The 140879-nt window shown below is 44.9% G+C and overlaps 7 protein-coding genes and 2 non-coding genes across 15 annotated transcripts; 3 read left to right on the top strand and 6 right to left on the bottom strand.

The window, feature by feature from the left end:
• Positions 1 to 30583: 30583 nt before the first annotated feature.
• On the top strand, positions 30584 to 37397 carry CHCHD2 (coiled-coil-helix-coiled-coil-helix domain containing 2). The gene is made up of 4 exons (XM_053367125.1): positions 30584 to 30738; positions 33739 to 33979; positions 35496 to 35649; positions 37087 to 37397. Exons 1-4 carry the CDS (start codon positions 30689 to 30691, stop codon positions 37095 to 37097), a joined length of 456 nt encoding a protein of 151 aa, XP_053223100.1. The 5' UTR covers positions 30584 to 30688; the 3' UTR covers positions 37098 to 37397.
• A 2111-nt stretch (positions 37398 to 39508) lies between these two features.
• On the top strand, positions 39509 to 58862 carry PHKG1 (phosphorylase kinase catalytic subunit gamma 1). The gene is made up of 10 exons (XM_053366805.1): positions 39509 to 39548; positions 46815 to 46950; positions 47894 to 48069; positions 51131 to 51185; positions 52134 to 52199; positions 53507 to 53670; positions 54923 to 55013; positions 55399 to 55552; positions 57194 to 57319; positions 58536 to 58862. The coding sequence occupies exons 2-10, from the start codon at positions 46868 to 46870 to the stop codon at positions 58785 to 58787; spliced, it is 1167 nt and encodes a 388-aa protein (XP_053222780.1). The 5' UTR covers positions 39509 to 39548; positions 46815 to 46867; the 3' UTR covers positions 58788 to 58862.
• Positions 58863 to 60063: 1201 nt separating this feature from the next.
• Positions 60064 to 69836, bottom strand: SUMF2 (sulfatase modifying factor 2). Of its 3 annotated transcripts, none has more exons than XM_053366806.1 (9): positions 69632 to 69836; positions 68795 to 68936; positions 67520 to 67634; positions 67112 to 67156; positions 65723 to 65873; positions 64752 to 64807; positions 62619 to 62703; positions 61908 to 62076; positions 60064 to 60634 (listed from the first exon to the last, which is right to left on the bottom strand). In XM_053366806.1, exons 1-9 carry the CDS (start codon positions 69729 to 69731, stop codon positions 60502 to 60504), a joined length of 996 nt encoding a protein of 331 aa, XP_053222781.1. In that variant the 5' UTR covers positions 69732 to 69836; the 3' UTR covers positions 60064 to 60501. The 3 variants fall into 3 exon arrangements, with proteins under 3 accessions (XP_053222781.1, XP_053222783.1, XP_053222784.1); XM_053366808.1 differs by having other exon boundaries at positions 68795 to 68933; XM_053366809.1 differs by lacking the exon at positions 60064 to 60634 and adding an exon at positions 60733 to 61231 and having other exon boundaries at positions 69632 to 69834.
• A 2327-nt stretch (positions 69837 to 72163) lies between these two features.
• Positions 72164 to 83270, bottom strand: CCT6A (chaperonin containing TCP1 subunit 6A). The gene is made up of 14 exons (XM_053366477.1): positions 83093 to 83270; positions 80939 to 81002; positions 80104 to 80238; positions 78957 to 79130; positions 78503 to 78606; positions 77501 to 77611; positions 77191 to 77350; positions 76976 to 77058; positions 75645 to 75741; positions 74879 to 75026; positions 74391 to 74524; positions 73981 to 74083; positions 72902 to 72974; positions 72164 to 72499 (listed from the first exon to the last, which is right to left on the bottom strand). Exons 1-14 carry the CDS (start codon positions 83224 to 83226, stop codon positions 72427 to 72429), a joined length of 1593 nt encoding a protein of 530 aa, XP_053222452.1. The 5' UTR covers positions 83227 to 83270; the 3' UTR covers positions 72164 to 72426.
• Positions 78091 to 78228, bottom strand: LOC128403271 (small nucleolar RNA SNORA15). Its single transcript, XR_008327918.1, has one exon. It is a non-coding gene; the product is annotated as a small nucleolar RNA SNORA15 (small nucleolar RNA).
• Positions 79532 to 79663, bottom strand: LOC128403272 (small nucleolar RNA SNORA22). The gene has a single exon (XR_008327919.1). It is a non-coding gene; the product is annotated as a small nucleolar RNA SNORA22 (small nucleolar RNA).
• A 536-nt stretch (positions 83271 to 83806) lies between the features above and the next one.
• Positions 83807 to 105762, top strand: PSPH (phosphoserine phosphatase). Of its 4 annotated transcripts, none has more exons than XM_053366475.1 (7): positions 83807 to 84059; positions 85914 to 85967; positions 99276 to 99431; positions 100947 to 101081; positions 101863 to 102008; positions 103683 to 103831; positions 105565 to 105762. In XM_053366475.1, the coding sequence occupies exons 2-7, from the start codon at positions 85942 to 85944 to the stop codon at positions 105673 to 105675; spliced, it is 723 nt and encodes a 240-aa protein (XP_053222450.1). In that variant the 5' UTR covers positions 83807 to 84059; positions 85914 to 85941; the 3' UTR covers positions 105676 to 105762. The 4 variants fall into 4 exon arrangements, with proteins under 4 accessions (XP_053222450.1, XP_053222449.1, XP_053222451.1 ...); XM_053366474.1 differs by having other exon boundaries at positions 85909 to 85967; XM_053366476.1 differs by lacking the exons at positions 83807 to 84059; positions 85914 to 85967 and adding an exon at positions 93213 to 93458 and having other exon boundaries at positions 99280 to 99431.
• Positions 105763 to 111583: 5821 nt separating this feature from the next.
• Positions 111584 to 132159, bottom strand: NIPSNAP2 (nipsnap homolog 2). Of its 2 annotated transcripts, XM_053366659.1 has the most exons (10): positions 132030 to 132157; positions 128150 to 128289; positions 128017 to 128062; positions 118489 to 118583; positions 117036 to 117106; positions 116614 to 116754; positions 115946 to 115977; positions 114246 to 114340; positions 113616 to 113699; positions 111584 to 112741 (listed from the first exon to the last, which is right to left on the bottom strand). In XM_053366659.1, the coding sequence occupies exons 1-10, from the start codon at positions 132131 to 132133 to the stop codon at positions 112677 to 112679; spliced, it is 873 nt and encodes a 290-aa protein (XP_053222634.1). In that variant the 5' UTR covers positions 132134 to 132157; the 3' UTR covers positions 111584 to 112676. The 2 variants fall into 2 exon arrangements, with proteins under 2 accessions (XP_053222634.1, XP_053222636.1); XM_053366661.1 differs by lacking the exon at positions 116614 to 116754 and having other exon boundaries at positions 132030 to 132159.
• Positions 132160 to 134638: 2479 nt separating this feature from the next.
• MRPS17 (mitochondrial ribosomal protein S17) lies at positions 134639 to 136912 on the bottom strand. The gene is made up of 3 exons (XM_053367179.1): positions 136805 to 136912; positions 135252 to 135392; positions 134639 to 135080 (listed from the first exon to the last, which is right to left on the bottom strand). The coding sequence occupies exons 2-3, from the start codon at positions 135372 to 135374 to the stop codon at positions 134790 to 134792; spliced, it is 414 nt and encodes a 137-aa protein (XP_053223154.1). The 5' UTR covers positions 135375 to 135392; positions 136805 to 136912; the 3' UTR covers positions 134639 to 134789.
• Between the last annotated feature and the right edge of the window lie 3967 nt (positions 136913 to 140879).

The following is a 140879-nucleotide window of genomic DNA, read 5'->3' as shown; positions in this document are numbered from 1 at the left end:
AAACTTTAAAACTCACTAATTTTCATCTAAAATTTAGAAAACTTCCCGGGGCAGGACCCCGGTATGGGCCCCCCCAATATTTTTTATAAGTCGGCGCCCCTGTTCCTTCATCCTTTGTGATGGAGAATTGGAAAAGACTTTGAATGCGGAACTCTGGAAGGACTTTAACTATTCTATCTGTCTCTTAGTTGTGAGTATGTAAGCCAGTTAGATTTTACAATGTCTTTATTTTTCTTGCTTGTAACTTGCCAAAGAAGTGCCTGCTATTTTAGCATGTTTTCTGTTGTTCTTTTAAAATAAATTTTTAAAGAAGAATCTGTTTGGTTTATGTGCCTTTCCGAGGGAATAGCTAATTCCTAGCCTTACGCTTGGTTGCGCTCTACCGTAGAATTTCTGTCTGCAAGTCTGTGGATACAACTTGTGGAGTGGGGATAGCCAGTGGTAACGGGTCACAGCCTTGTCCCTGGGTTGTGGTTCTGGGTCCCCGGGAACAGAGGGAGTGGTGGCAGCCCTACCGGGTTTACTTGGTCTTGTTTCGGTAACACGTAAACACGCCTACCAGCCCTGCTCAAGAAGCCTGGACTGGCCGGAGAGCAAAGACAGGTGAGGGAGGGGCGAGTGGCTGGAGGCGAAGGTTTACCACACTATCCATAGGGAGAGGACAGAGCCTTGCAGCTGGGACAGGGAGACCAGGCTGAGAGTCTGGGGAAGAGATCCAGACAGGAGTGTGCTGGGAGGGCTGAGTCTGAACCAGGAGAGAGAGAGAGATCCTGTGGGAATTCTGGCTCCCTGGGTTTCAGTCTAGCCAGCAAGGGAGAATTCTTCTAGGTACTGAAGACTCCCAACCCAGTAACAAGGGGAAAGGGGATCCCCTGGGTCTGTAATACCATTTATAATACCTCAGTTATGGGATTGTTAAGAGAGGGAGTAACTGAAGAAAAATGCCCCTCACTCATGAACCAAAGCATTAAGCTGCAATAGACACTGATTTGAACATTTTACCATTTTTTCTGGAAACCTGAATATTTATCTACCTGTTGTGCAAACCGATGTTCAGTAACTGAAGTTTTAAGAAGAGTTGTACCTATAATTATTAGTGTTTAAGCCTGAGACATCTTATAAAGTAAGTTAAATTCTACCTGAAAGAACTCATTTCCTGACCCACTTTGTGTCATAAACTGCCTTTGTTTAATAAAAACTTTTCGTGTTTGTTTAATCAACTCCTGCCTGAGACTCTAAATCATCGAGTTTTCCCTCACAGAAGTCTCCCACAATCTGGCGTATATTGTAGAAATTCGTGTAATTGGTGTACTGTGAGGTGGTCACACTAAATTTAATTGAGGGCTGGCCCAATGGCACTAGGGTGAGAAAGTGCCATTGTGCCATCACATGACTGGAAAAAGGAACTTCTAGAAGCCTGTAACTTTAAGAAACCCTTAGACAGATTCAATCGCTACTAGGTCACCTCAATTTCGCTTGCCGGGTGGTGTCCCCCGGCCGCCCCTTTTGTGGGCGTTTGGCAAAGCTGTCCGCAGGTCTGCGGGCCCCTCAACACAGGGTGCACCTTTCTAAGGCGGTCAAGTCTGACCTGGAGGTTTGGTTAAGGTTCTTGGACAAATACAATGGCATTTCTTTATGGCAGGATAATCTGATGCTTGGTGCAGACTTTCAGATACAGTCTTACGCGGCTGGTTCCCTGGGGTTTGGTGTTTAAGGGCAGTGGTGTGCTCAGCGTTGGCCCTCTGCCTGGCAGGGAAAGCCTATCACACGTGACCTCAACTTCCTATAATTTTTTCCTATAGTAGTTGCAGTGCACTTGTGGGCCAAGGAGTTTAGGAATCACAGAGTATGTTTTTGGGCAGACAAGCAAGCGGTTGTCTCTTACTGTCAAAACAATCCTCGCGCTCCCCTAGGGTGGGAAACTTGCTTCAGTCCTTTGTCCTTTTATGCCTGGAACTAAACATCTATTTCTCCAAGTTTGTACCTGGAGTTACAATGACACTGTGGATGCTCTATCGTTTTCAGATGGACAGCTTCCAACAGTTTATACCAGAGGCATGACAATTGCCAAAGCCATTCCCAGAGAACCTTTGGAGCCTTGGGAACGAGACGTCATGAAGGGAGTATTGGCGTCGGTAGCCCTGTCCACCCTTAAATCATATAAAAAGGCCTGGTCGGATTGTTTGGAGTTTTGAAGTAAGTTAAAGAACGTTAGGCTTGACACACACCCCCTACAAAGGCCGAGGCGCTTCAATACCTGGTACATTTAAGGGAGTTGGGCCATGCAGCAAAGACACACAGTCTGCTGCAATCTCATTCTTCTGTAAGGCTGTTTACTCAACAGACCCTTGTGCGGACTTCCTCGTGCGAAAGGCACTGGAGGGTTGGCGCAGGCTACAGCCTCCCAGCAGTGATGGTAGAAGACCCGCAACTTTTGACATTTTATGCCAAATTCATAAAAAATTAATTAGTATTTGCTGGTCCAAATAGGAGGCACTTTTATTTTCTGCCGCTTACTACATCGCCTTCTTTGGCGCTTTGCGCATTGGCGAGGTGGTTTGCGAGGGCCAGCCGGATTCCGGGGAATCCTTTTAAAGGACCTGACCTTATCCTGCTCAGATTTAGTTCTGCATGTCCGTCACTCAAAAACCGATCAACAGGGGAAGGGGGCCCTTATACGGCTTCATGCAATGCATAATAAATAAGGGGCCATCCCCAGTAAAGGACACTAGGCATCATCTCCTTAGCCTGAGATGCTCTCTTGGCTTAGAGAGGACAAAGGAACTATCTCCTTATGGGATAGATTCCAGGTGTATATATTTTGCAACTTAAGTCTGCCTTCTGGGATCCTTCTGTGAACAGAATTTGAGTAAACTATTTTATATACTTTTATACAAGACTGTCGTGTCTATTCTTTTAAGAGGGAATAAAGGGGAATTTTCAGGAAACTTATTTTAGAGGCTTATGCAAGCCTGGCAAGGACATTATCTGCTGTGCAAATTTAAAAGGGGAATGCTACTCCGCTAAATCATAGAACTTGTTAACACAAGTTGGGAAAGGGGACTTCCGGGTTGGCGCCATTGTTTAATGGCGGATTCCCTCCGAGCTCCGGAGGGAATCGGCTCCGTAGCGTCTGGGTCTGGCCGCTGCGGCGAAGCGGAGACCCTTAAAATCACAGGCGCGAAAGCCTGTGAACACAGAGACTCGGCGGGCACCATTTGCGCCCCCCCAATCCGTGGCGGAGCCTTTTTAAAGGCTTCGGAACGGGGACGGGGTGAGGCGTGGTGCTGAGAGTACTCCCTCGTCTACGGAGTGAAGCCGCAAGCCATTGACAGAGAGCGCCAATTTCTTCTTTGGATCGATTGGACTTTAAAATATCAACCCGTGAGTAATACGGAGATTGGAACTTTAAAAAAAAATTTTGGATCTGGAACGAGCGGGGAGGGGTTAAAAAGGAAGTCCACCCCCCCTCTTTGTAAACAATCTAAAGCAAAGGACCGGGCAGCTAAGGTCGAGAGAATCTGTTTTTTGCTTTTTAATATAAGATCTTGACTTCATGGTTCTGACATTATAAGAAGATTTACTGGAGGACAAAAAGAATTTTGGGAGCTGAAATTTCACCCCCCCTAGACCCGGGAACGTCCCGTGAGAAAGCTTGCTGTATTGAAGAGTTTGACAGCTGTCAAGTTAGCTGTCAGTCAGCTAGTTGTCAGCTGGAAAAAGAGAACATTGTTTCTGTTGCTTCTGCTGGTTTATTTGTTATAACTTGCTGAAAATAAGGAGGGCTGATACAAAATAACTGGACTTTTGGTTTTGAGCTGAAAGGAATATTAAGGAACTAAAATCCCCCTAGAGGGGTCCTAGTGACATTACATTACAAAAATGGCTGGAGGATGGAAAATTCAAGTAGAATTGGACAGAGCATTTGTTCTCCTGGGAAAGTTACAAGATCAGTTCAATGTTTTGTCTACAGAGGTTTCAGTACTATGCTTGACAGTAAATAACAGTTTTGATCCTGATAAGGACTTGAAACAGGAAGCCCATTCAACTGAACAAATAAATGAAACTGAAAGTTTTGACATGATGGAGCAATATGTTGCTTTAGAAGAAAATGAAGGAGGAGCTGGAATTCTGCAGAAGTCAAAGGAGAGTTGCAATATGAGGCCTGACATGATGACAAAAAAGGATAATAAAAATTTGATGTGGAAAGCCTGGCCTGAATGGGAGTCTGAAAAATGGAGAGATCTCCTTTGGAGGAGATCTGAAGATCTGAGGATTACAAATTTACTGAAGGTGAAAGTTGGAGCTTTGGGGACATGTGGATTTGAAAGAAATATGAAACAAGAGTTGGAGTACCCCATAGGCTTTGCTTTTAACTACGGAGGTCTGGCTGGAAGCAATATGGATCCTGTTGGGCCGGAGCCTCTCCGAGACTTGGGGTTTAACATCAAGGACTATCAAAAAGACCGGCAGAAAGGAACTGAGAGAGATATAAGGGCCTCGGACGTGAGATCTCCAGGCTAAATAACATAAAGACTGATGGATATTGGTCGGGGACTGGAACCGGGAAAAGGGTGGGTGGAGGTTGGGAATCCAAAGGGTACATAAATATAATCTGCTTTGTTTTTTATATTTTGCTAGTTGTATGGAAATTGGGAAAATCGTTGAAGGGAAATTTTGGTCGACTTTAGGAAAAAGGTTTAAGAATAATTAATGAGGTATAAGTTTTGATGTGTAAATTTGGTAAAGGTAAAATCGGCTTTTTAAATTAAATAGAAATAAGGCTGGTAAAAATAAATTGAGGAAATGGAAAAAAGAAGTAAAGTAAAATAACAGTATGTTAGAACAAATGTTCAAGTTAAAGTGGAGAAATAAGTTAAGGATTTGCTGAATTGACAATTTAAATTGGAATACAAGAAGGGGAGGTGTGAGGAGGTCTGAGAAATAAGGTTAAGGAAAATAAGTATCTGAAACTTTATGTGTTTTTTTTTATTGTTGTTAAGTCTTGAATTTTATGTATTTTTGTGTTGTTTTTATTTTGTTTATTTTTTGTTTTTGATTGTTATATGTTTGTTGAAAATACCAATAAATATTTATTTTTAAAAAAAACACAAGTTGGGAAGGATATAATTAAACAATATATCCTCTCCTGCCCCCCTGAACATTCCAACAGAAGAAGCCCTTCTCATATTGCTGATAGTTGTCTGTACCTTAAGGGGTCAGGTGAGACGCAGGAAGCGGTTTTAGTCTTTTTTGACGATCTTTTATACCTTGCAAAGACAGGTAAACAGGTAGAGAAGTTTGCCAGGGAGCTTGGCAAAAGGTTCAAGCTGAAGCAGCTTGGAGCTGTTAGGACGTACCTGGGCGTGGATGTGTCACGAACAGAAGATGGAAGTTTTTTGCTCAGTCAGAGAGGTAAGATTGAGCAACTGCTTCAGAAGTTCAGGATGAGTGAGTGTGCAGGTGTCAGAACTCCTATGGAGACTGGCTACGTGAAAGACAGTCAGCAAGTAGAAGGCGCTGTGTTCGAAAATGCTGAACTCTTTCAGTCAGCTCTAGGTAGTTTGCTGTATCTGTCCCAGTGGAGCAGACCAGACATAGCGTTCGCTATCAATCTGCTCAGTAGGGAGGTTTCAAGTCCTAGTGTACAGGCCTGGAATGGCATCAAGAGGGTACTATGGTATTTGCAAGATACCAAAGATTGTTGCCTTAAGTTGTCAGCTCAGGGTGAGGTCAATCTGACCTCGTGGGTGGATTCGGACTGGACTAACCTTCAGGATCGCAAGTCTGTGTCCAGCCTAGTGGTGAAGTTTGGGAACACAGCAGTTGGGTGGAGGTCCAGGAAGCAAAGCCTCATAGCACTCTCATCCACTGAGGCTGAGTTCAGTGCGCTTTCTGAGGTGTGCAGAGTGTTGGAGTTCTATGCTTGTTTGGTGGATTGGATTGTTTGCCCATCACTGTTTTCGAGGACAACCAACCGTGCCTGAAATTGGCTGAATCGGGGCAATTTAAGGCCAGTACCAAACATCCAGACATTCGTTTCCAGAATGTGTGTCAGAGTGTTCAGGAGGGATTGGTTGCGCTGAAGTATTGTCCCTCAGCCAAGAACCTCGCCGATGGTTTTACGAAACCACTAACTTTCCAGAGGCATGGAGAGTTCTGCGAAGGTCTGGGTTTGGGTAAGCATTGGTGCTTGTTTCCCCCCCAGTGCGGAACAAGAGGGGGTGTAGAGTATGGTGGTTATAGGGTTAACCTTCTTGTGTTCTGCTCTGGGGGTAGGAGCGTCTATGCGATGCTGTACTTTTGTCATCTCTGTGTGCTTTACTTTCAGTTTTAGACTGAGAGCTGCTGCAGACAGACTGAGAGTGCTACGGCACAGAGTGTAAAATGTCTGAATGTTCTGATGGCATCTTGCTGATGTAAATAAACGCTTTTAGATAGAAGAACTATCTCTGGACTATATCACTCCCTCTTCTCCTACACGGAAAGCAATCCGCTGCGTCTCTACTAATTTTCCTGCCTAGGTCGTATTTCTCAGAGTGTACGCAGAGGAAACGGCTGGACGGATGAAGACATAAATCTTCAAACTAACTCATCCTGATTATCAGAAGATTGTAAATGATCTGCCATGCAAGCCTCTTGGTGGTGATGTCTTCCTGTACTCATTCAAAGGTTCTCCTCAGAAAAAAAACACCAATTGGCACGGTGATCAATATTCTTGGATCAACTGTGGTGCCCGACTATGGCAAAGAAAGGACCCAGAGTTGAGAAAACGTTACCATAAAATCAAAACTGGTTCAAGTACAGGCAACTTCATAAGGCACAGTTATTACACTGCTACAACCTTCTTGTGAAATGGTTGTTACACTATATTGGAAATGAGAAGGAATTCCATGCAGTTCCTCATGGTAACAGAAAGAGAAATTTGATAGGACCACATGTACGGACAATGCCTTCAGTAATAGGAAAGATTTCAGATACAAGTGCTAAGCCTTCAAAAATCTTTGGACAGAGTAGTAATATTTTTTTTAAAAAATGGAACGCTGGAAATCAGAGGCTTATAAAGGACGCATCAGATCGCGTTAAGTTTTCCTGTGCCTGATTTTTGCTGTTCATCTTAGGTTCCTGGGTTTAAACCTTTGGATCATTGGCCACAGAATCGTTCACTGGGCCGGTTTGAGGGCCATGGAAGACGTGGGATGCACTGGGACGCCTTCCTGCTATTGGTCAAGGCTAAGGCGGACAATGGTGGTGTGCTAAGTGTCGTCCGCGACACAGAGCCAGCAGAGAGGCTTGGAGGGCAGCGCTAGAGATCAGCACACCCCCTAACCCCCCCCACAGGAGAGTGGGGACCTGAGGGCTCCAGCAAAGCGGAAAATCTCGCCTGCCCCCCCCCCGAACGTCTCCTGGCGGCTGCTGTGCGCACGGGAGGGAAGGGGAAGAGGCTTGAGTTCGCTCTCGGACCAACGCAGCCTGCTGCCGAAGCTACGAACCATCACCAGAAGCAGTAGATCTTCCAATTAGAGGTAAAAGTCAAATAGAACATTTTGAACTTTGAATTAAGAGTCTAAAAATTTAATTCGGCGAAATGGAAGCAAAACAGGAAGTCAGCTTCCGATTTCTGTAGACGAGCTCTGCAAAGGGAACTTTTTTGTGAATGGGACTCAAACATTGCTTACAGCAAAGCAGAGTTGCAACATTTAACTCATGACTTGGTGGATGGTTGCATTCTAACGGATTTATACATTAACTATATTCAGTTACCTATTGGAATACAAAGTTAAAAAGCTACTGACAGCTGGAGGAATCTGAACAGTCTTTTAAAATTGGTGGAGGAAAAGGGAAAAGGAAGCTTGCAAGGGACTCTTCTGGGGAGTAACCCCAGAAAGTGGAAAGAGCCTGCAACAGTTTCTAAAGCATCTTTTGATACCCCAAAGACTGAAAGAGCTCACCAAGAAAGATTTGTTAACTGAAACCCCAGCACTTCTGTGAACTGAACTACAACACAAATGCCATGGGATTACAAATAAGAAATAAAATGGAAATATAACTTTTGGAACTACTGCAAGTTACCACTGTTTGAGACATTTATAAGGAGACAAGTACAATTCAATGAACAATTTCATTTTTCTTCCTTTAAGGACATAAACTTGAAAATGACTTGGCCTAACATTTTTATCTTTTCTCTTCCCTCTGCTTTTTGGATTTTTAAATTACTTCATTACTTTCATTATTTTTCATTCTTTAAATTGCACATTTCATACTTTCAGATTTATTGAATGGTTTTTTTTCCCCTGCTTTTCTTCTTTTGCTATATAATTGTATGATGTATTGTGGTGGGGAGGGAGAAGGCAGACAAAAAAGGAAAACTAGAAAAAAATATGGGAGCGGGGAGAGTCAAACAGACTCAGAACCTGCAGGTGTGACCTTGAACAACTCATAAAACACTGGGAACCAACTGCTAAGAGGTCAGGCAAGGAGGGAGCAACAACTAGGAAAGCGTCAGCTGCGGCAGCGGCCTATTTCTTTGTTAAATAATGATTACAAATTGTTTGCAAACATATTAGCTAACAGATTTTAAAATATACTAAACGAGTATGTACATCAAGATCAGGCAGGGTTCCTACCATGTAGACAAATGAAGGAGAATATAAGGAATATTCTAAATATAATAGAATACCTGGAGTCCAAAAACAAAAAAAAAGCGCCAATGATGTTTATAGATGCTGAAAAAGCCTTCGACAACGTGTCTTGGAAATTCATGACAAAGTTATTAGAACAAATTAAATGTGGTTCTAAATTTTTAAAAGGAATAGCAGCAATATTCAGAACAAAAAGCAAAATTAATTATAAATCAGGTGATAACGGACGATGGTAAGATTCAAAGAGGAACTAGACAAGGATGTCCACTATCACCATTATTGTTCATTCTGGTACTGGATGGTACTGGAAGTACTTGCCAGAAACGTACTTGCCAGAAGAGCAGATAAAGAGATCACAGGTGTTAAAACTGGGAAAAGTGAGTTTAAATTAAAAGCATATGCAGATGACTTAGTGATAACAGTGGAAGAGCCAAAACCTTCACTCCCTAAAGTAATAGAAAAGATTCAGAAATTCGGGGAAGTGGCAGTATTTAAAATTAAATAGGAACAAAAAGTATTACCGTATTTTTCGCCCTATAGGACGCACTTTTTCCCCTCCAAAAATGAAGGGGAAATGTGTGTGCGTCCTATGGGGCGAATGCAGGCAAAGGATAAAATATAAAATAGATGTAAAACATAGAGGCAGGTTTGCCCTACCAGACCTCAAATTGTATTATGAATCTGCTTGCCTGATATGGATCAGGGACTGGATGAGGTTGGAAAAACAAGAAGCATTAGAATTAGAAGGATATGATAACAGATTCAGCTGGCATGCATATTTATGGTATGGGAAAGGGAAGGTTCATATTAGTTTCTACAACCATATAATTAGGAAGTCATTAATGAGAGTATGGGAGAGATACAAAGACTTGTTAGAACAACAAACTCCTTGGTGGCTCTCACCACATGAAGTGTTACTGCTCAAACCACTTGGAAGGAAAGGAAAATGGATTACATATACTGCTCTGTTAAAGGATCATGATGGAAAATGGAAATTAAGAGACTATGACGAGATAAAAAATCACTTTCAGAATTGGTTGCACTATCGACAATTATATGAAACATATAAAGAAGACAGTACAGTATATTGGAATTTACAGAACTCCTTGAAGGCTTCATCCATATCTGTCCTACAGTGATTGTTGTTATGGGCCTACAGGATATTTCATCTGAAATTGGGAAAGTAGTATCACTGAAAACAGATTTACCTATGCTTTTTTCATGAGACACTGTGGCACATATATGTGCTCAGGGAAGCCATTTTGAGAGTTAAAATGCTAAGGAAGCCATTTTGTTGATCTACGCCAGGCCCCCATTTCCAGTACATACACTCACGACACTCACAGATAGGCTGATAAGGATTAACAAATAGGGACATGGAAGGGTAGTGTCCCAACTCCTCATGCCTTATCTCTAGGCAGAACCTAATGTATCTATCTGGAACACAATCTCCAGGCAAAGTAGTTATTGTCTCTAGGCAGAATCTATTGTATCTATCTGAGTATGTGCAATGCTGTAACTTTTGATTGGATAAAGACCTGATTAAAGAATGTATAAAGGGAAACCTTCCCTGTTGGGAAGGGCCGGACTTTGGAACTTATTCCTCTGTGCCATTGCTTGCTGCCGCAAACAATGAAAAATTTATTGCTTTATTTCTCTGATTGCTGCATGGTCATTTGACTGGCCTAACCAATTACTACAACACAACTTGGGAGACTTCTACCTATCTACTTCATTATTTCAAAATGTGCTTTTCACTGAATCACCACTGGTTCCTGTAATGTTCATGATACACGACAGCAGGCGAGAGAACAATCACAGGATATTTTTGGAAACCCTTTCAAAGCAGTGTCCTTTGCTCAAGTTGTCTCCATGTCTGACAGAGAAAAAGGAATCGAAAAGGCTCTGGATAATGTTTTGCTCAAGAGCCACAGAGTGGTATGCTGGAATCACATCCGCAGAGAGATCGTGTTTTGGTTGAAAAAACATGGGGCCAGTTCAGAAGATACCAAGGTATACCTTGCTGACTTTTATCTTCTGAGGTCAAATTCTGAGCAAAGACTACACATTCAAATTAAATAAACTCAGTAGAAGGTGGAGCAAAGTGTTCTTGGACTACTTTAATGAAGACCTGCACCAAGCAATAGTAACTCATGCTGGGGCCTGGATTTCAAAGAGACTGAACATATATACTGTAACGAAATCTGTCTGAGTTTTCATGCAGCTCTAAAAAATACTTTCACAATGGAAAGAAATGATTATTGAAGCAATGGTGTTATCCGTATATGCAATGCAAAAACTTTACTCGAGTAATTTTTCGTAGACTCTGTACACAGGAAAACTTCATTTGCAGCCTCAGTTTATCCGGCACTCAAGATCACCAGAACAGTCTTTCCTCATATAGCTTGTGATCCATCACAAATCATAGATCTTGTACAAAGGCGAGAACTTCTGCGGCCTAAGAAAGATGAAAGCTATGTTTTAAGCCATGGAAAAAAGATTTAACAAAATTTATTTGGCAATACAAAACACCATGAATTAAAGATAAATCATTAAGAGATAGTAAAAGTAGGCTGATTGTCGTTACCCAATTTAAATTTATATTTTGATGAAGCTTGCTTCATGTGGTTAACGCTAAACAATGGAGATTTATTGGACCTAGAAGGGTTCAATAATCGTTTTGGCTGGCACACACCCCTAGGGTATGAAAAAGTGAAGGTAAACAGGGGTTTTCTTAACCATATTATAAGAAAATCATTATATAAACTATGGGGAAAATATAAATAACTTTTAGAACTCAAAGTACCTTGGTGGCTGTCTCCCAAGAAGCAGTAACGATTAAAAACAAAAATATGGAAACAAACTGGGCTACATACAGTTTGCTAGAGGAAAGGGTTAATAAATTAAAATTAAAGGATTACAAAGAAATAAAGGATCACCTGGCAGGGTGGATTCAATACCACTAGTTATATGGTAAATTTAATGAAGACAAGAAAAACAAAGGATTTGCGACAGAACTCTATTAGATAAAAAGTAATAACAAGTAATGTTAAGGTAATTTCCAAAATGTACACGGATTATTAGAATGGGAATTAAGGACGAACAAATCAAGTAAGTAATGATTAAATGGGCTATGGATCTGGGTAAAAACATTCAAGTAACACAGTGGGAGAAGCTTTGGAGGGAAAATTAGAAATTCACAGCATGCAAAGCGATAAAGAAAATATGACATATAGTAGCCCCATATTCTCAACACAAAGTGAGAAGCGTTTGGGCAAATCACTGATTTGTACATCAGTTCCCCCATGGCACAACTATACCTTCACCACACTCATTTCTATAACCATCTCTGTGTATGATTATGACACAGACACACTGAGAGGATGAAACTGGATAAATGACCGCACAATAGATGCATTTCTTGCCTCCAGGGTGATTATGGCCAAAGAGTTAGGTCACAATGGAACCATTTTCCCACTTAGTTGCCACTTCATACAGACCATGATGTGTCAAAGATTGTCATTGCAAACCTTGAAGTACTGTTTGAGATTTGGAGTGCTAAAGAAAGATGTTTTGATTATTCCAGTAAATGATGAGAAAGTCCACTTGATACTGATAGTTATCATTTTTAAAAGGAAGATTGCACAAGCCAAGTGATGCAGGGAGTATTGAGAGCCCTTGCACCCTCCAGCCTGAGGGCTTATACAAAAAGTCTTATTTCAAAAGGGTCAGAGCCAGGTTTTGCTCCAGCTATGGGCATTATGCTAAGGAATCTGATGTCTTGAAATACAGTATTTGGTTTATCTGAAACAAAAAGGCCTGGCCCTTAAGACCATGAGCCTTCATAAGTCTGCACTCTTATTTCAGTAATTGTGGCAGCCCGACTCTTGTGACAATTTCCATGTTAGGAAGCTATTTGCTGGCTGGCGTTGCACATACCCCCAAATCCGACTAGAAATATGACGGCTGATACAGAGTATTTTGCCCAGCATTTGCTGGTCCAGCTTTGAGGTAGAACTTTTCCAAGCTGTTTTCACGTTGCGCTCCCATTACCTGATCCCAATCGGCGCAGGCAGGCAAGGGTGCTTCACTGGTGGGGCAGGCAGTGGGGCAGTTAGGTACCACTCTGGCAGGTATGGCCAAGAATCCACACACATTACCAAGTTTTTTTAATGAATTTGATACAATGATGTAGCGGTTTAGGCCAAGGGGTGAAGGCCTTGCAAGTCTCTGACCCTCAATCTACCCCCGACTGTATTCCCGACACTGGAGCCAGTTGTTCTAGTTATGTCCTTGGCCAGTGATAGCAGGGATGAGATGCCTTCTACCTCTCAGGCCCTATTCAGTGACTCACACCTATCCAACCCTGCACCCCGGCCCCGCAATAAAAAGCCCACTGTGACATCGTGCTTGCGCCACAGGGGTAGTAATGAGAATCCGCCACAAGTTGGGGTGACGCAAGCTCAGCGCACGAGCCAAAGGATTACTAGAGGCGCAGAAAGGCCAGTTTCTCCCCCTCCTATCACTGCTACTGCTGGGCGGCATCTGGCGGCATTGCTTCCATTTCCAGGTGCTGCAATAGCACCCAGGAAGCGCCATCATAAGAAAGACTCCAGCAAGAAGAGCAAAAAGTCCAGGAATTCAGATTCAGATCTGATTCTGATAGTGATGAGTCTATGGATTGTTACTGGGGCCAGGGGGAAGGGGTTCCTGGTCTTCCTTTATGGGCTTGGAATAGGAGGGCTAATTCCCATAGGCAGAGGTTGTGGGGGACCTAGGGTAACCACTTGTCTTCAAAAATTTCAAGCTGTTCCTGCTAGATTAGTCCCATGAAAAACCCGAAAGCAAGCATGGTTTTGGTAAACGCAAGTTTAAGTCCCCCAGGGTTGAGAAAACTTGAAAATTGGTTAAACGGCTTCCAAGTTTTTTCCTGTGTAGTTCCTGCTGCTTATCCGAAAAGAGCCATGCATTTAATGGTCTACCAATCCCTTCTGCAGAACACGCTGATCTCCCAACAGGCAAAGTGGCCACCCAGGACTTAACGCCTTACGTTCTCCATGGATCCCCTCGCCCATCACCTCCAGAATCTCTCCCAGACAAGAGATCCCGGAGCCCCATCTGGGAAGCTCGTGAAGAATGGACAACCAGCGGGCCTCCACCCCGGAATCTGAAGCCAGGAGAACAAGCCTCAAATCCTTGCCTTGCTCCTGGGCATCCCTGGACACTGTTCCAACTTCTCCAGCCAAAAATCCATCCAGAAAACAAAATGTCTTGCATCCCTTTTCTCTCCCTCTTTGCTGTGGTTATTATCAGACACAATGACCCCCCCCCCCGCCAACCATGCTGAAGTGACTTGCTGCACTGATTCTCTCCTGCAGGTTAGGGAAAGAGGTGAAACCTGTTTCCTCTCTTCAGCAGACCAGGATGGTGACGCTGCAAAGCAGAGGCTGCCCTTGCGACAGATAGTGGAAGATATTCAAGGACTCTTGCCAATTTTCTTCCTCAATTTCCAATAATGACTACCAGGGCTGAAGTGTTGCAGATGCCACACCACCCAGTCTACTGTGAAAAGCCTGCATCCGCTTGGAGCTCAAACACCTCTCAAAACCTCACTCAAAACAGTAGCAAAGAGAGCTAACTGTTGGTGGAAAAGGACCTGATCCATACAGAAGCCCTAAAGCTGCAAAACATGCTGATCTCCCAACAGACAAACAGGGCATCTGATCCAGTAGTGGCAGACTGGCCAGGGTGTCAGTTTCCTGATGGCAATTGCTATTTGGGGCTCACTTTTACAAGTGTGTCACAAACAACTTCCAGACACAGGTACAAGAGCATGTGCAGAGATTACATCATTTTGCAATTTAGCGGAATACAAAAAGAACAGTTTCGCCTCCTGCAGACACTACCCAAACAGATTCTAAATCTGTCTACTTCCTCATTTCTTCCCGAATATATTGAACTAGCCAAGATGCAATCAATCAGATTGCAATCAAAATTGCATCAATCAGATTGCAATTAAAATAAAAATTAAGGAATGGAAATTGTTTTGGAAAATATATTGTACAATATCATTCTATTAGAAATCTCTGGATAAGTATAGACTGAACCCATTAAGTTAAGAAGTTGTTTTCCTCTCTCCCCCCCGATTTTAATAGATGAAGGACTATCACAAGGATTAAAAATGAACACAATGTTAGAGGGTTTTTATTAAGTTGGGTATCACGCATGTGGATGAAGGAAGTCACACGGGCATTTGGGTATAAGGGGAGGTTGGTTGCAGGGTTCGATGTAGGGAATTTGCAGAATATATTCATGTTATGTACAATAATGAAGGTGTATGGCAATTAACATGTAATGTGAATTAGTTGAAAATAATAAAAATTAAAAAGTCAAGTCACATTTTACAAAGGGGTTGCAATTGAATCTAGTCGTTCAGAGAGCTGAACCAAATATAGGTCACACAAGCACTTAACAGAATATCTTGATTTTCCATACTGATCCAGACGGACCACACCACCTTTCGAACAATGGTAAAGAACCTAAAACAGGAGGCACTGATTTATCTGCAGATTTGGCATTGCCAGATACCAAATTCCTTATATTCTTTGTGCCTATGTGGGTCATTCCCCACTCAACCACGTATGAAGTTATTGAGAAGTTTCCAAAGGCGTAACCAGGATTTTTGCCAAGGGGGCAGGCAGGCTTGTTAGGGGAAACAGATTTAGGCAGGGCAGCTAACACCCTGATTGGCTATCACACATCAAAGCTTTTGCGATATCTGTAATTTATTTGGGGGGGGGGTTGCTACTGAAACGGTTTGGGTTTTTTTAGATTCAGCATTTTTGAAAAAAAATCACATCAAGGTATTTAAAACGTTTAGTTTTTCTCATTGTTACTTTTTAAGCTTTCTTTATTAAAGCTTAGTTTATATTTAGGCGAGCCTAGAAAGGAATTGCTAAGAAAAGGTGTGGAATATCCTAAACTGCATGAGTGAGGAGATTTTCCCAGTTTGCCAGGAGGACTGATTTTGTTTTGTTAATCATCCCTCCACCTCCACAACAGCATCTCGATTCCAACTTCTGGGTTATTGCAGAACAGCATCAAATGGCAAGCCCAATTCTGTGAACGGCTTGCTCATTGTGAGGAAATTGGGGGAAGCACAAGGGCGCCGTGAACCCCCAAGAAAGCCCAAAGGTCTTTTTGGGTTCTGAAGGGTCCAGAAGTGCAAATCTCCATCTTTTGTGCCCCCGTGTAGCTGAAAATAGCAGGGTGGGGCAAGTTCAAGCCGAAAGTGTCAGCATCCAACACAGCTCCACACCGAGAAGCCTCAAGCTCCATGCATCAAAGTGGTAACTTTTCCAAAATGTAAAAATCTCAATTTTTTTAAAGAATGATTAACTGTATTTTAAAGCGGGAATAAATTTGGTAAATGTTGGGGTAGTGGTAAAAAGGAGATCCACCCCAGACATTTTTGGAAAAAAAATTATCTGCATGGGAACTAGTAGATAATTAACTAACGGGGCTATCCCTTTGGGAGCAGGACTTCACTGGTGGAACAAGGTAAGATTAACATTTTTAATGGGGTTGGGGTTATTTTAAATTGTCAAGTTTTACTCGTTTCAAATCCTACAACTCTCAGAATGATTTAGCGGATCGTCATTTAACAACTCCAGGCATGTCTGGATGATGCGGACAATTTGAACCACTTGCAATCACGATTCAGGAGAAACCGCCTTGGCCACACTGATCATCTGTGGGCTACAGAAAGAGGTGAAAGCTGTTTCCTCTCTTCAGCAGACCAGGATGGTGACGCTACACATAAGAGGCTGCCCTTGCGACAGATAATCGAAGATATTCAAGGACTCTTGCCAATTTTCTTCCTCAATTTCCAATGACTACCAGGGCTGAAGTGTTGCAGATGCCACCCCAACCCAGTCTGCTGTGAAAAGCCTGCATCCACTTGGAGCTCAAAGACCTCTTAAAAGCTCACTTGCAAAGAGAGCTACTGTTGGTGGAAGAGGACCTGATCCATACAGAGGCCCTAAAACTGCAAAATACCATGATCTCCCAACAGGCAAAGTGGCCACCCAGGACTTAACGCCTTACGTTCTCCATGGATCCCCTTGCCCATCACCTCCAGAATCTCTCCCAGACAAGAGATCCCGGAGCCCCATCTGGGAAGCTCGTGAAGAATGGACAACCAGCGGACCTCCACCCCGGAATCGGAAGCCAGGAGAACAAGCCTCAAATCCTTGCCTTGCTCCTGGGCATCCCTGGACAGTGTGTTCAACTTCTCCAGCCCGGACCCTGCATGGGAAATCCATCCGGAAGACAAAATGTATCCAGTTAGTGGTCTGATACAGAGCCCTTTCTGCTACGTTTTTTGATGGAATGTATTCTGGCTTCTCATCACTAGCTTGCAATATCAATGTTTTGAGAACAGTCTTAAGGTGTTTTGGGAAGGTTGAGAGGTGAAGCCTCCCTCCCCCGCCTGCCTTACCAGTTTTGGAGGATAGTGCTTGGTACCGTCTCTCATGTTTGACATGTTTTGAGAAAGTGAGGCATTGGGAAGGGGTGGCTAATGAATGATTTGCGTGTAGCCAGTGCTGAAAGCTACACAGGCGGACATCATCTGACACTGAGCAGACTGTGCAAGCTGAGACTATCGCCCATGGAAGGGGGAGCAGGAAACTTTACACATGTAGAAGTGTTTCCAAAATAGAGACCAGAAGCAAATGTACTTCATCCAGCATTTTGTGCTGGTCCCGGGGGGAGGTTACCGTGGGGGGAGGTCCAGAACCTGGGTCGAGGGTCCGTAGTCTGTCCTCCACGGGCGAGGCAGGGTCCTAAGCGAGGAGCCAGGCAAGGACAGGAACTCTGGAGCAACAGGACTGGGTGCTGGCCAAAACAGCTCTTCAACGACGTTGCTCCCGCAGCCTGGGACCAGGCTGACTGGCCTTTATCTTCTCTGAGGCCAGGGGAGGTCCCGGCCCCCAGGAGACCCGCCTCTCCTGCCCTTAAGGAGAGCACTCCTCCTGGGAGAAACCAAGGGTTACTGGACCCAGAGGGAGACTTGCCTTCCCCCGACAGGGCTGGGAGAGGCACACCTGTAGGCAATCCTGTTTCTCACATACAAATTATTTTCTAGAACTCCTGAACTAATTAGAATAGGAAAGATCTCTATACTTTCTGTACTAAGAAATGAAAACTGACAGGCTACCTAGGGGAGTCTTGGGCTCATGTCCACATCTCTTGGGTGCTCTGTTCAATGACACAGATGGGGGAGACAGTACTAAAAGTGGGTGAAGCACTCATGCAACCCAATTTTCATACTGGGAAGCCGCAGACGGTTACCCTACTACATACAAAACCTCCAAAATAAAACCGTCCTGTAGTAACACTGAGGTTGGGATTTTGAGCCTCAAGACTTTCAGGAGGGCCATCTTGGAAGCAATTAAATTGGCAGCAGATGGGAATCCATGTTGGACCAAGATCCAGACCAGTGCCCAAGGATACAGATGAACACCCATTGGCTTTTTACATGCAGCTTGTATCTGCCTTCAAAACGTGGGGGGGGGGTCGATCCAGATAACCCTGACAATCGGGTCATTGTGATATCAACAGTAGTAGTCTAGTTTTCCACTGTCAGGAGGAAGGGATACACAAAGCCTTACACTGTCCAAAACTACAGAAAGGCAATCCCCAAAAATAAAGCTTCAACCAAAAGCGATAAATTTTAATAAGTGCAACCTGTCACAAGTCAGTCCACAGAACCTGAGCAAACTGAATAGTCAGCCTGAGAGACCAGCCGAAGTGGAACTATATGCAGACTTGTGGCATTGAATGAGGTGGTAGTTGATTTTGAATTAAGGGATATTGGATCAGAGGTCCCTCTAATCCAACCTCAGCTGCTAGAGACACCAGAATTTGCCAGGCCAGTCCTAGAAAATCAAGGGAATTTGTCAGAGTGGTGCATCCAAAATGCTCTGCAAAGAATTAATGTAGTATAGAATTCATGCTGCCACCACAGTAGGCAGTTTTCCGTTAGGCATGCCTCAAAACCAGTCTGCAAATATTTGTCTCCGACAAATTCATGAAAATATTCTTCAGTAACTTAAGTATTGCCTAGCTCCCTTGTACATTCAAATTGGACAAGAGCAAGTAAAATTCCTATGTTGTTTTTAAAACTTGAGTGTTGCGTGGGTTTTTTCTAGAGGGAAAATAACTCTTAAAAAGGGTCAAACAACTTGAGGCAAATAGCACACAACTCTATAAAGTGTAATTACCACAATTCCTGCCTTCTTTCTTGGTGTTGTCTTTTAGTCTCTGCCTACTAGGCCACAGGACCCATTTAGATTCTCTAAAGAATTGGGGCCAAGCAGATGGAACTCACACAGACCCATGATGCAGGAAAGTCTTCCCTGCCTTGGATCTGAATCAGTGTTCTTCAATACCCATTATTTCTGGGTGCTTCCAAAAGGCATCTGATCCAGTAGTGGCAGACTGGCCAGGGTGTCAGTTTCCTGATGGCAATTGCTATTTGGGGCTCACTTTTACAAGTGTGTCAAAAAACAACTTCCAGACACGGGTAACAAGAGCATGTGCAGAGATTACATCATTTTGCAAGTTAGTAGAATACAAAAAGAACAGTTTTCCCTCCTGCAGACACTACCCAAACAGATTCTAAATCTGTCTACTTCCTCATTTCTTCCCGAATATATTGAAGTAGCCAAGATGCAATCAATCAGATTGCAATTAAAATAAAAATTAAGGAATGGAAATCGTTTTGGAAAATATATTGTACAATATCATTCTATTAGAAATCTCTGGATAAGTATAGACTGAACCCATTAAGTTAAGAAGTTGTTTTCCTCTCTCCCCCCCCCCCCATTTTAATAGATGAACAACTATTGCAAGGATTAAAAATGAACACAATGTTAGAGGGTTTTTATTAAGTTGGGTATCACGCATGTGGGTGAAGGAAGTCACACGGGCATTTGGGTATAAGGGGAGGTTGGTTGCAGGGTTCGATGTAGGGAATTTGCAGAATATATTCATGTTATGTACAATAATGAAGGTGTATGGCAATTAACATGAATTAGTTGAAAATAATAAAAATTAAAAAGTCAAGTCACATTTTACAAAGGGGTTGCAATTGAATCTAGTTGTTCAGAGAGCTGAACCAAATATAGGTCACACAAGCACTTAACAGAACATCTTGATTTTCCATACTGATCCAGATGGACCACAACACCTTTCGAACAATGGTAAAGAACCTAAAACAGGAGGCACTGGTTTATCTGCAGATTTGGCATTGCCAGATACCAAATTCCTTATATTCTTTGTGCCTATGTGGGTCATTCCCCACTCAACCACGTATGAAGTTATTGAAAAGTTTCCACAGGCGTAACCAGGATTTTTGCTAAGGGGGCGGGCAGGCTTGTTAGGGGAAACTGATTTAGGCAGAGCAGCTAACCCCGATTGGCTATCACACATGAAAGCTTTTGCAGTATTTGTAATTTATTTGGGGGGGGGGGGTTGCTCCTGGAACAGTTTGGTTTAAGATTCAGCATTTTTGGAAAAAAAATCACATCAAGGTATTTAAAACGTTTAGTTTTTCTCATATTTACTTTTAGCTTTCTTTAGTAAAGCTGTTTATATTTAGGCGAGCCTAGAAAGAAATTGCTAAGAAAAAGTGTGAATACTAAACTGCATGAGTGAGGATATTCCCAGTTTGCCAGGAGGACTGATTTTATTTTGTTAATCACCCCTCCACCTCCACAACAGCATATCGATTCCGACTTCCGGGTTATTGCAGAACAGCATCGAATGGCAAGCCCAATTCTGTGAACGGCTTGCTCATTGTGAGGAAATTGGGGGAAGCACAAGGGCGCCGTGAACCCCCAAGAAAGCCCAAAGGTCTTTTTGGGTTCTGAAGGGTCCAGAAGTGCAAATCTCCATCTTTTGTGCCCCCGTGTAGCTCTGAAAATAACAGGGTGGGGCAAGTTCAGGCCGAAAGTGTCAGCATCCAACACAGCTCCACACCGAGAAGCCTCAAGCTCCATGCATCAAAGTGGTAACTTTTCCAAAATGTAAAAATCTCAATTTTTTTAAAAGAATGATTAACTGTATTTTAAAGCGGGAATAAATTTGGTAAATGTTGGGGTAGTGGTAAAGAGGAGATCCACCCCAGACATTTTTGGGGAAAAAATTATCTGCATGGGAACTAATAGATAATTAACTAACGGGGCTATCCCTTTGGGAGCAGGACTTCACTGGTGGAACAAGGTGGGGGCTGTCCCCCGGTAGGATTAACATTTTTAATGGGGTTGGGGTTATTTTAAATTGTCAAGTTTTACTCGTTTCAAATCCTACAACTCTCAAAATGATTTAGCAGATAGTCATTTAACAACTCCAGGCATGTCTGGATGATGCGGACAATTTGAACCACTTGCAATCACGATTCAGGAGAAACCGCCTTGGCCACACTGATCATCTGTGGGCTACAGAAAGAGGTGAAAGCTGTTTCCTCTCTTCAGCAGACCAGGATGGTGACACTACACAGAAGAGGCTGCCCTTGAGACAGATAGTGGAGGATATTCAAGGACTCTTGCCAATTTTCTTCCTCAATTTCCAATAATGACTACCAGGGCTGAAGTGTTGCAGATGCCACCCCAACCCAGTCTGCTGTGAAAAGCCTGCATCCACTTGGAGCCCAAAGACCTCTTAAAAGCTCACTTGAAAAGAGAGCTACTGTTGGTGGAAGAGGACCTGATCCATACAGAGGCCCTAAAACTGCAAAATACCATGATCTCCCAACAGGCAAAGTGACCACCCAGGACTTAACGCCTTACGTTCTCCATGGATCCCCTTGCCCATCACCTCCAGAACCTCTCCCAGACAAGAGATCCCGGAGCCCCATCTGGGAAGCTCGTGAAGAATGGACAACCAGCGGACCTCCACCCCGGAATCGGAAGCCAGGAGAACAAGCCTCAAATCCTTGCCTTGCTCCTGGGCATCCCTGGACAGTGTGTTCAACTTCTCCAACCCGGCCCTGCATGGGAAATCCATCCGGAAGACAAAATGTATCCAGTTAGTGGTCTGATACAGAGCCCTTTCTGCTACGTTTTTTGATGGCATGTATTCTGGCTTCTCATCACTAGCTTGCAATATCAATGTTTTGAGAACAGTCTTAAGGTGTTTTGGGAAGGTTGAGAGGTGAAGCCTCCCTCCCCCGCCTGCCTTACCAGTTTTGGAGGATAGTGCTTGGTACCGTCTCTCATGTTTGACATGTTTTGAGAAAGTGAGGCATTGGGAAGGGGTGGCTAATGAATGATTTGCGTGTAGCCAGTGCTGAAAGCTACACAGGCGGACATCATCTGACACTGAGCAGACTGTGCAAGCTGAGACTATCGCCCATGGAAGGGGGAGCAGGAAACTTTACACATGTAGAAGTGTTTCCAAAATAGAGACCAGAAGCAAATGTACTTCATCCAGCATTTTGTGCTGGTCCCGGGGGGAGGTTACCGTGGGGGGAGGTCCAGAACCTGGGTCGAGGGTCCGTAGTCTGTCCTCCACGGGCGAGGCAGGGTCCAAAGCGAGGAGCCAGGCAAGGACAGGAACTCTGGAGGAACAGGACTGGGTGCTGGCCAAAACAGCTCTTCAACGACGTTGCTCCCGCAGCCTGGGACCAGGCTGACTGGCCTTTATCTTCTCTGAGGCCAGGGGAGGTCCCGGCCCCCAGGAGACCCGCCTCTCCTGCCCTTAAGGAGAGCACTCCTCCTGGGAGAAACCAAGGGTTACTGGACCCAGGGGGAGACTTGCCTTCCCCCGACAGGGCTGGGAGAGGCGCACCTGTAGGCAATCCTGTTTCTCACATACAAATTATTTTCTAGAACACTCCTGAACTAATTAGAATAGGAAAGATCTCTATACTTTCTGTACTAAGAAATGAAAACGGACAGGCTACCTAGGGGAGTCTTGGGCTCATGTCCACATCTCTTGGGTGCTCTGTTCAATGACACAGATGGGGGAGACAGTACTAAAAGTGGATGAAGCACTCATGCAACCCAATTTTCATACTGGGAAGCCGCAGACGGTTACCCTACTACATACAAAACCTCCAAAATAAAACCGTCCTGTAGTAACACTGAGGTTGGGATTTTGAGCCTCAAGACTTTCAGGAGGGCCATCTTGGAAGCAATTAAATTGGCAGCAGATGGGAATCCATGTTGGACCAAGATCCAGACCAGTGCCCAAGATACAGATGAACACCCATTGGCTTTTTACATGCAGCTTGTATCTGCCTTCAAAACGTGGGGGGGATCGATCCAGATAACCCTGACAATCGGGTCATTGTGATATCAACAGTAGTAGTCTAGTTTTCCACTGTCAGGAGGAAGGGATACACAAAGCCTTACACTGTCCAAAACTACAGAAAGGCAAGCCCCAAAAATAAAGATTCAACCAAAAGCGATAAATTTTAATAAGTGCAACCTGTCACAAGTCAGTCCACAGAACCTGAGCAAACTGAATAGTCAGCCTGAGAGACCAGCCGAAGTGGAACTATATGCAGACTTGTGGCATTGAATGAGGTGGTAGTTGAATTAAGGGATATTGGATCAGAGGTCCCTCTAATCCAACCTCAGCTGCTAGAGACACCAGAATTTGCCAGGCCAGTCCTAGAAAATCAAGGGAATTTGTCAGAGTGGTGCATCCAAAATGCTATGCAAAGAATTAATGTAGTATAGAATTCATGCTGCCACCACAGTAGGCAGTTTTCAGTTAGGCATGCCTCAAAACCAGTCTGCAAATATTCGTCTCCGACATAAATTCATGAAAATATTCTTCAGTAACTTAAGTATTGCCTAGCTCCCTTGTACATTCAAATTGGACAAGAGCAAGTAAAATTCCTATGTTGTTTTTAAAACTTGAGTGTTGCGTGGGTTTTTTCTGGAGGGAAAATAACTCTTAAAAAGGGTCAAACAACTTGAGGCAAATAGCACACAACTCCTCTATAAAGTATAATTACCACAATTCCTGCCTTTTCTTGGTGTTGTCTTTTAGTCTCTGCCTACTAGGCCACAGGACCCATTTAGATTCTCTAAAGAATTGGGGCCAAGCAGATGGAACTCACACAGACCCATGATGGAGGAAAGTCTTCCCTGCCTTGGATCTGCATCAGTGTTCTTCAATACCCATTATTTGTGGGTACTTCCAAAAGGCATCTGATCCAGTAGTGGCAGACTGGCCAGGGTGTCAGTTTCCTGATGGCAATTGCTATTTGGGGCTCACTTTTACAAGTGTATCAAAAAACAACTTCCAGACACGGGTAACAAGAGCATGTGCAGAGTGAGATTACATCATTTTGCAAGTTAGTAGAATACAAAAATAACAGTTTTCCCTCCTGCAGACACTACCCAAACAGATTCTAAATCTGTCTACTTCCTCATTTCTTCCCAAATATATTGAACTAGCCAAGATGCAATCAATCAGATTGCAATTAAAATAAAAATTAAGGAATGGAAATCATGTTGGAAAATATATTGTACAAAATCATTCTATTAGAAATCTCTGGATAAGTATAGACTGAACTCATTAAGTTAAGAAGTTGTTTTCCTCTCTCCCCCCCCCCCCCGATTTTAATAGATGAACGACTATCGTAAGGATTAAAAATGAACACAATGTTAGAGGGTTTTTATTAAGTTGGGTATCACGCATGTGGGTGAAGGAAGTCACACGGGCATTTGGGTATAAGGGGAGGTTGCTTGCAGGGTTCGATGTAGGGAATTTGCAGAATATATTCATGTTATGTACAATAATGAAGGTGTATGGCAATGAACATGTAATGTGAATTAGTTGAAAATAATAAAAATTAAAAAGTCACATTTTACAAAGGGGTTGCAATTGAATCTAGTCGTTCAGAGAGCTGAACCAAATATAGGTCACACAAGCACTTAACAGAATATCTTGATTTTCCATACTGATCCAGATGGACCACACCACCTTTCGAACAATGGTAAAGAACCTAAAACAGGAGGCACTGATTTATCTGCAGATTTGGCATTGCCAGATACCAAATTCCTTATATTCTTTGTGCCTATGTGGGTCATTCCCCACTCAACCACGTATGAAGTTATTGAGAAGTTTCCACAGGCGTAACCAGGATTTTTGCCAAGGGGGCAGGCAGGCTTGTTAGGGGAAACAGATTTAGGCAGGGCAGCTAACCCCCTGATTGGCTAACACACATCAAAGCTTTTGCGATATCTGTAATTTATTTGGGGGGGGGGTTGCTACTGGAACAGTTTGGTTTAAGATTCAGCATTTTTGAAAAAAAATCACATCAAGGTATTCAAAAACGTTTAGTTTTTCTCATTGTTACTTTTAGCTTTCTTTATTAAAGCTTAGTTTATATTTAGGCAAGCCTAGAAAGAAATTGCTAAGAAAGTGTGGAATACTAAACTGCATGAGTGAGGATATTCCCCGTTTGCCAGGAGGACTGATTTTGTTTTGTTAATCATCCCTCCACCTCCACAACAGCATATCGATTCCGACTTCTGGGTTATTGCAGAACAGCATCGAATGGCAAGCCCAATTCTGTGAACGGCTCGCTCATTGTGAGGTAATTGGGGGAAGCACAAGGGCGCCGTGCACCCCCAAGAAAGCCCAAAGGTCTTTTTGGGCTCTGAAGGGTCCAGAAGTGCAAATCTCCATCTTTTGTGCCCCCGTGTAGCTGAAAATAGCAGGGTGGGGCAAGTTCAAGCCGAAAGTGTCAGCATCCAACACAGCTCCACACCGAGAAGCCTCAAGCTCCATGCATCAAAGTGGTAACTTTTCCAAAGTGTAAAAATCTAATTTTTTTAAAGAATGATTAACTATATTTTAAAACGGGAATAAATTTGGTAAATGTTGGGGTAGTGGTAAAGAGGAGACCCACCCCAGACATTTTTGGGGGGGAAATTATCTGCATGGGAACTAGTAGATAATTAACTAACGGGGCTATCCCTTTGGGAGCAGGACTTCACTGGTGGAACAAGGTGGGGGGGCTGTCCCCCGGTAGGATTAACATTTTTAATGGGGTTGGGGTTATTTTAAATTGTCAAGTTTTACTCGTTTCAAATCCTACAACTCTCAAAACGATTTAGCAGATAGTCATTTAACAACTCCAGGCATGTCTGGATGATGCGGACAATTTGAACCACTTGCGATTATGATTCAGGAGAAACCGCCTTGGCCACACTGATCATCTGTGGGCTACAGAAAGAGGTGAAAGCTGTTTCCTCTCTTCAGCAGACCAGGATGGTGACGCTACACAGAAGAAGCTGCCCTTGAGACAGATAATCGAGGATATTCAAGGACTCTTGCCAATTTTCTTCCTCAATTTCCAATGACTACCAGGGCTGAAGTGTTGCAGATGCCACCTCACCAAAAGACTATGGCTCCCCTCACTCAGAGACTTTTCGCATTCTAAGCACCACTTTGGTTTCTCCCCTGAACGACTGAGTTCTTTGACATTAAGCGAGGGCTGCTCTGACTGAAGTGGAGGCAGTGAGTGGAGCAGGAGAGCAAGTGGGGACAGTGAGCAAGTCAGGTCCGCTGTGCAGGTTTTTGAATGGGCCGAGGGGGTGGGGGTAGGTCAGACTCAGAAGGGGGTAAGGGGTTGCCTGGCCGTGGTTTAGTGCAGAAAAGCAAGAGTGACACTTCCAGGGGCAGCAGGCAGGTCTTTACACTCCCAACAACCTGCCCTGGTAGTTGTGATGCCCCCCCCTGCCCACACACCTCTTGCATCCCTTTTCTCTCTCCCTTTGCTGTGGTTATCATCAGACACAATGACCCCCCCCCCGCCAACCATGCTGAAGTGACTTGCTGCACTGATTATCTCCTGCAGGCTAGGGACAGAGGTGAAAGCTGTTTCCTCTTTTCCGCAGACTAGGATGGTGACGCTACACAGCAGAGGCTGTCCTTGCAGAAGATCATTGCAGATATCCAAGGCCCTCTTGCCAATTTTCCTCCTCAATTTCCAATAATGACTACCAGGGCTGAAGTGTTGCAGATGCCACCCCAACCCAGTCTACTGTGAAAAGCCTGCATCCACTTGGAGCTCAAAGACCCCTCAAAATCTCACTGGCAAAGAGCTACTTTTGGTGGAAGTGGAGAGGACCCAATCCATACAGAGGCCCTAAAACTGCAAAATACTCCGATCTTCCAACAGGCAAAGTGGCCACCCAGGACCTAATGCCTTACATTCTCCATGGCTCCCCTCTCCAATAACCTCCAGAACCTCTCCCAGACACAAGATCCCCGAGCCCCATCTGGGAAGCTCGTGAAGAATGGACAACCTCGTCACTTCACAAACTTTTAACGCTCCTGCTCCAGCTTGGCTGGCCCTTCAAGAATTTCAGACGAAACGCCCTTCATGGTTCCTTGTTCATGTAACCCATCACACCCTCAAACCATCTGCCTGTCCTGTAGTGTTATGGAGACTCCTCTGGCAGGCCCTTTACACTTCTAGGGGCTGTTGTCTTCACACACTCAACAGCCTGCCCTGTTACTCATGTTGCCCCCCATCTTAGCCCTCCCAAGTCTGCTTACTGGGACCCTAAGGCAACTGCCAACATCATGGAACTGGAGATCAAAGTAGGTTCAGAGCAGCCAGAGCCCTTTAAGGGTTGCATCATACTGGGGTGGCTGGCTACTTCACAATATTCTTTAGTCATAGCCATTGAAGAACCGAACGCTTCACCCAGTAAGAGCTGTTATCAATAGAAAATTACTAAATTGAAACTGACCCCTACTCTTATGTGCCTTTAAATTTTGAGATTTACAACTATATTTGCTAAGAACGTGAAGATTGGGGACAAAAGGAACCTTTGGCTTTAACCTGTTTAACGTTGTGTGGTTAAGCTACCATATTTTAAATACTACAGACCCGACTGTTTCTATAGAACACTTGAGTAGCTATAATTTGAGAACCTCAAGTAACCCCAGTCCAAGTTGCCAAAGGCCTTGACATCATTGACTTGCTTTCTTTGGTGAATAGTGCTCACAAAACTATCACCTTAATTGGAGGCTTTCACCACGATGCTTGCCAAGCTTTTACCTACTATTGCCAACCACTATCCATTTCCCAAACACTGTATTCAAACTTATATTAGAACCTATAGTACATTTTAAAGGTCTCTTGTAAATAAGAGACACCACTAATATGTTACTGTCCAGGTCCAATTGGCCTTGTGCTGACCTAATTAGTAAAGCCCAGGTGCTGTTGGTTAGGTTCTTTGTGATAGGGTCTAGACAACACAACCCTTTTAGTTCAACATGCTTGGGTGTTATACTCCTGAATTTTTTAATCCAGTTGTGATATTTCTTTATAATATAACACTCAACACCTTCCCTTCCCCAGTTCCTTTTGAGTTTCCCACCACTCCTGCATTCTTGCACATCCATTTAGTATATTATACTGTTGAATTTATTTTAATCCTGGTTAGCATTTTCACTTGTTTAAAATTATTTTCCAAATACTTGACAGACTTTTCCCACTCCTTATATACTTCATCATCATCTTGTTCTTATTTTACTTGTTAGACTTAAGAACTCTGCATATTCAATAGTTTTCAATTCCCAAACCTTATTGGGGACCTCACTCACACAGCATTTTAGCAGCATACCTAATTTTTTCAGACTCCTGGGTACTTCCACCATTTCACAAAAGGGATGCCTGTTTGGGGGGGGGTGCTTTTAAAAAACCTCATCCCAAATATTTTTTATCATTATTTCCTCAAGTTTCAAAAACTTCTGCTCTCCCTTGCAACCCTGCTTCTATATGTGTTAAAAGTTAATTAGAATGCCTTTGCTTCACATTCTCAATCAGAAGTTTGTGATTGAAAAGCTTGGTTTATTCAAATATATACTGCTCTGGGATGTCAATTCAAAGTTGCTCCATTCTCTTGTACCGTGTTTGTCTTCTACTGCAAGTTAATTTTCGTATTTCCTGGTCTTGAGAGGGCTTCTGTGTCCCTAATCCTTGACAACCACCTACTTTCTACTCTGGCAGTAGCCTTCCAGGATTTTAGGCGTGCTTTCTCCCACCCCCACTAAGGTGTGTCAGGGATTGGGCCTTGAACCTTCTGCATGCAAAGCAAATGCTCTACTATTGAGCTACAGCCCTTAACAGTTTGAGCTGGATTTTTGTTCACATACCCAATGAAGTTCATTTCCCCCTCTTCCTGACTGAAAACCCTTCCCTTTCCCAATCAATTCACTACTATGATATAAACCATTTTCCCCATCGCATTCCTTTTATTGGAATCAATATCCATTATGTTTATGAACTGTTAGGTACAATAAACTTAAAAATTCATGTAAATGAAACCCAGAGTCATATTAATGGGCATAAATAATTTCAGCTGGTCTGCTCTTGAGAACTTGGGTACAACCCTGTAGATTTTACACAACTGGGATTTTTTGGGGAGCCAATAGTAATCTCTATACACGCACTAGAACATGTCTTACTTTGAAAAGCTGTGGATTTAGAACCACCTTAATGTAACTAATTGTACTATCTGAAATTAAATGCTAAAATGGTAGCTGGAGCAGCTAGTAACAGTTCTTTAAACTGAGTGGTAGAGAACAATGCTGTTTTATTACACATTTCATTACATCCCCATGTTAATGTTGGCGGTCTCTTGCTTCTCTTTCCTGGAGAAGCCCAATGTGGCCAACAACAAAAAAAGCTCAGTCAAATCTAAAACTTAGTTAACCAAATATTAAACACTGATTTTGGCTTTTTTATATTTTACAAGAGAAAAAGGTAAATCAAAGCTTAAGTCTTTTGAATCAATTTCCTTCCTATTTATTGCCCAGGCTTTCCCATATGTTTTTCCTGCTTTAAAGTGCGCTTCCATGCCATTTTATTAGCTTTAGGTTGCGGCTTTTTAAAAAACTGTATGACTAGACTTATGAAACATGAAGCAGCTTTCTAAGCACTTTAAAATAATTCATGCTGATATATTAGGTCATATTTCTCTTGGACCAATTATTCCATTCCCTCATTTTCACCAAACTTGTCCTATTTCTACATTCACATTCTACTCATCTTAAAGCCTCATTTCTGCTTATCAAGTTACCCAACAAATCACTTAACTTTTTTTTTTAAGTACTAGGCACCTTTATCTCCCTATTTATCCACAGTATTAAGTCCCATTATAATCTTGTTTCACCCATTTTATAAATCCTACTGCATTTCTCCCGTTACTTTTTTAATCTTCTCAGTTTACAACCTGGCTGTTCATAACCCAAGTTTTCGTTTCTGGTTTGGACTCCCTGGTATTTTTTAACTAAAGACAAAACAAAAAGGTTTCCCGAGGAAAAATAATCACAAGGGGGGGAAGAAACAGCGCTACCTCCTCCCCTCTGTCGATAGCCGCCAGACAGAAGAAAACTAAATATAGATAAGCCTTTTTTTATCAGAGAGGTAGAGAGAGACAAGAAGCACTTCTAATTCCGCTTGCCAAGCTGCCTATTTTGAGCTCACTATAAAGAAAATGTACAAGCAGCCCTGACCCACCCAGCTCCCAAATGGCGACCACGCTTCCCCGGCGCCTATTTCTAGCTCTAGCGCAGCAAAGTCCACCCCACACCCATTACAAAGCCTTAGAATTAGCGTACCCTTACGCTGAGGTTCGCCTATTTATACAGCTCGCATATTTTTGGCTCCGCCCCCCCCGCTCGTTCATTGGTTTAGCTGCGACCACACCTATTAAGCACAAACAACCTTGCGCTTCCCTCTCCGAAGTAACGGTCTGGCTCCGCCCTATTTAGATAAGGGGGCGGGGGCAGCTGCAACAGCCTCGTTCCCGGCCATCGGTCAGTACGAATGATTTGCGCATGCGTAGTGCGGGAGACAGGCGACCTCTAGCGGTGACCTTGAAAGAGAACGCCAGAGAGAGCCGGAAGCGGAAGTAGAAAAAGGCCGGACTGCGGAGCCCTTGAGAGAGAGCAGCTGCAGCAACAGCAACTCGAGAGCCGCTCTTATTATTGTCGCCACCATGCCGAGGGGAAGCAGGAGCAGAACGTCCCGGATGGCGCCCCCTGCCAGGTAAGGGGGCGGGACCAGGAGAGGCGATTTGTGAGGGTGATCTGGGAAGGGTCGGGAGGGGGAGGTGTGTTTGGAGATAATCATGGCAGGAGGGCTGGGAGGGAGCCACGTGACGCCTCCATGGCCTCCTAATTTCGCCCCCAGCACTGCCAACTCAGTGGAGATGAGGAGGGGGAAAGAGATATTAGGGAAGTGCCATAAAACTTGGGATGATGAAGGAAGTGGGGGGGGGGAGAGAGACAAAAGTCCGGGATCAAAACAAAGGCGATGTTGGAGATTGCAGGGGGCAGCAGTATTAAGGGGGGGGCTTTATTATCTCCCTGCCACATGTAGTAATGAGGGGGGGAGTCTACCCTTTATTAATAAAGAGTGAGAGAGAGTTGTAATCTCATGTTAGGAGCAGATGCTGAGGGAAAGGGAAGGGATGGGGGAATCCAAAGTCTCCATGCGGATGTGGCAAGTTCGGGTGAGGATTACAGCAACACATGTGCAGGTAATGAAAGATGAAGAGAGGGATCAGTGGGTTGCCAAGTATAATACAGACCTTACATTTCACTTGTGGAATGGAAGTTGTGTTACGGATCTGTAAATCAGAGCTTATTTCTGGTGTTACACTTGCATCCTGCTTTGTAAATAGGCTGAATGTGACTTAAGGGTCTAAATGAGAGTCCAGTTTATCAAATGCTTAACTTCAGAAACCTCACAGCGTACAGTGCTCCCACCACAACTGAAGGATGCCAAATGATTTGGATGGACTATACTGTGACCTTCTAGAATATTCCACAGGAGGAATATTCTAGAAGACCATGTGCTGTAAAAGCCAGCGCTGCTTTGGTGCTTCTGGGATTGAGTTTCTATTCAGACAGCAAGTTGATGCTAAAGCTGGAAAAGTACTAATTGGCTTACCTTAGGCAAGGGCTGACCTCACTGGGCCTGGTTCTTGCCTAGGGGTAAGGCAGAGGTCTCTGAGGTGTGGCCAGAGAAAGTGAGAGCTGAGGGGGGCAGATCACAAGCAGAAATGGAAGAGGTGGGTAAGAGTGCAGGGGGAAAGGAGTAACAGTTGAAGTTCGTGGAGTGAAATTGGTGGGTCAAGGAGCAGGCAGTTGAGCGAGTAAAAACCTTGGCGTTCTATTGAACAAAAGTTCTGACTAAGAGAGGGATCCACATTGCATTGGTAAAGCACTGCAAATGCGGGACTTCCACAACAGACACGTAAAGCACTTTTAGACCGCTTTTAGCAGTCATTGAGAATTCTGAGAACTGAAGCTTGTTCAGGGTGCTACTAAGAGTACCAGAGTGCTTAAAATGCATAGGGTGGCTGTGACCAGACTTTGGAACTGCAAAAGCAGTGACAGTTGGTTTTGCCTTTCTTATTATTATGTACATCAAATCTGTAAATCTGAGTTTACAAGTTGGCCTTTACTTACCACCAAGACAGGCTGGAATGTGGTTGCTGCTTCCTTCCAAGCAGCTTGGACAAAATTGTAAAGGTGGAAGGCACCACGAGGGTCATCTAGTCCAACCCCAACGTGAATTTCAAACCCATGACCCTGAGATTAAGAGTCTTATGCCGTACTACCCCAGTCAATTATCCCAGCTTTACTGCTATGTTAGGTTTATTAAATGTATACATCGCTTACCACAGAAGTATAAAATACCACATTGTTCCATCAGACAGGTCACTAGACTGGCAGGCAGTCGCCAAAGAGACTACGTTTCAGTTGCAAAATCCAAATGTTGCAAAAACCAGCATCCCATCCCACCTTCAGATTTGGGACAGGTAGAGATGGATGCTGGATTCCCAACTCAGTCCTAGCCAGTGTGGTCAGGGATACAGGGAGATGTAGTCCAGCAACATCTGAAGGGCCGCAGGTCCCCCACTTCTGCTCCAGACTGGCTCTCTACCAGCTCTGACCAAAGATCAGTAGTATCATGTTTCACTCCCTCTGTGTACAAGGCAGGTTTGATAAGAGGCTGTGTCTTCTTCTGTGAATGTTTAGCCAGCTTAAGGACCAATTCAGTTTTGTAATGCTTTGTGTTGACGCCCCGCTTCCAATTTAGCTCTTAGTACGTAATATGTTTAATGCTGCATTCTTTGGTGGAAAGTGAGGGCTATATTCTTTGGGGATAGAGGTGGGCAAGAAGGTTGTGCATGCAAAGATTTAGAAACTTTGGATTCTTGCATCAGGGGCATTTTAGCAACTCTTCTCTGAACAGGAGCACTATCAAACAGGAACTAGCCTGCTTGCAGATACAAGTGTGTGGGCATGAAAGCTTATGTATCAGGTGTGTGTGAACACCACCTACATCAGCCTTGAACCTTTCTCCTCCTCCCCCAGATGTTGCTGAGCTACAACTTCTGTTATCGCCAGTCATTGTCCATGCTTGCTGGGACTGATGGGAGTTGTAGTTCAGCAACATCTGGGGGAGGAGGAGAAAGGTTCAAGGCTGATGTAGGTGGTGTTCACATAAACATAGGTGGTGGGGAAGCATAGCCCCAAGTGTTGGGGCTCACCTTTCTTCAAGGAAAGTATAGGAGGGTATTTTTCTTACCCTGGAAGCATTCACAGGATCAGCGTTCAGGAGAAAGGTACATATGTACTGCTTTCCAAGTCATTGTTCCTGAGCTTTTTTCACATAACAGCTCTGATTTCAGCAAAATGGCTGCATCAGGTGGCTTCAGACCATGCTGTAGGGAGATGTGTTAAAGTTAAACTGAGGCAGCAAATCCCTAGAATCAGCCTCCCCCACCTCCTCTGGAGGGGGGGACCAGGTTGGAGGAAAGACTGGACTTTGGTTTGGAATTGCTATACTTCTTTATTTTTATTTGTATGATTTTCTTTTCGTAATGTATCATGGGACCTTATGCTGAAGGGCTGTTAAGAAGTCAAATAAATAAACACAGGCAGAAAAAATAAGAAATATCCCACACTGGGCCGCTGTAACAAATGTTTGCATCCAGGATTGCTTTTCAATGTGTTTCTTCTCCTGCCTTTGCAGCCGTGCGCCTCCTATGAGGTCTGCTCCACCACCAGCTTCTCATGCCTCTGTTCCAGCCCCTGCCCCTGCCTCTGCAGTGGCTTCTCCTGCCCCCAGGCAGCCTGGCCTAATGGCCCAGATGGCCACCACTGCTGCTGGCGTGGCCGTGGGCTCTGCTGTGGGGCACACTCTTGGACACGCCATGACCGGAGGGTTTGGAGGTGGAAGCTCTGAAGCAGCAAGGCCCGACATCACTTACCAGGTGAGAGAGAAAATGATATATTTTTGTTTATCTGTGCTTTTTATGTGCTTGGAGCAAGACCTTGAGCCGTACAGAATTTTCCTCCTGGCTGATGAAAGCCGCATCAAGTTTTCTGGGCTGATAGGTGACAAGGGCAGAGCTGTGCCTCCTCCCCTCAAGTCAAAGAAGCGGGCTCAGACATGGCTTATGAGTGAGCCTTGCTGGAAGGATGCAACTTAACAAAAGCTTTTCAGGAACAAAATAATGCATGCAACGTGTTCCGTTTGAGCACCTGCCAATCCAGGAGTAGAGCATATTTTTGTATCTGGTATAGTTATGGATTTGCATCAGTTCTGAAAGTCAAGAGACTAGATAACGTGCAGTTGTGTAATGAGGAATCACACCCATTTGAATGATGTTAGTATTTGTGTACAAAGCCTTAAACCTCTTGGGACCCAAGTACTTGAAAGGGTGACTTCACCAGTAAGAACATTGTTACCCGGGAAGAAGACACTGCTTATGGTCTCCCACCAGCAGGAATTGCACAAAGAATCCAAAACAGGGCATTCTTGGTGGTGGCATCCCAACTATGGAACTGCCTCCCAGTGAAGATGAGGCAGTGCCCTGCATTCAGGAAGAAAAACGTAAAGGCTTTCTTATTTATCCAAGATTTGGGACAATAGTTTTTATGAACCTTTTCACACTACTGCTTTTAACTGCTTTCAGCAGTATTTTATAGTGCTAATTTTTTGTGGGTCGTGTTATTACTGTGAGACACCCTGGATTTCCTTTGGGGAGAAAGCATTGGTTATAAATTTGAAATAATGCATAAAATAACCTTGACACCTGACAGAACTGAATGCAGAAATCCAACTAACAAGCCAGCTGGGCATCATGAGAAGGTATCATTTTATAGCACTCCCCTCTCCCTTGGACCTCAGTTGCATTAGCAGCATATAAGTGCCAGTGTGGTGTTTCTGGACTACAACTCACACCATCCCTCATCACTGGCTATGCTATCCAGAAACATCTGAAGGGCCGCAGGTTGTGCACCCCTGGATCAGAGTGTTGGGCTGTCATCTGTGAGACCACAGTTCAAATCCCCACTTGGCCATGGAACCTCGATGATCTTGGGCCAGGCCTACTTCACAGGGTTGTTTGTAAGGGTAAAATGGGGCAGGGGGAGAGAACCATGTACAACAGCTTGAGATCGTTGGGCTTAAGGTGAAAATGTAATCAACAAACAGCTAATTCTGAATGCATAAGGTATAAAAAGTGTTGGCGGTCCTTAGTAACTGGAGGATTTAGCCAACTGACTAGGAAGGAAAATTGTTGGCACGCCTGAAATTTGGAAATTTTGTCCTTCAACAGTTTGGAATGAGGATGCTGCTGTGCCTGTTGATGCCTCCCCTTTCTGCTGGGGAGCCACCATACTCTGGCAACCTGAAAACATTGTTGAAGGCGGGTGGGGTTCTTAGCAAATATAATCTTTTAAAAAACATTTCCCCATCTTAATTGTGCTGCTATTCTTCCTCAGGAGCCTCAGACAGCCCAGCCTGCGATGCAGCAGTCGCAGTTCACGCCTTGCCAGTACGAGATGAAGCAGTTCCTGGAGTGCGCCCAGAACCAGGCCGACTTGAAGCTGTGCGAGGGGTTTAGCGAGGTGCTGAAGCAATGCCGGTTTGCAAATGGTGCGTAGCTCCTTTGGCCTCCCCGGAGGTCTGAGCAAATGTAGGATGCTGCAATTGTTCAGGGCTGAGGGGTCTCAAGCCAGTGTAACACTTTTGAGGAGGTGCTTCTGGTTCTTCCAGACCCTGCCAGGTAAACCTTAAGCCGGTTGAGGGAGAGAGAACAAGGAGCTGCACCAGTCAGTATAGAGCAAATGAGAGAGTAATACAAAACTGACTTGCATAATCGTGTGCTATTTTAGGCCTGGGGGCGGGGAGTCCTTTGTACATGTTTTAGTTAGCTGCTAATATACTTTGCAGTAAAAGTATATACTGCAATTCCTGGCAGAATATATGGCCTCTGAATAGGCGCTGTGATTTCTTTGAACCAAAGTGGGATCCCAGACAGGCTTCATTCTCTCTGTTAATCACACTGAGGCTGTTTTGACACGGGGTTGTATTCAGTGCCACCTCCTCTCCTGCCCTAAGAGTCTGCTAGGGAGGGTTTGGGGGAGACTCACACAGATTATGGGGGATGGTTGTTGCTCCACAGTCTTGGATTAGGTCCTCTTTATTGGGTGCATTGTACCCAGGTGAAATATTGGTGCATAGACTCAACTTTATTTATACCCTGTATCAGCCACAAAGGCAAACAAGACAGTTCCTGCACACTTGCTTAATGGTCTAAAAATCAGAGCACAAAAGGAAAACTGGATGAGGAGGAAAGAAGGAGGGGGTGCCCAGCTCAGCCACCAATTTTTGAAGTTAAAAGGCGGTGCTTATCATGAACCAGCTGTTGTCAAAGTGGTTCAGGGACAGGAAGAGTTCAGTGGAACCAGTTTTTCCAGCAGGGCTGATGAAATGAGACCTGCCTCCCACCTCTCCCTCTGTGGCAGTTTCTCATTAATGGCTGATGCCAGATCAGTTGAAGGAGCTGGTTTTCCAGTTTGTTTGCTTTCAGAGCACCAGACTGAGGTGTGGGGAACAGACACTTCCTATAATCTGAAATGTGTGCCCTCCTGATGTTTTAGGATGTAGCTTCCATTAGCAGTGCATCTGGAAGGTGCTGGGGTAGCGAAGGCTGATCTACAAATAAGGACACACCAGTATTTTGCATTAGATGGGTTCCATCCTGGGCCCCCTTTTCTGATATGCAGGTTCTGTACTGAAATCCATGAACTCTCCTACCTACTTCACCACCCTGCCACAAAATAGAATAATACTGCTCTGAAACTCCATTTCAGCAAGGTGGATTGTGTTTAGGTTCTTGTGGAAAAATCAGAAATGTTATTAGGGGCTTGGGGTGGCTGGGGAGGGGGCAGAAGCAGTCTTTGGAGAACACATTGAGAAGCCAGGGGTCTGCTGGACACAGCAAGACCTCTTCCGAATATTTGGCTTTTATGTGTGTCTTGATAGTAATCAGTTTCCTTTCCTCTCTCTTTTTCTCTTTCAAATAAACAGGTTTAGCCTAAAGAGCTCTGCGAGATGAATCTCATCCCCCTCGTTGAATGACATATCGCTAGTGAAACTCTTTCTTCTTTTAACATCTTAAAAGCTGCTTGGCATTCCTTCATGTGTGGCCACTTGTCCGTCTCCCGAGGAAGGAAATCTGGAGTGCTTTTTACAGCTGGAAGGATGCTTGTAGCAAGAGAGTGTGGGGCATCTGTTGCGTGGGGAGAGATAAGACACACAGAATGCTAGGATTGTGATCGTCCCCTGCTTGCATTTATCAATATGCGCCTCTGAATAAAAGTCAATTTCTCTCTAGAAAACATGTTTTGAAGTGCCTGTTCTGTAGCTCACATCATGGATCTCTGATGAGTACGGCTGAGCTGGGAAACAGAAGATGGTGGGATCGCTGACAGTCTCCATTTTCCCTCTGTATGATGAATGGCATCCTTTCCCCTGTGCTGTTCAGTGTCACGGTAGAATATAAGCATAGCATTGTACAGTTGAAAGGGATCCAAGGGATCATCCAGCCCAGCCCTCTGCAATACAGGAAGCAGAGTATTCCTGGGTGGGAATCCAAATTCTGCAGCTCAAAACAAATTGATGAAAGAAAGTCATGCCAATCCGCTGCAGCTGAGTGTCTTGATGCCAGCACTGTGCCAAGTGGTGGAGAACATGTCTCAGAGGAGTGGTGAAAAGGGGCTTGACCAAAAGCTGCTCTGCATGGAGTATAAGAACTGCAACAGGGTGTCTTCTCCAGGAGGGGGAGCTTCCTGCCTGGTTTATATACAGCCCAGATCTCTCAGTCATGCTTGGAGGAGGAGTTTACTCCAGAATCTGTAGAGATGAGAGAGGAGTTAAACATTGGTGTGGGGGAGCCAAATATGTAGCCCCTTTCTGCACACTCTCCCTCTATGTGTGCAGAGGCCTTATTTGAAGATGGAAGCAAGTGCAAATTAAAGTGGGCATCCTTCCAAAAAGGAACAGCAGGCTATGAAAATGAAATAAATCTCTGCCTGTGAGCCAAGGTAGGGCCTGTTCTCTGGGCTGCAGCCAGGGTTATGTAACTGCCATGAATGGCTGTTTGCAGGCTGCAATGGTAATACATGGTTGGCTGAGCACAGTGCAGTTTTAAAAGGGGGTTGGAGAAGCAGGTGGGGCAACAGGCCATTCTGCCCAGCAGTGTTCAGGGCTAGCCATGAGCTACCTTACAACGCGATACCAGCTGCCCGGGCACAACCCCTCTGTACATGCTTGTCATTCATGAGCCTCCTTAATAGGCAAATTCCACATGGCTATTTCCGGTCATTGTTTCAGGGAGTGAGCACTACAGAAATAGATACAGCCATATTGTTCCTGCAAGGCTGCCTTGACACCAGTGGCTACACCATGTAGAATATGATGCAACTAAAAGACTTGTGGTTCCCAATCTTTCAAGCCACTGCCCCTTTGCCTTCCATAAACTCACCCCAAGTGTCCCCTACCCTATAAAAAGCATGATTTAGAATAGCTGTTTGCATAACCCGCCAAAGCAGATAACGATAAAATTCAAAACAGCAGTGATTGCACCTTTATTCAAAATCCAATTAAAACTTAAGTTCTAAGTTGATAACATGGATGAACTGGATCCAGTGATGCTAACTTTTTGAAGTCTGATAGTCGCTTACACCTCTATTGCCGCCACACACACCCCTGCCCCACACTTGCCTCTTAGCACCCCCAGGTAATTCCACTGCCCCCTTTGGAAGCTACATAGCTAAGCACTCAATAATTGCTAGTAAAGACTGAAGGGAGACATTCTGCATCTCTCACCTAGAAGTGTGGAGGACCATGAAATAACAAAATGTAGCTCTGCGCCACCTTGGGGTTTTTTTACTGCCACATGTAGCTTGGGGTCTGGTCAGTGCCTGGATGATGACCTGGATGCCACCTGGCAGAAGAAAGGCAATATTTAAATGTGCAAAAAGAAAAACTAGACGAGTCAATAAGATGTGTGTATTGGTTGAATGTGATTTGGGTCCAGTTTTGTTTTCTTCAGAAGTCATTCTGAATGTGAGTCCCTATGGTCCCAGATTTGATCATTGGCTATCTCAGTGTGCATCGCCCAGCTTATCTTTGTGTGCCACTCTACAGTATCCTTTTAGAGGTGAGGATTTGACCACCCTGTTCAGTGTCACTCCAGCAACTCAGAGAGAGCGTTGTTGCCTCTGCTGAGCTGCTCCTTCACCTCAAAGCAGGGTCACTCCTAAATAAACACTCCAGCAGTTCAGCATGCTCAAACCGTAGGGCTGGACCAGCTCCCAGGTTGCATGACCGTTTTTATTTTGGGCATTGGTGTTCCCACAGCGGCGGAACAGCACCCACAGCAAATTAACAGAAGGCTGGTTTGTTGTAGCCTCAACATAATCGAGGCAATTTGTTTCTGGAGTTGCCTGCCGGATTAAGTGAACAGTTTGAGAGAAAGGAAGGTAATGGTGAGTACCAGTTTACTTCGTCCAGAAATTGCTCCTATTCAGCAAAGAGATTTAGGAGGGGGGCAAGGCATTTATTATACTCAGGACAGCCTCCCTGAAAATGATGAGCATGATATACACAGGCCCATTAATTCCAGTGGGACTACTCTGAGTAGGGCTTAGTTGGAGACCATCCTACGTTTATGCAGGTGTAATGATTACTTTCTAAGACAATGTGTTTGTTGGGGTGGGGCTGAGTATGCCTGGAAACAGAGCTGAATTTGCACTTGGGTTCAGCTTGAACTAAAGCAGAGCACAGCTTGTCCAGAGTGTGGCTTTTTCCTCGCTGCTCGGAAATCACAGTTAGTCCCCGATACATCTGGAACCGAGGTCACACTTTTGACCCTGAAGCTCTCAAAGCTGCTTGCTTTAAAACCCAAATGCATATGAGCTGCCTGTGTGGGTACCAGTGGAATGAGAGGCTTGTACTCTGCACATGCCTCCAAGGATTATGTCCTGAGGTGGACTGGGCTGTCAGAGCCAATGGCAGGCTATTTTGAAGCCTCATGCCACAATTGCGAGTGGGAGTGTGATTTTGTGTCACAGCACAAAATGAGGGGAAGGTTAACCCTCCCCTTCTGTGCCGTTCGGTTGTGACCATAGGCTTTTTTAAAGCTTCAATTGTCACTAATGGCTTGTTTGTTTTTAAGCAAGCCTAATTGTATGGGATGCGGGTGGCACTGTGGGTTAAACCACAGAGCCTAGGACTTGCCGATCGGAAGGTCGGCGGCGGTTCGAATCCCCACGACGGGGTGAGCTCCCGTTGCTCGGTCCCTGCTCCCGCCAACCTAGCAGTTTGAAAGCACGTCAAAGTGCAAGTAGATAAATAGGTACCGCTCCGGTGGGAAGGTAAACGGCTTTTTCGAGCGCTGCTCTGGTTCGCCAGAAGCGGCTTAGTCATGCTGGCCACATGACCCGGAAGCTGTACACCGGCTCCCTCAGCCAATAAAGCGAGATGAGCGCCACAACCCCAGAGTCGGCCACGACTGGACCTAACGGTCAGGGGTCCCTTTACCTTTACCTAATTGTATGGGGGATCAGGGCATGAGAAGGGTGAGGAACCCTGGGTCCTGGAATGAAGATTCCCTTCTTCCCCATAGAAGGCTGAGCCCATTGAAACCAATGAGATTTCAGATGTATGTTTTTTGGTTATTGCAATTATATCCCACCTTTTTGTTTCAAGGAGTTCAAGGTGGTGTACATGGTCCTCCCTCATATCAATTAATCCCTACAACAACCCTGTGAGGAGGGTTAGGCTAAGGGGCAGCAACTGACCCCCCAAGGGTCACCCAGGGAGTTTCATGGCTAACTGGGGATTTGCACCCAGTTTCTCCCAGGTCCTTGTCCAACACGACACTACTACTGCACTACTCTGGCTCTCACTAGACTTCACTGGCTTCATTCGTCCCATAGACTTCAAGGGGAACTACAAGCCAATTTGACACAATCCTATTACTGCAAGATAAGTTGCTATAAACCTCAAAGCAGTTTAAAAAAAAACCACAATAAAATTATCAGCTATTGAAGCTATTGAAAACATTTTAATAAACAAACAATCCAATTAAAACATACACCAACATTCTGCATGTCTGGGTAGACTTGCCTAAACGAAAACATTTTTGTTGTTGTTTAGTCGTTTAGTCGTGTCCGACTCTTCGTGACCCCATGGACCAGAGCACGCCAGGCACTCCTGTCTTCCACTGCCTCCCGCAGTTTGGTCAGACTCATGTTTGTGGCTTCGAGAACACTATCCAACCATCTCATCCTCTGTCGCCCCCTTCTCCTTGTGCCCTCCATCTTTCCCAGCATCAGTGTCTTCTCCAGGGAGTCTTCTCTTCTCATGAGGTGGCCAAAGTACTGGAGCCTCAGCTTCACGATCTGTCCTTCCAGTGAGCACTCAGGGCTGATTTCATTAAGAATGGATGCGTTTGATCTTCTTGCAGTCCATGGGACTCTCAAGAGTCTTCTCCAGCACCATAATTCAAAAGCATCAATTCTTTGGCGATCAGCCTTCTTTATGGTCCAGCTCTCACTTCCATACATCACTACTGGGAAAACCATGGCTTTAACTATACGGACCTTTGTTGGCAAGGTGACGTCTCTACTTCTCAAGATGCTGTCTAGGCCTGTCATTGCCCTTCTCCCAAGAAGCAGGCGTCTTTTAATTTCGTGGCTGCTGTCACCATCTGCAGTGATCATGGAGCCCAAGAAAGTAAAATCTCTCACTGCCTCCATTTCTTCCCCTTCTATTTGCCAGGAGGTGATGGGACCAGTGGCCATGATCTTCGTTTTTTTGATGTTGAGCCTCAGACCATATTTTGCGCTCTCCTCTTTCACCCTCATTAAAAGGTTCGTTAATTCCTCCTCACTTTCTGCCATCAAGGTTGTGTCATCTGCATATCTGAGGTTGTTGATATTTCTTCCAGCAATCTTAATTCCAGTTTGGGATTCATCCAGCCCAGCCTTTCGCATGATGTATTCTGCGTATAAATTAAATAAGCAGGGAGACAAAATACAGCCTTGTCGTACGCCTTTCCCAATTTTGAACCAATCAGTTGTTCCATATCCAGTTCTAACTGTAGCTTCTTGTCCCACATAGAGATTTCTCAGGAGACAGATGAGGTGATCAGGCACTCCCATTTCTTTGAGAACTTGCCATAGTTTGCTGTGGTCGACACAGTCAAAGGCTTTTGCATAGTCAATGAAGCAGAAGTAGATGTCTTTCTGGAACTCTCTAGCTTTCTCCATAATCCAGCGCATGTTTGCAATTTGGTCTCTGGTTCCTCTGCCTCTTCTAAATCCAGCTTGCACTTCTGGGAGTTCTCGATCCACATACTGTTTGAGCCTTCCTTGTAGAATTTTAAGCATAACCTTGCTAGCGTGTGAAATGAGTGCAATTGTGCGGTAGTTGGAGCATTCTTTGGCACTGCCCTTCTTTGGGATTGGGATGTAGACTGATCTTCTCCAATCTTCTGGCCACTGCTGAGTTTTCCAAATTTGCTGGCATATTGAGTGTAGCACCTTAACAGCATCATCTTTTAAAATTTTAAATAGTTCAGCTGGAATACCATCGCTTCCTCTGGCCTTGTTATTTGCAGTGCTTTCTAAGGCCCATTTGACTTCACTTTCCAGGATGTCTGGCTCAAGGTCAGCAACCACACTACCTGGGGTGTACGAGACATCCATATCTTTCTGGTATAATTCCTCTGTGTATTCTTGCCACCTCTTCTTGATGTCTTCTGCTTCTGTTAGGTCCTTACCACTTTTGTCCTTTATTGTGGTAATCTTTGTACGAAATGTTCCTTTCATATCTCCAATTTTCTTGAACAGATCTCTGGTTCTTCCTATTCTGTTGTTTTCCTCTATTTGTTTGCATTGCTCGTTTAAGAAGGCCTTCTTGTCTCTCCTTGCTATTCTTTGGAAATCTGCATTCAATTTCCTGTATCTTTCACTATCTCCCTCGCATTTTGCTTGCCTTCTCTCCTCCGCTATTTGTAAGGCCTCGTTGGACAGCCACTTTGCTTTCTTGCATTTCCTTTTCATTGGGATGGTTTTCGTTGCTGCCTCCTGTACAATGTTACGAGCCTCCATCCATAGTTCTTCAGGCACTCTGTCCACCAAATCTAAATCCTTAAACCTGTTCCTCACTTCCACTGTGTATTCATAAGGGATTTGACTTAGATTGTATCTTACCGGCCCAGTGGTTTTTCCTACTTTCTTCAGTTTAAGCTTGAATTTTGCTATAAGAAGCTGATGATCTGAGCCACAGTCAGCTCCAGGTCTTGTTTTTGCTGACTGTATAGAGCTTCTCCATCTTTGGCTGCAGAGAATATAATCAATCTGATTTCGATACTGCCCATCTGGTGATGTCCATGTGTAGAGTCGTCTCTTGTGTTGTTGGAAAAGCGTGTTTGTGATGACCAGCTTGTTCTCTTGACAGAACTCTATTAGCCTTTGCCCTGCTTCGTTTTGATCTCCAAGGCCAAACTTGCCAGTTGTTCCTTTTATCTCTTGATTCCCTACTTTAGCATTCCAATCCCCTATAATGAGAAGAACATCCTTCTTTGGTGTCACTTCTATAAGGTCTTGTAAGTCTTCATAGAATTGGTCTATTTCAGTTTCTTCAGCACCAGTGGTTGGTGCATAAACTTGGATTACTGTGATGTTAAAAGGTCTGCCTTGGATTCGTATCGAGATCATTCTATCATTTTTGAGATTGCATCCCAGTACAGCTTTCGCCACTCTTTTGTTGACTATGAGGGCCACTCCATTTCTTTTACGGGTTTCTTGCCCACAGTAGTAGATGTGATGGTCATCCGAACTGAATTCGCCCATTCCCGTCCATTTTAGTTCACTGATGCCCAGGATGTCAATATTTATTCTTGCCATCTCATTTTTGACCACCTCCAACTTACCTAGGTTCATGGTTCTTACATTCCAGGTTCCTATGCAATATTTTTCTTTACAGCATTGGACTTTCCTTTCGCTTCCAGGCATATCCGCAACTGAGCGTCCTTTCGGCTTTGGCCCAGCCGCTTCATCAGCTCTGGATCTACTTGTACTTGTCCTCCGCTCTTCCCCAGTAGCATGTTGGACGCCTTCCGACCTGAGGGGCTCATCTTCCAGCGTCATAACTTTTATATGCCTGTTGTCTTTGTCCATGGAGTTTTCTTGGCAAGGATACTGGAGTGGCTTGCCGGTTCCTCCTCCAGGTGGATCACGTTTGGTCAAAACTCTCCACTATGACCTGTTCATCTTGTGTGCCCTGCTCGGCGTAGTTCATAGCTTCTTTGAGTTCTTCAAGCCCCTTCGCCACGGCAAGGCAGTGAACCATGAAGGGGGAAAACATTTTAGCAAGTGCCAAAAAGGGTGCAGTGAAGTCACCTGCCTGGTGTCAATTGGCAGGGAGTTCCAAAGTGTGGGTCCCACCACACCAGAAGATTGATTTATTGCAAAAACGTAATGAATATAATCACCTAGCATGTGTAATAGTGCCAATTCCGCAGGTGGAAGCAGTCTAGTGGGCTTGTATATAGGATAAGGCAATGTTGCATGCTGCAAAGGGCTTTGCATACTAATCGTAATACCTTTATCTTGGCTCGGGAACAAATCGGCAACCAGGGCAGATCTTAGAGCACAGGCGTTAAATGCTGACAAGACCCCACTCCTGTCAGCAATTGTGCTGTAGCATTTTGCACTAACTGCACTTCAGGATACTGTGGATTTGACTAACGTTGGGCAACATCCCATGTCAAGAATGGGGGACCTTTTTTGGAAATTGTATCTAGCAACAAAATCAGACTATACACACAATGGAAAAAACAAGCAGTGACAACAAAATAATACAAGATCAACACAAGGAATTCTTCTTCTTCTTTGATAAGAAAGTTGAAATAAAAACCTATTTTCAGTCCAAGGGCCACTTTCCCTTCTGAGCAACTTTTTGAGGGCCACATCCCTGTGGCGCGCTCGGCCAGTGGCAAAAGTGGGCAGAGCAAGGAATGTGAATTTTAACTTTTTAAGCAGGCAATTTTTCACACATACCCTTCTCTGTTCATTGTCCAGGTAAGGCAAGTGCTGTGATCACAGTTCAAGGGCACATCCCAGTCGGGCATAAACACTTGAGGAGCATACAGAGTACTGCTGTTGAGGGGCATGGCCTGTGAAGGGGGTGTGTGGAATGAGAAGAGTCCTGAGGGCCAGTTAGAGAAGTGTAGAGGGCCGCAATTGACTCCCAGGCCTTCTGGATCCCCTCTCCTGCAATAAGATTTGGTATATGTTGGAGAAGACAGCTAATTTCCTGTGGGTGTTTTTTTTTTTATGATAATTTTTTATTACAGATTTTTATAACAACACAAACATATAACAAATACATAAACAAACAAAAAACACAATCAAAACAAAAAACATGTACCATTTCATATCTTAGTTTCTTACACCTTTCTTCCCCGACTTCCTCATGCCTCCCTTCTCTGTATTCCAAGTTCTTATCAATTACTCAGCAAATCTTCCCTTATTTCAATAAAAATTCAAGCTAATCTTCCTTATTCTCCTTGTCTTAACCATTACTAATAGTAACCATTTACTTTCCAATCCAACATCATTCTAACTCTCATTAATTTTGTAGTATTTCTTTAAATAGTCCTTAAACTTTTTCCAATCTTCTTGCACTGCTTCTCTTCCCTGGTTTCGGATTCTGCTCGTCATTTCTGCCAAGCCCATGTAGTCTATCACCTTCATCTGCCATTCTTCCAGTGTGGGTAGATCTTGCGTCTTCCAGTACTTCGCAATGAGTATTCTAGCTGCTGTTGTAGCATACATGAAGAAAGTTGTATCTGTCTTTAACACCCCTTGGCCGACAATACCCAAGAGAAAGGCCTCTGGTTTCTTGGTGAAAGTATATTTAAATACCTTTTTAAGTTCATTATAGATCATTTCCCAGAATGCCTTAATCTTCGGGCACGTCCACCAGAGGTGAAAGAATGTACCTTCCTTTTCTTTACATTTCCAACATTTATTGTCAGGCAAATGGTAAATCTTTGCAAGCTTGACTGGGGTTATGTACCACCTATAGATCATTTTCATAATATTTTCTCTTAAGGCATTACATGCCGTAAATTTCGTCCCGGTGGTCCACAACTTTTCCCAATCAGCAAACAAAATATTATGACCAATGTCCTGAGCCCATTTAATCATAGCTGATTTAACCGTTTCATCTTGTGTATTCCATTTCAGCAGCAGATTATACATTTTTGACAAATTTTTGGTACTTGGTTCTAACAATTCTGTCTCCAATTTTGATTTTTCCACCTGGAAGCCAATTTTACTGTCCATTTTAAACACTTCATTTATTTGATGATAATGCAACCAATCTCTCACCTTCCCTTTTAATTTCTCAAAACTCTGCAATCTCAATTTGTCCCCTTCCTTTTCCAAGATTTCCCAGTATCTTGGCCACTTTGACTCCATATTAGACTTTTTAACAGCCTTTGCTTCCATTGGCGATAGCCACCTTGGAGTTTTGTTTTCCAGCAAGTCTTTATATCTGACCCAGACATTTAATAGTGCTTTTCTGACAATATGGTTTTTAAAACTTTTATGTGCTTTAACCTTGTCATACCACAGATATGCATGCCACCCAAAAATATTGTTAAAACCTTCCAAATCCAAAATGTCTGTGTTTTCAAGATTTCCTGTGGGTGTTTTTGCTTGTTTGTTTCTTTACAGCTTTTTGTCATCTTGAAGTAAACCTCTAGAAGGTTGCTGGAAATCAGGCCAAGATGACCAAGACTGAAGAAGTGCCGGACAGCCATACATCTGGGGAATTTTATGAGAAATATGAGCCAAAGGAAATCCTGGGAAGGTAATAAAATGAAATGAAATATATGGGATTAATCTTGCTAGTTAATAGGCTGCATGTCCCTCAGAACCAGAATATGGATGTCAAATCAACCAGTTGTGGCAATTGGAAAGCTTTTGCCAGGACAATATAACACACACACATACACATATAGCACAAGAGTCCTATTTCTAGCAACTGTAGTTCTCAAGTATACTGCTATTGGACATGGAGGTTCCATCCAGCCACCATGGCCTATAGCTGTTGATGCACTATATTATCTTTCATAGCATGGGGTGGAGGGCTTGATCTGGCTGATGGGCACAATCCTGAGTTCCCCCATTCCTGGGCCAGCCACTTTGACAGGTGCAGGTGACTCCTATTGATCCTGCCAATCACCTTTTTTTGGACCGGTTGGCAATTTGAGAAAGTGCCAGTAACAAAATGGCTGCCATGGGAGTGTGTGCCATAACACAAAATGGCAGCTGGGAGCAGGGGTTATAGCACAACATGGCTGCTTTGGAGGGTATGGCATAATACAAAATGGTTCAAAATCCCCACTTGAAAGTGGATGGCCTTGGGGACCAGTCACTGTCTCTCAGCCTAGCCTACCTCCCATGGTTGTCATTGAGTTCCTTAAAGGAAAAGGAGGATTGATTTTTTTCATTGCATTTTCTCCAAGGAGATGGCATAGCGCATAGTTCTCCCCCTCCCCTCCTGAATTAGTCCCCACAACAACCCTGTGAGGTGGGCTAGGCCGGGAGGGGCAGTGGATGGCACCCATGGGCATCCAGTGAGCTTCTTAGTTGAGGATGGAGTGGGATGTGAACCCTGTTTTCTCAGATTTTAGTTTGACACTCTAACAACTACACCACACTGGCCCTAGTATCTATATATTTGTAGATAGAGTGTAGATATAGGGTTTAATTCTTGCCTAAAACCTCTTTTGTCTGCTCTGCCCTTCCAGGGGAGTGAGCAGCGTTGTCCGGCGCTGCATTCATAAAGTTACAAGAGAAGAATATGCAGTGAAAATCATAGATATCACAGCTGGGAATCTGTCTCCAGAAGAAGTCAAGGAGTTGAGGGATGCCACTCTGAAAGAAATTGACATACTCCAGAAGGTGTCTGGACACCCAAACGTTAGTAAGTCAGGCTTTGGTTCCAGAAAGTTCTGACGGAACAACAGCTATGAATTGGGGGGTGGAGGCAAAAAATGGAGTCTGCTGGCTGTTATTTTCACTGAAGTGAAGGACCTAGACCTCGAGATCATGCCTGTGGATTTGCTTTGTCTTTATGATTCTGAACCCTGCGTCCTGCCATTTCTCAGGATAAATGTGCTGCTGTTTCAAATGCTCTGGGTAAGAGCATAAGGAGAGCCTGGCTGCTGGATCAGGCCAAGAGCGACCCATTTGGCCCAGCGTTCTGTTCTCACAGTGGCCAGCAAGATGCCCATTTTAAGAAGCCCACAAGCTGGGTAGACCCCTGGGGAGATGATTTGAGGCATAGAAGAAAGAACCCTCACAGAAATCCTTCTCCATCTCCTCAAACATAAATGCGACAAAAACTCCGGCACCCCACCCATTTCCCTGAAATGTAATCTTCTTCCTTTTTTCCAATTTTAAAAAGAACCCACACCTCATTGACATGCAAGAATAACAAATAAAATAAAAACAATGCAACTTAAGTAAAAGCAAACATATGTGCAAAATGTTTTGATGAGAATAGAAATTGCATTTGGAAAATTATGAATTGATGGGTGTGAGGAACGATGGGGGGAAATCTGGTCTGGGATCTTGTTATAAACACCTGTGCGGCAGCGTCTCAATTCCTTGTGTGACATTTGCAGTGTCGAGAGAGTAAAATTTCCATGCCACAAAAAAACCCCTCCTCGTTCTGCTTCCCTTGGTCATTCGCAACGGTGGACACGGTTTTCCTCCTTGTAATAGATGGTGTTCTCATTTGACACACCCCTGCTTTAAATCCAGCCCCTGCGAGATCCCCACATGGCCCCAGCTATCATATTTTCGATGTGCTGATGAATCAGCATTACAGTAACACACAGGCTATAACTTAAGGAGGACCAGGCACTCCCAGGAAAAGGCTTCCCTCTTCTTGCTATCTGCTCCTTGCCTCATGGCATTTGTACAGAGGTGCCTAATGTGCTTCTGGGACCCATTTGTAATTCCAGAGCTGATTCCAGGGAGTTTTGACAGCAAGGGGTTGACAGCCTCTGCCTTGGAAGATTTCCTAGACATGTGCACAGTGGATCAGCCAAGCAGAGGATCGGTTGGTTCCAGGGCCAGAACCACCTAGAGGCAGAGAGATCAGGGGTAGCTTTTCATTAGTATGAAATGGCAGCAATTTCTCAGTTACTGCATCTGCTTTGCATGCAGAAGGCAGCAGTTTCAATCCCTGGCGGCAATTCCAGGTAGGGATAAGAATGACCCACACATTGTAGATATTGCAGAGCTAGGTAGACCAATAGCCTGAGTGAATATAAGACTGTTTCTATCTTCTTATTCAAATCAGAACAATGAGGACTAGAATCATGCTTTATTCTTTGGGAAAGGGCCGTAGTTTAGTGGCAGAGCATCTGCTCTGCATGCAGAAGATCCTGGGTTCAGTCCTTGACAGCATCTCCAGGTAGGGCTTGAAAAGACTCAATTTATGAAACCCTGGAATGCCACAGACAGTCAGTGTTGACATTACTCACCTAGATCAATAGTCTGCAAGAGATATATGGCAGCTTCCTATACAGTATTCCTGTGCCCCCAAAAAGGTGCATTGGGGGTGGGGGATGGTACCACAGCATGAATCACATGAGGTCAAGGCAACCAAAATGGCCGCTGGGTTTGTGTGATGGAAAACAGGAAGATGGCATCCTGGATTTTGGCTTCAAAGTGTTGGAGGGTATGCTAACGTCCTTGAGCTATGGGGCCTACCATTGAGCAGCCAGCAAACCTTCTGTATGTCATACAACCTGTCCTTGCGCCTGGCCCCCAGTCTCCCTCTGCCATCACTTGCCTGTTGGCTTCAGGTGTGGCGGAGACATCCATCCCATTGCCAGTGTTAAAATAAGTTTTAACTGCCAGTCCAGTCAGCTTCTGTACATGAAGCGACTTGCCTTTTGCCTCAGGCAGCCAAAATGTCCCAGACTGACTTTGCTGAGTCACCCTGCCTGAGTCACGCCATCCACAAAGGATTTTTAAACAAACATACATTTCAACATTTTACAGGCATCACAGTGGAATTTATCTATTGCTTTCCTTATATGATCACATCTCTCCCAATGTGCTATTTATGCACCATTTTAATTTAATTTAAATTATTTCATACCTGCTGTTCACCATAAGGTGTGTGACAATTATAATCTGCTCTACAGTGAAGGTGCTTAGATGCACATCTGTGGGGAGGGAGTTTCCCAATCTAGGGGCTACCACAGAGAAAGCCCTGTCCCAGCCTGTCATTCCCCATACCTCTTGGGGTCCCCTCTGCAGAGCTTAACATCTGAGAGGGTCTGTAGGGGAAAAGGGAGTCTTTTAGACATTAGGGGCCTCAATCCTTGGGGGACAATTGTGCTTTGTGGTCTTCTGGATGATGCTGGACTCAAACTCCCATCAACCCCAGGAGGTCACATGACCAGTCTGGTGGCGTGGCTGGCCCCAGGTGACAGGTGAGGAAGAGCAGGCCTGGTGGAGCTGAATTACAATGCACCATTGCTCAGGGATCTCCAGTTAAATGGCCTTGGAAAGCAGGGGGCAGGAAGGATCCTTCCCAGTCTCATATCTGGGCCAGAGCCAGTAAAGTGATCTAGACCAGAGTTTCCCAAACCTTTTCAGGCCATCACAATAAAATTCAAAACAATGAATTGCACATTTATTCAAAATCCAATTAAAGCTATTTAGTTTAACTAATACAACAAAATGAATGGACCTGATCTAGTGATGCCAGCTTTTAAAGTTTAATTTACACTGGGTCAGAAATGATATAAACTAGCTTCCCCAGTTGATCTTGCACAGATATCCGCACTGATTTTTAACTACAGTTCCTAGGATATCTTGAAGGAAAGACATCATCAACATTAGAGTGGTATAGAACAGTTTGTAAAAAGCCCAGTTCAGCTTTCAAGCCCAGATTTTGTGGAGGTGGTGAGTGCTTCAAAGGTGATCCCACATTGCTAAGAAGACCATCTTTTCTTTTGCAGTCCAGCTGAAGGACAGCTTTGAATCCAACACGTTCTTCTTCCTGGTGTTCGACCTGTAAGTACTGGTGTTTTTTTAACCAGCGCATCATACTGAAAGAGCGAGATTTTGCCATGGGCATCCAGGCTGGGGCTTACAAACAATATAATGTTTGGAAATGGTTTGGGGAGCATTTCAGCTAGTGAAAAATGCAGCTACTCGCCTGCATACAGGCTCGAGTCACCATATTCGTGGGTCACCTGTTTTGAAATCCAAGAAGATCCCTGCTGGATCAGAGCAAAGGTTCATCAAGCCAAGCCTCCTGCTTCTCGCAATGGTCAACGATAAACGTTCCCATGGCATGAAGGGAGCAGCTGTTCGTCTCTCCGCCTCTCTGTTGTGGGGCTGGCTCAGATTTCCCCATAACCTTTGCTAAGGTCTCTGCTGCTGTCACAGATCCTTGGGGGTCTATTTTTAGTCACCCCGCATTTGTGTAATAGCTGGTGTGGCGGCTGCTTTAACCGGAGTTTTTCCTGTACAAACATTCTTGATACATTTTTAATGCACTCTGAGTAAGCAAATTCTTCTAACATCCTTTTCAGACACACTTTTTCTTACTTCTCTTCACATATCTATTATCTGTCAAAGCATATACCATAATTCATTCATAATGATACAGTCATTAGAATGTATCCAAATGTATCTTCTGGCAGAAATTCTGATTCCCTTGAGTGCTTTAAATATGTATCCTGACCTGACTGAGATCTTACTAGGCCATATCCCCATTTCTGACCAAGCTTATCCTTTGAACCATGAGGACCAGAGGCTTAAAAAAAAACACACCCCAAAACCCTGAGATTTGGAGGCCAGTTGAAGTAAACATTGGAAGTTTTAGGAGTGCTGTTCGATCTGTAAAAGGGGAAAGAGGAGTTGTGAAGCCTTCAACCTTCCCCACATCAGCTAATGCCCTTGGCTTCTTATTTAGCTTATTTTTGATGTAATTTTGTTTCCCCTCCCTCAACTTAGAATGAAGAGAGGGGAGCTTTTTGATTACCTCACAGAGAAGGTGACCTTAAGTGAGAAGGAAACCAGGTAAGGCATTTCAGCCCCGTCTGTTTCAACCGCCCTACAGAGACAAAATGGGGGTGATAATACCGGACTACCACACAGGGCTGTTGTGAGGCTTGATTAGAGTTGTCAACCTATCCCCATGCCTCTGCACCCCAGGTCTGGGTTTTTGCTCGCACCGGAGCATGGCAAAATATTGGGAGTTGGGTTTTCTAGAGACACGAACCGCTGTAATAAGAAGTCTGGGTCTGAGCCCGAGAGAGAGAACAGATTTGCTCTGAAGACAAGTGTCCTGTGAATTAATCTTTGGACAGGATTGATTAGAAAGGGTTGTTCCCTGGAATGCCAGGATCTCTGTGTTATCGCCAACAACTGTGGGTGGGTGCTGCTCCCCTGCTCACATTGCTTGCCAACTCCCACCCAACTCCCCCATCTCCTCAGAGCATCTCATGTCTCTCCATCCTTACTTTATTCAAATCTCTCCTGTTGTTGAAAGCCACCATTTTAAAACCTGCCTTCTCTTTTTGCTCCCCACCTCGACTTCATGCAAATCTAGCACTACAAATCCTCCTATGGGGCTGTGTGGTGACAGCCTTATATTTCTATGTCTGTGTTATAATTATACAATTGTAAAAAAAAAAGTTGATAAAAAGACAAGAGAAGTATACTACAATAGCAACTTTATCTGTTTCTCGTTATCAATTTAGGGTGCATTTCATTTCCCTCTAGCCTCACTTTTTGTAGACTCTTTGTGTGTGTGTGTGTATTTTCATAAAATTTATACGGCACTTGGTTGTACAAAAAAAACCCTCAAAGCGATTTGCAAAAACAGATAAAACAATAAAATTACCAATAAGAAGAATTAAGAACAATAAGACTTTTGAAAAGGTAAAATAACAACGGACTAAAAACAGATTAAAACTTGTGCCAGCTTTCTGAACAAACGGGTAGGGTTGTCTAATCAATGTTTTAAGAAGGTGCATAAAAAGAGTACATTGAAGGCACCTTCCTGATGTTAATAGGAAGGGAGTTCCAAATTGTTGGTGCTGCCACACTAAAATATTGAGTTGTTTATGTTTCTCTTTCTCTCTGGGTTAGGCAATGTGATGCCCTCCAGATGTTGCTGGACTTCATCAGGCCCAGCCAGTATGGCCAATGGTCAGGGATGATGGGAGATTCCAGCAACATCTGGAGGGTACCGGACAGGCTCCCCTGATCTATCCATCCATGCATCTACATACTTCCAGCAAAGCAATAAAGAACAGGGACGCCCATCTTCTCCTTTGGATGGTTTCCTTTTGCTAAGAAGCGTCCGCTCTCTCTCCTTGCAGGAAGATCATGCGTGCTCTCCTGGAAGTCATCCAGTATCTCCACAGCATGAACATTGTCCACAGGGATCTCAAGCCAGAGAACATCCTTCTGGACGATGACATGAACATCAAACTGACCGACTTTGGCTTCTCCTGTCAGCTGCACAGAGACGAAAAGCTCAAAGGTGACATGGCGGGCTTATGGCAAAGATAAGAAACTGTGGGGTGGTGATGGTGGAGACTGCATTCTAACCCTTGCCCCCTAAAAAAAAAGTAGGAACTTATGAAGCTGCTCCATATCAGGGGTGGGAACCTTTTTCAACCCAAGGGCCACATTCCCTTACAGGAAAACCACCAGGGGGCCACTGGCTGGAGTGGGTGGGACCAGAGGCAAAAAGTGGGTGGAGCAAAAAGTGGGTGGAGCAAGTGGGTGGGACTCTTACCTTGGTACAATATGGAAACTTAAACACACACACACATTCACCATTGTACCCAAGCAAGCAAAGGGTTTTATATTATTATTTGATTTGTTAACAAAAAGAAAGTGCAAACGTGACAGACAGAAAGAAAACAAAGAATAGAAACTGTAAATCCTAAAGTGTCACAGCTTGGAAATAGAAAAGTTCAAAGTTATGGCACAGCTCCTAAGGGAGGCCAGAGAACTCTGAGGGAAATTGCTGCATGTTTGTTTTATTCATCTTGTGTCCAGAATGGAAACAAATCCAACAAACATTATTGGTGTTCCCTGTTGCTGTTTTCTGCCCGCAAACCATGTATTGTTGATGACTTTCCCGCTAATTTGCATTGTGTTCCTTTGCCCTGAAATGAATGGCGTGGAATTAGGTAAAATTTTGCCATTGCTAAGAGATGAATAATGTAGTTTTTGCCAGAAGGCGAACTGCAGTGGAAGGGAAACAGTGTTGCATGCTTTGTAGACAGAGCAGAGCAGAGCAGAAATAAATTCCTTCCTACAGCCTTAGATTTAAGGGATGCATTCTGCTCCAGGGCCAGAAGTTCCCCATCCCTGCTCTATACTGAGTCCATCTAGTTTAGTACTGTGCGCACTGGCCAGCCAGGGTTTCAGACAGGGGTCTTTTCCAAACACTTACCTAGAGGTGCTGTAGATTGAGCCTAGAAAACCTCACTGTGCAAACCATGAGTCAAAGCCCTTCCCCATTTTACAAGCCCAGAATCATACAGTCCTGCAGCATCTGCCTAGACAAAAAATCCTGAAACTGGCATGTTTCCCACACGCATCTGGTTGGCCACTGTGAGAACAGGATGCTGAACTAGATAGGTCTTGCCCCGATCCAACAGGCTCTTCTTAGGTTCTTAACTTGCTTTGAGCCAATGGGTTTAGCAGGATTTTAATAATAATTAATACTAACTGATATTACTTTTAACAAGTATTTAGCTTTTTATTCCTTTTCTTTGCAGAGATCTGTGGAACTCCTGGCTACTTGGCTCCCGAAATACTAGAATGTTCCATGGATCCAGACCATCCAGGTTATGGGAAGGAAGTTGACATGTAAGCAGAACCAATATATCATCATGGGGTGGGGGAGCAGACTTACCTAAAAGATCACAAACCCCTCGAGGAACCTACCTGGGTGCTCAGGTACTCAGGGAAGCACCTTCTCTTGATCCCATCAGCATCAGAAGCACAGCTGGTGGTGACCCATGAGAGAACCTTCTCCGTGGCTGCTCCCAGATTGCAGCATTCCCTCCCCAAAGAGGCCAGACTGGCTCCCTCCTTGTTATCCACCCACCAGCACACTACCAGAATTACCCAACATTCTGTCTTCATCCACCCTTCGTTCTGCGTGACTCTCGGTGCGCATTGCGTCTGGTTTACATTATGCACGACTCAGGTGCAGATGCATTTAATTATGGGGTGGGGTTGCTTGTTTCAGGTGGAGCACCGGGGTCATCATGTACACCTTGCTGGCAGGATCCCCTCCATTCTGGCACCGGAAGCAGATGCTGATGCTGAGGATGATCATGAATGGGGACTACAAGTTCGGCTCACCAGAGTGGGACGATCAGTCAGACACCGTCAAGGACCTGGTGGGTGGTGTTTCAAGAGGGAGGGCGGAAGGGCCATAGCTCCGTGGCAGAGCATCTGCTTGGCATGCACAAGGCCCCAGCTTCAACCCACACTATCTCCAGGCAGGGCCCCTCTTCCTGAAACCCAGGAGAGCTGCAGCCATTCAGTGTAGACCAGGCTTCCTCAGCCTCGGCCCTCCAGATGTTTTTGGCCTACAACTCCCATGATCCCTAGCTAGCAGGACCAGTGGTCAAGGATGATGGGAACTGTAGTCTCAAAACATCTGGAGGGCCGAGGTTGAGGAAGCCTGGTGTAGACGAGAGTGAGCAAGGTGGACCCAATGGCCTGACTGCATATAAGGCAGCCTCCTAACTTTCTGTGAACAGATTTAAAGTATAATATTTTGTTGTTAAGCAAAAGGGGCTGTAGCTCAGTGGTGGAGCATATTTGTTGCATGCAGAAAGTTTCAGGTTCATCTCCACATAGGGTGGGGAACGCCCCCCTTCTGAAATCCAAAGAGCCACTGCCAGTCTGTGTAGACTATACTGAGCTAGATGCAGGGACAGACTTTGGTAATATGGTGTCCTGAGCAAGGAGAACATTTGGCAGCCCCCTTGCCCAGATATTTCTTATTTTCACAATAATTCCTTTTTGTACTTGGGAGTAGGTACTTATATTATTAGCCCCCTTGGCTTGGTGCCCCATGTGGGGGAACCGCCCACACCACCCTACATCTGGTGTAGTTAGATGGCCTGACTCTGTATAAGCAGCTTCCTATTTAAATTGGCTCTTGGTTTAGAATCAAAAGGGACACGGGTGGCGCTGTGGGTTAAACCACAGAGCCTAGGACTTGTCGATCAAAAGGTCAGCGGTTTGAATCCCCGCCACAGGGCGAGCTCCCATTGCTCAGTCCCTGCTGCTGCCTACCTAGCAGTTTGAAAGCACGTCAAAGTGCAAGTAGACAAATAGGTACCGCTCCGGTGGGAAGGTAAACGGCATTTCCATGCGCTGCTCTGGTTCGCCAGAAGCGGCTTAGTCATGCTGGTCACATGACCCGGAAGCTGTACGCCGGCTCCCTCGGCCAATAAAGCGAGATGAGCGCCGCAACCCCAGAGTCAGCCACAACTGGACCTAATGGTCAGGGGTCCCTTTACCTTTACCTTTTAGAATCAAAAGGACTAGAATCTTCCTTTATTTTCAATATAGGTAGCTTCCTATGTTCACTTGCCAGGTCTCCTGACTCTCAGGAAGAAAAGGCAACTCAAAGGACAGAGGTCAGAACAATTACAAACAGGGTGCAGAAACTGAATTGAGATTTTTTTTTCCTCTTCCACACTCATAATGCCAGACCTTTAACTATACCACCTGAATTTTCTGGGGTGCAATTGAATCCCCCTTGAAAACAGAGACAGTCTGAAAGGGTCCACTGTCTCTAAAAACGATGGGTGACCCCTCATTCAAGGCCTGAACAATTTATAATCAGGCAAGCAAAAGAAGAGAGAAGAGTTTGATTGCTAGGTATGTGCCAGGCCATGATCTGCGGCTGGTGAGCTCTGACTGGCGCAGGGCAGATGGCAAATTGTCCGGACCCCAGTTTGTGCTTTAGCAGCCCCAGAAGCCTTCCTGCAACCCAACCCCAGCTCTGATTCCTCTGCCTACAGATCGCCCACTTTTTGGTGGTGAAGCCACAACACCGCTACACCGTGGAAGACGCCCTCGCCCACCCCTTCTTCCAGCAGTACGTCGTGGAGGAGGTCCGGCATTTCAGCCCCTTCCGGAAATTCAGGGTGAGTGAGTTAGCCAGGTCCTGCTGGGGGGTTCACCTGGCCCAGTGTCTGACTCCCAGATGTTGCTTTTCAGTCCTTTCCCCCTTCTTTAGCTGCGATTATTGCATTGCTGGGGGTTGAATATGACCCTTGAGATCCTTTCCAACCCTAAAATTTTATGACATGGCCTGCTGTGCACTGGAAGCTCCTCCTTGTTCTTTTTATCACTTAACTCTCATTTCCCAGGCATCATAAAGCTGTGCTGGCTGAGGCTGATGGGAGTTGAGTCTCCAAAACAGCTGGTGACTACAGCTTGGGGAAGACTGTTCTAAACCTAGTAGTACAGATGTCCTGTGTAGAAGCTGGGCCTGATCTAAACAGGTTTCCCCCACCCAAAAGTCAATTATTGACGCTGAAGATCATTTCAAAGCATTTAAATTGATGTAGATTCCTCAGTCAAAAGACAGGCGATGAGTCAATGAAATGCTCCCTAAACATAAGGGACTGCTGGATGAGGCCAACAGCCCAGCTAGTCCAGCATCCTGCTCTCACAGTGGCCAATCCAGATGCCGCTTCTGGGAAACCCACAAGCAGGATCCAAGCACCAGAGCACACTACCCTCCTTCCAGAAACTGGTATTCAGAAGCATTGCGGCTTCCGATCGTGGAGGCAGAGCAGAGCCATCGTGGCTAGTAGTCATCAATAGCTCTCTCCTCCGCCATGAATTTGTCTAATCCTCTTTTAGGTAAAGGTAAAGGGACCCCTGACCATTAGGTCCAGTCGTGACAGACTCTAGGGTTGTGGCGCTCATCTCGCTTTATTGGCCGAGGGAGCTGGCGTACAGCTTCTGGGTCATGACTAAGCCGCTTCTGGCGAACCAGAGCAGCGCACAGAAATGCCGTTTACCTTCCCGCCGGAGCAGTACCTATTTATCTACTTGCCCTTTGATGTGCTTTCGAACTGCTAGGTTGGCAGGAGCAGGGACCGAGCAACAGGAGCTCACCCCATTGCGGGGATTCGAACCGCCGACCTTCTGATTGGCAAGTCCTAGACTCTGTGGTTTAACCCACAGCGTCACCCGCGTCCCGAATCCTCTTTTAAAGCCATCCAAATTTGGTGGCACTCACTGCCTCCTGCAGAAGTGAATTCCGCAGTTTAACTATGTGCTGTCCTTTCATTTTATTAGCCTACAGCCCTCGTCACTGAGTTTCTAAACGTGTTCCATCTCCCTCTCCAGGTCATCTGCTTGACTGTCCTGGCATCGGTCCGTATCTACCTCAACTACCGCAACGTCAAGCCCATCACCAGGGACGTGCTGCAACGGGACCCCTACAGCCTGAAGCCTGTCCGCAAACTGATCGACGCTTGCGCCTTCCGGATCTATGGGCACTGGGTGAAGAAGGGTGAAGCCCAGAACCGGGCTGCTCTCTTTGAAAACACTCCCAAGGCCGTTCTGTTCAGCTTGGCAGCCGAGGAAGAGTTGTTCTGAGTTCTAGCACGCTCGGTGGTCAGGCGAAGCCTCCCAGCATGTTAACAGCTAAAGCAAAACTTTATTATTTACTTTTAAAAAAAACAACAACTCATATTGCCTTTTCTCCATGGAGCTCAGCAACACTTCCTGCTCACCATTTTTATCTTCCCTGCAACCCTGTGAGGTAGGCTAGGGTGAGCAATCTCCAGAGAACTTTATGGCTGAGCTGGGGTGGAGATTTGAACCCAAAGTCTTAGTCTGGCAATCTAACCACTATACCACATGCTCTCATTATATATACTTTCCTTAATTACACAGTCTGAGACACACCAAAATTATAACAGTATAGTAGTGCTCTAGAAACTTGCAGAATTTTGTCTGGTTTTTCTTCCTGGACTGGGGGGGTGGGGGGGAAAACATTGTTTAAACCTGTAACCAGCCTCATCCTAAGAGTGGTGGACAAAAATATGCAAGGCGATATATGCTCAGAAATTAAATGCAGGCATCGAATATTCCTGCATTGCAGGGGCTTGAACTCGATAACCCTTGAGGCCCCTTCCAGCTCACAATTCTGATTCTGTTAACAATTTTGAAGCGGTAAACTCCAGCCACTGAAGGGTCATCTCCATGCAACATAAAAAGGGGTGCGTGACAGGAAGAAATTCAACAGGGCCTCTGGAGAAACTCAACAGGTGAAGCAATCTTCTTTTCACCCCCAGCGTATGGCTGCTTAAATGAGGAGGCAGAGAAGTTGCTGTATGGAAAGGAGCCCCAAGGCCCTTAAACCTCTTAGAAATATTGAATTTGCTGCCCCAAGAAATCTTTTAAGACTAGACAAATGCATGGTTTTCCAGGAGCTGTGAGTGGCGAGAGATAAACATGGAACCTCCAGTGTCAGAGGCTGTATACCTCAGAATACCAGATCATAGGGCACAAACAATGGGACTGGGCAGGGGAGCTGGGGTTGCCTCTTGCTTTCAAGTTTGGCTTCTCGTGTTCCTGAAGGCGTCTGTGCAGCCAGCGTTGGAAACAAGGATGCTGGACCAGGAGGGAGGCCTTTGCCTCCTCTGGTTGGCCTGCCGTGGACTCAGGAACACAACTGCTGCTTCATGTCTGTGTTGTGATGCCCGGCGGCAAAGTGAGTGTCCAGCAAGCCTTAGAAAAGGTGCTGATGAACCACAACTCCCATCAGCCCTAGCAAGCACAACCAATGGTCAGGGCTAATGGGAGTTGCAGTTCAGCAACATCTGGAGGGCTAGGGATGTCCTGCTATATATAGCATCAGCCCAATAGCTCAGGGGTGTGAAATATTTATTATGACTATTTATTACAGCTGCACACACGGAAGGGAATGGATTGGTTTTCTAGGGGAGGGATTGATTTAAGAATGAATAAATGTGCTTTATTTATTGGATGTCGACTTTTGTTCATTGCACAGCAACATCTTGCTTCCTCAAATCACTTGCTTAGTGATGTCTACAGGGTTCTTCATATAGCAGGGGGTTCGACTAGAGGACCATTTGGTCTCCTTCCAACTCTAGAATCCTATGATCAAACAGGCGCCTCTGTGCGCTTCCAAGTTATAATCCGTTTATTCTGCAGTGTTCTGCAGCTCAGCCTCCCACAATCTGGTACCCTCTGGACGTGGCTGGACTCAAACTCCCATCAACCTCCCTGAAACACTTGCAGGGAAGGGTGACCCAGACGATGAAGGGTCTGGAAGCCAAGCCTTTTACGGGGAGCAGCTGAGGGTGTTGGGCATGTTGAGCCTGGAGAGGTGAAACAAGACCCCTCTTCCAATTTCTGAAGGGCTGCCACGTGGAAGATGGAGCAAGCTTATTTCCTGCTGCTCCAGAGGGTCAGACCTGAAACAATGGATTCAGGAAAGGAGATTCCAACTAAACATTACAAAGAAACTTCTGACAGGAAGAACAGTTGGACAGAGGAACAGGCTCCCTCGGAAGGTGGTGGACTCTCCTTGGTGGGAGGTTTTTATAGAGAGGTTGGGTGACCTTCCGTTGGTTACAGCAAGGTTGTAGGTTCGATCCCCATATGGGACAACTGCATATTCCTACATTGCAGGGGGTTGGACTAGATGATCCTCAGAGTCCTTTCCAACTCTATGATTCTGATATAGAGCTGTAATTCCTGCATTGCCGGGGGTTGACCCTTAGGGTCTGACCACATATGAAAGATACCAGGTTGGGGAAGACACCTTTGCCTCAAACTTGCAGCATCATCAGTTCAGCCCTTCCTAAACCTCCTTTTTCAAGAGGCTCCTCCCCAGAACCAAAGCGGGGATCCGGTCTCTCCACGGGAGAAAAGGTCTGTGTCCTTTTGGGAGGCAGTACCTTCAGAGCTCTGCTTTTTCGCTCCCAGTTGCCGGGGGTGGCTGCTCGGCAAGGCTGGCAGCACACCGGAAGCTCAGGTTGTCCGAGGCCGAGTCTGGAGTGTTCCCCATCCTAAGGAGCGAAAGGGGGAAAGCTTAGTTCCCAAGAAGCTGCTTCATACTGAGTCAGCCCACCAGCCCACCTCAGTATTGTTGGCACTGACTGGCAGCAGTGGCTCTCCAGGGAGTCTTTTCTTAAGAGAGGCTGCTGGGACCTTCTGCATGCTAGGCAGCTGCCCTGCCCTGAGCTCACAGCCCTTCTTTTGAAGGTCCCTCGTCCTCATGAACCTAAATCAAGAGCTCTACAAGAGGATCAGACAAATTCAGAGGAATGTAAGAAGCTGCCGTCAACAGAATCAAACCATCAGGTCCGTCTAGTTCAGTACAGTCTACACTGACTGGCAGCAGCGCTCCAGTGTTGCAACCCCGAAGTTCTTCATCCCTGTTAGAATCAGTGCTATTTTACTCAGAAGTAAGCCCCACTGACTGCAATATGGACTACTGTCAAGTGAATGTGGCTTAATACTTCAGGGAGAAATGTCGCCCGTGTGTGTTTTTAAAAACCATTCCCACAAAACCAAAATTTCAGAGATTTAAATTGTGAAACCTCAGTTACGACTGTCAGATTCAGAAAACGGGAGTCCATTTTGGACAGCTGAGGCGTTCAGTTTTCAAAATGAGTGCTAAATATTAGTGGGTGGAGCAGGTGGGTGGGGCGATGCTAATGAGGAGCCCAAGGGCCAACCTACCTTGTCATCAGCTGAGCCTTGTGATTGGCTGATCCGTCCACCGTGTCAATCCAAGAGGCTCCCCGCAGAACACGCATCCCCTGAGCAGAATGGCGGACCCCGGTAGGCCCCTCTGGACTATACTCTGAGTCTGTCCATTCCCAGGTATTTCCTAACAGGTCATATAAGCCTGGGATACAGAGCAACAGCAGTTGGTTAGGCTACTTGCTTTCCTCCCCCACTGGGGAGGAAAATGCACTCTGCACATGTTCAGGAACCAAAACCACTGTAGCTCATTGGCCAGGGCTTTTCAAGTGAGTGGGATGGCTAAAGGAAGATTCGAACAAAGTCCTGGTAACAGAGTATGGAATCACAAAAACAGAGTTGAAAGGCCATTTTGTCCAACAGCCCCTGCAATGCAAGAATCTTTGGCCCAACGTGGGGCTTGAACCCATATCCCTGACCTTAAGAGCCTCACGCTCCACCAACTAAGCGATCCAAGGAAGCTTTGTGGAGTCTAGAAGGAGGAGTTGCCAGTGTGGCACAGTGGTTAGAGTGTCAAGACTAGGGTTTAGGAGACCAGGGTTCAGATCCCCCCTTGGCCATCATGAAGATAACTGGGCTAGTCAGGGATAACTAGGGATAAAATGGGAGGAGGCGAACCATGTGCACCACCTCCAGCTCCTTGGAGGAAAAAGTGGGAAATCAATGCAATAAATAAACTTTCCTTACCGTAGTTGTTCTGAGGAGGAAACGCAGCCACTGGGGAGACCCCATGGTAGCCGTCTTCGGCTGTGTCGACAGCAGGAAAATTGCCCTGTGGGGAAAGAGGGAAGAAGCATCCACTCACTATTTGTGTGTGTCTGTTGCACAGCTGGAGTCACAAGCCCCAAAGGACACCCCAGGGCATAAGCTGATTCAGTTGTAACTAAGAGCAGCAAAACGTGAGAACTGGCCTTGAAAAAACACTCCGGATTGCGTCCGTTAAGAAGCTGCAGAAATCTGGTAATCCTTTCAGGCTAATGTCTCTGATATGTTAGGATACCATATACCCTGGGAACCTAAAATATTTCTGCTTGGTTATTCTGTTATTGCAGGAAATGATCAAAAAATAGTGTTTCAGTGTTATAGCTGCTGCTGAGATTATAACGGCTAGTAATTGGCGGGTGGCAATGACTGATTTAAGCACACCCAATTGATGTCCTAGACAGCATCGTAAAAAGCAGAGACATCACCTTGCCAACAAAGGTCTGTATAGTTAAAGTCATGGTTTTCCCAGTAGTGATGTATGGAAGTGAGAGCTGGACCATAAAGAAGGCTGATCGCCAAAGAATTGATGCTTTTGAATTATGGTGCTGGAGGAGACTCTTGAGAGTCCCATGGACTGCAGGAAGATCAAACGCATCCATTCTTAATGAAATCAGCCCTGAGTGCTCACTGGAAGGACAGATCCTGAAGCTGAGGCTCCAATACTTTGGCCACCTCATGAGAAGAGAAGACTCCCTGGAAAAGACCCTGATGTTGGGAAAGATGGAGGGCACAAGGAGAAGGGGACGACAGAGGACGAGATGGTTGGATAGTGTTCTCGAAGCTACCAGCATGAGTCTGACCAAACTGCGGGAGGCAGTAGAAGACAGGAGTGCCTGACGTGCTCTGGTCCATGGGGTCACGAAGAGTCGGACACGACTAAACGACTAAACAGCAACAACAACAATTGATGTGCGGCCACGCATGCACCGCAGTGACTGGGAAGTGGCCAGAACAGGGGCTTATGCATGCTCCGTCATTGTGTGAGATGACCTGGAACAGACTGGGGGTTGCCTGCATATCCAAATGGATCGAGAAAAAATAATTTACAGTAACTATGATTAATTGACTTACTGCAAAATAATACATATAAACCAGGTTCATTTGTATTTTTCGTAACATTTGTAACAAGTTCAATGATAATGTCCAACCGTATGTTGCTTTCAACGTGCTGTAATGGTCTTTCTTTATGCTCCTTGTCTTTGGCTTATTTTGTTTATCATAATAAAAACAGGAGGTTTACACTAGGCAGGAAATGCCCAGGTGGCTTTCTGAGATGCAGCTGCCAAAACTGCACAGAATATTCCAAGTGTGGCCACGCCACAGAGTTAAAGGCATGTGGGATACAAGCTTTTTATTTTATTTCATATAGAAAAAAACACCTCAAGGGATTACAAAAATGATAAGACAGTAATGCTATTGATAAGCAAAAATAACAGCAATCATTTCAGGCTTTTGAAAAGCTGAAATAACAATAGACTAAAAACAGAATTAAAATTTTCATTAGCTTTCTAAACATCTAGGTGAGCTCATCGAAACAAATGTTTTTAACAGGCGAAGGCGCCTGCCTGATGTCAAGAGGCAGGGAGTTCCAAAGTTTGGGTGTTGCTTTGTCGCTTTCCTAAGAATCCCCGGAGGCTGGTAAAATATTGCAGTCACAGAGACTCCTGCAGAAGGGGCCAGTCTTCAACAGCCAGCTGTGGCATAGTGGTTAGAGTGTCAGACTAGGGCCTCAGAGAGACCAGGGTTCAAATCCGCACCCTCCGCATTTAGCCATGAACCTTGCTGGGCAACCACTCTGCCTCTCAGCTTAATTTACCTCGCAGGGCTGTTGTGAGGAACAAACGGGGAGAGAACTAGATATGCCACCTAGAGCTCCTTAGAGGACAGGCAGGATATAAATGTAATAAATAAATAGGAGTCAGGACAAAACACAAACGGAAGACTAGTAAGCTGTATGCCAGGTGTTTCCGACTACAACTCTCCTCAGCCGGGGGCACCAGGTTGGGGGAAGGCTGGAACCAAGGTTCCCAAAGCCCTGCTCTCCAGTTTTCCTACCTGCCAGAGGTTCGTACGGTTGGTGAGGAATTTGTTCCCCCAAGGATACAACCTGTCTGGCAAAAAATAGGGAGGGGAAAAGAAAAGGTCATTTTTATTTTTTTTAGAAAAGGTCATTTTTTAAGCTGGTTTTATCAGTTCCAACATGTTTACACACACAAATCCCACCTTCTCTTATCAAACCACGTGAGCAGGAAAGGGTGATTTTAATCCTATCCTAAAAATGTTAAATTAAAACGACTGATGATGATGCAGAAGGGGAACAGCAGCAGCTCAGCTGGAAATCTTACCCTGCCCCCCGCCCCAATGCCTGAATTCAGAGAGAGAGAGAGAGAGAGAGAGAGAGAGAGAGAGAGAGATGGTCAGAACGGTTTTGCTGCCTTTGGGCTAAACTTAAATTGACGCCCCAATCCTGAAACCTGTTGTGCATGTAGCCTTAGAGTGTGGGGGGGAGTCCTTCTTATGCCACACTCCCCACTTTAACCAGAGAACCCCTCACAAATCTGCTACCACTTGTACTGCCTATGTGGTCCTAGAAGGCCTAATTTTCACATGGATGGAATGGGGGGGAAGTGAGGGTTAAGGGGGTGGCACAGAGAGAGGGGAGAGAAAGAAAAGAAAGTAGCACAGAGAGAGAGAGAGAGAGAGAGAGAGAGAGAGAGAGAGAGAGAGAGAGAGGAAGGGAGGAAAGGGGAGAAAAAATAGCCCCTGCCCCACTTTATAGGAATCCAGGGCACAAAAACAGCTGCCAGCAATAACGAAATACTTTTAAACCTCGTTTTTGTCTCCTCCCCGTGCCCTGACAATTTGTCTAAAGCCTTTCAGAGCCAGCTTTGTGCTCAGAGGCTAGTCTCTTTGGATGAGGGTTTCCCCCCCAAAAAAACTTAGCCTGCTCTCCCCTGGTCTGGATACGCTGACCAGATGAAGCTGCCGCCACCGCCACTGCGACCCCAGGCCCTTCGCTTACGTACTCTCCAGGCCCCCCCTGGCAGCAAACTCCCACTCCTCCTCGGTCGGCAGCCTCTTCCCTCTCCACGCGCAGAAGGCCTGGGCATCGTTCCAGCTCACGTGCAGCACCGGGAAGTCCAGCCTCTCCTTGATGCCAGATCCGGGACCTGCGGGCTGATTGGGGTTACTCTGAGTAGGCCTTGAACCAGCCCACAGTATCAGTAAACAACGATGACACAGAGCACCAGTGCAGACCCAGGATGGCGGCCACTGCTGACTATCAGAGAAGCTTGATCCCTGGATCAAGTGCATCAGTTTTGTTGACTTAATTAAACTACCGTAAATAGTCTTACCAGGATTTTTGAGTAAATGTGCAATTAATTGTAACTGTTTTGAATGTCACTGTGTTATGATCTTCTTTAGCGGGTCATGCAAATCGCTATTCTGCACAATGCTTTTTATAGGGTAGGGGGTAGGGGGCAGTGGGGAGGAGTTTATGGGACAAAGGGGCCCCGAAAAAAGTCTGAACCATAGCCCTAATCTGGGTAGTGGAGGGGCGAGCCTGTTCCTCATTCTCCTGTCTGGGGCAAACACCAAACTAGCCTCCTAGTGTAGCCAAGGGAGGAGGAGGAAGTGGCTTGCATTGAAAGAGCTTCCTCCAGCGCTTTGAAGACAAACTGATTTCTCTGGAAAAAAAGTTCTGTTTTGGGGAGCAATTTCCCCTCTGCAGAAACTTCAGAGGGGCTCCCTGTAACTGACAACCAGCTAATTGACACTGACAGATGGATGCAAGTTAAAGCAACCTCCCTTGAACTTTGACAAGTGTCAATCGTCTGACATTGTCTTGGCCCATCTAGTGCAGCATCCTGTTCTCCTGGTGACCTCTCCTAGGAAACTTGCAAGCAGGAGCTGAGCACAAGAGCACTGGCCCCCACAGTGGCTTCAAGCAGCTGATATTCAGAAGCATCACTGCCTCCGACTGCGGAGGCAAAGTATAGCCATCCTGGCTAGCAGCCATCAATAGCCCTCTCTTCCTCCATGGATTTGCCTAATCCTATTTTAAAGCCATCCAAGTGGGTGGCCATCATTGCCTCCAGTGGGAGGGAGTTCCAAAGTTTAACTAGGCATTGCATGAAGCAGGACGTTCTTTTACTTGTTGCGACAGGTGGATGGAAATAAGGATCTGGTGTATCAGGTTGTGAACTGTGACATTTTTATTTTTTTATTTCACAGAGTTCATACATCGCTTGAAAAACCTCAAAGCGGTTTCCAAAAATAGGCTCTATGATGATCTGTGGGCTCCAGCTAATGGCCACTTTTTACTCCCTTTCCTTGGATGCCAACATGGACCATTTCAGTGACATCACTCTTATAGAAGGATGAACATTCCCCTGCCCCTACGTAAGACTCACCTGTCTCCAAAATGCTTTCTCGATAGGAAGCCACCACGGGGCAGACTAAAAGGAGGAAGAAAAGTGTGTTCAAAGCAAAAATCTCACCAGTGCTAATACAGCCCACCTCCCCCCTTACAATAACTATGTCCTGTTTTAGGAAAAAGGTATTACTAGTGACATCACAGAAGCTTGGCCAATGGCTTGAGAGCAGGGCAAACCATGGGCAGGTAGCATCAAGCTAGCCTTTTATATAGCATGGCACAGAAACTTTAGGATTTGGCAAGTCTCAGTTTTTGGAGGGACAACATCCAGAATCTTCGGGGGGAGGAAACATATCGTTTGCAGGAACAGGCCTGTGATGGACATTTACCCCCATGACCTAAGGCCCCACCAGGAACACCCTTCGTCTCTAGGGCTGTCCCCTACCTCGAGTTTCCGTGTCACTTTCTTCTTCAGCTCTTCGGGGACGAAATCCTCAAAGACAAAGCTCCACCCGTATTGCTCAGCTTCTGTTTTGTATTTCTGGTCTCTCACAAACTCCCTGTTGGTTTTCAAACCAGGAACTTAGACACAAATCCCTAGATCAGCCTCCCCCAACCTGGTGCCCTCCAGCTGCTTTGGACAACAACTCCCATCAGCTTGCTTTGATTGACAGTCCAACTTTTCTCAACCAGCACATCTGAACACCTCTCTTGACCCATTTTCTTTTTCTACCTATTATGTTCCCAACCATAAACATCCTGGGAGGCTACTGGATGGGAGATGTGAGATAGCAGGATCATAAAAAGAACCTGCTGGACCAGGTCTATGGCCCATCTAGGCAGCAACCTGGTCTCACGCTGGCCAACCAGATGCCCTTAATGGGAAACCCGCAAGCATGACCTGAGCCCAGGAGCCCTCTCCACTCCTGAGGCTTCCAGCAACTGGCATTCAGAAGCATTACTGCCTCCAACCATGGAGACAGACTACGGCCATCACAGCTAGTAGACACTGATAGCCCTCTCTTCCTCCATGAATTCATCTCATCCTCTTTAAAAGCCATCCAAGTTGGTGGCCATCAATGCCTCCAGTGGGAGTGAGTTCCAGAGTTTAACTATACACTGCATGAAGGACTTTCTTTTATTCGCCCTGAATCTTCTCACATTCACTTTCACTGCATGCCCATGAGTTCTATTGTTACGAGAAAGAGGGAGAAAAGCTTTTCTCTGTCCGCTTTCTCAACCTCATGCATAGTTTTATAAATGTAGAGGAAAGCACCATCATTTTTTTGCCATCAGTTACACTGGTCCTAATCTGAACACTTCCCACTGGACAGTTAAACTACATAGAGCATCATATATAGCCAATATTTGAATTTTCTCAATATCTGCTTCAGGGAAGAGCCCTCATAGCTCAGCAGCAGAGGATGTGCTTTGCATGCAGACGGTCTCGGGTTCAAATCCCTGACGTCTTCAGCCAGAGCTGGAATTAGCACCCTGTTGCTGCCAGCCAGTGTAGAACAGGCATGGGAAACGAGCTGGCAGCTTAGAAATACTCTTATAAATGAAATAAAAAATAAACTATATGCAGAACATGTTGAACACTCTGAAGTCCTATTCATATGTCCTATTGAGACAGAAATCATTGCAATTTTGCAATGCCACATTCCCATGGACCCAGGAGCCCAGCCAGCCTCAAGCAAGCGTGGGATTTATTCCTTACCGGAAGTCCTTGTTGGTGACTGGATATTTGTCCACCAGGAACGGTTTGACTATCCTGAAGGCTCCGTCTCCTTTTTTACCATCCAAGAAACCTGCCCCGATTTGGAACACCCCACCAGACAGCCGCACCACACTGTCGTCTGCTGAGAGGAGGGTGTAAATCAACAGGGATAGAGAGTCAAAACACACAAAAATGGTGGTTACGATTCCTACCTTTCTGCCTTTACAGCGGGTTGGACTAGATGACCCATTGGGTCCCTTCCAACGCTACGATTATATGAAATGATGTCTCTGCAGAAAAAAATATGCCTGAATTATATTAGCATCCACCAACAGGGGACACCATTAAATGTTAGGGCACCAAGGGGAATCGTTCCAGTATGCCCATTTGCAGTGGTTGAAAACAGGGAAGGGAAAGATGATGGGTATCTAAGTCTGAAATAAGTTTGATGCATCAGTGTCCGTGTGCTCACACCTGCATTGCACAAGTACACCTGAAGATAGGGACACCAAATACTCCTAACCAGGCTCATTAACCTCAGCGATCCTAATGAAGCCATGTCTGAGCAGCCCCCATTGCTGAAGGTTCAGTAAGAATAATTTCTATGCAAGGTTGAAATCTGTTTCATGCATCTTCAATAAGAATAATTGCCTTGCAAGGCTGAAATCTGTTTCATGCATCTTCAATAAGAATAATTGCCTTGCAAGGCTGAAATCTGTTTCATGCAACTTCCCCAGGGGGGCAAGCAAGGCATAGGTCTACCCATGAGGAGGAAGACCAGCCTGGAGAAACTCTCCTGCCTGCGATCCGAAGGAGGAAGTCGGGCGGGCGACTCACCGGGCTGCTGGGAGCTGCTCCCGGCCAGCGCCCAGGCGGAGATCAGACCGGCCCAAAGCACCCCGACGCCGCGGCGCCCCGACGCCGGTCCGGACGCCATGGCAGTGGGAGCGAGAGAGACGCCCGCCGACTCCTTCCCGCGCCCAGAATTGAGTTGCAGCTGAAGGCAGCAAAGGGAACCGAGCGCAAGGCAAGGAATCGCTTCCGGGGTCAGCCGAGGAAAGAGCACGTGGGAAGCTTTCTTTTCGTTTTCTCTCCCCTCCCCCCATAAAAAATAAAACTGCGCTGAGTGCATGACTCTGCTTCCCTGTTTTGGAAGGATTTAAAAAATAATAATTTATTAACTTTGTTTTACAATTTCAAATAAACATTTTACAAACTGCAAAAAATATCCAGTGACTTCCCTTCTTCTCTTTCCATAGTTCATTTTACATATTTTCCTTGCATATTTTACTATAACCATTCAAATCAGTGTTCCACTTTTATATCCGCCAAAAAATATTTAGCTACTCTGTTGCCAGCGTTTTCAGCTGTATATTTTCCATATATTCAATAAATGTTTTCCACTCTTTAAATGTATGTTCTTCTTGCTCTCTTATTCTATATGTTAAATGTACAAGTTCTGCATATTCTGTCAACTCAAGTTGCCAATCCTCTTTGGTTGCGACCTCGCTCACTTTCTATTTTGGGGCTAACAAAACAGGGACCAGTTGTTGCGTACATAAATAACCTGAATTATTAGTGACAATGATTTTTAATAGGCCTCTCTTCCAAATTATTAACAGGTAAATGCATGGGCTATATCAAAAGGCAGCCATCAAGATATCAAAGCAATCGTAGAACTGGAGAACTGGACAGGACGCCCTAGGATTATCTATTCCAACCCCCTTGCAATGCAGGAATCGCAGATTTCTTATTAGCAAGCTGGAAAGACTACCATTTAAAATTTGTTGTAATATTCTTAAAAATACCATTTGTCTTTAGTTATCCTCTGCATTCTTACTCTGAAGCAAAATATTGTAGCAAAGGCTGCATGTGACACCCACCCGCCCAGGGCTGCCTTATGGAATGACACGAGAATTAAAGGTCTCTGCCCCAAGGAGCAAGCTGGACATATCATGGATACCAGTACAAAAACAAGGCCAAGGGGATGCGAGTAGAGAACCTTTACTCAAAAGGAGGGATCCTGACATTCATTTAGGGCAGGACTGCCTCACCTGCAGCCCTTCGGATGTTGCTCCCAAGGATGGGAAATGGCCCTGGAGGAGCCCCAAATCTTATCAATACATGAATGGCCACTCATGCTTTGATTCACATGGTCGCTGGTTGAGGCCTGTTGAAAAGATTGGGCAAACATGTGGAAGATTGAGAGGTCTATTGGGCCATGTTAGGGTTGCTGCATAAATGGAACCTCCAGCTGCAAATGCAGTCTACAGCAATCAGTTGCCGAGTATAAAGAATAGGGTTGCCGCGTTCACATCCTCATTTGGGGGCTTCCAAGCAGGTTCTGATTGCTGGAAAAGCAATCTTCAGACCAGTGGCTCCCAATCTTTTTCAAGTCCCCATTGCTTCAGTTTCATAAACTCATCCCCGGTGCCCCATAGCCTACCCTTTAAAACTGTGGTTTGGGGCAGGGGGGCAGCTCAGAGACCAGGGGCCGCAGCAGTGGTTGCCTGGAGGGATCCCAAGGAGAAAGGAGAGGAGAAAAGGCTGAGGGAACACTCCACAAGGGAGGGTGTTCAAAAAAGGGTGATAGGCTGCCAGCTCTGCAGGCAAAGGGTGGCCTAACTGGGCTCCTGAGCCCCACAAGGGTGCCACAGAAAGAATGCAGGTGGTCAGGGGAGCTGTGGACCCCAAAAGGTTGAAAACCTCACAATCCACTAAGGGAAAAAATGCTATAAAATTCAACAATTTATTCAAAATGCAATTCAAACTAGTTAAATAAACTTGACCAAGTGACATCAGCTTTCCATCACCCCCTTAATTCTTAAGGTCCCCCCAGGTAATCCCACAATCAGCTTTTGAGAAGCACTGGTTTAAAAATCAGGTATAGACTGTTCTTTTCTGTGGACCAAGCATGCCCTTAAGCTTCCTCTCTCTCTGGTTTTGGGGTTCTGTTTATCTCCCCCAGTCTGAAAAGAACATTCATCCGCTGACATGAGGTAATGGGTAGCAGCCAAAATTCTCTGGTAGGGTACTGTAAAGAAAGCCATCTCCATGCCAAAGGCGGTGAGATACATTACAGAATAATTTTTCACCAGGCTCATTTGCCCATGGAGCAAGATGAACATGCGCCAGAGGACAAGATTCACCTCTGCAATTGTCTTGGAAACACCCCCTTCCCCACCAGCTTATCAAGACCTGAGAAAACACCCTCCTTGCTATTGGTCAGAAGTCAACCTGGAAGGAGGGTGGCTGGGGGGGGGTTAACTCTTAAATCTCCTGCCAACAACACAGAGAAGCCAGGAACAGCGACTGAGAGCAAGAGACGAAAGAACAGACTGGCATAAATTGACATTGCTACAGTCGAAGCAGAGAGCAGAACTGTTTATTGGGTAGAAAGACAGTAACTTCAGATGTATTAAGTCAGTCAGTGCATGTAAAAAATAAATAGTAACAGAAGCTAACAATTTTCATCTGTGAGTGGCCAGAGTTTCCCAAAGGCAGAGCTCCAATTCCTCGTGCTGGCCTGAAAATCCACCTAAATTGTGCAGGGAGGGATACGGGGGGACACCTTGAACTCGTTCCAGAGGCTGCTTGTAAGAGACACTCTGCCCTCAAGCCAGCTTTTCAGCTCAGCCTTTGAGAGAAGACATCCCGGCACGCATAATTTCATCAACCAAGAGAATGTTGCTTGCAATGACGGTGCTAGAAGAGAAAAACGGGGAGGGAGGAGAGAGGAGAGAAAAGAAAAGAGAAATTTCATTGATTGTGGAATGCAACCAACATCCTCCCTCCCTCCTTCGTATTACTTCCTATACAGCCTTCTGAATATGTATGCTTCATATTTGCCCCCTCACAGAAACCCCTGAAAGCTTCCAAGCCCAATCATTTGTTTACCCCATCCTTTGCCAGGTTCCCCTCTAGCTGTTTTGGACTACAGGCAAAGTCTAGCGCAAAACCATCCCAGCCTGCTGAAAAGGAAGCATTACTAAATGCAACTGGACTTGACTGCCCAACGGATCTGTGAAGGACTGCAAGCCAAGCCCTTTAAAAGCAAATGGTTTCTTCTTTTAACTGCCAACTTCTGCTAGCTGTAAAAACGTTTACCTTGAATGAAGCAGCTGCTTTTTAACATTGTAATTATCCCAAACTCCAGCTGCCGCCGCCAACATTGGCTCACCTGGAAAACACAAGAAAGAAATGTTTAAAAGCCAACGGCAATGCTGTAGCTGACTGACATACTTCAAACAATAATGGAGACTGAACAAATTTATTCACAGGCTCGTGTGTGCTTTAGGCCGCGAAGCCTGGGTTCAATTCTGCCTTGAGCACACAAAACCTGAAGTGAAGCCTAGAGAAGCTAAATGATGACCTACATCTTATTCCAAGAGGTGGGGGGGGGGGGAGAGGCAACAGTAGGCTTCTATAGGTCTTGATCAACCTTACACCAAAGAACTTCTACCACTGGCCCACCTGGTTCAGAACTGTAACCACCCTAAGCAGCTGATCTACAGCCCCTTCAGCCATTCTTGGGGCTCCTATGAGCCCATCAGCCACTGCTCAGAGATGTTGAGGAGCGCTGGTCCAAAACCATGGAGCTGGAGAGGAGTAAGCAACTTTTGCTCTACACAGGTTGGCAGCGGCTCTCCTTGGCTTCATATAGAGGCCTTTCCCAATCCTACCTGGAGATGGTGGGGACTGGATCTGGGATTGGACATTTGCCATAGTCCTCAATGCCCAGGTTTTCTATGGTTTAGAATTCACTCTGTTGGAGGTCGGACAGTCAAGAACACCTCACACAGACCAGTTTGACTTTATTTTTTTTAAAAACCCCAACCCATTTCATAAAGGAAGAGCTGACCCCCAACCAGTTCATACAACTAACCCCATCTCAGTGGTTTCTACAGAGGTAAGCATGCCAAATGAACTGGTTTAGACCAAGCTGGAATTCTGAACAGCTCTCCAGAGGCTGGGTTCTGGGTGAGAGTTTGTTTCTCCTTAAATAATTACTCAGAGCCACACGAAGAATACTTGAAAGTCAAATAAGCAGTTTTGGGGGCTCCTCAGCCAACTTCTCCTCCACTTCCACCAAGTTTGAAATCCAGAAGGGCTTCAAACAATTCATCAGGGTCCCAACCCTTCTTGAGATCAAGCCAACCTCTATTTTACTGCACGCTTTCCCTTACCAGAGTTGAGGTCCACACCAGTCAGCTGCCCGGATTCTGCGTACTCAGCCTGAACTTTCACAAGCGTTTCTTGTGGATCATAGCCAGAGTTCTGAGCAAGTACCTGAGAAAGAATCACAACACAAAGAAAATTCAGGTTTCTCCCCACAACTGCCAACACTCATGACACATGTCACTTCAGATTTCGGTCTGTCCTCATCTTCCTTTTAACCTGCCCTTCCAGCTGCATTCTTTCCTCTGCAATTGGAGCACCTTTTGGAGATTTTATTTATGGTTCTCTCCTTAACCCAGCCTTTGCCAGCCTGGTGCATTCCAGATACAACTTCCCTCAGCCCAGCTGCCTTAACCACTGAGTAGAAAACTAAGTAAATTTAACACCTTAAATTGATTTATTTTCCCATCAAGCAGACCTTTGGAATGATAAGCAGAGCATCAGCAAAAGCTTGGACTCCCAGCTGGGCTCTTCCTTTCACACTGGGCTTATGCTTCACGAGGGCATCAGCTATAGCCACCTCCACGGCTCCGGCACCTGGGACCACACACCCTGCAAAAAGGACAATGTGACAGAGCTTTGAATTCAAGGCAACATGTGCATCCTTTTGACTATTATATGTTTGTTCCTTTCAACTGTAACATTCTGCTGCTCATTGTTTTACAAGTGGTTGCACAGGACTGTTCAAATTACATATTTTGGACACTTTCTTATGTTATTAACAATACAGAATTCGTATTCTTATTTCCACACCATTTGGGGCGTTTTGTGGGGGGCTCTCCCCCCTTAGGTACTGAACTACCACCACCATTGCTAGAGAAGATGTAGCAAAATCAAAGTTTCCCCTTTTAACCCACCATGCCCTGCCCATCAAAGCCTTATGAAGTGCTTCTAATACCCACTCACCATCCTCAATGGCATTTTTGACAGCACGTAATCCATCCCGGACAGCATCCTTGATTTGTGTCAGCGTGTGCTTATTCGGCCCCTTGATCAACAGCGTCACAGAACGAGGGTTGTCGCACTTTTCAATGAATGTGAACTTCTCCTCACCCTGGGGCCAAGAAGATGAGGAAATGAATTATTTGAGTGTTATAAATGCCACAATAATAATAATAATAATAATAATAATAATAATAATAATTTATTTGTACCCCGCCCATCTGGCTGGGCCTCCCCAGCCACTCTGGGCGGCTTCCATAGAAACCAAAAAACACTAAAATATCACACATTAAAAACTTCCCTGAACAGGGCTGCCTTAAGATGTCTTCTGAATGTCAGGTAGTTGTTTATCGTTTTGACATCTGATGGGAGGGCATTCCACAGGGCGGTTGCCACTACCGAGAAGGCCCTCTACCTGGTTCCCTGGCCCAATCTACCAGGCACCAGCAAAGGCAGTCTACTGACTATACTCCCTGAGATGCTTTTATTTATTTTTAACTCAGTGGTCCAAGTTGCATTTTCCAATTAACTGAGCAACAAAAGAAAATTGTGTAATACTATTGGGGGGGGGGGGAATCTTACCACCATTTGGCAAAACTTATGCAGGTACTGAAGCCTTCACTGATCCAGAAGGCATTAAGAGACTTCATTTGGGAGTTTCCCAATTTGCAACACTTGTCACAGAAACAAAACTGTTGCCAGGAATGTGAAAGGAGAAGGTGACACATACCAGTGTGTATTCGTAGACAAGTCCTGCATGTCCCAGGCAGTCCACAGAGAGGTCGTCCACAGAATTCATAGCAACGCCTCCACAAGCAAGGGTCAACCTGGGAGGTGGGAAAAAGTCATGTTTCAGCATTTAAGATCACGCAGTTGAACCTAACCAATAGCACTGGTTGATTGGCTTCTTGAAAGCTGCCTGCACTATCCCGGAGGTGGTGTTGGACTCCAACCACCACCATCCCTGAACACCGGGCCATCCCTGATGCGAGTTGCAGTACAGTGGTACCTTGGGTTACATACGCTTCAGGTTACAGACTCCGCTAACCCAGGAATAGTACCTCGGGTTAAGAACTTTGCTTCAGGATGAGAACAGAAATCGTGCAGCGGCTGCAGGAGGCCCCATTAGCTAAAGTGCTGCTTCAGGTTAAGAACAGCTTCAGGTTAAGAATGGACCTCCAGAACGAATTAAGTTCTTAACCCAAGGTACCACTGTACATCATCTACAGAGCACTAGGTACCCATTCCTACTAAAGAATAAATTCAGCTTGGCTAAACACAACTAACTGGAGTCAGCAGTGCGAAGCTATATTGGAAGCAAAGATTCACTGAAACCAGTGCTGATGGTCTTCCAATTGCACTTAGAATCATGGCACAAGAGAAGTCTACCCTCCTCCCAGAGCTGCTGTGCATCACTCCAGCACAAAGAGTATCCCTTTTCGCAATTGTCTTATGGCAGTTCCATCAGGCCTTCTCTCCCCCTGACCAGAGACCAGCTCAGCAGCAGCCAGGACAGCTGGCTCCATGTGGGAGAAGTGGGCCCTTTCCACCAACTCTGCCCAAGACCAGCTCTCTCAGGCTCTTCCTCAATTGTTTCCAGAACAGCCGATCACTGTAAGAACTACTATATGCTCAGATCTGCACTGCTTGCTGATTTGCCACCAGGCCAGGTTCTATGAGTAGACACAGCCGTCAATAATTTGGGACCAATCTACTTGTAAGATTGCCTTTCTCATATATGCCCTCTTGAATTTGCACTGCTACAAGTGCCCCAAAATATCCATTCCACATTTGTAACTCCCTGACTGTTGACATTCAGCAGGTGCCTGCACTGTTTTTTTGGCACCTGCTAAAAAACATTTTTATTTACACAAGCCTTACCAAATATTTAGAATACTGAATTTTTGATTGTTTCGCTTTTACTAAAAAAAAAAAAATCTTATTGTTTTATTCTTTTTGTAAACTGTTTTGAGATCTTGCACAATCAAGTAGTAGATAAATCTTATGAACTTTATAAAACTGGTGCCCAAGATGTTTCCTCCCACCCTTCCAGAAACTGACCTCTCCATATTCCTTCGTTTTGCTCGGCGCAAAGCGACGATTCCTTCTTTTGCAAGAGCATCTAGGGAAAAAGGGTCAATCCCCTGAAAAAATAGAAATTAATATTATTTTGAAATGTTACAGATTGTAGTTTGAAAGGCAACTACTGCAATGAAAGGTCTATTCTTAGAAAACTGTCCCAATCAATTCTGAGCTCCTCACTCCAACTCCCTCACCTTTTGGTTGATTACTACAAAACCTTTATTTGTCTCTCCAACCACAGTTCTTTTCAGGTCTATTATTTTCTTCACTCTATCTTCAATGAACTTCCGTTCTGCTTTAACTAGCTTCTCTCTTTCTTCTGCGCTTTTATAGAAAAATCCAGAATTCACCTCTCTAGGAACAGAAAAAACATGATTGGAAACTCACCACAGTAAGCACATAGGTGGAAGCACACTCAAGTGATGCCAAAAAACTCCTCCCATGAATGTGAAGACCAGACCAGCCTACAGCCAATTAAGCCTGCCACCCTCATCGCATACATACGTTTTTTCATATTCTAGTGATACATTGCAAGTGAGAATGTAAGCATCTTCAGCTCTCTTCTTCATGTCTGGATGGCGAGCGCCGTGATCCAAGACAAGTCCCCTGATCAGCCTGTTAAGAAGAAGTTTTTATTTCACATATTACGGTATTTTATTGAGAATTTTGTCCTAGGTTAATTAATTTGATATTTAATTCTACTTGTCTAAGGAAAAGTCATATTACAAAGGAAACTCCCCTCCCCTCCAATATCATCTTTATTGCTCTTCACTGAATCCCAGAGTGGGGAAACACAGAATAATAATAAACAGAGGAAAACAATACACACTAACTACAAAATAATTTAAATACAACCAATAAACAGCTAAACAATTCTATTGTAAACAAGCAAAACTACAGCAGCAACAATTAGTATTTCCAATTTAACCAAATACCAAGCTAGGAATAAAGTCTTTGGGTCCCTTCCAACTCTAACTGTGTTTGAATCATCAAATTGTAAACTGATTAAACAACCTTTGTGTCCTGTTTATTCTATGCGCAGCCACCTGCTTTCTACTACCATCCTGACTCCTAATATGTGGCAAACAATTTAGACCTGTATCCCTTCCAGACTTGGGCAGGCTACCACATATGCAGCATACCGCTAGGAGTGTCCACAGCAGGAACTTTCATTTTGCATGGTGTCTGACTCCATTGGCCACTGTCAAAGCCAACACAGAATTCATCCATGCCCCTTAAGCTTACGCCAGTCTGATTCTCACAGCTCAGAACCTCTAACTGAGACCATCTGGAGAACGGCATCCTTGGCATGGACAAAGGGGGGCTGTTGGCCACAGCATGTATGCCTTCTGTCTCTTTGCCACATGGAAAGAGTTAAGCACATTGCCATCTCCTCAGCAGCAGAAAATGCAACACAGTGACAGCTGTGTGATTTTCAGTAGGAAGGCAGTGGAAGAAGAAATGTAAAGAACGATTTAAAGGACAGACCCCTTCCATTGTACCTACGCTGTGTCTGTTTCAGATTTGTGCTTCATCTCCATTATCTCCACCATGTACAGGTCTATTGGTTCTTCTGGTTTTCTGATGGCCAGAATGGCATCTACGACGGCCTGGAAAGAGAAAAAGCAGCCCCCATCAAAGGCCACTCCAAGACCTAGCAAGCCTCTCCCCAAATATCTACCCTCTGCTGATGCAGTGGGAGCTGACGGCCATAAGACTGGGAGGAAGGCCAGAACACCTATGGTAGGCGGAGCCAGAGGCAATGAGAGGCGGGGCCACCTCCTGATTGGTTGCAGGTAAGAAGGCCAGCAGGTGTGGCCAGGCTGAGTAGAGGCTGGTGGGGCAACCCCTCCCCCCCCAATGGACCAGCCTCCACTGCTGCTTTCCTCCCAATCAAAACGTGAAAGCTCACCTCTTTTTCTCCTGAAGTGGAAAACTAAAAGGGCTCTTGAATGCTCACCTCTGTGAGGATATCGGCAAGCTCAGCATGGACCTTGGTGCGGAGGGAGGTCCGGGCCACGTCCAGGAGAGTCTCCCGGTCCATTTCCTTGACCACTTTGACTTGCTCCAAGACCTGGAGGGCTTTTTCCTTGGCAGCTTCAAACCCTTCCGTGACTATTCGAGGGTGCAAACCCTAACACCAAACCAAACAATTAAAAAATTTCTGCACACTTCCACCACCCTCTCAATATTTTCAGTCATGCGCTATTGGGCAAAGCGGGGGGGGGGGGGGGGGGACATCAGCCATACTGGAATCTCACAATGTAACAGATCCACAAGATCATTTAAAAACGGATTGAATGGAGTAGGGACAAGAATATACATCCTTTCCTAATTCCCCGGGTAATGGGTATATCCTTATAAGCCTTAATAAGGCAAAGAAGCCTTTCACAAGAGCATCATCCAGTTTCTGCCATAACTGACCCTGGAGATCAGAATCAAAACCTGCCTTTAAATCTGTGAAGGCAGTAAAAAGTTTCCCCTTCAAGAATCTTGTCAATTTTTCATCAAGAAATAAGTCTGCTCCCAAGGATCAACTGTCCTGTCCTTTTGAATACATTTGAAAGGAAATATGTTCCTTGAAATGCAGAGGGTAAAGCACAGGTTACTCTAGCACAGAGTTATGCCAAGGGAACTACAGAGCTCACTTGGGTGTTCACCGTGCAATGGGATTTGAAAGCTCCATAAATTTTCACACAGCCAACTGTTGATTGCACCACAAAGAAGCAGATGTATGAAGAAAGCAGCCTCCCCCAAACTGCTGCCATTCAGCTGTTTCGGACTACAACTCCCATCAGCCCCTGGTCTAAAGAAACACAGAAGTCCAGCTCCGCAGTAAAGATGCCAGACAGATGAGCTCCACCCCCTTCCAAAAATATACATTCTAGTGTCAGAGACTACAACAGAAATTCCTCCTGTATCATCCATTTCTTCTTCATCCAAAGGCTTGTGCCAGCATCACTAAAACGATGAAACCTCGTAAGTGAACTTATTTAATTTGAAACTAAAGAGCAGCCAAGCACCTAAAAAACAAACAAACAAACAAACAAACAAACCCCCACAACCCAGCAAAGGGCAAATAAAAAAGTAAGAAAGTTGCTACACACCTCTGAAATGTAGAGATCTGCCTGCTTGAGCAATTCCCCAATGATGAGAACATTGGAAGTGGTCCCATCGCCAGTGATGTCATCCTGCGCTGTCGCTACTTTGGCAATCAAGGAGGCTGTCGGGTGCTGGATTTGCTGCGAGGTACAAGGGGAACAACAGCCAAAAGAGTTATTCTTCATCAGTGTGCTTTCCCATCAGCCCAACACTGAACCTTGCATAGGTATTTTTGGCATCTTATGCCACGATCCGAACCAGAGAAGGAACCAGGCTTTTATGGCGAACAGTCACTTCAAAACTGCATGTTAATTTTCATATGCTCTGAGGTAAACAAAGATATATCCCAATGCAACCATGCTAAACAGTTGAAAGAGGAAAATAAAAACTATGTTTCAAAGAAAAGAAAAAAGACACAACCTAAGAGTGATCCTTCAAGAAGATCTGCCCTTCCCTAATCTGGAGGAGCCTTCCAATTATTGTTGGGATCCCCATCATCATCCCCAAATGTTGACTGTGGTGGCTGATGGGAGCCAGAGCTCAACAGCAACTGAAAGGCTGGACTAGACATCTGGGGTTGTACCCAACTAAAGTCATATGCAATTAAGTTACTGATATCAATGGATCTAAGTCAAGATTATCCATTTAAATGGGTGCACTATGAGGACTTAGTTGGATACACCTCATGGTTTTAAGGTTGCCTATAATCTTCCAAGTTATGAACCTCTGATGGGCAGTTATGTTCAACCTGCTGCCAATTCTTCATGCCTACAGTTACCACCACAAACCTCCAGATTATGCCAATGTTCTTAGTGGACTCCAGGGGAGAAAAGAACTCACCATCTCGTGAAGCAAGACGTTGCCATCTTTGGTAAGTTTGATATCTCCAGCACCAGACACAAGCCTGTGTGGGGACAGAGCACAGCCATCAACCCTCTGGTCCCAGCCTCCTCTTGCTGAGGACATGAGGTGATTATAGCAGAGTCATCCCTGCTGCTGGCAGCATATGCAAAATGACTCATTTTTTTTAGGTAAAGGGATCATGTCACAACCAGATACTCGTCCTTCTTTTGGGAAGGATGAGGAGCAACGTTGGAGCTGCTTCTAAGCACCTCTGCCTGCCCACTTGTGAAAGGCCAGGTGGGTCCTTGTAGCTGCGTACAAGATGAACCCTGCTGGTTCAGACCAAAGGCCTATCTAGGACCAGCATTCTGTTCAAACCATGGATAACCAAATGCCTCTGGCAAGCCTAAAAGCAGGATATGAATACAAACAGCCTCTCCCACTCATGATGCCCTAGCAATTGGTACTGTATTCAGAGGCATAGTACACCAATACTGGAGGTAATATGCAACCACGGACAGGCTTATCCTCTATTTTGGGAAAGGCTAGCCAAAAATTGCTGCCCTCCACTCAGTACATAAGAAGCTGTCTTGTACCAAGTCAGGACATTTCTCCATCTAGCTCAATTGTTGACGCTTACTGACAGCACCTCTCCAGTTTCAGACCGGGATCTGCTCCCCCCTGCCCCACCCAAGATCCATCAACCAGACCCTGCTGCAAAAGACATACATTTAGAATTAAGTAACTAGAAGACTAAGATTTTATTTGGAAGCCAAAACTGAACTCAGACCTTTTATACAAAAACCCACTCCAGGACACCCTCATCCAGTATAATTTAGGCACAAGGAGGTGGGTAGTTTATTGCCTATTGTTAGAATTTGGAGTCAGAAATGCGTTTGTCTACTGCAAGCTGCCCAGGCAGCTAACAGTAAGTATACTGCAAGTTGCTCAGAGATAAACTTTATGCCCGCCCCTGTTTTTTTTTTTTTTGTGTGTGTGTGTGTGTGTGTGTATATATATATATATATATATATATATATACACACACACACACACACACATATATATATATATATACATACATACATACACACACAAATGAAAACAAACAGGCCCAGGTTCCTTTCCTGATTTTCTTTGCAGCTGCTTTGCCTCACCAAACAACAGATGACTCCAGTACTCTTAGGAGTTGTGCAAGAGAGGGAACTCTTGACACATTTGAATTATCATCACATATGGTCAAGTCATACTATGGATGCATCAAGCCCACTGCTGTCTCATCCAAATGGCAGCAGCTCACAAAGAATAGATTTGTAATTGTGAATGGAAGTCCAAGATGAGATAAGTCTGTGGTACCAAAGCAAATTATTTGGCTGAGCACATGCTCAGATACACCCTGCTCCTTAACTCTAGGTGTACAGCTCAGCCTGCACCATCATTTTGTTCTGGCTCTATAGCTTGAGGATCTCAATGCTAGATAGTAAAAATCTTAAGCAAATCCATCAAGCCTGAAAGCCTATCCACCGCTGCTGTGGGCAATAGAGCCTGGTAGGCTAATGGCCTGACTCTGCTTCACCTCATACCCCCAGGGTAGTGGCAGATGCCATAGTATTACAGTTCAACATTTCTAAGGGGGGGGGGGAGAGATTAGGAATCAATCAATAACGATAGCATTAATGACGAATTGGACAATGGGAACCCAGCCAGATGGGCGGGGCATAAATAACAAATTACTATATATTATTACTCATTTTCCTCCAGAGCAGACCCACTAAAATTAATGGCCTACACTAGTTGTGCCATTATTATTATTACTATTTTTATTTATTACTCGCTCTTCACCCGAAGGTTCCTCTGGGCGGGTTACAACATTAAAGCATAGTATTTAAATAATCTTAATTCCAATGGGTCTACTATGAGCAGGGCTAACCAAATCATTGTACACATGCATACGCTGGTCTAGAGTCCCTAGTCGGCTCGGGGTTCACTGGCACGCTCTGCGCACGCGCCGCCATTTCCGCCCTCGAGCGCCACGCGGGTGGGCTGAGATCGACGTGGCCACGCCCATCCCGGCATCCACGCTCCTTCCCCTCCCCCCCCGCGCGCGCCCACCGGCCTCTCCCATCCCCCCAATTCTTCCCCTCTCCTCACATCTTCATGGTTCCTTTAGGGCCGAGGTTGGTCCTGAGCACGTCCTGCAGGCCCCGCGCCGCGCTGATGTTGACGGCCAGAGCCGCCTGGGCCCTCGCCACCTCGGCCTTGGGGTTCAGCGCCTTCACCGCCATGTCGGCCGCCCGCCTCGAGGAAAAGGAAAGGGAGTGATAAGAGAAAGGGGCGTCCCTGCGCAGGCGCCGACAGGGCGGGGGTTGTGGCGTCCTAGCCCCTTCTAGAATACTCCGCCGTTTCGGGGGCCCGCCTCTCAGCTCCCATTGGTCCGGCGTACCCGTCGCTCAGGAGGAAGCCGCCTCGGGCGCAAACGGTGGCGGCCTGGATGGCAGTTAGAGACGGTTGCTATGCAAAATCGTGGCAGGCCTCGGCCCCGACGTTGGCAAACTAGGCCATGAATATGCATAAGCGCCTCATGCTATATTCATGATGTCTTACTCTGAGGCAAATTAAGTGTTTCCCTTTAAGGATCTAAATAATTTTATATAAATAATATAAATAATTCATAGCACTAGTATTTATTTTTAACCTATGTTTAGGTTACCTAAACCTCACTTCCTCCTAACCTCCTTCAATAGAGATACAGATAAATAGATATACAGATAAATACATTTTTTAATGAAATACACAAAAATATGTGTAGCATAATGATTTAATATATAGTATCTCATACATCATAGACAATACTCATGCTATGTCTATAATTAGTTTGGCATATTACTACATAATATGTTATATAAAGTATTTAATGTATTGGTGTAGCACATAACACTTTTTAAATCCTACATTGATTAAATACTAGAATTACGGGTTATATGTCTAATTTTATTTATTTGCAATTATTTGTGACCCACTCGTTCTCTGATAAGTAAAAACACAACAAAATACCAAATAATTGAGAGTGGTGAAACTCAGGAACAGTCCAAGCAACTTGTGTCATTTTAGATCAAGGGTAAGTATGTATATTTTAACTTTTCCATCTGGCTTTCTTTATCAGTTAAATTTGCATCCTGATTGTTGAGCAGGGTCTCCAAAGGGACTCACAACAGCATTTCTAACAGCATTATTGATTTACTTAAAATGTTTCTGCCCTGCAGTTCATTGTGAAGGTGGTATGGAGAATGAAGAATTCAGAAGGAATTAGAAAGTGGACAAGCAGACAGTCTGAAAGAGTGTTTCAGTATGTAGAACCATGTGGCTTCTTGGGATAGAAGCAGCACAATGCAAGGATGTGAATTGGCAGACAGAAAGAAACAGAAGGGAAGGCTTTGAGAGCCGCATAGGACAGAACTGAGCCCTAGGATTACAATACTGACCATTGAGGAAATCCGCAAGATACATGCCCTCAGGGAATCTGTTTTTCCCGGCCAACGCACCAATAAATGTAGCCTTATGAGGCTTTGCCCTCGGGTGGGAAAAATATTGCGCCTGGGAAAGGGAAGTGGGAGTCAACAGACTCTCAAGGAATAGTTTCGGAGAAAAGGCTTTTATTTCTACCATCCATGAACTGGTAGAAGGAGCAAGTGTGATAAGTCACAAAAAGCATGTACGAAGTTCACAATCATGTGCACAAGCATATATATCCCTTCCATGCGGCAGCAGAGTTAAACTATGGAAGTCACTCCAACAGGAGGTGGTGATGGCCACCAGCTGAGATGGCTTTAAAAGAGGACTGGACAAATTCATGGAGGAAAGGGCTACCAATGGCTACTAGCCACAATGGCAGATCCTCCCAAATGTCCTTATTTTCTAGGGATGTCACTGATTTAGAGAAACTGTCCCGGTTTCTAATTTGATCCCGGAATGTCCCACTTTTCCTTAGGATGCCCCTATTTGTTGGAAGGTATGGAGTTGTCTGACCCCCGAGCCGTCTGAAGGCAATCCTGTACTGCATAGGGAAGGTTTTTTTAAAGGTTTAATGTTTTATTATGTTTTTATATATGTTGGAAGTGGCTGGGGCAACCCGGTAAGATGTGTGGGGTATAAATAGTAAAATTATCATTATGGAATGGGACATCCCTATTTTCATCAGAGAAAAGTTGGAGGGTATGCAATGGTTCTTCTCTGCCTCCACTGTTGGAGGGATCAATGCTTCTGAATACCAGTTTCTGGAAACCACAGGATGGGCGAGGGCTTGTGCTGAGGTCCTGCTTGCAGGTTTCCCACAGGCATCTGGTTGGCCACTGTGCGAACAAGATGTTGGACTAGATGGGCCCTCTGTGGCCTGATCCAGCTGCATGCTTTACCCCCAAAGAATTATGGGAACTATAGTTTGTTAAGGTTGCTGGGAATAGTAGCTCTCCAATTGATAAATTTCAGGATTCTTTGGGAGGAAGTTGATTGCTTTAAATATAGGGTGTGGATGTGGCTTTAATACAGTGGTACCTCAGGTTACATACGCTTCGGGTTACATATGCTTTAGGTTACAGACTCCGCTAACCCAGAAATAGTACCTCCGGTTAAGTACTTTGCTTCAGGATGAGAACAGAAATCATGCTCCGGCAGCGCAGTAGCAGCAGGAGGCCCCGTTAGCTAAAGTGGTGCTTAAGGTTAAGAACAGTTTCAGGTTAAGAATGGACCTCCGGAACAAATTAAGTACTTAACCCAAGGTACCACTGTAGTCCCATTTTGGCACCTGTCCTGTCAGCTCTCACCATCTGAAGTCACTAGCAGAGGGTGTGATATTTTAGAGATGTTTTTCACAGCAGATATTAATATTTAATATCTCATAAAGTAATATTCAACTTTTCTATAGCAGGTGTCAGTGTACACATTTTTAGCAATTTCCCGTATACTTTCAGCTTAGAATTCCATCGTGGTCCCTTCATGGTGTGATGTGCTTCAAGAAAAGAGGAAACAGGTACCAAAATCTCTCTTTCTAACTTTTCAGTAAGTTACATTGGTTACATTTTTATAGACATTTATTTCTTCTGTTTTTTGCCTTTGTTTGTGTAAATGCTTTGTGTAAGCAACCCTGTAAAGTTAGCTACTGTTGTTATGCCCATGGATCAGGAATAGGAATCCTATGGCTCTTCAGGAACTGTTGGACCATTTTTCTTAATCATTGGTCATGTTGGCTGGAGGTGAAGGGAGTTGGTGTCTGGAAGTCCACAGGTTAGTCTCACCTGTGATAAAAGCTTTGTAAAATTAACTTAGATTCATTGCCATTCAGTTGGGCCTCATTCTGAGTCAACATGATTGCAGTTGGCATGTTTGACTAACTTAGAAGGAAGATTTTTTTCCAGGATGTGGTTGATGTTTTCCTAAACCACTTGAAGGGAAGCTCATACATCATTTTCCTTGCCCTCCCAATCTGTAAACTGCCTATTTGTCTATGATGGGCACTGGGTTTATCTGCACTGTGTGTATAGCCAACCAGTAGAGGGCAATGCAGCCATACCCAGTCAGGAAGTTTGTGTTCATACTTGGTTTACTGCACACTTACTGCGCTTCCTGTGCTGGGTTTTTAATGTATGTTCACATGAGGTTGTCCAAAATGCAGGTTGTTATAAGATACTACTGCTTGATGCTCTTTTTCTCAAACCAGCTTCGTGATTGCTGGAATGTCCCCGATTGGTAGATTGAGCATGAAACTATAATCTCAGGATCGTGGGTTCAAGCCCTACGTTGGGCAAAAGATTCCTGCATTGCAGGAGTTGGACTAGATGACCCTCACAACATTTTCTAACTCTACAATTTTATGATTCTGTGATTCATACCAGTTGTAATCCTGTAAGCCATTCATCTCTCTTTGCATAGGGAAAAACATCAGTGCCCTCTAGGTTGCTAATGTGAACACTCCCTTAGTCAGACCATCATATCCCTCTCTTATAATACTAGAACTCAGTGGAGCCATTCAATGAAGCTGAATGTTGGAAGATTTAGAACAGACCAAATGAAGTCTTTATACATGCAGCACATAGCTGAACTATGGAACGAACCCACTCTTGCAGGAGGCAGTGATGACCACCAACTTGATGGCTTTAAAGCAGGATTGGACAAATTCATGGAGGAAAGGGTTATCGTCTTTAGTGATCACTCGTAGCCGAGTAAGATTGTCTTCCATGAACATGGTCTTAACGGCGTGTCCATAAGTGGCTGTGGAGGTCAATTCTGAATCCACACCTCCTTCCACAGTGGGGGCGTAGGTTTCCGGGTGGGAGTTGATCATGGAGAGGGCTTGCCAAATATGCCTTCCTCTTAGTTCATTTCTCACTTTTGTCCTGAGTTCGAGAGTCTTCAAAATCCATGGGTAAAGGCTGTTGTCCAACTGGAGCACTCACAGGCCAGTGTTTTCCAATTGTCAGTGTTTATACTACATTTGTTTAGATTTGCCTTGAGAGAGTCTTTAAACCTCTTTTATTGACCACCAACATTATGCTTTCCATTTTTAAGTTTGGAATAGAGTAGTTGCTTTGGAAGATGATAATCCGGCATCTGAACAACATGACCAGTCCAACGAAGTTGATGTTGAAGAATCATTGCTTCCACATTGGTGATCTTTGCTGCTTCACATTGGTTTGCCTGTCTTCTCAAGTGATATGTAAAAAAATTTGGAGACACTCTTGATGGAATCTTTTGAGGAGCTGGAGATGGCATTTATAAGTGGTCCATGTTTCACAAGCTTACAATGAAGTTGGTAGTACAGTAGTTTTGTAAACAAGCGTTTTGGTTTTCCTGCAAATGTCCCGGTCCTCAAACACTCTGCACTTCAGTTGGGAGAAAGCTGCACTCACGGAGTTCAGGTAGTGCTGGATTTCTGCATCAATGTTGGCCCTTGTGGAAAGATAACTGCCCAGGTAGGAAAAGTGATTGACATTTTCCAAGGTTATACCGTTAAGTTTGATTTGTGGCGCTGCAGAGGGGTTGTTTTGTGCTTGTCAGTGCAGCACTTTGGTCTTTTGGATGTTGAGTGATATGCCAAGCTTTTTGTAAGCTTCTGCAAAGATATTTAGGATGGTTTGGAGGTCATCCTCTGAGTGTGCACACACTATGTTGTCATCAGCATATTGAAGCTCTATGACGGAAGTTATGGTAACCTTACTCTTTGCTTTCAGCCTACTTAAGTTAAAGAGCAATCCACCTGTTTGATATATGATATCTAGCCCGGTGGGGAGTTTCCCTTTGAAAATGTGTAGGATCATAGCAATGAAAATAATAAATAGAGTTGGGGCGATAACACATCCCTGTTTAACACCTCATCCCGCTGTGAATGGTTCACTTTGAGAGCCATTGTTATCTGTGATGGTTGCTGTCATAATATTGTGGAGGATGTTCACAAATTTATCTGGGCAGCTGAAGGACATGCCACAGGGCATTATGATTTACAGTGGCTATAATTGGCTACTAGCCACATTCTGGAGATAGTATGCCTCTGAATATTGCTTGCTGAGGAACACAAATGTGTTGTTGCACTCTGGTTCTGCTTGCGGACTTCTGAGAGGCATTTTTATGTAAACTGCTTAGAGATTTTGATGATTAAGTGGTATATACGGTAAATCCTGTCTATATAAATTATCTGCTGGGCCAGTGTAGGAACAGGATGCTGGATTAGATTGACCTTTGGTCTGATCAAGAATCAGGGCTCTTCTTGTACAGTGGTGCCCCGCAAGACGAATGCCTCGCAAGACGAAAAACCCGCTAGACGAAAGGGTTTTCCGTTTTTCGATGCGCTTCGCAAGACGAATTTCCCTATGGGCTTGCTTCGCAAGACGAAAACGTCTTGCGAGTCTTGCAATTTTTTTCGCTTTCCCCCCCTTTTTCTAAGCCGCTAAGCCGCTAATAGCCTTTTAGCCGCTAAGCCGCTAATAGCGCTAATCCGCTAATCCGCTAATAGGGTTGCTTCGCAAGACGAAAAAGACGAAGAGACTCGCAGAACGGATTATTTTCATCTTGCCAGGCACCACTGTACAAGCATTGGATTCAAAAACTCAGTTTTCTACCTTTCTCCCCTTCTCTGGCTAATAACAGCTTTTGGGGGGCAGAGAACAATTGATATTTGTTTGGGACACGGTGTAGGGAAATGAGTTGAAAAATGAGTTGGAACTGCAGTACTAATTAAAATTCTTCCTCTCTTATGGATGCTTTTAATCATTAATAAAAGAGTGGTATGGGGGGATTGGGAGATCCAATCACAGAATTCCTACATTACATCTAGTTTTGTCCGAAGTCCAAAACAAAGCTGAACTCTGGAATCGGTTTCAGGGCCAAACCTAAGCTCTGGAAGACTTAGCAAGCAATAAAAGAGCTTTTCATACATGTGCAGAGTGCTCTTAGGTTCCAAGAGCTGCTTATGTAGATCAGTAATATTGCAGTCTAAAAGACACAACGCGAAAGGAAAAGCAATTGGAAGGCAGAAAGGGGAGAAAGCAACCTCAGACACTAGCTCTTAGTTATAAACTTCTCATAAGGAGCAGCTGCTGGAATGGAAATAATTCAAGGAGCCCAATGCTAATAGAGAGGCCTTGCTTCTTTGTGCTCCCTCTGCTGTGACCTGTTGAAGCGGCTGCTTCTGGGGGACAGTTGATGGAGTGAAGGTCCAATGGAGCTGGTCTTTTAGCAGAACTGATGGAGCAGGCCTGTTTTCCTCCTCTGCCGCTGCTGCAGCCAGGCAACAGCTAAGAGAAGGTGAAGCCTGATGGAGTTGGCTTCTCAGCAGAGCCAATGGCCACCTAAAACTTACAAACGGGGAACTCTTACTTACAAGTACTGTACTGATTATTGCCTTAATAAAGATCTCTGTCTTATTTACGACAGAGATCTTTATTAAGGCAATTATCAGTACAGGCTCAGCAGCAGACACAGTGCTCAGGAGTCATGATCCAGGAACAGGGTGAGAAGTTCCAAACCGGAAAGAAGTAACAAAGATGTCCCCACAAGTTTCCCTGCCCCCCCAAAACTTGTAAAGACAAGGTGTGGCATGCTCACTCCCTGTTCACTGCAGCCTGCACCACTGCACGGGGGGGGGGGGGAGAGACCTTGGCCCTCCAGTGGTCACTGAACTACAGCTCCCATCAGCCCCACCAAGCATGGCCATTGGCCAAGGATGAGTTGGAGCTCAGCAACATCTGAAGAGCCCAAAAATCCTCACACCCATATTTATCATACAGTCATCTTAGCAATGCTGAGAAAGTTATCTGCAATCTTAACTGTAATAGTTGTGCCGGTTTAACACACATTTAAACTCTAATTATCACTCACAGCAATCTTTGCATCTCATTTCAACTCCCAACTTAAGATTTTCTCCATTATATACCTGCCAACTAAGATTTTGCTTCCCGCATATGGTGAAATGGGTGTGAGTCCACAAAAGCTTCATACTGTAATAAATTGGTTAGTCTTTAAGGTGCTACAAGGCTCTTTGTTGCTTTCACACGCAAAAGTGGGCCCTTTAAGAGTGACAGTGACAACAAGAGGTCCATTGCCATGGCATTATTAAGGTGCAATACAGCTAAATTTCCAGTCCTGTTGATTTCAGTGGGGTATGTTTAACTCTATCATGGTGAAATCAACAACATTTAGAATTCCATTAACCATGCGAGGGATCATGTCCTACATCTGATTGATGTGAGTTTTGCTCTGATACAGTGGTTCCCAAAGGGGGTGGTACTGCCCCCCGGGGAGCGTTGATATCACTTGGGGGGCACTAAGAGGCAAGGGGGCTGCAGGGTGGCGCTGGGGGCATAAATGACTATCAGACTTTAAAAAGCTGGCATCACTGGATCCAGTTCATCAGTTTTGTTGAGTTAATTAAACTAAATGCTGTAGGTGTAATTGGATTTTGAATAAATGTGCAATTAATTGTTACAGTTTTGCATTTTACTGTGTTATTATTTTCCTTAGTGGGTCATGTAAACCACTATTAATAATAATAATAATAATAATAATAATAATAATAATAATAATTTATTTATACCCCACCCATCTGGCTGGGTTTCCCCAGCCACTCTGGGTGGCTCCCGATCGAATATTAAAAACACAATACAGCATTAAACATTAAAAACTTCCCTAAACAGGGCTGCCTTCAGACGTCTTTTAAAAGTAGGATAGTTGCTTATTTCCTTGAAATCTGATGGGAGGACGTTCCACAGTAATAATAATAATGCCTTTTATAGGGGAGGAGGCACTGGGAATGAGTTTATGGGATCAAAAATTTTGAGAACCACTGCTTTGATACATGTCTTGAAGAATGGACTGCAATGATAATTCATAATCCATCCAATGACTGGTGGATTTTCTCCTCAGATTAGCCAGTATACCTGGATCCTCTTTCTTTTTTTTTTAATGGAAGGAATGTAGATTTGCTGGCTTGAAGGAGTCACATAGAGCTAATTGTCCCACAGGAACTTTGTCCTATAGAGGGAAAAAAACTTTGATCATGAAAAAAAAATAGATAAATTCCTGCCCCTATAATTCCTATTTATTAGCCCTGATAACAGGAATTGAGCTTCGATGTCCAAACAGGCAGTATACCTCTGGATACCCAATGCTGGGACCTAGTACATGGGGTGGTCATTACCTTGGTGCCTTCTTGGTGATGCCATCTGCTTCCAGAGTGCCTGGGTGGCCTTTATGGGAATTCTGGCTTTTGTGAACCTTTCTTGCAGTGCTGTTTAGTTTGAAAGAAGCAAGTTGATGGTGAATGTGCTATGCTGATATCCTACCTCAAAACAGGGAGCTGAATTAAAAGCCCCTTGAAATACAATCTAAGAGGTCACTGCCTCGAACTGAAATTAAATTTCAAGAAGTTTTGAGGCTGTGTTCTGAGCACCTTGGAAGCTTTTTGGGGATTCGTCTGTAGGAAGAGAAAAGAAAAGAAAAAAGTAGGAGCAGATAAACTTTCCTTCCTTGGCCCTGAGTTGCAAGGGAGGGGGTCGAGGGTGTTTGTGGGTAGCCCAAGACACTTGGTCAGCTAATGTGAATGTGTTGCACAGAGCACATCCCAGGATTTTCTCCAGTGCATCTGCGCTCCTGCATCTCAGTTCACTGGAGTTAGAAAGAAAGTTTGGAAACTTCCAAGTGGAGGGGCAGATTCCCCAGCTGCTGATAAGCTAGCTTTGCTGCTACTTTAGACCAGAGCTTCCTAAACTATGTGTCACGCAACACATTAGTGTGCCGGCTGCGGTGAGTAGGGGCTGGAAAGGGGTTAGTTTAACCTCTGGTTTGCTAGTAAAACTGAATTACAGTGTCACGAAATGATGTGTCACCAACATGAGAAGTTTGGAAAGCTCTGCTTTAGACCTTCTAGTCTCCTCAGATAAAACATCCCTGAGTCCTTCACTTGAAGGATCACCTCACCCCACATGTATGTGCCCACTCTCCTGCCTCTATGGAACAGGCACTTTGACAAGGGCCATATCATATTCATTCCGCACTTGCAAAGAATCAGTCCTGCAGTGTGGCAGCACTTCGAACTCCCTGTCTATTGACATCAGGCGGGAGCCTTCACTGTATTGTTTTCAGTACCTGCTGAAAAAACAGTTTAAGCAAGCCCATCTAAGCATGTACTGTATGTATATTTGTTTAAAAGTTGCTGGCTTTATTTGTATTTTTTTAATATCACTTCAATATCAGCTTGTTTTGTATGCTTGACGAATGGTTTCTGTAAACTGTTTCAATGGCGTTGTTGATTAGTATAGAAAACTTGTTAGATAAATAAATATGACCACATTCGTCTTGCAGGGCTCAGCATAACCACTCTTGAACTCTGCAGCCAGTTGCCTTTTTGGCCCATCAGCCTTCCCCCGCAGCTCTCCTATTTGTGATATTCCATTCTGTGTCATCTGCAAAGGCCTTTAGTCTGATGGATTGGAATGTATCCAATATTCACCCTACTCAGAGTAGACCCATTGAAACGAATGGCTGTGACTGAGCTTAGCTCTGTCCATTTCATATGGATATCACCTGACAATCTCTCTTGCAGACTTTGCAAGTTCAAGGTGACTTATTCCAAGAAGAGATCTGGAGCCTATTATTTCTAATCTCCACCTCCTCGCCTTTCTCTCTCTGCCGGCTCCTCCTGAGCCAATCAGGGAGCTTCCAGGGCTGGGTTTGAGGGGCTCCTCCCTCTCAAAGTGCAAAATTACACCTCTCTTTCCTAAGCCTCGCTCTGTAAACAGCAGAGCCCTTTGCTTTCATGTGTGCAGCGATTAAAAAGGGGGAAAGGAAAAACAGAGGAGGACTGTCGCTTACTCAGCAAAAGCTGGTTTAGAAAATGTGGCCGGCTTCCAGATTGCTGGGTGCATTTGCATCGATGTGACTGAAGGGTTTCACTGAGCCTTCTCTCGCCTGCACAGCCAGGAGGTGCCCGGTATTGACATCTAAAATTGCAGCAGGCTCCACAGTCCTGTAAGTTGCCGGCTGTTTGAAGTTGGGGGTGAGGGTGGTGGTTTCTTTTTTCCCCCTTTCCCAGATTTTCTTTCTGTTTTGCTTCCTCCAACTTTGTGGTTCCGAGTTTGCTCCTTAGATCTGACAGTTGGCACAGGGACTCGCCTTCTGGACCCCTCTGCTGGTGGCTAATTTTTTTGCAGGAATGAAAAAAGTGCAGGGCCTCTCTGTGATGAAGGGATGAATGAATGATGCAATCCTGAACAGGCAAAGCATCAGCATCTGTCCTGATGCATGCAGGATGTTCAGGATGCCTCGCTCTGAGGTTCTGCTTTCCCTCTGAGGAAGGATGGGTCAGAGAGAAGCTAAATTCAAACTATCAACAGTACTGGTTAGAAACAAACAGAAATTTCAACTTCCATATGAATTTTCTGAGGATGGCAGGTGGATCCTGCTTCTTAACACTTAAGAACAGCTGGATCAGAGAAAAAGTCCATCTAGTCGAATAGTGTCTAGCCAGACAGTCTTTCCAGGAAGCCCTCAAGAAGCGATGGCGATTCCAGTGATTTGGCTGTCAGAGGTATGCACTCTCTGACCATGGAGGTTCTCTGAGTCAACTTTTGCGAACTTGGTGGCATCCAGCTGTTTTGAACTACAACTCCCATCAGCCTCAGCCAGCATTCTGGCTGGGGTTGATGGAAATGTAGTCCAAAACAGCTGGATGCCACCAAGTTGGCAAATACTACATTAAGCTATTGTCACTAAAAGTTCTGTTATCTTTTATTTTCCATAGATTTTTCCCTACCTTCTTTAATTTTTAAAATTAGTGCATTCCTAACCATCCTACTCAGAAGTAAGTCCCAACGAATCCTGTGGGGCTTACTCCCAACAGGTAAGTAGGGTTAGAACCGCAACCTTAAGCTACTTAGTTAATTGCACACTGAGTGAAGAAAGCAGTTCAGGTCTTTTACCCACAAGAGTGAGTGCATTAAAAGCCGATCTGAGTGAAGTCATCCGTGCCAGAGAGAAAACACAAGCTAATGTGGAGGGGAGGCTTTTTAAAAGAAAGACTATTCTTCTGGAAGAATAAATTATGTAAGAGCCCTCCCATTTCCCAAGGCTGCAATCCTGTACTCAGTTATGTATGCACACAGAAGGGCCCTCTTGTTCCAGCGGGAAGCATATGATGTAACTTGGTGTAGGATTGCAACATCTGTTTGTATATGCTCTCTTCTCACTGAACTGTTTGCCCTTCTCAGCCTTTCAGCACTAAGGACAATGCCCCAGACTGGTCAGCAGTTCAGTGAGGGCATAGAAAGTGTGGGGCTGGGGAGATATGGACACCCAGCAAACTGGGATTCATAAGTAGACCACGGAATCACCCTGATTACAGGAAGCCTCTCCCAGATCCTGCTAATTCCAAGCTTTCCAGGACCTACTCGCATCCAGGCTATTTTATGCCTCCACCAGGCCTAGAAACTTGAAGGTTTTATTTTTAAATCTAAAGTTCTCAGGAAGCTGGGTTTCTTCCAAGGGCAGATACCAAATGCCACACAGAAAGCTTGCAGCCTGGCTGGAATCAGATTTTATGACTAGCATGGTATGACTTGTTTTCTGAAGATAGAAAAGGGGGAAATGAACACTTCTCATGCAATCTGTCAAATGCAAATCATAAATTGAAGTGTGCTGTAATTACTGGTTCACTTCAGAAGCTATTGTTGTTGTTGCTTTTTACCCAAGATCTGGTCCCAAAGTAGTTTATTTATTAAAATTATTGTGTTCATGTCCTGCTTGTGGGCTTCCTTTGAGGAATCTGGCTGGTCCTTGTGGAAACAGGATGCTGAGCTCACCCTTCCCAAACACCATATGCCAGAACAATAAAACAAACAAAGCAATCCAATTCATTCTCACTTCCCCCATTCGTCTTTCTTCTTTCATCCGCACCCCTAGCAGACCAGGAATGGGACCATCACCTTGCTGCAACTACGTAGGTTTGGGTCTGGCCAGTGTCTTTGTGGGAGACTGCTTAGGAACCGCATGTTGACCACCTTGGGTTTTATGACAGAAGAAAAGTGGGATATAAATGTACAGAAATAAACAAAAATAAAGAAAATACAGTGAAACCACATAGCAAGAGGTGGTGACGCCCACTAGCTTGAATGGATTTAAAAGAAGGTTAGACAAAGGGTTTGTCCACACTTCTGCTTGTTCCATGCCTAGAAAGCAAGGGTCTACGAGGTTTTCTGTTTGCCCCACTGCTTGCCCCAGGAAAACCCACCCTTTACTGCTGGATCAGAGCAAACGTCAATCCGCAGAGAACCTGACTGATGTTTGTTCCGATTCAGTGGTAAGGACCAGGTTTTCCCGGGGGAGAAGTGGTGAGACGAGCAGGTGTGGACGAGCCCCAAAACAGAGCAGGATAAGGCTAGCAATGGCTACTAGCCACAATGGCTATGTCCTACCTCTGCTGTATGCCTCTGAATGTCAGCGAGACTGATGGGAGTTGCAGTCCAAAACACCAGGAGGGGTGGGCAGGTTTGTGAAGTCTGTCCTAAGGTCATTTCTACAAAGGCATAAATAATAATAATGATGCAAAGCGCTGATCCCAAACCACATCTTTTTATTACTGTGTTAATAATAATGCTTCTTATTTCTACAAATCACAGCCTGTGACTATTTGTAACATCTCTCTGTGCCCCATGAAATCCTGATCCTGCCCAACACAGGGAGACACCAAACTAAATGCAAGCCGCAATCCATGGATCATGGTCATTGAAGTGGTTGGCAGTTTCCCTCTTATCGTAATCCCAGGCAGCCAGCAAAAATCAGGGTGGGATTATCAAGGTCCTGGTTGGCCATTGGACATGGCTGTAGGAGCATCATATAGTTCGGTGGGTTGCGTTGGCTCTTGCTATTGCCTGCAAGCTCCTACTTTTTCCATATACCATTAGCTGAGTTGCTTCTCATGCCACAGAATACTCCTACACATCCAGGGTTCTCAAGGGAAAGATCTAAGCCGAAGGGTGTTGACAGTGCAGTTGCTGTGAAGGAAGTTTAGGGAAAGGACCATTTGGATAGGAGAGGAAAAAATCCAACAGGGCTTAGGGGTAGGAGGGGCTGGCTGCTGTTGATAAAAAGGAAGGTTTGGGGATGGGTGAGCAGGAAGTGAAGGAAAAGAAAGTCCAAAAGAATTGCAGGGGAACTAGAATTGGATTCATTTGCATATTGGTCATATGCAGCCATGTCTAGAGGTCAGTATGAAATACAGTTCATGAAACTGCATTATCTGCGTACGCTTTGAAGCCAGGTGTGCATTTCTAAAATGAGAAGAGCCTTGCTTGTAGATTTCCTGAAGCCATAGCCTCCACTTTGCAAAATCTCAAAAGTGTTTTGTATACACCAGCTAGGGCTGATGGCAGTTGTAGTCTAACAGTATCTGGAAGAACCAGGTTGATGTTAACCCTCGATGTCCATGTTTGGAAAAATGAAAAATCCAGACTCATGGTTCTGACTGAGCAGCAGGACCATAAGTCTCCATAAGCTTCTCAACTTTTGCAAGAAGGATTGGCTTGTTGAAGAAGATCCTCTTGCAGTATGTTTGGCGCCAACGTCACTTTCTGGCAACCTCATCCTTGCCTTGCATCATAGGGTCCTGTTGCAACCTAGCCTTGGACGGTGGGTGTTACATCATGATTTGAGGACATTATGACGCAGATGCCTTGGCACTGCCCTCCAGGGTCGCTCTTTCAAAACTGGCAGCCCAGCACAGAGCTCTGGGTTCTGGTTGGATGTTCAGCCTTCACTAGGGCCTGAAAAAAACCTCAGGTAGCTGGGCCTGTTCCAAAGATGTCAACACGTGCCTTGCTCACTCCATTGTGCAATGATGCGTCACTGTGCAAGGTGTCCCAGCCCTGCCCCAGAGTCAAAGCTCCCTCCTCCCGCCCCACTGCAGTTCTGCCTGGCTCAGAATCAACAGGCAAGTCAAGGCTGCAAAGCAGGCTATGAGGCCTACCAGGACAGCAAGACTCTTTCAGAGTCTGTCTGTATCTGCACCACAACAAATGTAAACCTCCTTCGTTCATAGCTGCACCCTACTCAGGAAACCCTGAGAACTGCAGTGTACATCTGGAGGGCAGAGTAGTGTCCTCCAGATGCTGCATCTCCCATCATCACCCCTGTCTGTCAGCTGTGTTGTCTGCCGGGGCTGATGGGAGTTGTGGTCCAACAACCACCATGTTGCTTGCCCCTGTATAGAATTCTCAAGACCAAATGATGCTTCAAAATATTCTTTGAACAATAAAAGTGGCAATAAAAGTGATGTGACAGCCAGTTCCTAGTCTGTTGTAGTGGTAACCGTTGTATCAGGGTATCATCAAGGGGCAATACAAGGAAATTGGAAGCCTCTAAGTCAGCCTTTCTCAGGCTTAGGGCCCCAGATATTGTTGGACTACAACTCCATCCCTAGCTACGAGGATCAGGGGTCAGGGAGTTGTAGTCCAACAATATCTGGGGACCCCAGTTTGAGAAAGGCTGCTCTAGGTACATGGGTAGTTGGTGTGGGGCCCTCCATAAGTTGTTAGGCTACAACTGACATCACCCCTGACCATTGGGAAATGAAGTCCAACAATATTTGGAGGGAATCATATTGGCTACCCCTACTCCAATACTTTGGCCACCTCATGAGAAGAGATGACTCCCTGGAAAAGACCCTGATGTTGAGCAAGATGGAGGGCACAAGGAGAAGGGGACGACAGAGGACGAGATGGTTGGACAGTGTTCTCGAAGCTACCAGCATGAGTTTGACCAAACTGCGGGAGGCAGTGGAAGACAGGAGTGCCTGGCGTGCTCTGGTCCATGGGGTCACGAAGAGTTGGACATGACTAAACAACAACACTCTTAAGAATATTCCCCAGGCAAATGCCATCCCTTGGGGGACTTAGTGTGGAGGGCTGTCCCGCCTTGATCCCTGGGGTGTTTATATAGAAGGGGGAGATACCTGACTTAGTACACATTTAAAAGTGAACATACCTAATTTGCACTTTCTGAAACAAAATGTGAACTGATCCACAGCCATGCTTTACAATTCACACTTTACGAAATATTGCAATGCAGTTTTCCAGTCAAGTAATGTGTACAAAAATACATGTACTGGAGTAAAGTATACATATAAGTGCATATATTAGTGGAAATAACATTTTTACAGTATTTTATAAGGGGAATTGTTCTGCAAAAATGTGCTTTCTTTGGGCATCTTTTGTGGCACCAAGGTGTGTCTGGCACCTTCACTATACAGCTTTCATCCTATGCTGAAGACGCACCTCTTCACCCTGTCCTTAGACAACTGATATAAATTTAAGATCCACTCTATTTGTGACTGTAATTTGTTTTTAAGCTGTTTTTATTATTGTACTTTACACTGTTGTGATTATTTGATGAAAGCATTTGCACTGTGATTGCAGGGGGTTTGGATGGCGGTGAAGACAGAGGAGGCGGCCAGCACTGGAGGGAATAGCATTCTCTTCCGTGGGGTTCACTAAATGCCAAAATCTCTTATTTGACTCTTTACGTCAGTGAAGGCAGCAGCTCCCGGAAGGGTTAACTCAGCCAGGGAGCCAACCTTGACTGATTGCCCACTCCTGCGCTGCCCCCATGGCCAGCAAATCAGCAGCCACTTCCGCCCCCCTCTGCTGCCACCCACTCCCTCTCAAAAAGGAGTCACACGGCTCGCTTCTCCCTCTCTGCACCAAGCTACCAGCCCCACAGGACCCTTTTCCAAGATGGCTCAACACAGGGTTCAGTGTGCCGATATCCAGAACGACCTCATCTTCCTCTCCCACCACAGGAAGCCCGTCAAAAGGATGTCCTCTCTTATGGAGCTGAAGGAAGTCTTCCAAAACGCTGATGCCGTCTGCTTTGATGTGGACAGCACGGTCATCAAAGAGGAAGGCATCGACGAGCTGGCGAAATTCTGCGGCGTCGGAGACGCAGTGGCCGAAATGTACGTAAGGCTGTCTCTCATTTGCTTCTACAGAGATCTGTCCCCTCCCTTCCCAAGGGGCAAAGGCGTTGAGCTCCATCCCTGACCCGGATCCTGCCATACCTGATACCAGCTGGCTGTTGGGGAAGCCTTTTTTGTAAGCAGGCTAGTGAGAATTTGTAAAGGCTAGTCTTTGGGGTGGAGGACCTAAATGCAAGAATGAACATTTGGGGGATGCTGCTGAGAAGTGGCTCAGAGACACCTCTGGGCCTGGCCTCTACAGCATCCTTTCAGGACAGGAGCCTCTTGAGGGGGGGGAGGCAAGCTCTGAGGCTGAGCATGGGCCTCCACTGGCAAACCTTGTTACCATGCATTGGCAGAGAAAGCAGCCAATCCTTGCATGTTTGTGTAAGGTGTAATGAAGTTGCTTTTAAAACTTTTCCCTTTTTTGCACTTAGACTCTGACTTCCATGTGTTGGGAAGCTCTACAGTGGTCTCCCATCTACATTCTGGACCAAGCCCATACCTCCTTAGCTTTGCCACAAGGTTATGTGAGCAGAGAGCACTTACCAACTTCCTTTCCCTGGCATACTGAACGAGCAAGCAACCATCCTTCTTTCCCAACCAATCAGGAATCTTCTCTCCAACCTGAAAAACTTGTATGCCTGTGGTTCAGTCTGAAACTCCTGGCAGGCCTGAGGTTGGTTTAGCTCAGCTCTCCAGATGCTTTGGGCTACACTTCCTATCAGTCCCAGCTAACATAGGAGGTGTCGTCCAAAACATCAGGATGGCATAAAGGTTTGGGATGGCAGGCTTAGTAGAGCTATTCTGTACGGTGACCCCAAACCATAGGTAACACAACTAGATCATGTGCTTCCACACATTTTAGAGTTTCACAGAACTCATCAGGCAGAATGGAATGCAGCATTTCCTGATTCACTTGGGATCCAGCTGGCTAAATCTTCACCCCGCACAGCAGCCCCTAGGAACCCACCTTGATTTCTCCATCTGGGACTGATAGGAGTTGCCATCCAAATCATCTGAAGTGTTTAAGGCTGATTTGGGCACTATAGCTGCAGATTGATGCTGTCGCTCCCTCCTCCTCTATCAATTTAATCCTCTTTTAAGGCCATCTAACGGTCAAAATGACCGTGCCATTAATGGGCTACATGTGTAGTTTTAAACATGTAAATAGCAGCAGCAGAGGATCGTGACTGATACTGCAGTAAACACAGATGGGTTTTTTTAAAGGGGGGCAGGGAGGAGCAGCTCCCCCCCAATACATAAAAATACATAGCTAACTGAGGTTCTGCCCCCCCCCAAAAAAATACTGGCTATGCCCACGAAGGTGGACAGCCCTTGATCTGATCCAGCAGCCATCCTCTTAAATGAGGATGTGAAGCAGACTTCATTTTACCTTGACGTAGCATAACTACTTGTGTATGTAAAGCAAACACACACACAGCTGGATGGCTTTATATTTGCCCTTAAAAAGCCTGGTCTGCATTTCTCTGATTTCTCTGAATCTCAATTTAGGACTCGAAGAGCGATGGGTGGCACTGTAACGTTCAAGGCTGCTTTGACTGCCCGGCTAGGCCTCATCCGCCCCTCCTATGAACAAGTGCAGAAATTGATATCGGAGCATCCGCCCCAGTTAACACCGGGAATAAGGTAAGAGGCATTCTGAACAGTTGGACTCCATGTCCATCCATGGAGACGTCTTCCACATTATCTCCTCCTCATGGGTTATGATTCCTGAAGAATTGGCTGTAGCGACATTTGAAGCGGGTAGGGAGGATCAAAGGCCTACTGTACAATTATGAATTCCACCTTCTTAACCAGGCAGAAAGAGGCTGGAAGGCGTCCTTTTCAGTGGAGGAAACCTGTATCTGTCTTTCCCTTTCCCAACACTGTTTGGGACACGCTTGTGAGAGAAAGGAGCCACCGAACTGCATCAGGGATTCCTCACCTTGTGGTGAGATCCCTCTGCAAAAAGCAATTGTGAAAACTAACAAAAGGGAGAGCGTGTGGATCCATTCTCCTGGCATCTAATGCCCCCTTTGTTTGCTCCACTTATGCTCCCCAGTCAATTGCACCCCAGTCCTTATGGGTCCCAGAGAAAAGCCTGACAATGTAGAATTGGAAGGAACAAAATGGGGGGGGGGTTTGTCATTCAGCTCCCTGCATGTAAGCAAGACTCTTCTTCACTCACAAACATCCTATCTAAAATAGCTCAGCATAGAGGAAGACCTGTGAGGAAGTCCATGGCCACTTACTTTCCTGGGCCATTCCTTTATTTGAAGCCTGTTACTGAGCCTGGAAGCCTTTCTTGCACTGTGCTGCAGCTGTGTGTGTAGGGGGGGGGGAGGCAGGGCAGAAGGCAACAGAGAAGCATCTTAATGAATCCTGCCCTGACACATGGGCCTTAGCCACCCTCTCCTGTTCCTCACAGGGAACTAGTCAACCGGCTCCACCAGCGAGGTGTCCAGGTCTTCTTAATCTCCGGGGGGTTTCAGAGCATCGTGGAACACGTGGCTTTGCAGCTCAACATCCCAACAGCAAACGTCTTTGCCAACAGGTTGAAGTTCTACTTCAATGGTAAGCTTTCCCAGGCAGGCTGAGTGCAGGGCTCTCTCTCTACCGGGCCCTTGGACTCTCCCCCTTGCTGCTTTGCACTCTTAAGTGTTTTCTACCTCGCTGGAATGTGTCCTTGAACTCCGTATGCACAGCAACATCAAAACATCTGAAAGCAATTCAACTGATGCTTTTATGTTGATGCAGGTGCCCTGATGTTTTGTGAGAGGGCAGTATATAAAGATAAGATTAAATAATGTTTCCTGCTTGCCTGGACAGAGGATAGAAAGGGGTGCAGGAATGAGTATAGAAACTAGTTTACAGTACTGTATAAATTTAAATTCACTACCCTGCCCTTTTTTTGCCTCTGACCTGTGGTTCCCAGAATACTGCCAAAAAAGGTTCCCAGATTGAAAAGAAGCAAAGCGTCACCAATGACCTGCTGCTTCTGATAAGCCCCCGTTTGCCCAGCTGCTTTGGAAAGAACTGTTCCTTCCCATGGTTAAGCTTTAACTCTCAGGTGCACTGGCACAGAGGAGGGTCAAGGAGTGCAGCTCTGAGAGAGTCAGCACATTGAGAGACGGGTCTCTTATCCACCAAGTGGGTTGTGCAGCTTGATAAAACAGTTCTACAAGGTGAAATATTTTGTCAGCTAACTATAGCACAGCTGTGCAGCCAAACTCAACTTTCAGGGTTGCCAGGATAAATAGGGTCGCTCAAGGGACACGCCTGAAGCTAAGCTTTGGCAGAATTCCTCAGGATTGCCCACTGGAGGAAAAAGATGGGTGGATCTCTTACTATATGAACGGGTTTTAGGTTGCTGGCTTTGGTGAAAGCCCTCTATCAACAAGATCCAAATAAGGCTATTTGGACATGACTTTGCCCCTTCCTTCACAGCATGTAGAAGGTCCACTCTGGAAGATTTATTTGAATGTGGAATGTCCTTTACCATGAATCTTGATGGGACTGAGAGTGTGGGAGCCAAAGGGTGTGTGTGTGGAAATAGTAGTTCCCCAAATTGCCCTTATGGCGCTATAGAGCCAAAATACCCTACACTGGTGTCAGCAAGGAAGGTTTCCACATCAGAGGGTACATCTCCCAGATATTGGAAATTCTGTGAATTGCCCTGAGATCTTATGATGAAGGGCAGTATATAAATCTAATAAATAAAAATACATAAACTAAAAACAAACCCTTAGACTGAAGATGGTCAATGCAGTACTCTCCTGGTGTTGTTGGACTACAATTCCCATCCTCCTTAGTCATTGGCCATGCTGGGTTTCAGGGTCCTAACATCTGAAGGGCCACAGATGTCCCCCATCCTTGCTCTAACTTGTGGCAGGATGGAAGATCTGTGTGCATACACAAATAGGCAGAGAGAGAGAAGATTCTTCTTTGCAATAGAATCCATCTCCTAACCAGGACCATGGCAAAAATTCCTTCTGATCCACTGAACTGTCGCCCTCCCTCCTTCCAGAATAGGGAGGGGAACCTGTGGCCCTCCAGATGTTCCACACCCATCATTCCTGACCACTGACCATGTTGGCTATGGCTGTTGGGAGTCGGATTTCAGCATCATCTGGAGGGCACCAGGTTCTCCACCCTTTCCCTCCAGGGATGCCCCCCCCTTTTTTGCCTTCAAACATTGACTTTCCTTGTGATTCTCCATGACTGACTTTCTCTCTGATGTGCCTCTAGGAGAATACGCCGGTTTTGATGAGACGCAGCCAACTGCTGAGTCGGGTGGCAAAGGACAAGTCATTAGTTACCTGAAGGAGCAGTTTCAGTTTAAGAAGGTGGTGATGATTGGAGACGGAGCAACAGATATGGAAGCCTGCCCACCTGCAGTGAGTAGTGACTGTGGGGTGATGGCATTTGCCTTCTACCCCTTCCTCCTCTCAGCCCAGGGCTGTTTACTTGGGTTCTCCCAGCTATTCTGTGGGGTAGGTTAAGCAGAGAAAAAGGGACAGAGAGGCTGTCAAAAGAAAGACCACAGCTTAGTCATCGAGCACCAGCTTTGCATGCAGAAGATGCTCCCAGGTTCAATCACAAGGAATGTCTCCAGTCTGAAACCTTGGAGAGCTGCCACCAGTCTGCTCTCTAGTAGTCTGACTCAGTAAAAGGCAGCTAATGTTCCTTTGTTCAAAGGATACCCTGTGAATGATGCTGTTGGATATGGATTTGAAGCCAGGACTCCAAATTCAACAGCTTAGCCAATAGTGAATGGACCTCACTGGCTCATAGGAGTTAGCTCAGAGTTGACTTCTGTATGGTTGATTCTTTCTGGCATCAGAATGCCCAGAATTTGTGCAGATCCACAAGGTTACCTTTCTGCAACCACAAGAAGGCCACCCAACCTAGCCCCTGCTGGGAGGCAGAATCACCCACCCCGCCAGCCCTCTCTGCCCAAACCAATCTACTTTGTGATTCAAATTTCAAGCAACGTAGACGAGTCACATAGTGCAACATTGCAAGGCACCCACTCTACAGTTGCAGCCAGCCTGCCCTAAGGAACAAGTTCCTGAACTGGATGGGCCTTTGGTCTGATCTAAGCTACAGAGCTGTTCTGATGTCCTTGTGATAAGAGCTCGCACGACAACCAGTCAGACCCTAAGCCTAAGCAAAACCAATCTGTCACATGTTCCTAAAGAAAAAGGGCACCTCTCCACTCCCCCAGCATCTGGTTGCTGGATGTGGCAACCCCAAAAGAAGCAAGGGGAGAGAGGTAAAAAATCAGGAGCGTTAAAAACCCCCACAAAAGTCTGCATGTCTTCCATAAGAACCAGACAAATGCATGCTCCAGGTTAATGATTTCAGCTGCTTGTTAATGATTGTTTTGGAATCTACCAGGGGAGGTGAATCAGATCCAAATTAATAGGTCAAGGCAGGCAGCCAATGCATCAAGAACTGGCATCAAGGAGCACGGCCATGGCTGTTGCCCTGTGTTGCAATGGCGTTTTCCAGCAAAAACATATTAATCACATCACATGATTGATTTAAAAAAAAGGAGGGTGATACTGTTGGCAGCAGCTTCTGATTCAGATTATGCTGAGCCAGGAAAAGCCAGCCAGGTTTCTGCAAGGATTTGCAGGGTATCTGCTTGGTTGTTAATAAGATGAATTAGCTGAATAGTTGGTTCTCTCTGAATAGTCCAGCTGGGCTGATGGGAGCTGTAGTCCAAAAGCTCTGGAGGGCACCAGGTTGGGGAAGCTTGGGCTAGTCCACACTCTCCCACACTCCCCATCTGCCCTTATCTATTGATGCCTAAGCAGCTGTCTGCAACTGTTCTGCTTCCCCCAGGGTCTGACTTCATCTCATGTACTGCCAGGGGATGGAGTATGCCTATCCACGCCATCTCACATACGCTTTCATCCTTGACAAGAAATCCTAGAATAGCAGAGTTGGAAGGGACCCTGAGGGTCATCTATTCCAACGCCCTGCAATGCAGGAATCTCAACTGAAGCATCCATGACAGATGGCCATCTAACCTCTCCAATGGAGGAGAAATCCCGATAGTCCTCTGCATTTTCTGAAATGGAGACATAACCAGCCCATCTCTTCTTTTTTTATGTTTCCCCAGGACTGTTTCATAGGCTTTGGAGGCAATGTTGTGCGGAAACAGGTCAAGGAGAAAGCCAAGTGGTACATCACCCATTTTGACGAATTGCTGAAAGAACTAGAGGAACGATAAATTATGAACTAGGCTTATTTTATTAACACGTATTGTAGCTAGATGTATAACTATGCAATTAAACATATTATTATTGTTGTTTGCAAACAGAGCATTTGGGATTTTTAATTTCTGGCTACACAGTGCACCTCTACTACATGTCGGGTTTTCCAATGGCAAATGGCTCTGTTCCATGCACCTTGATAAACTCATAGCAAAGGGAAAGGAAGGGAAAGGTGGTCCGGATGTGACCAGAGGTTATCTGTGGCCTTCCAGGTGTTGCTGGACTCCAGTTGCCATCATTCCTGATCACTGGCCATACTGGCTGCTGGAGCTGATGGGAGTTGGAGTCCAGTAATATCTGAGGGGGGCTTCCACAAATGACAGCAATGGTTTCTTTCTAAGAACAGAATGTTTGGGACCCAAATATCCCAAGAACAACTCCATCTTACTACTTTACTTCATAAAACATTTATACCACTTAATTGTCAGAAAAGACCTCAAAGCCTAGTCTCTTAATCCAAGAAGGTTGGTTCTGTAGCCACACAATGAGAGGGAATGGAAATAAATTGGATTCTGTTTACATTTAAATTTAGAAGTACCAAATTCACACTTTCTGAAGCAATGCATGTACCAAAACACAGCCAACCTTTGAAATTTTGCAATGCAGTTTGCCAGCAGAGTAACATGTACAAAAATTCATATACTAGACTAGACCAAAACAAAACATTGAAAGCAACATAAAGAAAATTTGTTACATCCCCAGAGTTAAAACACAAGGTTTTCAAAATGGAGCAGTTACCGTATCTAAAGCGCCTGTGTTTAGACCCCTCACAAATTCACTCCATAAGTGGTAACCCCAGATTGCTATGCTGAGCTTCTCACCACAAAATTTAGGTATCCCCTAGCCTGCTCCACTAACCCCTAGGGCCTAGGTGCTACTGCCCAAACATACCATCTCCCAGGATGGGGAGCCCTTCTTTCCCTCATCTAGCCCCCCCCATGTTGCCCAACAACCCCTCGGCTGGGGGATGAGGGAAACACAGCATACATTATAAGTTCCTTTCTAGGACCTCTTCTGACTTGATAAAAGGCAGCTATATATGTTCATTCACACACATCATATTGGATGAGCCCAATGCCCATTGGTAGAGCAGGGTGGAAGAGTGCAGAAATCTAAGTTTAGAGTGATGTCTACAGATTCCCCGACAGTCTATTCCTCAGGAAATCTGATAATTTGCTGCTGAACTTTGAAAAAATAAAAAGACCCAACTTTTCTAGTGGAGAACAGCAATTTTCCAATTATGGTTTCAGGGGATGCACCCCTCAACACAAACAAGTATTTGGCAACTATATCCTCAGAGATATCCAAATCAGTGCACTTTGGAATGGTTCATTCCACCATCTTAAATCAAAATGCCATCCAACAGTTTCCAAGCAGAGGTGAAAACCAGCTCCTCCATATCAGGAGGTGATGTGCAAATTGGGCAGTGATATCTCAAGAGGCGTCCAAATGCATACAGAACTGGCAGAAAGACAAACAGCTTTCCAAAACAGAGAGCAGAAGAAAAAACTATTGTAATCCAATAGTGTACAATAGCAAGTTCATAGCCCAGCCCATGAAGGGCTTGAGAGGTCACTGACTGCAAGGCACAAACTCTTGAAAAAAACTTCAGTTTTTTACAATCCACTCCCAAACCTTTCTTGCATTTCTACCCCTTGCTCTTCACCAACAATATTTGAGCAACAATCACACACACACAACCAATAGATATGCAGCAGCCTAAATCCTTAGGGACCAACTACATCTTCAGGTCCCAGAAGAATTCCTAAAGAGAGTGGCGGCAGCAGTGACTTGGGTGGGGAGAGAGGAAAGTCTCCCAGGGAACCGTCTCTTGCTGAACTCAAGGGCTCAAGGCAGAAACAATAGCCGTATTATGCCAGAGCCAGGGAGCTCGGGACGTGCCAGGATTTCTGTTCGAGGGAATGTGAAAAGAGGCTCTCGTTCACTCACTCTTGCTCTTTTGTTTCCACACAATCAAGTACCGCAGATGAGTTTTAGCTAACAATTTCAATCAAAGCTCAACCCCAGAACCTGTTCTAAATGTTGGGGCTCAGTCCCAGAAGAAATCAAGTAGAAAAGCTAATTAAGAAAGCTGTTACCAAGCTACCCTGCTTCACTGCCACCCTGAGCGTAGCCCCGTAGCTAATAATAATAATAATAATAATAATAATAATAATAATAATAATAATAAAACTCCATCCAGCTGACTGGGTTGCCCTAGCAATTCCAGGCAGCTTCCAGCAAATTATAAAACTTACTGTGGTTTTATTACATTTAAAAATTCACTATACAGGACTGCCTTCAGATGTCTTATAAAAGTCAGATTGTAGTTTATTTCCTTGACATGATGTGAGGGCGCCACTACTGAGAAGGCCCTCTGCCTGGTTCCCTTCTCACAGTGGAACTTAGTAAATTGCCTGACCAAATCATGTCATTGGATCACAGAGGTCTCCATTATCTCCATCACCAAGGAGAAGCCGCAGCCCTCCGGAGAGAACAAAAGCACCTTCCTGAAGGGAAGACTCCTTCCTCAAGACTCAAAGGTCCTTAGTGGGGAAATCTCAGGCCCCTGAGCTGAATGTGTCTGGACAGGGTGATGGACTAGCTGGAACTTTGAATCCAATTTACGATAGCCGATAGCCATCTTCAACTATCTAAAGGGCTGCCACATGGAAGATGAAGCAAGCTTGTTTTCCGCTGCTGCAAAAGGTAGGGCCCGAACCAATGGGTTCAAGTTGCAATAGAAAAGATTCCAGCTAAACATCAGGAACTTTCTGACAGCAAGAGCTGTTCTACAGCAGAACAGACTCCCAAGGGTGGTGGACTCTCCCTCACTGGAGGCTTTTAAGCAGAGGTTGGATGGCCATCTGTCATGGATGCTTTAGCTGAGATTCTTGCATTGCAGGGGATTGAACTAGATGACCCTCAGGCAGTGGTGTAGTGTGGGTTGCCAGTGCCTGGAGCAAGGCAAATATTGTGCCACCAATCCATGGTTCCTGTCAGGACTGGGTGGCAGCAGCGTTGGTTGTGGGGAAGGGTCTTCCCTGCAGGGAGAGGGAAGCTGTGGAGGGGATAGCAGTGGCAGCCATTTATTTTATTACGTGTTATTATTTATTTCATGAAATTGTACACCGCTTGTTAAAAAACAAACAAACCTCCAGCTGATTTTTCTTCTGAAATTTTATATCCCATCCCAATTTTGCTCCTGGGGCAACAGCCCCTCTGCCCCCTCCATGCTATGCCACTGCCCTCAGGATCTCATACAATTATATGATTCAAATCGTAAGAGATTATAATCTCCTGATTCAGGAAGGCAATTCATATCTTCCTCTTCAGCTTGACCCTCACATCCAATGAACATTGTGACCCCTTTGGAACCTCAAAACCAGAGGTAGCTTCAGGTCAGTGTGTGTTTGAGGTCTAGTTAATCAGTTCCATCCTGCTTAAAACAGGGCGGTTGTTTTTTTAAGAAAGTCCATGCACATATTTGGCTGCTGCTGCTTTTGTGCCTCCTGCTGTTCTGAGAATTGTTTTGCCAAAACTCACAATGTTGCATTTGTGAACATATCCCTACTATGTAGGGAAAACAGCATCAGTGTTTACACAAACCTGGTGACCACTTTTCTTTATAGCCTCTAGCAACACCTCTAGGATTGCATCAGCTTTTGGTAAGCAGTATCTTACTGCTTCAGATGCATGAAGGGTTGGAGATTATACATGCATAGGTATATATTAAGACAACACTGAGCATTTATAGCACGTTCAAAGTGCTCAGTGCTTCATGTGCACTTAGTATCTTAGTAATTGTTACAACACCCACATGCTGGTCAGAGAGAAGTCCCAAACCATAGTTAGTATACCATCCACTTTGTGACTGCCCCCTGTGCCCCATGCCAGCCATTTTATGATGGTACCCATGATACTTGCTAAAAATTTCAAATAGGCCCATGGGCCCCCTAAAATTGCTGACCTTGCTCTCCTATATGTACTCAGAAGGAACTCCTACTAAATTCAGTGGGGCTTTCTCCAAGGTAAATGGGGTGAGGATGCCAGCCATGGCTGCTCTTTTGCAGAGAGAAACTTAATTTTGTGTGCATGCACAAACACACATCCTGGTGACATTAAGGAAGCTTATTTGTTTTCTCGGTTCATCCTCCTCATGAAGTTGCTTACAGTCCAAGATGGACAACAGAGAAAGATGAGGGATGTGGATGAAACACTGGCAAGTACTGCTGAGATGCAGTGCCTGAAGTGACTATTGAGTTGCTGGCAAATGGAAGGTCACCCCACCAAACATTACACATACTTAAGGCTTGGTTAGGGTTGAGGATGAGAATCTAGGGTAAACCAAGACACTCAGGCCTTTGAGGAGGGTTTTGCAAGATAGGAGATGGCACCAGGTGAATTTTCACTGCAGGAGAATGGACAGTCTTCATCTACACAGCCTGCAAGGCCTCCACTGAAATGCCTCTTAGGACACCTATGACTCCATTTTCCCAACAGCAAATGTGAAAACAAGGCTGCAAAAGGTCTGTGAGAAATCTGTTAGCTTATCTGAACCATTGTTATATATCTGATCTGATAATGAAGTTACCCCTCAGGAAGAGGGAGACTTGAAAGTTCACGAGGGTCACATGGGAAAATTCCACAATTGACAAATAGAACAAGCAAACACAGGACCATCAGGGTCAGTGCAAAATGTGCTTGGGACACATTTCAGAGGTGTTGCACATGAATGGGGGTTGCTTCCTCAGATGAGGCAACTCAAAGCCTTATTTGAAGGTGGAAAATTCCCAGGAAAAATGTATTTACAGACCTGGCTTTCAGCAAATACAAACTTCAAAGCAGTCTTTATTTTGTTGAGACAAACTGATTGGTCAGTTAGAAAAAAAATTACAGTGAAGATCCCATTTTTGAGAAGGGCAGGGAAGAGAATAGAAATGTTTAGGAAAATTCCTTTTGTTTGCTATCTGACACTATGGAGCTGGCTGATTAGTTAATGCAGCCCCAGGCCCATCAAGACAGACAAATTTGGATCTGAACAAACTGGATCCATAAGGGCAAATATGGACAGTAGCATGGAACTTCAACTTCCTGTGTCTGAGCAACAAATGAGTCTTAATTTGCACTGGAAGATTCCCACTTAACTGGAAACTTTACTGTGCAACCCTATACATGCCAACTCTGAAGAAGTAAGTTAAGAATGTAAGAAGAGCCTTGCTGGATCAGGGCAAAATTCCATGTAGTCTAGCACCCTACTCTCAGTGGCCAATGAGAAGGCTTATTTATTTTTTTCATAAAATTCATACACCACATAATTGTAAAAACAACAACCCTAAAAGTGGTTTATAAAGATAAAACAAGGAAATCAAGAAAAATTCAGATTCATACCTGCTTGATCTTAATAGGCAGGGAAAGGGAAGCCTGCAAACACAATCTGAGTGAAATGGCAGCACTCTTCCTATTAGTGATACATTGGAGATAGAACACAGCCATAATGGCTAGTAACCATTGGTAGCCTTATCCCCCATGGATTTTTCAAGTTCTCTCTTAAAGTATTATTTTTGAGGTGAGGTAACCAGAACTGTACACAGTATTTAAACTGTGGTCTCATCACAGATTTGTATGACATCATGATACTGGCAGTCTTATTTTTTTATCTCTTGGCTAATGAATTCCTAGCAACAGAATTCACCTTTTTCATAATTGCTGCACGCTCATCTGCTTAAATGGGACTTTCTTCCAGGTAAAGGTAAACAGGACTGCAGCCTTAAAATCCCATTAGATTTTGTGGCCATGCAGGCCATCTCAGCAGAAACTCAGAATTCATCATTATTAAAACAAGTCCAAAAACTCCCCAAAACATGCGAAAATCAATAGGATTTTATTGACACATTCTGCCAGAAAACTCACTGAAATGTATAAAGTGGATGTTTCTTAGGTAATCGGACATACAGTGTATTGCACTGATTTGTTAACTAACAGAATAATTGCTTCAACATACAGTATGTTCACAATGTTACAGACGCACACACACATACAAATCCCTCTATTTTAAAGTTTAATCAAAAACAGAGAATTGGGCATGGGAAATGAAGTGATTTGTGCCAGTCCTAAGTGATTTAATGTGCCTCATCTTGATGCATCTTTTCAGAATTACTTTCTGCAGTTATGTTAGTTAAACCACACAAATGGAGGAAATCATGAATGCTTATTAAATAACAATAATAAAATCCTCACATTCTGTTTCACTGCATAATCCTGGAGTGCTTAACAAATGTTCATGACACTAACTCTTCTTTAGAGCTCATCCCAACGCCATTTATAACCCTTCACCAACCAGATGCCCTCCCAGCTGTTCTGGACTACAACTGCCATCAGCCTCAGCCAGCATGTGTTTACTGGGGCTGATGGGATCTGTAGTCCAAAACAGCTGCAAGTTTGCAAATACTGGCTTAGCTGATTGCTAAGATAAGTTTGGCTAGGCCAAAACAAAGGGCTGCTTTCTCTAGCAACTGTTTGTGGCACCAGAGGAAGGCCTTGTAAGCTTGACATGCCATAATGATTATGAAAGAATGGATAGGAGTGCATGTGACAAATCTCCCCATAATTAAATACTGTATCGTTCAAGGGTTTAAAGCTCGTGCAACTACCACTGAAGCTTGTGCGTTTCCAACAGGGCCTGCCAGCTCTCTGAATGCATGGCTGTGTTTGAAAAAGGCTGTTTCACAGAGAGCTAGACTAGATGGTTGAACAGTAAGACTTATGATGACTCCCAAGCCTCTCCCCAACACAATCCCAAGTGCTCCTGCAGGATCTGAAGAAATGAGGTCACATTCATAAAGCCCCAGCATACAGTACTTTTAGAAGTCAGAGTTTCCATTGTCATACACACATATCAAATTAACTAAAAGACAAATGCTTGTCAATGTAAATCTGCACCGATCAATCAGTGGCTTTACTGAAGGGGAGAAATCGGCAATGGTATCATAATTCTGGATTCCATTTCCTGAATAAGGGGCACTGGAAAGGAGAAAGAAATTGTGTTAGCACTTTTAAAAAAAATGCTAATGCAAGATATTACAAATGAAACATGGGGGGATTTTGTAGCCAACAAAGCATTAGACTAGGAAGCAGGACCGGTTCTAGGATTTGGGGGACCCCAGAGAAAGGGAAGCTCAATGGAACCATCTTAACCTAGGAGAGGAAAGACAAATCTCTCACATTTAGCAGGTTTTTGGGTAACTGCCACTGCCACACAGGTACTAAACTGTTGAAAGGTGTTGATACTTTTTCAAGCAAAGGGTTCCATTTCCAACTTGGCAATTTTCTGGGGGCTATATGCTTATGGTGGTTGGGCCCAAAGCCAAAAGTGGGCACAGCAACGAATATAAGTTTAATCTTTGTATAGAAGGCAACTTTCTACATATACATTTACAGTTGGAGAACAGCCTTTACCAAAGGTGTCATGGGCTTTGAAGACATTCAAACTCAGGACGTAAGGGAGAAATGTGCTAAGAGGAAGGCACACTTGGCAAATCCACACCATGATCAATTCCCGCCCGGAAACCAATGTCCCCACTGTGGAAGGACGTGTGGATCCAGAATTGGCCTCCACAGTCGCTTACGGATTCATTTTTAGAACCATTTTTATGGAAGACAATCTTACTCGGCTACAAGTGATCGCCAAAGAAGAAGAAGGCAATTTTCTACATATACATGCCCCTCTTCACCCTCTATTCAGGCAATCAAGTGTCAAGACCACATTCCAGCCAGGCAAAAACACTCCAAGGTAGTAGGACTGGTGAGGTGTGTGACTAGGAAGGAGTGTGGCCTGGGGAGAGTTCTGAGGACTGTGTTTGGTCCTTAGGCCTGAGGATCACGACCCCCGTGTTACCTGTATAGTATACCAGCTCATCCCAACCAGGCTTGTGCCATGCGGCGTTCCTGATATCTTCTCTTGTCTGGAGATCTTTGTACGCTGGAAGTGTTGGGGGGGGGGAATAATTTGGAACTATCAGTGTCTTGATGTCCATCAGCACCTTTCTCTCAAATACAGCAACATACCATAAACAAAGCACCAGAGGGGAAACCTCATCAAAACCCTAAACTGTTATTTACTGCCATGGCTCTATCCACCCTGCTCTAAGGAGCCTTGGAAACTGTACTGCTATGAGGAGGCAAGGGTCATATCAGTTTCACACAATTGCTTGTCCTGTTGGAATGGAGAGCAGATTGAGAGTGGCTGGGGGGACCCAGCCAGATGGGCGGGGTATAAATAATAAATTATTATTATTATAAAAGGGAGATAGGAAGCTATCTTAATCCAAGTTAGATCAGTGGTCCACCTATGCTTAATATTTTCAACACTGGGATATAATATTGTCCAGGGTTTTAGGCAGGGGGATTTCATGTTCCCTACCTGGAGTTGCCAGGAACTGAACCTGAGACCTTTTGCATACAAAACACGTGCTCTGCCACAGAGCTACAGTCCTTCCCCAGATTTCTCAGGTCCAGGACGACCTACCCCAAAGGTGATGAACCATGTAAAGCTGCCCAATCTGTGAGAAAAAGCCACCAACAGCTTCTTTGTCATCCTGCCGGAAACCAATGGCACGAGCCCTGGAAGATAGAATATATATGTATTACAAACAAGACATGAGTGCTGGGGCTGAGACAATTACAAAGGTAACTATCAGATGGAACAGTACTAGAAAGAATGCAGCAAGGATCTACTAATTCCATCAGTGCACAACATTATAATAACATAACCCCCTTGGTATTCAGAGCTAGAGAAATATTTCAGAGGGCTAGAAGCCTGCATGAATTCTTAATATTACAGCATCTGATATAACTTCACACAAAGAGTAAAGATAGCCCACGTTGGCCCACAGGGAAAATGTGAAAAGGACATTCAAAGTTCAGGCCAATAATAATATTACAAAAAATATCACAAGCTTTTCAGTTTCCCTAAAACTCTTTATCAGGCTAGATTGTAAACAAAGTAACAGAAAGAAATTATGATGGTAGTGCCATGTGTCTGCATCTGGTGATAATCTTAAAGACAAAATCTGAGACATAGGCAGGCATTTAAATGAGACCCTTTAGGTGCTGTGGAAGTATCAGGCACTACCTTCCACCTTTGCCAACATAAAAGACTGATTAGTTTCTCTTTATTACTGTTTCCCACCTATCAATGGTCCTGTGCATTTCACCTAAGGGTAGAGACAGATGTGGCCAATGGCCACTTCTTCTGTTTCCAGAGATGGGGAGTCAGACACTGTTATGCTTTATGTTTCCAGCAGGCTTGTTGCAACTTGCTCTCTCTCAGCAGATGCAGACTCAATTAATTATCATCAGTCAAAATTTCTGGTGAATTCTCCATTAGATGGCAATTAAAACTTGACTAATAGTCACCACTGTCTGAAAGGAACTTAGCTGAGATTATATTATCAGTCATGCTCATTGGGAGGCATATCCTCTGCCCACCCCACCATTTATTCCTGAAAATGTGGAGTCCTGTTTTGTTTCTCCAGAGTGCAACTCTGAAATTTTATTTTCCCATGCATAGGGTGTTCTCTGCCTCCTGGGTGTTCACTGTCCGTATGTGTCAGCAAACACAGTTAATCAAACAACAGGCAAGATCGCTGAACAGGAGGACATGACCCTAAACTGGAATTCCAGTGCCCATCTACTATGAAAAAGTCCTTTGACTGGGTATGGTATTTACAACAACAGTCCCTACTGCCTGTACCTTTCCAGGGTCGAGCTCCAGGAAAAATGAGCTTTGCAGGTTTTCAGAAGAAGTCAGCTGCGCACCGTGCCAACTGGATGGCTGCTGTGACATCATGAACCCCTCATCCCCAGTGATTTGAAAAACTTAAAAAACCAACCAGATTCTGTGCCTAGCTAGTGTACCATTTTATCTGGCCTGCAGCCTCACCTCTTCCACCCCACTCCACCCTGTCCTCTGCTCTGCCACAATTTCCTCTTCTGCAGGTAACACCTTGAATTCAAGCTGAGCTGCAAAGGAAATATCTTCCTTTGCAGATGTGGCTTGAATCCAAACTGCTACTGCAAAGGAAGAAAGAAAAGAATCCAGAGCACACTTTCATCTGTAATCAACGCACATGGCAAGTCCAAGTGATTGACAAATGGGCAGCTCTGTCCATGTCTCAAAATGGTATTTGGAATTGAGGGGAGCCCAGCATAGCAAGGGACACTTACCAGTAGTTGCCCCATTCAATCATTGTTCCAGGCTGGGGGGATAAAAGAAATACAGAGCAGGTGACTCTAAGAGAATGATACCCTCCATTCCCTCCCCCGTTGCAATTGGGAAGTAGATGTGGGCTTTCTCTCCTGCCTCCAGAAAGGTTTTTGGATTCTAATCAGTAACAAAAAAGACTCAGCCCAAAAGACATGAGGCAATTACGGTACGTAATCACTTTAAGACCAGAATTCCCTCAAATACTTTTTTCAATGTCCCAATTTTTATTTCCAGTGCCTGTTGACATTGATAGGGAGCATTTCTGTCAGAAATATGATATATACACTGAATATATTTGATAAATAAACAATAAGCTTGCTTCTCAGTAAAAACATATAGGATTGCACTGTTAGCAAATGTAACCTTTACTGTTCAAAAGGCAGAACTTCTAAGAGAAAAAAGGAAAATCAATGAAAAAGAGTTGCAATGTGCTCTCTGTTATCCCTTTCTGGCAGGAATCAACCTGCTAACTTGTCTACCAGATGGATTCTCATAACAAATTTAAAGGCTAGCCTGACAAAGAGTGAATGCAGTCTCGCTCTTAAAGGTCTCATGAACGCAAGGACACACACAGAGAGAGGGAGGAAGGGAGGGAATGACTATTCTATGAATACATAAAGACACTCACACGGAGTTGATAAGACCTCAGTTCGTAGATATTAGGCCCTGTCCTCGGAACAGGCTCATTCCAAAAACTGAACTCCAACAGCAGCTGATTCTTGCGGGAGAGAAGCATGTTTCCCCTCTCTTTGCGAAACTCCCCAAACCCCTAAAAATAAAATGAAAAATCCTTACAATGACAAGGCAAGATCACATGCATTTATTTTTTAAATTATCTAGTTTATGCTTCATCAGTTGGGATATTAAGAGCTTAATACTAGGAGGACACCAAACTCAAAGAGTGTATCCTGGTTTGATACACAAACTCTGGGAGTCCTTGACAATGGAGTTGTTGTTGTTGTTGTTTTGCAATAAACTGTTAAGTTTGAGAGGCAAAGTGACTTTTAAGGATCAGGCTGATGAAGTCCAATCTTTTATGCTAGGACTTACCTTATCATGTCGAAGCTTACTCATGACCTCTGTAAGAGCTGGATAGCCTCCCTCATACCGCCACAGATGAACTGAAATGAAAAGTGGCATATTTAAGAGTCTCCCTTCCCTACTGGAGATTCAAAACAGACTCCTCAAACGTCAGCTTCTTCCTGGCCAAATCTTGTATCCCATTGTTATTTCACCTAGCTCTTTCTTTCCAATCCTGGTGGCCACCAGCACCCTTTTCCCAGCACACCATGAGAGTGGTTAGCCCTCTCACTTTCTCTCAGTGCCTAGGAACATGCCTTATACTGAGTCAGATTATTCATCCATCTAGCTCAGTACTGTTTACACTGACTGGATGCGGCGCTCCAGGATTTATTCACTGGTCACTGTCCTTCCTTAAGCCTATACAGTGGTACCTCGGGTTACAGACGCTTCAGGTTACAGGCTCTGCTAACCCAGAAATAGTACCTCAGGTTAAGAACTTTGCTTCAGGATGAGAACAGAAATCGTGTGGCGGCGGTGCAGCAAGCCCCATTAGCTAAAGTGGTGCTTCAGGTTAAGAACAGTTTCAGGTTAAGAACGGACCTCCAGAACAAATTAAGTTCTTAAGTCGAGGTACCACTGTATAATTTTCTTTCTCCACCAGCAGAAGTCAGAGGCCAAACAAAAAAGATAAATGGGACAATGCCCTGGGGAAGATATCCTACACAAGCCCCACTGAAATGAATGTGTTTGGGTGGGGGTGGGCAGCAAAGAGTGGCTGTAAACCACCTAGAGGCTTTCTGTTGAGTTAGTAGTATATAAAGTTTGTAAAAAGAAAAAAGAAAAGAACCATAGCTCTACCAATCAGAGGAAGGCTGCAAACTGTTACCCAGTCACTCAGGCCTTTCTGATACAGAATTTGAGCCAGCATCCTCTGCCAAGAAGGTCACGTGGACCATGAAATTGCCCAGTCCCCTGAAAGAACTGCAAGACCCATCTGTGATGGGGAGTGTCTAGACTTGGGAGTGGCATGTCCAGACTTGGGAGTGGCAACTCTGAATGTGTCTGAACCAGCCTGCCAGCTATGCAAGGGTGCTTATTCTCAGGAGCTGTTGGAGAAGGAAGAAGATGCAATCTGAAACCATTTGATGGTTCTGCAGTGCCTGGGTCTGTGCCAGAGCAGCACCTTTACATTCCCTGCAACCTTGCCTGAAGAACATTCAGGCAAGGTTACATTGGTTACATTGGGGACATAAGGATTCTGTTGAGGCTCTGAGTTTTGATGGATAAATGTCCATTTTCTCTGGGAATCTTCCTGGGCTTGTTAGAGGCTCTCTGCTCACTGCTGCTGGTGTTGGTTGTCCACTGTCCCCAGACCTTGCCCCACATCCTGCAGGTTCCCATCCTGGCTGGAAGAGGGCCCCTATCACAAGCACACATCATTAGCGCAGTTGTGCATTCTGTTGTACGTCTTATCTCCTACCAGCCTGATCTTGCTCTCCGTACCACGTGTTCCACGTCCCCACCAGTGTACATGGATATTCCTTCCCTTCGTGGATCTTTGGCAGCACCTCTTGACTTTAAAAAAAGCAGAAGCAAAATGGAACATAATTACAATAGCCATTCCATCAAGCTGAAGGAGAGAAAAGAGATGGGATTGCAGGGCCTCCAATGGAACACCAACAACTTTTCCATCTACTTGAAATCTATCCATTCCAGTCTGAATTTGCTTTGACAATATTTATTGGAGTTTTATGAAAAAGAACTTACAGGGTATGGGGGTAGGCCAAGGTTTTGAGAATGGTAAAGGTGCAATATATTCTGAACAAAAGGCTAAATTAATTGTAAACAATGTGGTTACGGAACAATTTAAGATAGAAAAAGGGACACGACAGGGATGCCCAATTTCCCCATTGCTTTTTATATCGGTCCTGGAGGTCCTGCTGAACATGATTAGAAGGGACCGGATGGTTAAAGGTATACAGGTCGGAGCTAAACAGTATAAACTGAGAGCATTTGCAGATGACCTAGTTTTGACGTTACAGGAGCCAGAATCTAGTACTAAAAGAGTTTTAGAACTAATTCAAGAATTTGGTCAGGTCGCAGGATTCAAATTGAACAAGTCAAAAACTAACGTTTTAGAGAAAAATTTAACATTGACTGAAAGAGAGAAGTTTCAGAATGAAACAGGTTTGACTGTGGTTAAGAAAGTGAAATACCTGGGGATTAACATGACAGCTAAAAATGGGAATTTGTTTAAAGATAACTATGAAAAATGTTGGTTGGAAGTGAAAAAAGACTTAGAAATTTGGTCAAACTTGAAGCTTTCCTTGTTGGGTCGAATTGCAGCTATAAAGATGAATGTATTGCCTAGAATGTTGTTTTTGTTTCAAACATTGCAAATTGTGGACAAGATGGACTGTTTCAAGAAGTGGCAGAAAGACATTTCTAAATTTGTCTGACAGGGCAAGAAGCCCAGAATAAAATTTAAGATATTAACTGATGCAAAGGAAAGGGGTGGATTTGCCCTTCCAGACTTTAAACTTTACTATGAATCAGCAGCGTTCTGCTGGTTGAAAGACTGGCTGCTTCTTGAGAACACAGACATTTTGGATCTAGAAGGTTTTAACAACGTTTTTGGGTGGCATGCATATTTGTGGTATGACAAGGTTAAAACACATAAAGCATTTAAAAACCATATTGTTAGGAAAGCATTGTTTAATGTTTGGATTAGATATAAAGATTTATTGGAAAATAAAACCCCAAGGTGGTTGTCACCAATGGAAGCGAAAGCTCAATATGGAGGCCAAATGGCCGAAGTATTGGGAAATTTTGGAACAAGAAGGAGATAGACTGAAACTGCAGAGTTTTGAGAAACTAAAAAACAAAGTGCAAGACTGGCTTCATTATTATCAGATAATGGAGGCTTACAATTTGGATAAGAAAGTTGGCTTCCAGGTGGAAAAATCTAAATTGGAAACAGAACTGTTAGAACCCAAAACTAAGATTTTGTCAAAAATGTATAACTTGCTGTTGAAATGGAACACTCAGGATGAGACGGTCAAATCTGCTATGATCAAATGGGCACAAGATGTTGGACATAACATTATGTTTGCTGACTGGGAACAGTTGTGGACCACTGGGATGAAATTTACAGCATGTAATGCCTTAAGAGAAAATATTATGAAAATGATATACAGGTGGTACATGACCCCAGTCAAGCTTGCAAAAATTTACCATTTGCCCAACAATAAATGTTGGAAATGCAAAGAAAATGAAGGTACATTATTTCACCTTTGGTGGACGTGCCCTAAGATTAAGGCTTTCTGGGAAATGATCTATAACGAATTGAAAAAGGTATTTAAATATACCTTCTTGAAGAAACCAGAGGCCTTTCTCTTGGGCATGGTCGGCCAGTTGGTGTCAAAAAAGGATAGAACTTTCTTTATGTATGCCACAACAGCAGCAAGAATACTTATTGCAAAGTACTGGAAGACGCAAGATTTACCCACTCTGGAAGAATGGCAGATGAAGATGATTGACTGCATGGGATTGGCAGAAATGACTGGCAGAATCCGTGACCAGGGAGAAGAATCGGCGGAAGAAGATTGGAAGAAATTCAAGGACTATCTACAGAAATATTGTAAAATTAATGAATGTTGAATGATGTCGGATAGAAATCAAGGGGTTTTTAGCTGTAATGCTTTGAGATAAGGATTTGCTGAATAAATAATTTGAATTGGAATACAAGAAGGGGAGGTATGAGGAGGTCAGGGAAATATGTCATTGAAAACTAAGTATTGTGAATTTTATGAGTTTTTAAACTTTTTTGCTTTTTTCTTTTTGTTTGTATAAAAATTGGAAACTTTAATAAGTATCTTTTTTTTAAAAAAAAGAATTTGCTTTTTCCTCCTCCCAATTCCTTTTCTTTTTGTGTCATGTCTTTCAGATTTAAGCCTGAGGGCAAGGACAGTCTTATCACTGACATTCACAAGATGCTCTGGGAACATTTTTTAGCTGATAAAAATGCTTTTATCAAATAAATAACATCCCCATGTGTTTCCTATGTTATGAGTCACCCAAGTGTCATCTAGTCCAAACCCTTGAAACACAGCAATGACAGCTAAAGAATACCTGACAGATTGCCATCCAACCTGTATAAAAACCTCCAATGAAGGAGAGTCCACCACCTTCCGAGGTAGTCTGTTCCATTGTCAAACAGCCAGTGTTTGAAATCTGCCAGGCATGAGGTGCATTTTGCACGTGGCTATCAGCCATTTGCAACCAAGGACCATCTGGAAATGCATGCCTGTGGATCTTTTAGTCTTGACTGTTTCCAAACACTAGCAATACATCTTGTAGAATTCTATCCATTATATTTTATCTGCACAATCAAAGCTGTCTGGCCCAAAAATGGCAACTAGGCATTCTGTTTTGGTGCTGTAATCCTGATTTAAGGAGCCATTTCATGCCTAGATTATATATCTGAGTTTCTAACACTGTGAACAGCTCTTACTGCCAGGAAGTTCTTCCTAATTGTCAGGGAACTGCCATCTGAGACGCAGGAGGTGAAAGGGCTCACAGAGGGTGAGAGAGACCATTCAGCTGAGGAGGGGACCAGCAGGGGGAGAAGTGGAGTTCCAAGGGAAAGTGAGTCGGAGGGAGGGCTCAGAGACACTTCAAGCGAAAACAGTGGGGAGGTTTCAAGACCTCCTGTAGGGACACCCACCCCTCACCGGAAACTGTCACGCCGAGAGTCCAGAAGACGCGTTTCCGTTAAGGAGCTTTTATGCTGGAAGAAGTTCCGTAAACGCCCACTGTCCGATTCAACGAGCGACTGATGGAGCCATGCTTAAGGAGCTCCGTCAGAGACAGAGGTTTGTGGACTTAGCCAAACTCTGAGGGACTAGGATTTTATGCACAAGCAGCTCACCATCCCATCACAGCAATCGGACAGTCCCTGAAAGCAGCTTGTGCAAAGAGGCATCATGAGCAACCCAGCCGGAGCCGGGGGAGCAGGAGGAGCTGGAGAGGGTCCAAGCCTGGAAGAAAGGTACAGGGTGTTGGAGCTCCAGCTAGCGCTGCAAACGGCGAGGCTAGAGGAAAGGAGGGCACAGGATGCAGATAAGACAAAAGGCGCCCCACTAGCAAGAAAGATGCCAGGATTGGTGCAGAAGTTTGGGGGGGACCCCAGGAACTATCAAGCCTTTAGGACAGAGATGCAGTATGCTCTCGAGCTGCAGTTTAACGACTTTCCCGACGAGGCATCGCGAGTGGCGTTTGTGATTGGCCATCTCGAAGGAGGGGCGAGAGACTGGGTTAGACCCCTGATGGCAGGGAATAGTGAAATGCTGAAGGACACAAGGAAGTTTTTTCGCGCCATGGATTTGATGTTTTCCAGCGAGATTGAACAGGGACTGGTGCGCAGACAATTAATGGCTTGCAAACAGGGGAGCCGATCGGTTCGTGAGTACTGGACTGAGTTTACCATGTTGATACATAAATTGGGATGGGACCTATCGGCGGAACCCATTCAAATGCTCTTTGAAGAAGGGCTTTCTTCGGCGGTGAAAGACGAACTTTCCCGGGCGCCCAGGGCGGAGTCTATGGACCAGCTGACCAAATCAGCGCTGACCATTGGAGCGCGCCAGGAGGCAAGAGCCTTGGAGAAGCGGGAGGGGAAAGGAGAGCGTTGGAGGGATTTCCGCATTCCAGAGATTCCAGAGCCAAGTTTCCCGCCAGGAGAGCCGATGGAAGTTGGAACAGCGCGCGCGCGCGCAGTTTCAAATCCCAGTGAAGGGAGGAAGAAGGAGGGAAAGAGCGCCAAGAAATGTTATCTCTGCCAGCAGCCAGGTCACTTTGCCAGAGTCTGCCCGCAAAGAAAGGAATGGCAAGGGATGGCGGGAGCTGTTGGGGGGAAGGAGGAGGGAGTCCAGGAGCCAGTAAAAGCCAACGCCTGGCTGCCACCGTCAGGGCACTGCAGCCAGGCCAAGGAGCAGTAAAAGTGCCCACTCCGGAACCTCCAAGACCAGCCCTAGTAATAGAGGTGTTGCTAGAGCTGGCAAACGGATACCCACTAAAGACAAAGGCGCTGTTGGACTCAGGCAGCTCCTGTAATTTTATGAGTAAGGAGTTTGCAGCTGAACACCAGATACAGACACTCCCTTTAAGCAACCCCCTGCAGGTGACCACGATCGATGGGAGGGAGCTGTTGGGAGGAGAAGTTAGTCTACAGACCGTCCCAATGGTTATGAGGGTGGCCAGGCACACCGAAAGGATAGCGTTCAATGTGGCCACCCTGGGAGGGGCTCCCGTCATTTTGGGAATGAGCTGGCTAGCGTTGCATGACCCGCTAGTGGGCTGGCATCAGAGAGTGGTCTCCTTTGGGTCAGCACATTGCCTGGAACATTGCAGAGAGGGAAAGGTGCCAGAAGGGGCAAAAGCCTTTCTAGCAGGGACGGAAGTGGCAGACAAAGGGAAGGTGCCCAAACAATACGCTGATCTGAGCAAGGTCTTCAGCGAAAGGGAAGCAGATAAACTACCACCGCATAGAGACTTTGACTGCCAAATTAACCTGGTCCCTGGGGCCCAGCTCCCCGTGGGCAAGCTGTACGCCATGTCAGACAGGGAAATGCAGGAGTTAAGGGAGTTTATTGATAAAAACCTGAAGAGGGGCTTCATCAGAGAGTCCAGAGCGGTGGGGGGGAGCCCAGTGTTTTTTGTGGACAAAAAAAACACGGATAAACCCCAGCTTGTAGTGGATTACAGGCGGCTAAATGCCGTGTCAGAACCAGTGACTTTCCCCATGCCCAGGATTGATGACATTTTGACCAGGGTGAGGAAGGGAAAGATATTCACGAAATTGGACCTGAGAGGGGCATACAACCTGATACGAATAAAGAAAGGGGATGAATGGAAAACCACCATGTTCACCCCTTTGGGGGCTTTTGAATATCTCGTTATGCCATTCGGATTACAATCAGGCTCCGCCTGTTTTCAATCGCTCATGAACCATGTCCTGGGACCTTTGCTCTACAAGAATTGCGTGGCCTTCCTCGATGACGTGCTGATATATTCAGAGAATGAGGAGCAGCATGTAAAGGATGTCAGGGAAGTGCTGAGCCAGCTGCAAGCAAACCAGCTGTGGGTGAAATTGGAGAAGTGTCAGTTTCACACCAAGGAGGTGGAATTCCTGGGGTACCGCTTATCAGACAAGGGATTAGCCATGGATCCAGGCAAGGTCCAGGCGGTGCTGGAATGGAAGACACCAAAAACGAAAAAGGATGTGCAAAGGTTCTTAGGGTTTGGGAACTTTTACCGTAAATTCATCAAGAACTTTGCCCACTTAACGGCTCCCATCACGGACTGTCTAAGCAGCAAGAAGAAATTCGTTTGGACGGCGGAGGCGGAGCAAGCATTTGAGGAATTGAAAAGGGCATTCGCTTCGGAAGAACAGCTCCTGCATGTGGATTTACAAAAACCCATGAGAGTGGAAACTGATGCCTCAGACCGGGCGGTGGGGGCGGTGCTGCTTCAGCCAGGGAGCAATAAGTCGGAATGGAGACCTTGTGCCTTCTTTTCGCGTAAGCTGAACAAATCCGAGAGGAACTACACCGTATATGACCGAGAACTACTCGCCATTCACGAAGCGTTCCGGAGATGGAGACACTTACTAATTGGCGCACAGCATAAGGTGCAAGTGTGTACGGACCACAAGAATTTGGAGTATTGGAGAACGGCACGAGTGCTCAACCAACGACAAGTGAGATGGGCCCAGGAGTTCTCCAAATTCCATTTTGAAATCTGCTATGTGCCAGGTCCAGAAAACATCAGAGCGGACGCTCTCTCTCGCAAACCTGAATATTTGGAGGGGGAGGGAGCGCCTGAAGAGAGACATATTATCCCAGAGGACCACTGGGTGTGTGGGGCGGCCTGGGTGGGGCAAAGGGAGCTGGTAGAGGGAACGGTAAATGATGAATACGCCCAGGATAAGCTCAGAGGTTTAAGGAGAGAGGGAGAAGACCCCGGAGGTTTTGAAGAAAGAAACGGGGCATTGTATTACAAAGGGGCTCTATATATACCCGAAGGGGAATTGAGGGGGAGAGTACTCAAACAGCTGCACGACAATCCCACAGCGGGGCATTTTGGGCAACACAAGACCATGTGGTTGGTGACCAGGGAGTTTTGGTGGCCCAAGGTGAGGGAGGATGTACGGGAGTATGTGAGAAGGTGTGACCAATGCCAGAGAGCCAAAGGAGAAAGGCGGGCACCAGCGGGGTTATTAGAACCGTTACCCACACCAGAACGACCGTGGGAGGCGGTATCGATAGATTTTATGACGGATCTGCCTAAATCCCAGGGGAAAACCGCCATACTAGTCGTAGTAGACCTGTTAACTAAGATGGGTCACTTTGTAGCTTGCTCACATGCAGTCACGGCGGAAGAGACAGCGAAATTGTTTGTAGAACATATTTTTAGGCTGCATGGCGCCCCCTTGAGGGTGGTCTCCGACAGAGGGAAACAGTTCACGTCCAGATTCTGGAGGAAACTTATGAGCTTGTTGCACGTAGAGGTCAACTTTTCGACTGCCAGGCACCCTGAGACCAATGGGCAGGCGGAGAGGGCAAACGGTATCCTCCAACAATACCTGAGGTGTTATGTCAATGACAGAGAGAACGATTGGGTCGAAAAGTTGGCGCTAGCGGAATTTGCTTACAATAATGCAGAGAATGTGTCCACCGGGATGAGCCCCTTTTTCGCTAATTATGGGTACCACCCCAGGGCGTTTCCAGGGGGAGGAGGGGAGAGATGGAGTGTCCCGGCCGCTGAACATTTTGTAGAAGAAATGGAAGCGATCCATCGTCAACTCCAACTCAACTTAGAAAGGGCCAAAGAAGAATATAAGAGGCAGGCAGACAAGAGCAGAAGGGAAGGTGAAACCATTAGGGTGGGGAGTCAGGTCTGGCTATCAACCCAAGGGTTGCCGTTCAAGGGGGGTTGCAAGAAATTGAGACCCAAAAGATTGGGACCATTTGAGGTCATCCAACAGGTCAACCCAGTGGCTTTCAGACTCCGGTTACCGAACCACATGAAACTGCACCCAGTATTCCACAGGTCATTACTGTCACCATATAGGGGGGAAGGTGAAGGGGTATCCACACGGGGGCCAGCCATAGAAGAAAGGGAAAGCAGCAACCATGTGGCGGAAATCATCGACTCCAGGTGGAAGGGTAATCAGGTGGAGTATTTGGTCGCGTGGGAAGGGGAACCGGAGTCGGAAAACACCTGGGTGACGGCAGAGGAGGTCCGTGACGAGATCTTGATCGAAACGTTCCACCAAAGGTTCCCCAGGAAACCTCAGCCAGTAGCGAGGTTCCGGAGGGAGTACTTTGGCACCACCGACGATGAGGAGGAACTGGAAGGATTCAGGGAATCGGAGTTGGAAGGAGGAACAGACTCCGATGAGGAGGAGTACTTGGAAACCGGTAACAGCAAGAGGTGGAGGGAAGTGTTCGAAACTTCGGAAGATGAGGGAGGTTCATTCAGGGGTTTTGCTCCCTCGCCTCCCGCAGAGGAGGGGAGGGAAGGGGGTGAAGGGGGCCCTGGAGGGGAGGTGGATGTCAGGGAACTGCCATCTGAGACGCAGGAGGTGAAAGGGCTCACAGAGGGTGAGAGAGACCATTCAGCTGAGGAGGGGACCAGCAGGGGGAGAAGTGGAGTTCCAAGGGAAAGTGAGTCGGAGGGAGGGCTCAGAGACACTTCAAGCGAAAACAGTGGGGAGGTTTCAAGACCTCCTGTAGGGACACCCACCCCTCGCCGGAAACTGTCACGCCGAGAGTCCAGAAGACGCGTTTCCGTTAAGGAGCTTTTATGCTGGAAGAAGTTCCGTAAACGCCCACTGTCCGATTCAACGAGCGACTGATGGAGCCATGCTTAAGGAGCTCCGTCAGAGACAGAGGTTTGTGGACTTAGCCAAACTCTGAGGGACTAGGATTTTACGCACAAGCAGCTCACCATCCCATCACACTAATGTTTAGTCGTTTTCTTGTGATTCAAATCCATCAGTACAGGCCCTACCCTCTGCAACCCTTGCTCCATCTTCCATGTGACAGCCCTTCAGATATTTGAGGATGCCTATCATTTCACCTCTCAGCCTTCTAATCTCCAGACTAAACATACACAACGCTTCTCATAATGTTGGTTTCCAGACACTTTATCATATCAGTCACCCGTTCCAGCTGGTCAATATCCTTCTTTAATTTATACTGCATAAATTTGTGGTACAGAAATTAACAACAATCCCAAGAGATGCACAAATGTTGGTTGGCTCACCAGCCAGCCCTTTTTTGTTGTGGATGCTAATTTAAGGTTATCAGATGTCCCCGTTTCCCGGGGACAGTCCCCGGATTTACAAATCAGTCCCCTGACAAAGTCCATCTATTTAATAGGAAGTTGAAAAGTGTCCCCAGATTCATTGAAAAAAAATCTGGTAACCTTATGCTAACTCTTCCCTTATGCTAACCCTTGAATAGTCTAGCATATACCTGGTGAAGAGGCAGACTTTTCTCTCATTTGCATAAGGTATGGTATATAAAGTAAGTGAGGGGCTGCTAGAGTCTCTACTGAGACTTGGAAGACCCCACCCACCACCACTGTGTTCTCTCTTCTCCAAACCACAGCACCAAAAAAAACTGCCAGGGTGGCAGTGACCTGTGTGCTGCTGGGTAGTTGCCATCAATGAGCTTAAAGAGAGCTTTTAAGTACTGCCATCAAGATGAAAGCCACCATAACAAGATGGGGCAAGGGATATGGGGATATGCTGCCAGATTCACCACTTCCCCAGCCCAGTTAGGATTCCTCTGCCCCTTCCTAATCCTATGCAAGTTTACTCAGAAGTAATTCTCACTGAATCCAGCGAACTGTATACTGAGGTAAGTTTGTATGAGTTTAGTAACTAACAAGGCTCCAGATTTTAACCCCACAAATGTTCCAGCATAGCATTCAGACTTACCAAAGCTTGTTGTAGGATTCTAGGCATTCTGGTTTGACATTGTGAACTGAAACAGGAAAAGTCATCATTAAATGCTGAGAGAAAGAAAAAAAGAAAGACAGACAAAGGAGAAATATAAAAAAGAGCAGCTCACACTGTATTTTATAAAGACTGCTGGTCTCCCGTTTGGCTAAGAGGTTGGAGTGAGCATCTTTCCTGGGATCAACTTTGCGGACAAAAAGTGATTTTAACCAGCTGTCTTCTGCAGATCGGCTGTTTGACGACACAAGGCCCCTGCAAGTGAGCAAGACAAACATTGTTCTAGAACTTGTGTAAGCTTCATTCCTGTTTCATTTTTATCAGGATTGAGAAGTGGTGCAGCAAAGAGCAGATTCCTGATTAGCCTCCCAGCTACTGGAAGGTGTTTTTCACATTATCTCTGGAATACACAAGATTCACCTAGCTTTATTTCAACCTGACTACATTAGTCTTAGTTTACTAATCATAGGAGTTTGAGCTGACTCATCAGTAGATCAACAGACCAATCTTATGAAAGTTTAATCAGAATGAAGTCCCATTATGTTCAGCAGGACTTACCCCAAAGTTAATATGCATTGGACTTCAGCCAAAATATTTAAAATGTATATATGATAAAGTAGTCATAAATAAAACCAAGTCAGTATTTTTAAATAGTTGTTGCTTGCCTCCCCGCTTCTCTCATAGACAACCACGGAGGCCTCATCTTGCCAAGGCCATTTGCTTATACAAGAACTTGTATTATTAGCTACTTTTAAATTTGCCAACCAATTAATCTGGTGGCATCTTTTTAGTCAATCAAAATATTTTTAATCAAATCATTCAACCAATGATTTGAGTACTAAAAGGTAAAGGACCCCTGCACGGTTAAGTCCAGTCAAAGGCGACTATGGGATTGCAGTGCTCATCTCACTTTCAGGTCAAGGGAGCCAGTGTTTGTCTACAGACATGTGGCCAGCATGACTAAACCGCTTCTGGCGCAATGGAACACCAAGACGGAAACCAGAGCACATGGAAACGTCGTTTACCTTCCCGCCATAGTGGTACCTATTTGAATACATGGACTGCTTCTGACCCATATATTGAACACCATTGTCCAGTTCTTCTGACACCACACTCTGTACATGTCAGAATCATAAAATTGTGAAGTTGAAAGAGTTATCTAGTCCAACCCCCCTGCACTGTAGGAACATGCAGTTGTCCCATATGCGGATCAAACCTGCAAGCTTGGCATTAGCAGCACCATGCTCTAACCAACTGAACTATCCAGGCTGATATATGTAAGTGAGCTCTAGTTCATGAAAGCTTATACCATAATAAAAGTTTGTCAGACTTTAAGGTACTACAGATCTATTTTGTGTAACAGGCTAGCATAGTTACTTCTCTAGAAAATGAAATTAGAGTTTTTCCATTGTGTGGAGCTATGATATAAACTGGAAGTAAAAGTAATCTCAAAAGCTTCATTTTAATTAGGTCTGGGGCAGAAAACAGAGAGCAGTAACAGCTGTTGTTCAGGAGTTTTTGCTTGTCTACTGATTTACTGGGGAGAGGATTAGTTAAAGCTTTCAAGCATGATTATAATACCCAGTTATTTGCAGTAACAAAATTGTACTGTGTGGCACAACTGAAAATCAAAGATGAAACTGAAATCAAACCCACAAACCTCCAAACTACACTACTTGTTATCTTGAGGAAGACAGTGCATCTAATTTCCCACCACTTGTGCCCTGGAGTGCATGTATCCTTATCTTCCATGAAAGTCAGGGAGGATTATGTGATGGTTACAGAGTTTGCTGAAAGTAAAAGTGTTAAGCAAAACCACATCCTTATTCACACACTAGCAGAACTCTTCCCAAGGGGTAGGAAAATCCTAGGCAACTGAAAAAGTTGATATTGGAGAATAATGGATTTTTCAACCCTAAACAACATTTGCTTCTAGAAACCTAAAGCATTTTTCAATTTAGTTTAGTTTGCTGTCTTGACCATGTCATGATACAGCTTTACAGATTGGTTGGAACAGCATACATCAGTTATAGGCAACAAAATCAATGAGCAATCATTTTAACAATTTGCCACATGAGTATTTAAATCTATCTGACTCAATTGCAAGGGCTCATGAAGTGACAGATATCTCTCCACCTCCAATTAAAAACTTTATTTCTTTTGAATTAAGATAGGAAGGCAGCTGACACAGGAATATACAGTTCATCCCTCCTGTTAAATGGGACACTAGAATAAACAGCAGGGATCATTATCAGCATAATTATTCATTTAATAACATTATATATATATATATATATATATATATATATATATATATATATATATATGATTGTTTAAAACAACAACAACCTCAACATGTTTTACAAACATAGGGAGTGTTCCTGTTAACATTTGTCCAGAACACAGAAGGCATTTTCTAGAATCTTTAATTGCATTTGTTTATTTTATCTATTAGAGTGATTTTTACCACCACCCCTTGAAGCAAGTTCCCAGGCCACATAAGTAAATTTGGTTGAGGTCCTTAAAAAAATAAAAATCAATCCATTCATATCTCGTCCTTCCTCCTCAAAGAACCCTGGGTGGCTCATTATCATTATTATTTAGGACCCAAAGGAAAGCGAAAAAAACCCCATTGAATAAATAAAGCTACCGTTATTATAATTTCGTTATTATAATTTCAATTGGCATTATTTCAGTCCCCAAAATAACCTCTTAAGACTAATAAGCAACAATAACAATATATTTAGTCTCCAGGCAAAAACATTATTTTTTCTCATCAAACCTTTGGCTTTTTGGCAGACTAAGGTAATAGACTATATGGGACTGGCTGAGATGACCGGCAGAATCCGTGACCAAGGGAAAGAGACGGTGGAAGAAGATTGGAAGAAGTTTAAAATTTATCTCAAGAACTGTTGTAAAATTAATGAATGCTAAAATGTTTTGGGTAATGCAAAAAAGAATTGCAGCGATTAGCAATTGGATATGAGAAATAAGATCTAAAGAAAGTATTATATTGAAATTAGGGGATGCTGAAAAGATTGATAACAGGGATGCAGAAAGGGGAGGTATGGGGAAGTCGCTGAAAGAAGGCTTAAGAAATGAAAGGTTAAGAAATTATACGTGTTTATATGTTTGTATGTCTTGTATTGTGTTGTATTGTCTTGTATTATGTGTGGGGAAAAACCAATAAATTTAAAAAAAAAAAAAAAACCTTTGGCTTTTAATTAATTACCTGAGGCCTTTTTGCATGGGTGGGATGTTTTAATCCATCTTAAAAAAACAGAATTGTCTTTATTTTTATTTTCCCCCATATGCATAAAATATTACAACTCCGTTTGTGCTGCCGTGGCAAAAAAGCAGCTAATAAATTTAATAAATAACAACGATCATACAAGATGGCTTACAACAACAGTAATAATACAATGTGAGAAAGGAAAAGGGGTGTGGGGGGTCTCTCCGACCCCCATAATTTAGATGGGAGTGTGTAGAGGATTAGCCAAGAGATAAATGGAGTGACCCCCTACAATGGGGTGGGGACAAGGGTTAATAATAGGTGGGGGCTCCGAGGTAGAACACTTTTACACCGTAAAATATGTGGAGGCGGATAGCCATGAGGCAACCTCCCCATTATTAATGGTTGGGGGTCTTCTGCGTGAGGCGGGCTGAGCCAATGTACACACCCCCTCCTCCGTGTGGAGACGGAGGGTGTGTGTACGTGTATATATATGTGTGTGTAAAAGACGCTGTTTATTGAATAATATGAGCGGGGAAGACAAGAGACGATGAGACCCCCCCCCCCCATTCCCACAATTGATTACTCTGAAGCGCTGTTGGGGGAGGAAGCAATAAACCACCTGACCAGCCCGTGACCTTGAGCCGCGAGGGGGGGAGGAAAGAGCGCGCGCCAAAAAGAAAAGGCTCTCCTCTCCCCCGCACCCGTCGCTCGACCTTCCCGCCACTTTTCACCCCTCCCTCCCCCGCAGCTTCCCCCTCACCTGAGGAAAAAAAGGCGGGAACGGCCCCCTTGGGCTGGGAAGGCGCTGAGGCGGAGGCGGCCGCCGCTCCCCCGCCGCAGCAGCAGCAGCGCCCCGGCCGCCATCTTGACCACCTCAACCTGAGGGGACGGCGCGGGGGGAAAGGAACGGGAAATGGGGGCGCAGTGCCCCCCACTAGCCACTAGAGGGAGCCTTTCCCCCCCTCACCGTGAAGGACGGAGTTGAGGAGGGGGACGCGGAAAGGTTTCTCTCTCTCCCCCGCCCAACGCCGCACATTTCTTCGACGAAGGTCTCAAAGGCGCAGCGCCATTAAGCTGAGGCGACTCTAGCCAAGGTGCAACCCCAGAACCTTGCTGGGGGGTTGAACACAGTGTGAGGGATTGAAAAATAAACAGTTTAGTTCCCCTCGAGGGGGGCTGCCCTACGTGGATCCTAAACTGCCACCTTGCTCCTCTTAGAGCCTATTATTTAAATTGTTCTAATAGACCTGAGAAAAAGCCCCTTCTGAACATGAGCAGAGTGCATTTTTTGTTCACAAAGGGCACCACAGACTAGGCCTACAGAGGGCTCCTGTGGTTGTTTAGAGGGCGCTCACCCCCACCAAAAGAAAGCATTTTTTAATGTAATTATTTTTCAAATCCAGTGCAAAACATGAAAACCATTGCAGATTAAGGAAGTGGCACTTGTATACCATTTGCACAAAACCCTCAGCCTGAGGAAGGGCTAAAGAAGACATTCTGGTCTAGAACAAAAGTCTGCATAATCCATAAATTTGGAAAGTGGATATCCTTCTGATGTCAGATTTGTTTGTAGATGTAATAAAATGCCCAGCCAGCTTTAAATGCATCTTTTGTGTTTTTCTCCAGCCATGCACAATGTTTGCATAATTTTTTTCAATTAAGGCAATTATACTGATGCCACTTAGTGCGAACACCCGATCAGCATAGTCACAGCAGTCCACACTATTAAACTAGTACAGTACAGTAAGCCCCTATTTGGCCCTTCCAAAATTTGCAGGTAGCTGCTGCAACAAAGAAGTATCATATTAAAGTCTTGCTTTGTAAATCTGCACTCTCCACTGTAATAAATTTAGTAAAAAGTATTTTTAAAACATCTAATTTTTTATAGATTTCCTCCCCACCTCCCAGAAGAACCCATTTGTTTTTTAATACATGGGACAGGAAAAAAACCAATGAACAACTCCCCACCGGCTTTGCATCCAAGTTCTATACATGTGAATGAAACTCTGGCCAGAAAAATTATAGCCAGCTGGCAACTAATTCTGAAATTGGGACAATATTGGTTTGGGAAATCAAGTTTTATTTTTGGGCGACCCCCTGATAATCCACATTTCTAAAAAATAAAAAACAACCAGTAAAAGCAATATTACTCCCATGAAATTAATTTTATTAGGAGTATATTGTATTATATTCAACAGGCTTACTTAGATGTAAATTCCACAGAGATCAATAGAATTGCCTGTCTTTACCAGGCAGTGAATTCCATTGAGCTCAGTAATACATTAAAGTAAGCATGTTTAGGATCAGGCAGTTGTTTTTGTAATACTTTCAGCCCAATTGTTGTATAATTATAGTATAATTATTAGGATTATCCTATATAGTTTTATGATTATGTAGTGTGCTGGGTTGGGAACATTTAATAGAAGAGCAGAGCATAATATATCATTTTTACCAGCAGAAAGTGCCCAACATTGCTTGGGAATTATAAGAAACCAAAAATATCAGTACAGTTTTGAAACCAGTACATAAGAAATAGCCTGCTGAATGAGGCCCTTGGCACATTTAGTCCAGCATTCTGTTCTCACAGTGGCCAATGAGATGCCTATGGGAAACAAGCAAGCTGAACATGAGCACAAGAGCCCTCTCCCTCCCATGAAGGGGCAAAGTCCTCTGGGATGTTTGCCTGTACAAGCACCACTAACAGGAACCTGAGCTGTGTAAGAACATGGAAGAGTGTTTGCTAAGGTTACCAGATTTTTTTCAATGAATCCGGGGATACTTTTCAACTTCAACGGATTTTGTATGGGGACTGATTTGTAAATCTGGGGACTGTCCCCGGGAAATGGGGACGTCTGGTAGCCTTAGTGTTTGCACCATTTCCATTCTTGCGCATATCCCAGGGGACTATTCCCATGGATCAGATCAGTCTTCCACTGTTTTTAATGGTGCCCAGAAACTTACACCCAGAGGCAATTCTCACAGTAGTGCCCGATCCTAAATGTTGTCTCATACCAGCTGAAGTGTTCGAAAAGGTGGTGGGCTCCATCTACCCTGTGCCATAGGAGCCAACTCCTAGGGGCCAAGGTCCCTTTGCCCCCCCCAATAAAATATTTGAGGGGGCTGGGGCCCCCAAAGTTAATGGGCATTGCCATTCAAATGGTGTGTGTCACATCTTGTGATCAATGATGTGGGGTGGGGCTTACCTGTCCGTCCGTCCCCCAATATTGGATTTCACTGCTTTGCTGCACCGTGAAGTATTAAACATTGTGTTTTGTTTTTGGATACCATCAAGCAGAGAGGCCACTTATAAATATTGTAGCAGACCAACTTACATTCACTACTTGAAAGATTTAAAAAGTAAACTGAATGTTTCTGTTGTCCTGTGAGCAGGTTAATTCAAGTTTATTATGAATCATGACAATTTCAGAAAGAACACATAAACATTGTGTTACATACAAGCTCATCCACAGAAGCACATGGAAAATCTCAGATTATGCTGCCTACCCTGTCCTCACCCCCATCATTTATCTGAAGAAGAAACAGTTAGTTCTTGGAGCTTTTCACTAAGGTAACTGGTATCTCTATCGGTCAGGTTTTCTGAGTCCGTTACACTTTCCAGTAGCCTACTGCCTGCACAAGGCTTCCCCGTCACTGGATCAATGATTTTCCCAACCTTGTACACAATCTCAGCCAGTTCGTGTTTCACGTGCTTGCTCCTCCGTTCAGGCAAAGCTTTTAAGAGAACGATGTCTCCCTCAATGCACTGCTGCTGGGGGTCATGAGCAAAGTATGTTTTCCGCTTGTTATAGAACTGTGGGAGAAGAGAGGAAAGGGCATGTGGATTATTCAGTGGTAGGCAAATGATTCAGAAAAACCTGAGTGCCAGCAAGACTGAACCAGGATAGAATTTAGCTGCTCAGCCCTAACATTGACTGAAGTTCTCCATCATACTGGTGTAACTCAACCCCAAAGGAAAGTTTACCTTTAGCAAGTAAGGATCCAGCACCAGCCGCGTCACTCTCACTTTGGCTGTTTTACGCATTTTGGTCCCAATGACTTTCCCTATGATCCATTTTGCGTGGACAGCACCACGCAATGCAGACATGGCTCAGTTACGAACACCCTGAGAAGCAAGAACAAGGTATCATTTTAACAGCCAGTGGCAAAGTACAGCCAAGCCAACACACCTATTATTAATTATAATAACAAGCCTACCTAGATATTTAGAATGCTGATGTGTTTTTAGTTCATTACTGGGTTTAATTTTCTGAATGTTTTAATTGTTTTTACAAATAATTTTGTTTTATTTTTATAAACCTATTTGATGGGTTTTTTAAAACAATCAAACAGTAAATAAATTTCATGAAATAAACAAATGAAACAAATAATAAATGTATCTGTTTGGCTTATTTCCTACCCTTCACCACCAAGTCCCAGGGCAGATCACAGCAATTAAAAAAATATAATATTAAAAACACTTTAAATCTAAACAACCTTCTTCAGAAACAGCATTTCTCCTTACATTCTAGCCGTAAGAAAGGGAGAGGAACACCCCAGGTTTGCTAGACTTGAAAACCCAGACTCCCCAAAATATTAATGCTAGATGCTAGTAAAAATGCTTCAAGCCCAGTGCACATCAACACCACATACTAACTGAGAAAGCAGGACAAAATTGTTGCTGTGGAAAATCTGGTACTGCCAGTGTGTGATGCCTAGATCTTAATCATGAGAAAGGTGTGTTGCAGTACTTTATCTTGATGGCTGTGCTCTGCTTCCACTGTCAGAGGCAGTGATGCTTCTGAATACCAGTTGCTGGAAACCACAAGAGGGGAGAGTGTTGTTATGCTTGAATCCCACTTGTGTGTTTCCCAGAGCCACTGTAAGAACAGAATGCTGGACTAGATGCCCCCCCCCCCTTTGGTCTGATCCAGCAGGTTCTTCTTATGTTGTTAACAGATTTATTGTTATATTTCAGACCTGGAGGGCCATGAACTCCCCGCCTCTTGATAAAGTATCTCACAAGCAGGGATGAGAAAATCCCTCTATGTCTGAGATCCTGGAAAACTGCTGGAGAATAGGCAATGCCACAAAATGATGAACAGCCTGACACTACATCCACTGTTTTGTTTTTTAAAAGTTACTAGTCAATAAATAAATAAGCATTGCAGCTGACAGTTTAGGGCTGCTGCATTGACACAGAGCTGTCTGTCAAATATATCCCCATTAAGAGACCTTGCTCCTGAAAACTTGGGGTGAAGTTACGCTTCCACCTTAGGATGAAAAAAAGGTGAGAGGAAATTAGGGGGGTTGCAAGCGGACTGGATGAAGATAAGGAGCCCTCCTGCCTCCTAGAATTATAGGGGAGTTTAATTTTAGAGGAGCAGAGGCGGCCTTCCCCCTCCACAGCCCTACGTGAATCTCCATTAGATCGCCCACCTCTGCCCTTTGTACCCCAACCAGGTCTCTGCCCCGCAGGGACAGTAAAGCTCCCCACCCCCGCGCCCTCCGCCCCATAAATCCGTTGGAAACTCTTACTGGGTCTCTGTCTCCAGGCTGGAAACGAGAGCCGGGGCCAAGAGAAGGAAAAGGCGGAGCCAGTACCGGAAGTTCCGCGATAGCCCATCTAGGAAGGGAGAGTGGTGTGTGTTTGTAGCCTCCGAGGCCCTTCTGGGATTTGCCTGCGTGGTTTAGCGGGTAAAGCACCGGCGTGGGGAGCAAGAGGATTGCTGGTTCGAGGACCAAGCAGGGTTGACGCTAGTAGCTTCTTGTGTTCGGTCTCTATTAATCTGCCGCATATTTTATTCTTCTTAGAGTTGCATTAGTTCATTTGACAGTAGCATCAGAAATAAAATAAAATTAAAGTGGTCATTCTTCACAATGGAAAGGGATAGGCTCTTTATGTTGGATTTCTGTCTGTTCTGTGTGGATTGTTGTTTTTTTTACAGCAAAGAAGTTGTGCCAGGGTGGAAGTGTTGGAAGAAATGACAAACGTTTATACAAATATCACATCTGTTTTAAGGTTGCCATGGCAGGATTTCCCTGCCTTTCAAAGTTCCACAACAGGCAGAAATACGAAAAACGCAGCATTGCCGGCGCTGAGTTTTCATATTTGGGGAAAAAGCACATGCCAGATTTCTGTCGGCTGGAGGTGCAGTGATAGGGAAAACAGTACATACCTGCAAAAAAAGGAAAGGAAATAGCTGCCTTCCTGTTCACTTTCCCACCATCTTAAAAACACAACATTAAACTCACTGGCTGCTTAAAAGGTTGGAAATTAAATGACTGCAAAGGCCTGTCTGCATTTTTTAAATGCAGATTTATCATACTGTACACCCCTTTGGTGGTTTTGTGTTGCAAAGTGCTTTTAAAATCTGAAAATAAATAAATAAAATATCCTCCAGCGTATCAGAGGATATTTGGGGTGCCCTGATGTTCCATGGGGAGGGGTTCCATGGGGAGAACTCCTCGTGCCCCTGCACCCCCACTTGCCCATCAGGCATTGCTGGGTGTTCTACATGAGGTGGCCTCAGTATTGAAGCCTCAGCTTCACAATCTGTCCTTCCAGTGAGCACTCGGGGCTGATTTCCTTAAGAATGGAGAGGTTTGATCTTCTTGCAGTCCATGGGACTCTCAAGAGTCTCCTCCAGCACCATAATTCAAAAGCATCCATTCTACGGCAATCAGCCTTCTTTATGGTTCAGCTCTCACTTCTGTTCATCACTACTGGAAAAACCATAGCTTTAACTATACGGACCTTTGTCGGCAAGGTGATGTCTCTGCTTTTTAAGATGCTGTCTAGGTTTGTCATTGCTTTTCTCCCAAGAAGCAGGCGTCTTTTAATTTCGTGACTGCTGTCACCATCTGCAGTGATCATGGAGCCCTAGAAAGTAAAATCTCTCACTGCTCCATTTCTTCCCCTTCCATTTGCCAGGAGGAAAGAGGGGGAAAGCAATCCCAGGTTCCAATTCTTAAACAATTGTTCCTGTAATGACCATGGTGCATATTGGGTAGGAAATGCCTGCTGCAGCTGGTCTTTTAACAGAGCTGATGTAGAGAGCCCTGCTTCCCATCTCTCCCCCTGGTGGAATTTTAACAATCTGCATCAACGTGTCAGTAAATGGTCTTGATGGTTGTTTTACATGTGCGTTTTTTTGTAATGAAATGTTTATGATCTATTGTAATTCTATTACATTTTTGTGCACCTTTATATAATTGGATGTTTTGTGAACAATTTGTTTTTTGTAGTTCTTAGTCATTTTCTTTATGTGCATATTTATTTACTTATATAACTTAAAATGTGGACTTCTGATTGTAATTATTAGTAGCCGTTGGTTTTGAATGTGGAAATTGTGCTGTGTTTCTTTTATAGAATTACCGTACTTTTTGTTGGGATTTGTAAATTGTTTTGAGATTTATTTTGAAATATGAAGTGGTACATAAATTGACTAGCTGAAAAATTAAATCTGTCAACAGGAGCCCAAAATGAGCCTCTCAGGGCACACTCCTCTTGGTGCCCTAATTTATTGTTTTTTCATTAGCCATATTTTTATGGCAGCCCTGTATCACATGTTCAATGGGTGACTCACAATTTTGTTAATGCTATAAGATACAGGACTACTTCTATTATTTATTTGATTTGTCATTTGCTTACTATAAAAAATCTCCAAGTGGTTTACAGAAAAAGGCACTGCCTTGGTGACTAACAGTGCCTTATTTCAGCTCCAGCTGGTTTTGCCACCAGTGACGCCATTTGGACAGAGATGACTTGGCCACTGTACTCCATGCTCTGCTAGCTTCCAGATTTGCTTATTGCAATGTGCTCTGTGTGCAGCTGCCCTTGAAGACAACTTGGAAACTTCAGTTGGTCCATGATGCAGGCACAGCAGACAGATTACTGTCTGGGGTTCCATTTAGATCCCATATACAACCCCTGTTTTAAAACAGCTGCATTGGTTGCCAGTTTGTTTCCAGGCCCAATTCAAGGTCTCACGTTGGTCTTTAAAGCCTTAAATGACTCAGGCCCCAAATATCTGAAATACCACCTTCTTCCCTAAAGACTCTCATAGGTGCTGAGATCTGCAAAGGGGCCTTCTTGGTATAATAATAATAATAATAATAATAATAATAATAATAATATATTATTTATACCCCGCCCATCTGGCTGAGTTTCCCCAGCCACTCTGGGTGGCTCCCAATCAAGTGTTAAAAACAGTACAGCATTAAATATTAAAAACTTCCTTGAACAGGGCTGCCTTCAGATGTCTTTTTAAAGATAGGATAGCTGCTTATTTCCTTCACATCTGAAGGGAGGGTGTTCCACAGGGTGGGCGCCACTACCGAGAAGGCCCTCTGTCTGGTTCCCTGTAACCTCACTTCTCGCAATGAGGGAACCGCCAGAAGGCCCTCGCCGCTGGATCTCAGTGTCCGGGCTGAACGATGGGGGTGGAGACGCTCCTTCAGGTATACAGGACCGAGGCCATTTAGGGCTTTAAAGGTCAGCACCAACACTTTGAATTGTGCTCAGAAACGTACTGGGAGCCAATGCAGATCTTTCAGGACCGGTGTTATGTGGTCCCAGCAGCCACTCCCAGTCACCAGTCTAGCTGCTGCATTCTGGATTAATTGCAGTTTCCGGGTCACCTTCAAAGGTAGCCCCACGTAGAGCGCATTGCAGTAGTCCAAGCGGGAGATAACTAGGGCATGCACCACTCTGGCAAGACAGTCCGCAGGCAGGGAGGGTCTTAGCCTGCGTACCAGGTGGAGCTGGTAGGCAGCCGCCCTGGACTCAGAATTAACCTGTGCCTCCATGGACAGCTGTGAGTTCAAAATGACTCCCAGGCTGCGCACCTGGTCCTTCAGGGGCAAAGTTACCCCATTCAGGACCAGGGAATCCCCCACACCCGCCCGCCCCCTGTCCCCCAAAAACAATACTTCTGTCTTGTCAGGATTCAACCTCAATCTGTTAGCCGCCATCCATCCTCCAACCGCCTCCAGGCACTCACACAGGACCTTCACCGCCTTCGCTGGTTCTGATTTAAAGGAGAGGTAGAGCTGGGTGTCATCACTCCACCCTCAGAAGCTCAAGGAGAGGGCCTTCTCTGTGGCAGCTCCTACATTGTGGAACTCCCCTCCCCAAAGAGTTCATTATAGAGTTTCCAGTGAATGCTGAAGATGGCCTTCTCTATCCTGGTTTTTGACACTTGAGGTGTACGTTTTTAGCACCCACCTTATTTTTATGGTTGCAAGCTGTTGTAAATTGTTTTTAATACTGCAACCCATCCTGGGACTTGTGGGCACCATTGGTCCCTTCTCGGGCAAATAATGTGTGCAAGTCCAACCTTTGCATGCGCCCACCCACTCTCCTCTTCCCTCAGGGAATGTTTGATCAAGACAGAACATGCCACCTTTTAGATAAGTGTGTCTTCCTCCAGAAATTTAATCACTGAGGAATCTGTGATAAGCCTCCAAGGCGCCTCGGGATGCATCTTCATTTGAAAATCCACTGCTTTAAAGAACTGGGGTGGGTGGGCTGAGTTTTTAATTAAGCACAAACATTGGAAACTCAGTTCCGGCAGCTCTCAGGTGGGCACCATTGCCATGATATGAGAAC

Source organism: Podarcis raffonei, chromosome 15, assembly GCF_027172205.1.
Source record: "Podarcis raffonei isolate rPodRaf1 chromosome 15, rPodRaf1.pri, whole genome shotgun sequence".
NCBI classification, from domain to species: Eukaryota; Metazoa; Chordata; class Lepidosauria; order Squamata; family Lacertidae; genus Podarcis; species Podarcis raffonei.
The sequence above is the reverse complement of the archived record's forward strand: the minus strand, read 5'-3'. Positions and strand labels throughout refer to the sequence as shown.

Coding starts and splice junctions, on each gene's coding strand:
- CHCHD2 (XM_053367125.1), top strand. CDS start 30,689: ATGCCGAGGGGAAGCAGGAGCAGAACGTCCCGGATGGCGCCCCCTGCC. Junction 30,739..33,738: donor CGGATGGCGCCCCCTGCCAG/GTAAGGGGGCGG, acceptor CTGCCTTTGCAG/CCGTGCGCCTCCTATGAGGT. Junction 33,980..35,495: donor GGCCCGACATCACTTACCAG/GTGAGAGAGAAA, acceptor ATTCTTCCTCAG/GAGCCTCAGACAGCCCAGCC.
- PHKG1 (XM_053366805.1), top strand. CDS start 46,868: ATGACCAAGACTGAAGAAGTGCCGGACAGCCATACATCTGGGGAATTT. Junction 46,951..47,893: donor CCAAAGGAAATCCTGGGAAG/GTAATAAAATGA, acceptor CTGCCCTTCCAG/GGGAGTGAGCAGCGTTGTCC. Junction 51,186..52,133: donor TTCTTCCTGGTGTTCGACCT/GTAAGTACTGGT, acceptor CCCTCAACTTAG/AATGAAGAGAGGGGAGCTTT.
- SUMF2 (XM_053366806.1), bottom strand. CDS start 69,731: ATGGCGTCCGGACCGGCGTCGGGGCGCCGCGGCGTCGGGGTGCTTTGG. Junction 62,077..62,618: donor TCCTCCTCAGAACAACTACG/GTAAGGAAAGTT, acceptor TCTGTATCCCAG/GCTTATATGACCTGTTAGGA. Junction 60,635..61,907: donor AAGGCTCAGCTGATGACAAG/GTAGGTTGGCCC, acceptor CCATTGTTTCAG/GTCTGACCCTCTGGAGCAGC.
- CCT6A (XM_053366477.1), bottom strand. CDS start 83,226: ATGGCGGTGAAGGCGCTGAACCCCAAGGCCGAGGTGGCGAGGGCCCAG. Junction 80,239..80,938: donor ACGTCTTGCTTCACGAGATG/GTGAGTTCTTTT, acceptor TGTACCTCGCAG/CAAATCCAGCACCCGACAGC. Junction 72,500..72,901: donor AAGCAGCTGCTTCATTCAAG/GTAAACGTTTTT, acceptor TTTCTCTTCTAG/CACCGTCATTGCAAGCAACA.
- PSPH (XM_053366473.1), top strand. CDS start 99,211: ATGGCTCAACACAGGGTTCAGTGTGCCGATATCCAGAACGACCTCATC. Junction 99,432..100,946: donor GGAGACGCAGTGGCCGAAAT/GTACGTAAGGCT, acceptor ATCTCAATTTAG/GACTCGAAGAGCGATGGGTG. Junction 103,832..105,564: donor TGGAAGCCTGCCCACCTGCA/GTGAGTAGTGAC, acceptor ATGTTTCCCCAG/GACTGTTTCATAGGCTTTGG.
- NIPSNAP2 (XM_053366659.1), bottom strand. CDS start 132,133: ATGGCGGCCGGGGCGCTGCTGCTGCTGCGGCGGGGGAGCGGCGGCCGC. Junction 117,107..118,488: donor CGGAGAGCAAGATCAGGCTG/GTAGGAGATAAG, acceptor TTTTCATTTCAG/TTCATCTGTGGCGGTATGAG. Junction 115,978..116,613: donor TGAGGTCTTATCAACTCCGT/GTGAGTGTCTTT, acceptor TTATCCCCCCAG/CCTGGAACAATGATTGAATG.
- MRPS17 (XM_053367179.1), bottom strand. CDS start 135,374: ATGTCTGCATTGCGTGGTGCTGTCCACGCAAAATGGATCATAGGGAAA. Junction 135,081..135,251: donor TGGATCCTTACTTGCTAAAG/GTAAACTTTCCT, acceptor CTTCTCCCACAG/TTCTATAACAAGCGGAAAAC.